Source organism: Lonchura striata, chromosome 18 (genome assembly GCF_046129695.1).
Source record: "Lonchura striata isolate bLonStr1 chromosome 18, bLonStr1.mat, whole genome shotgun sequence".
NCBI lineage: Eukaryota > Metazoa > Chordata > Aves > Passeriformes > Estrildidae > Lonchura > Lonchura striata.
The window spans coordinates 6,839,814-6,983,119 of NC_134620.1; the positions used below are offsets into that span (position 1 = coordinate 6,839,814).

A 143,306-nucleotide genomic window follows, 5' to 3' on the forward strand; every position below is an offset into this window, starting at 1 on the left:
CCCTCCACACAGGACTGAAGATCTCCCAGCCCCGTGAATGAAAGCATGAGAACATTTGACTGCCTCCTGCAGCACACCCTCCCCATGTGACAGCGTGTGCCTATGTGTCTGGTGAAGTGGCCACAACTCCCTTCAAGTTACTTACTAGGCCTTCCCTGTTACGTGCCTTGGCACAAATCTCCCTTTTCCTGCCTGGCATCCTCAACTGTCAGATTAAGAAACCTGATGCTATGAGTGGCAGTGTATTACTACCACCCAGTCCCCACACCCAAAATAGTAAGACTAGAACCACACGGTGGATACTGCAGTTTTACATTTATAATTGAACTTTTATAATATTCAAGATTAGCACAAGATTCATAACCATAAATTATACATTGTTATCTAAGTACATAAAACGTTAATGATACATGTATTTGAAGTGGCACAAAATAATAATATATCCCTGTTGGCATTCTCAAAGGAAGAGGTGGGTGATGGACACGCTGTTGATCCTACTGCAGCATAGCAGAATTGAGCCAGCGTACCCTGGTCACTCAGGTGGTGCTGACTCTGCCCACCAGACAGGGTCAGAACACGGTGTGGCAGGAAGCCAATGCCAGAATGATTAAAGGTGCAAATAAGAAGTCAGGATTATGACCCTCCCTACTGCCTCAATACGGTAGCAGTATGTCCCTGTCCCCAACCCTGACGCTGTGCTCTTGCATCTCCAGTGCTTTGGCAGCCCATGCACACTCCCATGTTCACTTGCCACACACAGCTGAGGTTTGTTTTAGTACCATTTAACGTCAATAAGTAACATGCTCTCTTCTTGTTAAACAAAAAGGATCTGGGAAGTGTTTGCTCTCTAGCATGAGAAGATTTATTTTCTTCAAGTCTCAGATCTACTCCAGAAAATAGAGAACAGACTCCAACAGTATTGAACCCCAACAGCATTAAACTCCAACAGTATTATTGTCCAGAAAAGGAAACTTTCCCAATATTCCTCTAAACATTCAGAGAACAAATATTAGAAAAGCCCATTTTCTTTTGCACATAAGAATGCAAATAAAATGGGGTGGTCAGATATACACAAGCTTTCAACGATTCATTATTAAAGAGATGTTTGATTGAATTGTTAACAGCCCTGCTACTTCAGTAGCTTCAGCTAAAGCTTTAACAACTTGGTGCCAGGCAATTTCCCAGCTGCCTTCAATGGGCTTTTCAAAAGAAAGAAAATTATGCTCTCTTCCCCCTGGCCTCAAGTAGTTATTGCTATATGAGTTAGTGAAATAGTGTCTTAACTTCAGACAAGAGTCGCACAATGTCATTAACAAAAGCTGCCTTTCAGAGGTTGAAATGTAACTGGACAATAATCAATAAATAACAGTAACAGGCATCCTGAAGTCTCCTCACGGAGCTGGGCAGCAAGTGTGTTCAGCCAACAGAAGGTCATCTGTGCCTTGTACACTTCTTGGAGAAGTTAAAAGGGGACGGGAAGGAAGAGAACAGAGACAGTGAAGGTCTGTCAGAGAGCTAGTTACATATTGAAACCATAAACAGGCGGCTGGGTGAATCCTGGTGCTGTGTATCCATATGGGAAGTTTGCCTGGGGAGGTACTGCACTGGGGCCTGCTGTTAACATCAACTGCTGGCCTAGGAAAGTATGAGATAAAAAGAAAGTTAGTTTAAGATCCCAACCTTCCCTAATGTTAGCTGTACAGTGTGATAGGACTATTAGGCTTTAGCTAAAAATCAGCCCCTGTGCAAGCACACACCAGCAAGTCACACTATTCCCCAACATGTGCCATGGAGAAGGCACCCATGCCATCTGCTCTTGCTACCAGGAAGCTGCAGAAGAGCAAGGCAGGACTCAGAGGAAAGATGAATATCTACTGATATTGAGGTCATAATAAACATGGCTTGTTTTGAAGAGACCATACTGAAAGCCAAACTGGTACTATTTAACCCATGCATGGTCAGATCTAAAGAATAAAGCAATTCAAGCAAATAGTTAGGTCTGTTAGGTCTCACAGTCTGGAGGGTGCTGCAAAAGGTCTGAACACACCTTGAAAGATTTGTTTTCATCAATAGGCCCACACATGCCTCATGCATCTGTTAAATTCTGGTTAACATTTATATCAGACAGTGAATCAGTCACATCCTTCCCTTACCAGCCACTTCTAGGTGCTTGTTAGCAGAATGCCTCTTCAGAAGGGCTTCTAAAATAGCATCACACTTGAAGACAGCCATAGTGGCTGCACACGTATAAAATGTGTGAGCTAGAAAGACAGTCTGCCTTTCGACTTGGAAGAGCAGAAAGCAGACACATTCCTCAGACAGGAATGAGAAGAGGAATTTTCATGCTCTGTAAGTTATTCCTGGGGTTGGCAACACCCTGGTATCACCTGTCCTATTACCATACTGAAACATGATTCCTAAAGTAGAGATCTGAGCCATCTAAGAGGACCAATACTTTAATCTGAAGAGTAGAAGTACTGTAAGAGTGAGATGTCACTTCAACAACTTATGCAGTTCATTGAACAGAGACAATCATTTCAATTACTATCTAGTAATTACCAGTTTTCTTGGATACAAGGTAATCATGTAAGCTGCCTCTACAAAGAGAGACCAGAGTGACAACATGTAATTAATTAAAACCTACCAAATACTATTGGAGTGGGTTCAGTTACTTGTTCCTCTTCTTTTCTTAGGCTTTCAGAAGCATCAAGTTTATCCACCTACATTGAAGTGAACAGGAGATTTATGAAGGCCTTGTCTAGGAATTGCACCATTGCGTGAAGCTTTTCATGCCTGGTACTTCAGCTATCAAGTGCTCCTTTTTAGTCCAAGATGGAGACTGCTGAAGTCTGCCTATTCCCAGCAAGCTTTGTTGTAAAAGTGACTTCCCAATTCTTTTAGGTATATTGCAGTAAGCAGGAGCTCTCAAATACAGATGAGGTACTCATTACCCTCCAAGGAAGCATTTTTTGGGGCCCTAGTCTAGTCATTGCTAACTATGACCCAAAACTCAAACCCAACAGCATGTCCATCATCTCAAATGGGCCTAATCTACATTTACCTATTAACCTGCAATTCCTCTCCCCTTCAGTGACACCTCACAGATATTTGGAAATATTCCAGGCCCATGAATCTCATCTAGGACTACAGCCTAACCTGGCCACAAGGTACTGGTTTAACTACATTGGTATTCACAGGGACTTCTTCTAGGGGAAACTCTAGAACCATCATGGAAAGCAGCCTAGTAATATCAGCTTTATACCAGTCTCAGTGCTGTGCCACATAAAGCTCTGTTCATGCTAAACAAATTTGTGGAAGCACTACAGTAATGTAGGAGCCCTAAACACAACTTAAGATTGTGGGTTTGGAGGGCAATCTGAAGACCAACAGTACTTTCCTTCTCAGGTTTAACAAGTTGTATCTTCCAGAAGAGAACCACTGAAACTGAAGACTACAAGGCATAAAAGTCACAGCTTCACATCTTGGTACAAGCAGTACTAACCTTCTGGGCAAACCTACACCCAATACTGTATTTCAGCTGTTCCTCATCCTCCTTTCCCACTGCAAGAATCACATCTGGTCTGAGAACTGCTTCAAGAGGGGTGTCAGTTAAACTTTAGATGTTATCCAGATACAGTTTTTAGCAGTTTTCAATGTTTTGAAGTTTGCAACTCAAATTGACAACCTGAGTGGCAGCAGGTCTTTTACTGGTTCATTTATAGCTGTCAGCCTAAGAGCTCTCCAGCATTACACCAAATATTGGTGTTAAAAACACTAACCAAATTACTGTGGATCAAAGCAACTGACAAAGCAATGACAGCTACCCATTTCCAACTACCTGTCCTGCTCTATTTATCCCTGGCCTCGGCTCTCTTAGGTTTGCCTTTCCCTGGGGCTGTCCTACAGTGGCTCTGGCCAGCAATGCAGTCCTGCCCTCAGCTGGGCAAACAGCAGGAATGCCGAGAGCAGCCATCCCCAACAAGGGATGAGCAGCTCTGGGAAAGCCAGATCACATTGGCTCTGCTGCCTAGAACTGGTTCAAAAGGTTTCCAGGTGAGTGTCATTATACTCCAAGTGCCTGGCCCCTTCTGGGACAGAGGCTATTCTGTGCTTTAACTTTTTTTTATGTAGAAAAGAAAGGTAAGCTCTGGAAGATGTACACACCCCACCAAAACTAGTCCATTCTTTTGTGCTTTTGAAGTTAGTTACACAATGATTTTAGACATACCACATTTATAAAGCCCATTCTCCAATTTCATGTTTTGCAGTTAATTCAACAGACTAAATTAGTTTCACTGTAAACAACTTTCACCATGCAGATTTTCCTTCTGGCAAGTTATCCCATATTTAGTACACATGATTACTTGTAAATCCAACCAGCAGCTTAACATAAATGATTTTAGACTAAACCTCACATGGAAGAGTTCAGGTAAACTTGTGTGGCAAGTTTCTCCTGAGTGAAATACAAGTAGGAGATGTTTTAAGATCTGTGCAAGTACTTTCATCATACCAACAGGCAAGAAGTTTACAGAAGCTTCATGGCACTATACAAACTCACGATCATGCCTGAATTTTTGCACACTTTGGTAATTTACAGTGTAAAAAGCAATTTGCCCTTGGAACACATCCTATTACATGGCAACTGCTCTTCTTTGTTTATTAACAGCATTCTCCCTGCCACACAATATCTAATACAGTGAAAAGGAGCCCAAAGTAAAGCCCTCCTCAAGCACTTGTTTTTGTGTCCCATGAAGAGGAGAAAGTCTGGTTGGATTTTCAAGTTGCTCGTGAATAGTTATCCTTTTAGCATTAGAAAGTGAACAGGAAATGAGTTAGAGCTAAATTACACTGCTCTTCTGGCAGAAGCTACAGCTAGATTCCTGTAAAAGAAACCCAGGATATTGAGGGACACAAATAAACACAGAGAGTTTGAAATCAGTGTCACCTTATAGAACAGTCCATCAACCTGCAAAAAAATTCAGAGGGGAATACTTAACATGACTTATTAGAAGCAACCTGAAGCAAGTCACTTTTACATTCCTCATTTTAATAAAGTTCTTTACTGTGATATCCTAGCATCTTAGAGCTGTTTGAGACAAGCATTTCAGGACTACACATGAACAGAATCTTTTTTCCCTCAGTTGAGGACCAGCTCTTACTATAAGTATTGTGCAACCAGACTATGAATCTGAAGTTCTGTTTTCCATTAAAAAAAAACCAAACACATTCAGCAGTCTACTCCTATAGCTGATACAGGAAAAATGTGCACTGTTAGTTACTCAAAAGCCCTATGCTCTTTTTACACTAGGAAATAAGGGGACTTCACTTTCACAGTTACACAAAGATAGAAGTGATATATGTGTTTTCTCACCAGGTTTTCAGTTCATGAGTAATGGAGCTGCTGTGAGAAGCACAGTTACTTATGTCTACTGCTAAAAGCAGGAGTTTAACTAGACCTCTTCAAGTTGCCAAAGCATCTATTCATAAACTTTGCTAGCTAGCCTGGAGTGATGAAACCCACAGAACTTCAAGAAGACTTCCTCTGTGAGGAATGGTAATATTCCAAATACATGCAAAGAGTTCTGTTTTACATAATGCAAATCATACAGCAGACTAAAGTCTTAGCTTTTTAGCCTATGCAATACTCACTTTGGTAAGGTACTCTCTCATCACTTGGATGAAATAAGGCATTGCAAAGTCCATGATGTTATGTCTCCATGCCAACTCAAGGACTACATCTGGGTGCAGCAAGTCATAGCATGTGAAAAGGCAGGCTGCAAAGCACTCCTGCTTGCCTTCTTCCAGGAACCACTGGAGCAGCTTCTCAGCCAGCTCTGCATCTTTGGACTCTGCAGCATACTGCATAGCATCCTACAGAAAAGAACAGTTAAGCTTGACCCTTGCCTGTCAGCATCTTGCCCTACATCTTACATCCATGTTATTGCTAACTAGAGAAGCTGAGTACTTGGCATACCATTAAGTTAGTCTTTAACAACACCAGGCATGTTCTGTAGGAGGCAAGATACCACACTCAACTCTGACAAGCCAGATACTTTATAACATCATCCAACAAGATTCCTACAGACTATGCACAAATTGGCCTGTGAGAACTCACGACAGGCTTGAAGAGCATACCAGCATAACCACATTTGATCTGTACACTTACAAGAGCATGTGACTTGAGGTCTGTGGAGAAGGTTCCCTACTGATACATGTAACTGTACAGATGCCAAAGATTGATAGAAACACATTCCCAAATACAGGACAGCATTATCAAATTGGATTTAAGACATACATTTGAAATTTCAACCACTTCTGCTTTAGGAGTCTTTCCTTCAAGTGAAGGACTACTAGTTAAAACCCCAGATTTGAAGCTAACAAACATTCAGTATCCAGGAGATTTATGCCATGTCATTAACTCACCTTATACAGACGGTCTTTCTTGCACAGCTCCACACTCTGCTTCCAGCGGTTGTTACCCTTGTACAAGTACGCTGCAATACGCCTAAATTCAATTAGTTCATGCTTTTCCAGACGCTGAGCCAATGTTATGTTATCAAAGTTGTCATAGGCATCAATGGAAGCTCTCAAACCCTGTTTGAGAGAGAGTTGTTACACGTGCTTCCAGATGGCAGTAGGTGAGAACTAGAGTAAAGAAGCATCTATTCATAGTGCATAACTGTTTCAGTTCTGCCACCTGGATGTTGACACTATGGCTACAACTGGTTTACCTGAGTGTTTCATGCACCTCTCCAAAGGATACTTTCTTACAAGGCAAGATGTTCACTTGATCATAACTGGCTCCAGACAGAAGAGCTAGTTACCATAAAAAGACAAAGTATGTCTTCAAATAGCAGCCAATGGGGCCAGAAAGTTTATTTACTGGTGTCCCACTGAGTATACACCTGATACTGACCTTTGTGAGGTTTGCTCTCAAAAAAACATCTGTAGTACCTGCTCTTTTTGCAAATCATTGATGTCTTGAGACTCCTGCCTGCTAAGACCTGACTGCACACCCTCTCTCTGTTACACTGGAGAAGTGTTATCTTCTACTCAAGGACATTACTGGGTCAGCAGCTTTTTTGTTACAGGACCATCCCTCAGGCTTAGCAATCTGCTTTTTGGAGCTTACCTGGAAATCTTCCTCCTCTGTTAAAAGGTTGTTTAGAGCTTCATTAACTCCTTTGTTGTTGTGATTCTGAACTGAACGCAGGTAAGGCTTTACTAGAAATAGCTGATTAACCTGAAAAGAAGATGTTTCCAATACAAGATTAAGTATAGGAATTCTGACACTGCATTCTCCTGAAACACGTTCCCATCTGTTATTACAAGAGTTTGTGCTTATTGTTCAAACCCTTCAGACAAGGTACTTGCCAGGAGTAAAATAAAACAGTCTCCAAGGCCAGTATAGCCAGGAGTAAAATAAAACAGTCTCCAAAGCCAGTTATGCAACTCTTCTGCATTTCCCCTATCAAGCCAGGATTGGGCTGCTCCTCAGTCCTTTATACCAGTGGCAAAGCTACTTAACAGATGTCAACTCTGTTTTCCAGCCAGAGCCTGGAGTGCCTTAACTTGAGCAAGAGGACTTTCCATTGACCTATGCTCTCCCAAACTCACCTTTGAGAAAAAATTGACTGTCCTGGTGTGATCCAGTCGTGGAGATAATACAAGCAGAAGATCATTGATCAGCAGAGGTTTGTAGTCTAAGTAGAACTGCAAGGCTTTGTAATATAGCTCCACATTGGCCACCTGCATGATCAGATACTAGTTAGTATTTAAACAGAAGTAAGCCTAAGGTGCTTAGTTCACACCACTTAACTCAGAAGAAATTTTATGTGACTCCTACTAAATAATAGCGTAAGTTTCCTTCTAGAGGTCGGAAGTTTTACACTTACACAGAATTCTTCTTCAGTCTCATGACTGCTTCTTGTACCATCCCTTTTAGACAGTGAAATCACAGGCTACCAGGGGCATTACAAACCAATTATAATCCATCCACTGAAGAGGTCCTGGCACAGGCAGCCACTACAGTTAATACAACCATTTGTCAGCTTCTGAAGCCAGTGAAAACTGTAGCCTTAAAAAGTTTTTAAATTGTTTCCTTGAAACCCCCAAGAGCAGTAAGAGTGTACTCAGTCTTAAATCTTGTTTAAACTAGTTCTCAATTCACTATTCTCTGCTGTACTCATGGGACTGCCCACTGCACTTCTCACACCAAAACAGCTGGAAACATCTACAGAAATCTTCCAAGAACAGTTATAGCCTCAGACTAAAGCTGCAGTCAGCTCAAAGGTACTAAGGAGGTTAGGCCTCTTGCTTGTGACCTACGATCCTGCGCAGTCTCTGAAAACATTCTGTGCTAGCTGCTGCCACTCAACAGAATGTGCTGCACAGAAGAAATAGTGTAAAATCAGATTAATTCTTTGTGTTAAATTGATTAGAAGTTGTTTTAAGTACAGCAGAAAAACTGAGTAGTAGCTTAAGCAAGCTGTTTTCTAAACAGCAATTCCGTTGTGCATTTTTGCCTCTGTCCTGAAAGAAGCTTTCAGCACTTAACTTCGGTTACCAAGTTACTTTACCTTGGCAATTATGTCTTTAAACTGGCCTTCTTTCCAGGCATCAGTGGGGTGATTCATCATAGTAATTATTGCATTGTCATACTCCTCATACTTGTCATACAGGAATACAAGTTCTGCCCAGAGATGAGCCTGTTCTGCAGCTCTGAGCACCTAAAAAAACAAAAAAATGCACCAGGTTTGGTTCACTGGCAGCTTCCCACCTTCACTTGCAGCTACCTTACTGCATACCTTTGGAATATTAACTCTAGACCAGAAAAGCTCCAGATGTTCCCTCATTTTCTGAGGCTTGAATTTGGAGTATAAAATGGCAAGTTCAGTAAACATCCCCATGTGAGCACGCTCTAGGCCCAAAGCAGCTTCCAAAAGGGCAATCAGTTCTTCAAAGTAGCCACGATCCTGGATGTCAGGAAAATAAGGATTAATAAAGCTTGCTAAAATGCATATTTACTTAAATACAAAATGCTTTGGCTTTCTCTCCAGTGCAAGTGCTGAGATTTTTGATTCCAGTGAGGTGAGAGAATTACAAAAGAAGGCACAATGGAAACTATTACCTCACCATTTACTACAGAAAAAAATGCACGTCACCACTAAGAAATTAGGATAGAGGAAAAATGAATTTAAGTATTACTGCCCAAGGTAACTTTTTTCTCTGCAACCACTTTATTAGCAGATACAAGTATGCTGTACAAGTCTTCTAGAATATTAACAGTTACCTGATAGTAACTAATCAGCTCCTCAAGTTCATCAGCATGTATGACTATGTGTAAGCCACAGATCTGTGCCAAGCGAAATTCTTTTCCATCCACACAAGCAAAGCAGACCTGTCATGACAGTCAGCAAATAGTTAACAGGAAAAAGCTTTACCAAATTTGAGGTTTACTAAGACTTCCAAATAGGTATTTCCATAATAATACCTTTTCTAGAATTAAAACCTACCAAAACCTACAAGTTTAAGTTACCTCCTTCCAAGTCCTTGTGCTATTGGCTTTGCGGCCACTGTCCACTGCTGCCTGATACTCCCCAAGGTGCACCAAGGTAGATGCCAGGCGAGCAAAATTGGATACGTTGTTATAGAGAAGTTTTGCAGCTTCATACATTCCCTCTTCATAACAGCGATCACCGACCTGAGTGAGGAATCCAAGGTAAACAAGGGTAGCAGCAAGAATGAGGGGTCAGCTACGCAGCAAGTCACACTTGGAAACTGTGGACCAAGACATACCTGCTGTATATGGGCATTATTAGGGCCACTAATAAACTCCTCCAGTTCTGACAGACGATTAGTTTTTGCCAAAGCAAAAATAAGTTCTGTCTCTACATAAGACTCTCTAGCCTTCTTCCTGGCCATCTGTAAGAACTTGACTAGGTCCTCCCAATTATCTGAAAGAGAGCAGAGATATGCAAGATCCTATGTTTAATCATTCTGTATTGTTTACCTTGCCCACCTTGGGGACAGTTTTCACTAGCAGGCTCAAATCTCTCCTCTACCATGATAATAAGCCATTTGCATTTGAATTACAGAATTCCCTGTCAACACCAAGTCACATTCAGGTAAGATTGGTCTTCTTGCTACCATTCTGCAATCCAACTGGCAAGCAATTCTGCCACATAACAGCTAAATAAATATCTTATACCAGAGAGAGGTCTATGTTTGGTGTAGCAAGACAGAAAATCTTAGCAAGAGGAATCTCACTTAACATTGATTCATCCATTCCCTGTACTGACTGTTCCCTTTTTCTCTGAAACAGAATTCCTTGGTCTCAATAGTCTCTGATGCTCAATGTAAATGCAGTAACCCAACTCACATCCAAGCAATCTGAAGTTGAAGTTGCTTTGCCTTACCATTTCTGTTAGCTGCCTGAACGACCTCCATGTAGGCAGATGGATCATCTGCCTTTATATAGGAGTCAATGGCTTCCTTCACCAAGTCCTTCTGGAGCTGTGCTCTGGCCAGTTGGCTCCACACTGCTGGTTCATTACATCTCTCTGCAAATTCATAAGCACGGTCTAAGTTGCCAATGTGCTCAATCAGCACCTGTTTGAAATTGAAGTTCCAAGTTAAAAATCTAAATTTTGTAACACTATCCCTTCTAATAGAACTCTTCAAGTGTATACACTGCTCTGTGTAAGCAATATGAAGCTAAGTGCTCTTAGAACAGCCATTTCTGTCCAGGGAAGCATTCTACACTACCATACCGGAACCACACCTCACCTGAATTGCTGAAGTATTGACATCAAATTTTCTGAATATAGCAAAGGCTTCCTCATATAGCTCATTACTGATGGCAATGTTTGCAATATCTGGGGCATCATAGTTATCCAGCCGATTGATGTACTCCATCACTCGGGTGCGGTCAGCCTTAATGGCAGTCAGGATCAGCAGATTCTGCAGATTCCTTTGGTTAACAGAAGGCATAGGCTATAAGCAGTGCACAGCAACACCTGCTTAAGTGACATGGATTGTACACGTGAAAAAATAAACCCATTTACTGTCACTAGAAACAACATTTCATCCCCAGATTGAGAACTACTGACATTTACCTTCAAAAAGAAATTGCTTACCAGTATTAGCATTCTCTGGTCTCAACACATCACTGCAAACTGGACAGTGTGAGCTACCTCTGTTCTTCAAGCACAAAGCACTCTAAATTGTATCTTTTCACCTTATAAACACTGAAGAGTGCTTACGTCTTGCAACCAAGAGACCCATGATAGCCTATATCATTCACAACATAAACAAAGGCACTGAACAGGCTAAACCTGAGGACAAAGCTCTCATCTCACCTGTGTTCACTGAATACAGAATTATCCAAGACTATTTTTTCCAATAACTCAATCAGTTCATTTGGCAGATCAGCAGTCATGAAAGCTTTCACAGTTACAGAAACTTCCTCTGGATCCTGTGTCTCTGATAAAGCCGTCTGGACAACCTAGATTCAAAGGCAGGAAACTATTAACTCTTTTCCCCAAATTAAGTATTTGTCCATTTGTCAAGTTATTTTTCCAGTGAGTTCAGAAAAGCTTAAGAATTTTGAGAGCATTTCTATAAAGACAGCAAGAAACAGCTATTAGCTGTATTACTATATTTTATAGAGAAGTAAAATCGCATCTTATGCCTGTATAGGAAACAAATTCACTAGCAGAAGGTTATTCTCCAGGACAGAAAAAATACCTTACTGATAGGTAAATCTTCTGACCATGAAAGTCAGAATTAATACCTGCCACTCTTACAAACTCCTATATGGTGAGATGGGGCTCTAAGGGATCTTGTGGAGGAAGAATGCTACTTTAATGCTCCATAGTGTTTCTGAGACATCCTGAGGTCTCCACATACTGGAAGTTGAGCCTTTTTGCTGTACCTGGTCAATAAGCTGCCGCCTGAACGGGTTGTTTTCTTCCAGTACATTTGCCCAGAGCTCAGGGTCCTTCCTGCGCACCAGATAGCGAGCCTCACTCTTAAACAGGGAGTTCTCATTGCATACCTGAAGGAGAAATTACAATTATTGGCATTACTGTTAAGGATCAGTACCACAAGACAGGTTCAGCTAGCTATGAACCAGACAGTCTAGAAGACTGACTAGAACTAATTTCTGACCCATGCTAAATGCCACAGACAAGTTCTTACCCAACCTCTGATCTGGAAGGCTCATGGAGAAGGTCTCCAGCAGAATTTCTATAGCTTCTCTTGGTTTTGCCCAACACAAACACTCTGACTGTGGCTTCAAAGTAACTATTTGCTTCTGGTTGAAGTGAAGACCTGCAGAAGCCTGAAGAACTTAAGTTTTAAATCTAGAAAGGGGAGCCACTTGCCTGGGCAGTGCTAAGTAGAGAACTAAGGAATGGTGCAGTTGTTTAAAGCTATAAGTGGGTTATGTATTTGGTGTCATTAGCTTTACACGTGTTTATAAGCATTCAGAATAGCAAGTGGCTTGGATTCTCTTGTTAAGGTGTTAAGGGTACAGAATAAATGTGAAATTCCTTATAGAAGTGCACCATGGAAGAGTTACAAGTTGTGACCCTATTCGTACCAGTAACTTCCAACTTCCAGCTAGAAGAGTAGAAACCTGAAGGCTAAGTCATCTTATAGCAACAGCTCACATTGCTAGTATCCAAATAAGCCTGTGGAATCTCAATTACTGTGCTGTAAGCAAAACAATATTAGCACAATTTTGCTTTATGCTTTACATTTATCAGTTGCAGGAGTTGACCATTCTTCCAGGAGACAACAACATCTCAAGAATAATTCTTACAGGAAGAAGATGTTTATTCCACAACCAGAAACTCAGGGAAGAAACTGGTACAGACAGGCTTTAATGGTTAACTAGAATGGTAAAGTTTATCCTAGCAGTCTCCTAGCAAACAGAAATTCAAAGCCACCTTCATATCCTGAAATAAAGGAGACAAATGAAGCCAGCCCTTTAACAGCTACAGTGAAACTATTACTTAAAAATTAAACACTTTAGGCTGGAAAGTCATCCACTTTAATCCAGTATCAAGCCTGGATTATACTACCATTTTAGTGCTCATAGCTGACATTCTTTGCATATACCAATATGGAAGTGCAGGTAGGAGGAGAATGTTCTTCTCAGCAACCACAAGCACTACTGGCTTAATCTGACATTAAGCTCTGGTGTTCACATTGAGACCACAAAGTATTTGAGAACCCTAAGAATTTCACCTGCCCTTGAAATTCTGAGGGATGTTCTAAGAACAACAAGCTTAAAAGATAGCAGAGAAATGCTATTGGATTAAACTATAGTTAAACTCAACATTTACTTTCCTCATTTCTGCTTAAGTATTGGAGCAAGACTATGGGTCAATCACAACAAAGGAAAATTACAAGCCCTGTTTTAGTTTCAAGGAAACTTTTCTTTCATTGTAGGGTCAGGCTAGATGACAGCCTGCTCCTCCTGTTGAGCCTTCAAGGCTCAAAACAATCAAATTAACAAAGCTTTAATGGTAGGCATATTCATTACCTGGGCCTAATAAACAAATTAATTTCAAGGAAAGTCAGTGGATGAAAGACATGGATCGTACTTCAAAGTTCCAGTTATACAATTCCAGTTTGGACATACAGCATAAGTTCTTCTCATCAGCATTAAAATTAGTCTCCACATAAAAGAATCCCACCCACCTCAACTCATGAGTGAGACTACAAGACTGGATTCTGCAAGTGTTAGACTAATAGCCAGACAAGCTTCCACTTCAGGCAGCTAGCGGTCCTTTAAAGCATGCTTATAAATGCAGTTTTGCTAACCTTTATGAGTTCCAGATCACACTGCCCCCTCTCATAAGCAACGCAGGCCAGATGAGGATCCCTCTTTTCACAATATTTGCCAACTACACGGCTGTCATAGTAAGGATTCTCACGAAGGAAGCGCTCTGGATTATTATTACTGTCAATGTAGATTTTGGCCAAAGCATTATGAGTCGCAGGTTCTTCACAGCCTTCATGAATCCTTGATTCGAGCCATGGCAACAGCAACTTAAGCCTTTGAAGAAGCAAACATTTCAGGTTTTTAAGTCAGACTGAGTTATGTTCTACAGCTACCACTCAGTATCTGGCCTTCCCCTCAAACAAGTCTGCCGGTCCAACTTAAAAGCAAGCACAGAGCCAATTATATTTTAATGAGTCTTAAATGAGTGGAAGACAGATCTGCAGCTTAATATCACAGAAGGCTGCAGATACCCCTAGTTTTACAATCTCTCAACTCCTGTTGTATTAGCTGGCAGTTCATGCTTAAAGCCATTTGTTTATTTTTCAGGTAGTGAGAAACTATTTACAGAAGCTGCTGTGGGCCTGCAGCTAGTCTGTCAAGACAGTTTGATCCAAATTTACTCCAAAGGCACATGGCTGGCTCTATGGCAGTGTTCAAAAGTCATGTTATACATGATGTACTGCTGTCAGGCATTCCTACATGACCCGAACAATCAAAAGACTGACTACCAAATTTGAACTGCTCTTCTACAGAGAAACACAAAACAATATTAGTACTTCATCATTTAACAGAACTGCATGCAATTCATGTATAGCAGGGTCCGGGAAGCCCAACACTGAAGCCCACAGATGCATTTTCATTACCGATTTCTTTTTTCCACTTCAGCCACCAGCTCATCTGTGGAGAACTGTCCTCTCACCACCATGATCAAGTTCTTGATGACATCCTCAGAACAATCTACATCAAGAAGTCCTCCAACCACTGCTGGTATACGGCTAGGATTCACCTAGAATAAGCCACCATCATTGAAATTAGTTATTAGCATTACTAATAATGCACCCCAGGTCTTTCCCATGGAGAAGTTCTAGTCTAGTTAACAATTTCAACTGTGCTTCAGAGCAGAGAACTTTGAATAACTAACATTCATATATCCATTCCAGGAATAATGTTTTTGTGATAGACAAAAGGCTTAATGAAGAGCCTCTGCACTGGGAGAGTGAGCAAAAAAGAGACAGCAGATTATGCTGTAATTCCTTATAATCAAGTAAAGAGCAAGTCCTTACCTTCTGTACGTAGATTTCAATATACTTCTGCAGATTATTACGATATAAATAGAGCACGAGGTCATGAACAAAGTCAAATCGATCGCAGACAATGATCAGCGGAAGCTGATCTGTGAGCTTTGCCTCCTGTATTTTGTGTGAAAGAGAAAAAAGGGACGAAATATTATTCACAGCCACGCCAATTAAACCTTCGTGGTGTTTCCCTCCATTAGAAAGCTGTAGTTCTGCTGCTAAGCAAAATATACAGAAGACCCTTCAATCCCCTGGGTGGACTATTTACCTTCAGGAAGTTCTTCACTCGTTCTGGGTTATAACAGTTACTTTCACGGCAGATTCTTTCCACTTCCTTTATCTGACCAGTCTTGCAAGCTGCCTGGATGTACTTGAAGTGAACATCTGGATCCTGGCTAAAGTTTACAATGGAGCCCAAGAAATAGAACAGTCCTGGAAAGAGTCACATGTGTTTAACATTGTTAGAAGTGAAGCAAGTGAAGGCTGTATAGGCCTCAGCTTGTGACTTAGAACTCAGCCTTACTGAGAGAGCAGCAGCTTTCAGTCAACTGCAAGGAGTATTGAAGGATTCTTTTTCCTTCTTTCAGGTTTTATCTTTCTTTCTGATCTTTACTCAAGAGAGTTAAGAAACTATCTAGAACAAGACTACCCCTAGAACTCACTGTGATAAGCTCAATTTCATAAATGTATCCTAAGATCCAGCCATGTGACAATTACCTCTCCCATAAAGGCTACAATCCTTACAATTAGCTTCAATCAGTCAGTGCTCCCAAGTAAGCTGCTTCCCTCTAATACTGTACCTTCATAGCTTTTGAAAGATTCAAAAAGCTCCACAAGAGACTGGGTGCCAAGCTGTTCATGGTATTTAGAAGCAACTTGCACACACAGCTGTAGATTTTGCCTAATGTTGGCTGACAGCATGGCACGCAAACACTCCACAGAGTCTTCAACTGAGAGAGAGCCAAAGAAGTTCACAAGCCACTGCAAAGGGACAGAAATTTTACTCAGTAACTCATACACTATTTGACTAATTTCTAAGATAGGCCAACTAGACAGCTTCTACTACAGAGAACTAAGACCAAAGACCTAAAATTCACTGTATTTACAATCACAAAAGTGCAGTTTAAGAATAGTATTTGAAATGCCCACCTCAGAAACTGAGACCAGATTTAAGCCACTGAAAGTACAGACTACAATTTGATCGTTAACTGGGCAAATGTTCTCGAATCACAGCTACTTGGGCTACTTCAGTACCTACAACATATCTCACAGCAGCTGCAGAAGTGCTAAAGACTGTTCACATCATTTTCTTACTCTGGACAACACTTACCTCAGGATTCAAGAGGTGAGTATGAACAACTGCACGTTTAATATCATAGAGATCCGTGTAGTGCTCCAAAGCTCGCTGGAGCAAGCCTGCCTTTTCACACAGCTGGGCAACATGAGCACGATCATAGTGTGTAAACATTTGGTTTCCAAGAATGGCATCTGCAACCTAGGAGGTTACATTTCATATTCACTGTCAAGAAATCAAGACTGTCAAGAAAATCAGAGCATCTTAGCCTACAAATTGTTCATAAGTCACAGCAGTGACTTAGTAGACTTGCACATTATTAAATGACTTATAGACGACAGTATCAGACATCCTACTCTTGTGCAAGTCCAGTACTGTCTCTCCCTTTTTGGAGGAACTGGGTCGTACCTGTGGGGCATGAATCAAATTCATTTCCAGGAGACGGGTCTGAAGATGGCCTTCTGCAGGGCGGTTATTTTTCAGGGCATCCAACAAAAAGGACGTGCACTGCTGCAGAAGACTGTGCTCCATGAACACATCCACAATCTGTTGAGATTGGACAAGTTACAGAAGAGGGGTCTATATACACACACATATATGTTTTTCTGTGTATGCACACAGCCTGGCTAGACAGGTGTACCGGGATGATGTTATGATACTGTATCCCCTTATAATCTGCTTTATGCCAAGATTCTAACTTGTCTCAAACTGAAACAACAGGCTATCACAGCACCTACTATTCTGCATTCCCTTGTTTTCATAGTATTACTATCATGGTAATAGAGAGACAAGTTTCACATTTCCTTTTTCTCTAGAATGGAAGAAATGCATTACCCTGAGCTATTATACCAAACTTTACCACCCACTCTTATTTAGTTTGAACACAACATGCAAAGGTCATCCCTTCTCCCACTGGGATAGTTGCTAGAAGAAAAGCCAGGACTTTTTCCAAGTAGCTTCAGTTATTTAATAATGCAGCAGGATAGTAAGACTTTATTACTTAGACTAAGACTGTGGTAAGTTTACTGTCAATAAACAAGAAAGCTTCCACAAGAACTTAAGAACACACTTGCCTCTAAAGACTCAATGATAACCAAACTTAACTACACTATTTAGTCACTCCTCTAATCAAGATGACAATAGATGTGAACCAGCCTTACCAGTCCCCAGAATGGTACTACACTATTCCCTCTGTCTAGAAAGAGACCGGTACACTTGTTGTAGGCATCACCTGGTTAATGTTAGCCAGTGGCTCCTCATCCTGTACCAGCATCTGAGAGAACTGCAAGCCTTGTTCTGGACTGACTCTCATCACACTTCTCAGTAGGAAGATCCAGTCTGGGGTATAGCCAACCTAGGGATTTCAGGAACAGTCATATATATTTAGGAAGCTTTACACTTCTGTTAAGCCTTCAGATTTCTTACGGATAGCAACTATAAACTGTTCTGAGCTTGCAGTGCCCATTCCCCATCTTCCAGGAATTCTCAGACAAAAGCATTTCTTGTCTGTTGACACAGAAATTCAGGATTCACCTACTTAGTAACTGAACTTATGCCAGGGCAATTCTCCGGCTATGTAAGAAAACTGCCTGGAATAAATTTCTCAACAGTTCTAAAGCCCTATTTATCAAGTCCTAAACTTAAAAGTAGGCATTATGCAATTTTTCTTTTTTTATGGATTACAAATCTAAGTCTGAAGAATTCAGGAAGACTCTTATCTTTATTCTATACAATAAGCTTAAGCCAGTCCATTAAGTTAACACTTTACAAAATTCTGGATGCTTTGAATTTTATGTTTTGCAGACTTTTTAGACCATAGTTATATACTATGATTTGCATAATGGGCACCTTAAACATAAGGCAGAGCCTGCAGTTTGTGATAAATTATTTACCTTCTTAGCATACAGCACTATTTTCTGGAATTGGCCAGTTTCAGCAAAACACTGAATCACTTTGTTTGGCACATTAGCTCGAAGATAGACACTGAGTGCAAGGGTTGGGTCGGCCGTCTTCACCAAGTCTCCCAGCTCCTCCGAGCACTCCAGCTGATGACAGAAGTGGTATTTTGTCAAGCAAAAGAATTCAGAGTTGTAGCACCAACTAAAGTGCTGCTTACACTTAACTGTTAGAAGGCAACAGAAGTAGGCTAATATAATTATCCAGCCTACCTTGTCTTCCTTCAGCCACTTCTCCAGAAGCTGCTTGCGGCCCTGCTGCAGGACAGGGCGACAGAGCTCCAGAGATTCAAACTTGTTCAGCTGTCCCTGGTCGAGCAATATTCCAAAGTACTGGAGCAGGGGAGAGGCCTGCCCAGGCTGAGCTGGTACACTCTGGAACTTCCTAATTGTATCACTGGTACGTAAAATTCCCTGAACAGGCACAAGATAGAGAGAAGCAGTGTTTAATTAGTGAAGACTGAACAGCATTAGTTAAAAAAGCAGGTTTAAGGATAAACTGAAGCATCTACTGTTAAACCTTCAGGATAGAGACCATCAAATCAATGACTTTCTAGCATGAAGTCAGTGGCCCCAGAAAGTCCAGTCTAGCTAGAAATGGACAGCAGATGTTCCTTTAGGGCATACAGGGGAACGTATTAGTCAGAACCACTACCAGACTGCAGAGAACTAACACTGCATTTATGTTTTGAATGTCAAGCTCTGAAATGCAAGTGACCTAAGCAATCCACTAAGCTTAGGCAAGTTTCCATGATTTCTAGGCTTTACCTTTGGAATTACTTACCTTTGGTGCAGATGCTGCTACTTTAGCGGCATCTGCGTAGTTTCCTTGAGCAAAGAGTGTGTTGAACTTTCTGGCAAATAACTCCTCTGCCCCTGCTAGGTTACTACGTATAGCCATTCGCAGTCCCAAGTCAGGATTCTGGAGAACATTCGTAGCATAGTTCACAATGTTGTCTTCCTCAACACATACAGAAAGCACCTGGAAAGGACAAGAGGCATATTGAGTACTGTCCTTTCCACAACTATTATGAAATACAACAACAAAATGGCTATGCAGCTCATCAGTGAAGGAGCAAATTAGTAAAAAAACAAGTTCTTCAAGTAGCTCTGTACTAGAAGAGATAAAAACTGATTAATTAAAAAGTCAGTTGCTCTCTTCCATGACATTTGTTGCATAAAGTCACTCCTCAGGTTTGTTACATTCCATTTGAATTTTAGAAGGCTCAGAAATAGAATGGTGGATTTGTTACCTGTCCTTTTTTGTTCACACCAATAATGCCTGAGGTAGGTTCATGAGGAGCTGTGACAAAGATAGTATCAGCACTAATACGGTTCATGTAGATGCACACTCCAGACTCCAAATCATACATGTGGATATATCCATACTTGGTGATCAGATAAATTACACCATGCTTAATTCCAATCTGCCAAAAACAAGTTTTTATTAGTCAAAGCTAGTAATATTGTAACACTTAAGACAGCTGCCTTTAGCCTAGTCACAAGAAAGTACTGTAGTGACATGCCTTTGTACTGACACTAAGAACAAATATAGCTTCAGGCTTCTTCCTTTCAGACTCAAAAGCAATGAACAGCTTTGCTGGCCATTTGCAGGCATAGCTCCAGTGAATAGAGGTTGAAGGGAAATTAAAATTCATCTGCAGCAAAGAACACACTCCTCATCCTAATAAGCCAAGCTGAGGAGAAAGGTTTGGGCATAATTAGCATTCTAGTCTAGATATGTTCAGAAATACTAATGAGATAATCCCATTTTCTTCCAACAAAGCTTACCCAAACCACCAGCAGAATCTAAACCAAGCTCATCTACTGAGTACTCCAGTTTATCTGTCAAGTCCCTGAAACTGGGGAGGCTTCCAAGCCAAAAGGGTCTTCAGATATAGAAGTACTCTCCCCTTGGAACAAGTCTTTGGATATTTTGTTTATTAAGCCTTAAGCTGAAGTATAGAGCCATATGAATCCTGCCACATATGCACCTTAGTTATGGGCATCTCTTGGTCTATTTATGAAGCTGGTCTATTAGACTTGTCAACAGTCATGCTCTGAGATGGACTAGAAATGTGTCATAAAATCAGCCTGAGACATGCTAAATGAAATTTGGTCTGTGATAGCAACCAGTTCTGTTCTTTCCTAAATAATCTCCCACTAATGCCCCAAATTGCCTTTTCTGCGCCGCTACTACAGGAGATGTGCTAATATTCTTATCTAGAACTTGGAACATGAGTAGAAAGCTGAATAGCCAAAGTGATGTTGGAAACATTCTCGCTGAAGACACTCCCAAGGGGTTTCTTTGGGGTCTGTTTCATTGGTTTGGGTTCTTCTTGTAGAAGTTTTGTTGGGGCTTTTTTAAATACAGAAGCAGTCTATATATTTAAGTCACTATTTTCATGTCCATGCTACCTCCCACAAGCCTACTAACATCCCTCCCAGAACTAGGAAGAATGACAGCAAAGCATGATAGAAAACATTCTTTGCAACAGATGTCAGCTCCTTGCCAGGCTATAAAGCTCATTTTTTTTCTGGGGGGGGGGGGAAGGTGTCAAACATTTACCTGCACTGCCACAGGAAAGTCTGTCTGTGCCTCAGGTGGGAAAAACACATCAACAGCTTTCTTTACAAATGGCTGATTTCCAGTAGCTGGCTGACCTACTTCAATTATGTGCAGCTAGGAAGAAAAGAGTTCATGCCATAAGATTGCCTGCAAGTACAGCCACATCAAAGAAGTTCCTTTCCTCAGATATGCTGCTGAAGTCAATTTGGCCAACAGTCTGGGGAGCTGTGCTCCACATATTTGGAATGTTAAATTTGCTGGAACCCAACAAATTAAAACCTGGGAGAAGAATAAAAAAAACCAAAACACCCACTTTTTATGAAAGTGACTATTCCTATTCAAGACATTTTGAACCACACTTGTCAATTCATCAGTTTTGGAGGACAAGACTGGAAAGGCCAAGGCATTTACTGTGGTGTTACCTCAGCGCTGCACAGACTGCTCAGCAGTTGTAGCATATTCAATGCTACTGAATTCCACGTTCAGTTTGATGCAAACAACCTACCTATGGCACTTCAGGAACATAGCTGCAGACTTTACCTTGCCTCCTGCAGGACTCCTCACAGCAAAACAAAAGAGGGTAGAAGGTTTGGCATTTCCCTCTATTTTAAATTCTGCAAAAGCTGCTGCATGGCCTTCTATAGGTTGGGAGACTTTTCTATCAACTGAATACAGCTGCATTGCACCAACCACACGATTTTGCTAGAAAAAAGAAAGGTCAGCTTTTAGAGGTAATATTTCAAATGTTTGTAGCAAGACCCTTGGGACAGTAAACTAAAAAGCAGCAAATGCCTCTCATCCCCTCCTCTAACACTTAAGCTGAACTAGAAGTCAGGCTATTTCTAGACAAAAGATAGTTTTGAATTTTTTATTTACAGAAATCAAAGTTAAACTACAGCAGCTATTAAGTGAAGTGGGGCCAGGGCTCTCCCAATTATCTTCATAATATGTTATCTTCATAATATTGCTGCCAGAGAACTTACCTGTGCTGAAATTCCTATCAGCAGCAGCCATTTTTGGTGTTCATCTGTTCTGTAATTGATGATTTGGCAGCCTGCAAGACTAGCATGTCTATCAAACATCTTTTGGGGTTGTGATTCTCCCTCCATGCTCCAGTGGTACACTGCTGTCTCTGTCACCAAGGCAACTGTATTCACAGATATCCATTTCCAGAAGATCACTTCCTCTGCCATTGTATGGGCTTTCATTTTACTTTTCATCTCAATGTTAAAGATCTGAAGTGTTTTCCCAGCTAGTGTGACAAAATCCAAGAAACATCACAGATCAATTACCACAGTGGCCATCCTGTAGTTTGCCCATTTACAAGTACCCAGTTTAACCCACTGTTCCAGTGGTGTTAAAGACAGGGTTAGTGTCCTGTCACATCTCAGTCTCCTTTGACACTTGACTCTTACACAGAATCCCCTCTCCACCCCCAACACTAGTACCATCCCAAAATCAAAAAATCTCCTTACGGACACTCACACAGACATTCCAACAACTGACAAGCACAGACACTTCCATTTACTATAAGCTGTAGTAAAAAGACAGTCTAAGCTACAGAGCTTGTGTAAACTCTTGTGCTGCCAGTTGGCAGCACTGGTATGCCAAGTTACAGATGCATAGTAGATGTCCTTCAGTATAACTAAAAGAAAGAATGGCTCCAGTTTATGTCAATTTAGTAGCTGCTGTAGATGACCTGGACTGAGTCAAACAGCATAAGACTTTGGCTTCAGACAGCCAAAGATTACAGCTTCCATTTTGTTTTCCTGTTGGATGAACTGCACAATGAACTGGATGGGCTTTGTGCAACAAGTACCTACAGAAGAGGACAGTCAAAAGTTCAGAAAGACTATAGGAAGGTTCGGAGCTTTAGGTCCAGTTAAGATTACTTCTTCATTATTTAGGAAACTACAGTGCAGGTTTAGGCTTGATTTTAGTAGTCCTTTTAGACAACCAGAAGCCCTACCCTGCTAGGTAGTCTTAAAACCAATGCTAACTGAACCAAACCATAAAGAATAAGGGAATCCATTCCTTTCATGAAATCGAAGTGATGTTTTATTTTACTGCAGATGAGACAACTCAGCACCAGGAATATTCTTTTCTGATCACAAGACACCCACTCAGACTGCTGGAGTACTGGCTTGTAATGCCATTATTTCTATTCCCATTTCAGAAGTGCTTCCTGCTAGTAGCACTTGTGTCTGCCAAACTGAGAGACATTCACTGATAGGTAAAGGCTGCTGGCCAAGGTATTCAGGAGTTACTAATCCCAAGTTAATACGTATCTTGAACTGCTTTATAATGTTTTAGCATAATTTATACATAAATTGATCATGTTAGTTTAATACAGTGTCAAGAGACAACGCAAGACTTAAGAGCTATCACATGAAACATTTGCTGCCTGGTTTAACAGCATTGACAACTGTAAACTTGATCAACAACATCCTAGGAGAGCTTGCTAGCTTCCCTGGGACCAAGAGCTGCTAATCAACACTTTGCTCTGCACATGCACTTACTGTGTTAGACAGATGCAGTAAGCCCAGGCCTGTAAACTGACAGCCAGAAACAGCATATTTACTCTTGGACAATAATTTGTGTGCATTTGCATCTTATGTCTACTTGAACACCTTATTAGGCCAAGATTCGAGACAAAAAGACTTAAGGTTTTCTGATCAAACTACCAAACTGGAGAATCTATTTAGACTATACAGGTGCAATCAAGTAAGCAGATTTGATTTTTTGAACATCTGCACAAGAACTTACATTACAGTTGACTGGAGCATGACATTTCTCCATTACACAAAGAATGGAAGCACCCTCGAATGCTGCATTCTCCACTTATACCCACTGCTGAGCACTACCAGTACAGAGCAGTGCAAGAGGACCAAGAACACAAGGACAATACATAAATCTTGGTATGGCAGGAGAATGCCACATGCAATCCAGAAATGAAATTGTGCATACTGTATGTCAGTTAAAATCAAGAAGTATTTCATTTCTTTTTCTGAGGGTGGGTTTCTACATTTATTGCTCAATAATCCTGGGATTACGAGCAACTCCCCATCATGGCACACTGAGTCACAAGGCGTAACCATTTTGACTATTGAAGCCTCACTTGATCAGCAGGGAAAAGTCTGGAGTGACAGACTGACTTAAACCATGTCTTCAGGTTATCACGGACATTGGTTAGGTAACTCTATCAACCCTCTTTTCTACCCAACCTTCTGATCACTAGATTATTTATAGAAGAGATCATGAAGTTTGCAACACTTGACAACACAACTTTGCATGTCAATGTAACATCATTAACTCAACCTTATTGGTTCAGAGGACAGAATTGTTCACTCTGAATGGACAGAACAATACTCCTTTTGAGCAAGTCTTAACTGGCAAGAATAAAGCTATATTCTTTGAAGCTGATGATAATCCATTTAGTTAGTATGTTAGCTTTCAAACCTGATTATGTAGTTTCCTTTTAAGAGGTAGACAAAGCTCTGCTAGTGTAGAGAAGGCCCTTTCCTTGCCAATAAAGTTTGTTTAAAGGGGTCCAAGGTAAAGGACAGTAAACTCTTAACAGATGTGTATTTTTTTCATTATTACCTTTACCCATAGCCAGGGTAAGGCAGTTCTTTGCAAGATGCATAACTACCTCAGCTGAATCACAGATCAGCTGAAGTCAAATATTCACTTTAGTTCTCATCTAATGTCAGTATTAGCCTGACATCAAAGAAGTTACAGGTTTTGCATCAGTTCTGAGGACAGTTTCTTGGACCCCCAAGAAATTTCACCATGATTTTTCACAATAAAAAACACACTTAGGCAGAAATGAATAGCACACAGGACATGCTAGCAGGTCTCTCATAAAAATATTGCAACTTCATTTTGTCTATCAACTGTACTTCCATCACATATACACACAAACATTAAAAGCACTCTCTCCTCCTTCACTTGGTACAGTCAATAGTCAAAACAGCCAAATGGTTAGAAACAAGCCAATGGAGAACATGATCACTGTAATACCAGTTGAGGATTAAGATTCCCCCACCTGGCCATGAAGTCAACCACCAAATGGCTACCTTAAAGTTCAGAACTTTTTATGAGATGGGACCATTCTGTACTACCAAACATACAATGTCAGGACAAAGTTCACTCACCATCTGTTTAGATAAGATGCAGGAAGAAAAGTACATAGTCAGTAACAGTTATTGAGATTAAATACCAGTTGTTGGTCATTTGAGAAAAGAGCCAGAAATGAATTAAAAATTACTTCTTTAAGCTCAGATTGCTACTTAAAGGCAGTAACAACACCACAGGTAGCAGTAAGCAGAGGTCTTCTAGCTGCAAGACCTCATGACTGTCAAACTTAACATGTTTGTTATGCTCTGACTTTTACACTTACTGGCCATCCTTATGACATTTTTGTCATTATCTAGTAAAAACTTCAGAGCTACAAGAAAGGGCCAGGACAGGGCAGAAAATAGGGCTTTACACTCCTATTCATTTATACAAGTGTCCATTATGTTTACAATACCTGTTTAAAAGGAAAGTATACCAAATGCTGACCTGGTCCTCAGTGAGGCTAGGAGGCTGCAGTGCCAGGTCCAAGCATCTCACACCCACTTGGAGGCAAATCATCCAGAGATTACTGAAAGATCTACTACCAAAAATACAGCATGCAAGTTCAGGCGAGAATTCTTATCCTCATACACATTCTTCTTAGAAAGTTTACATAAAGTTTAGAAGCACTAATAAGTAGTACAGCTAAACAGTAGTTTTCATATTGCAATCATAAAGGGTTACTCACCTTTTAGTGCTATTACTTTAGAGGCTGGATTCATGATGGCACTTTCTGCAGAAATTGGACGTCTGATGGGTGTTGTTGGATCACTCATGTCAATTATCACTACTTGTGCCTGCTCCCCTACTTTCTCCCTTATGCAGATGAACTTGTCAGATTCCATTGTCAGGGTGCTGAATCCAATGTTTGCTGGATTAATGCCCAAATTTTGGAGCTAGAAAGACAAAAAAAAGAGTACTTTATTATCCTTCCCATGTTGAAGGTCTAACTCAAGCCCCTATGTCTAAAATCTCCTCCAGAAGGAAATGTAAAAATGAAAAGTTTCCCTGACTAGAGCGTACACTACTAAACTCTGATTTATCTTCTGGGTCTCTTTGTTCCACAGGTAAAGAATTGTCAGTATTCAGGTCCTAAAGACATTCTGAAATTGTATTATTGATGCAAACTAAAAGGAGTTTTAACTTACTCATTTATTACTTAACCTGGTTCTAGTAATGGGGTAAGACTACATCAGCAATAGCACCACTATTTCAGCTTTAGCATGGCTGGTAAATTTGATGTTCAAAACTTAAGGGTAATTGATTCTTTCTGTACTACCCAGTGATGCTGAACATCGTCATTCTGCCACTTACGTCCACTCCTAGCAATAGTGTAGAAGGAAGTCTACACAGCAGGTCTCAATTGTCCTACAAAGTGAATTTGTTCATCTTACTTCACAGAATACCTAATTCTTACCAGTGAAAGGTAAGAAAGATGTGCTAAAATAAACAATCATTTAATCTCACCTTACCCAAGATGCCATGCCATTAGGCTCAACAACAAAGGCAGGGGTTGTGATGCAGGCCCCTTCCAGCTGTACGTCCAGCTCTAAAAACATAACTTGTGCTCAACCAGCACAAGTTTTTTTATTTTTATAATAGTAAAAACAAAGTAGTTACTCTAAATGTAACCTGGAGTAATTCTGAGCTGCCAAACAGACTCCCCTAAAGACAGCTATGTATATATATATAATTTTCATCCTTATGTATTAACTTTTATTTCCATTCACTCTCAATTTCAGTTAACAGGAGGAGGTGGCAGTGAACAAACATTACTATTCCACTGGTCCACAGTAAATCAGACCTACCTATGTAGCACAGCCTGGTTTGGTACATCTGTAAGCTGCATTTTATATAACAGTAACTGTGACAAGCCTGAGCACCTGCTTTATGCCCCAAAGCAATAATTTTCAAGCACAGGAACTGCATCAGCTTCACTGAAGCTTCTCAAAGGATTAACCTATACTGCTTTTCAGTGCACTGCAAGTGAAAAACTACTGCCCTCAAGGAGACAGGATAGAATATACCACCAGCAATCACTTAGTCATTACGCTTCTTTGATACACCAGAAGCTTCATACAATAGACTAAATCCCTTGGGCAAAAAGTCCCACGACAAACACTGTTTTAGTGTGTTTGAGCTGGCTGATCATGGCCCGCTAGAGCTTCTGTAATGCTACTCACTAAATCATAAAATGGGTATGTAACAGAGATACCTTTACGTGTGATGTGTCGGGACTGTGCCCAAGAATGCCTCAGGAACTGTTTGTTTTCTGTTGAGCTGACTAATGAAGAGCTATTCAGCTCATTAATTGCTAATCTCAACAGACTCAAGTTTCAGTAATGTAAGTCAAATGTATGAATGCATAAAAAGACATTTGCTCATTCCCATAAGTGTTTCTCAGCAGAACTGAGAGCCATTCAGCTTACACCTCACTTCAGGGGTAAATACTTAATACACAACAGTAAACTTCAGCAAGTGCCATTCACTCCAAAAGAGAATCAAAGTTTAGGCACAAGGTCATCAGATCATGCTTGCACCCAGAGTTTTGAAAACAAATCTGCCAGGTAGGTGGCTATTACAGGCTTCTGTGTTGGTAAGGAAAGAAGTTCTCATACCAAGACAACTCGTGTACCTTTCATATATAACACACAATGTTTTAGCACACAATAAACATGCAAGTTGTAGCTCCATCAACTTCTGTGACCTTCAACAACAGATGGCTCTTAATAGAGCTCTTAATTCCACTGCTCTTGCTCTACACCAGCCAATGTCCACACATTGTCACAGATTACACACTCACGTATTTGACACTTAAGCACTTTGATGCTGAGCATGTTCTGAGTCCATCTGCCAACAGAGTATAGTCCATTAAGAGTCATAAGAGTAGTCAAGAGATTTAACTGCAGCACAGCTAAGTTCCTAACTTGATTTAATTAATCCAAATTCAGATGTATTCCCAGAGTATTGAAGCAGAAACACAGTTTTTTCAAGGTCTCTTCTCAATTAGCGTGCTTCAATTTGACCTACTCTTCAAGAGACAGCCCCTGGTCACTCATTTTGCAAAGTGAGAACCTTGAGGCATTTCCTTAAGTTCATCTTTAAGCCCACCATTATTCACTTCAAAGACTGGTCCCTATTGAAGAAAATGTTTTGGGTATCTTCACTAAGACAAGTATGATTTTGCATCACACTCTGGTATTAAAATTTCCTGCTTTAACCCATTATAAAATCTAGCAAAGGCTTCAGAAAAGGTAATGCTAAATTCTGCTCGAGTATCACTGCCATCGATATTACTAGGGAAACCTGTCACATCTTTTAAAGGCTAAATGCCAGTACTCCCTAAAGGATGGTCATGTGAATACTACAAGCCCCAGTCAATGACGACAACACTTCACAGTTTAGCAGCCCGAAAATACTGAAGACTGTTCCTACTATTAGGGGAGTGGTAGTATCCTCCTGAGATATGTGAGGCACTGTAAGAGGCATATTCCTTATTGACTGTACAGAAGAATAGGAGCAGAATCCCTCCCCCATCAAACAAAAGACACCAGCCAGCATCACTTTTACCTTCGATGGGACAAATCTTCCACGATGATCTGAACAACGTTGTTGTAAAGCACTTTCCCCCACTTCCTCAAGAAAAAAATTAGTGTAACTTTATTACAGGAGGTAGTAAGCATACTTATTTAGCAATGTATCTTAAAAGGCATCAGGTGAAAATGCTATACTGGGGTTTATATATATTAATTAACAATTTTCAGTTTATTTTCATAAAGGAGTGAACAACAGGACTTTTAACAACTACTAAATTTTTGGGTTTTATTATGCTTCTTAGGCAATCAGTAGCCTCTCTAAGGTTGTTTTCTTCTGAAAATAAAGATTCAGCACTACACAGTCATTCCAGAGGTATTTACTATGACTTCCATTATTCCATTTACCATAATTTCCATGATTTCACCCACACCTTACTTTTGGGTAATCCAGTTAAGCCCTACCAAGCATCCCCATGTAGGTTACAGCAAGCCTTGCTGTAGGGGAAAGGGTAAGATTCTGTTCTACAAGTAACAGCCTAATACTTCTCCTGCCCTAACACCCATTAGCTACACAAACAGCACAGAACAGTTTTTACTATCAGGCTGAATGAACCAGATAAACAAAGATTTTGCTTCATAAATAGCCAGTATTACTACAGAGTAGATTAGATACCGTAAGACCTTCAAGAATTTTATGGATATTGAGAACTTACTGACATGGTAAAGATTAAACTAAGATGTATTATTTGTTTCTCAACATGAATGAAGACACAAAGATATTCAGGATGAAAGACCATTATTAATTTGATATTTAGTCTTTCCCTGTTCTTTACCAGTATTGTACCATTTGCTAAGAAATTAAGTCAAGATGTCTTTTACACAAGAGTTCTATGAAATACTGAGCTTTCTAATGCATTTCCCTTACTGTGGAGTGCAGTGATCCAGACTGAGCCAGCACAGGCCAACTCAGATACTGATACCTCTAGTCTTCAAACTAAGTCTGTTTCTCTAATGGGAAATAATTAAGCCTGTCTAATACTGACACTCCAGTAACTGGGACCTACCACCAGTTAAATGCCAGAGTCAGAACTCTGTGAATTTAGTATCTCTCCAGAGTTTAGTGTAAGTATCCCATTTCAGCTTCATGACACATAATTCTAGTATAAATGCTTGTTAGAGGCGATCCACTATTGTTTCTAAGGCCATTAAAAAAAGAGTAAGGCTTGGACAGAGGCTGTATGCACGCAAATAAAAACTGCCTGCTAAAAGCTCTGTAAGCATCTTTTTAAACATAATACAAACTAAAAATGCAGTAATAATTTCCCATAACTCTTACTCAAGTGAGTACATAAAGCTCTAATCATCCCCAGTAAGGATGTACACGTAACTGCTGAACATTTCTACTCAACTGCTCACCCTCACATCATCTCCTGCTATAGTTTCCAATTTGACAGCTGAGGGACACCAAGGAAGTATGTAAGACCTAAAACATGCAAGACCACTGGTCTGGGCTGCACCTGCAGTTAGGCTTTCATCTCAAGTGATAGTTACTCCCTACACAAATGAGTTATTACTACCATATGCAGGGCACTTTTAAATGAGCAAATTTAGGCTCTTCATCACTGAATAGCTGAATCAAGTCATAATATTTAGCCCTACCTTTTGAATACAAATCTAAAAAGTCACAGCCTGCAAATCTCCTGAGTGCTTAAATGCACATATCCAGCCAAAGCAAACTTATGAAAACCACCCAGTTCAGTCATGCCTATTGCACAACAGGTAATAATTCTTAATAAGACAAGTCAGATTATCCCAACAGAAAGTGGTTTTGTCTCAAAAATGATGGAAATCAATCTACATCCTTTATGCTTAAAACCAGGATATTTTATCTTGTCAGTGCTGCACCAAGATATCCAGCACTTACACACTGAGAGCGTGTCATGCACACAGGTTTTCTCACAGTAGCTGGCTGTGCTCAGAGTCTGTATTAGTTACTCAACAGCCAGCAGAACTATGTGTCTGGGCACTGAAGGGATGAAAGCTCCAATCTTGGAACCAGAGGTCTTGCTTAAGCAAGAGTTTTCCCCATAGACAAGCAAAGATTTTTGCTAGTGAGAAAAAAGCTCAGAGAGGCACAAAGAGATGTTTTTAAGACAAAAGCAATGACTAAGTGAAGGAAAAGTTTAATTTTAGATCAGGAACACTTTGTACACTGGATTCCAGTAGTACTGCTTACAGTCTATCTGCCAGTGGATTTGGTCTTTTACTGCACTTCAAAGAACTACAATTCCCTTGAAAGAGTTCAAACTGGCAAATAATTTCTAATTCACTGCTCCAACAGAAATGCTGGAGTTCAGAACCTGATTAAATCACATTAGCTTAAGTAGTATGCAAGAGTAACACACTGCAGCAGGACTTGGCATAGTTTGCACTGCTGCAGCTGGGCAGTCACCAGACAGACAAAAACTAAGTCCTTGTCTTAGCCCCCTCCCTTGCTATGGAACTTAAACTCCAATATCCTCTGGAGAAAAAATGAGCAAGATGAAAGTTCTTTATGAATTTGTGAAGACTCATAGTGACAGAGTTAATATCTAAAAATAACTGTTAAATTGCATTAAATTGAGCTAAAAAAACCAGACAAAATTCCTTCTACCACATCAAGACTGGATATCTTTTTTTCAGTGCAACTATTCTCTATCCTTCAGCTCACACAGGACTTGAACACACAAGCTGTAACAACTTCAAATTTAATGTGCCCTGTGACTGGCAGTCACTCCTCCTGCACAGGCGTGGAGCTACTACAGAAGGATGATCAACAGAAGACAAAATGAGCTGCACAAAGAATGTAAACAGTCTGCTTGATCCCTAGAACTCCTCCAATTCTGCATGGACCAAGATCACTGTTTCACTTCACATTACCATTTATCCACTTCCAGCAAGAGAGAGTGGGAGAGATGAGTTCAGTATTTAGCACTGCAATTTATGTTTAGCTTCTCTGGAGAGCGCTTTCTGCATGCTTCAGTCCTTCTCTTAGTAAAGTACATACAACTATCTTGGGAACTATTCCCTGAACTTAAGGGAAATAATGTTTCATCAGCAACAGGCTGAATTTGGAATTAATTATAACACTAACTGATATTCTAACCACTCACAGCTGTATTAATTAAAAAGGCTACAGGTAGGAACAGTACACAAATTGAATCAAGGCACAGAAAGATCTTACAACTTGGGATCACTGAAACACACAATTACATGGAATTGTAACTTTTTTGGCTTTATCATAAAGCAACACCACTGATTTACCATATTAATTTAAAATATGACTTAACCATAGTCAAGACAATTATTTGGAAGAAATGCGAGGGGTGGAGAGAGATTAATCTGATAAGGCTAAATCTGTGTGACAGTGTAGTATTATGAAGAGAAGGTCTAATGTTTTCACAAATTCTCTACCAGACAACAACAAGCACCATGTACCATTAATTCATGACTCTTGATTTTAGTTTAGAACATACAGTGAGTTAGAGCTGATATAACTGTACTGCAGATATCCAGCCAGAGCAAACACTATGAGTTCCTACATTCCTTCCATTTTCCCTCCCTATTTATCCCACCATGTAGGGACAACTGCAGAAGCAGCATGAGGAAGCTACTGCATGCCTACTCCCAGCTACTACTGATCTCAGTCTCACTTTAGCAGAGTACTGCTTTAGGGCTCCTGCACTCAGTCTGGGGGAGAAGCAGGAAAGAGTGAATGCTGAAGAAGTTTGTTCCTACATGTTAGCAATTGCCATCCCAGGGTTCTCCCTGCTCCTCCACGCAGCTTTCAAGCTGAGAAAAAGTAACTCAAGCACAGGTTTAGCCTTTTCAATAAGATCAAATTGCTTAAGATCAAAAAATAGAGTATGACTTCAGTACAAAACCCTTGAAAAGCAGGTGGGCAGTCCACCCCCACCCAAACCTGAGGTAGCACAATGCTGACATCGGCAGTGTTGCAAGACACACAACACTGGTAATCACAGAAACAGTCATTTAATGTGCAAAGCAGCACAGGACACCTCTTGCATATTAAGTGTGATGTCCTCTCATTGCTATTGTATAGATCAAACACAAGCAGAAGGATTGGTTATGCTTGCCAGTTTTAAATGGTAAGAACTATACAGTCTCTAAAAAGAGTCTGACAACACCATCACTTTGATCCCAAGTTTTTTAGTCAGACAGCTGTTCTGCAGCTCTTATGAACCTATCTGAGATTACTATAATCACTGCTGCAGTGGACACTGGCAGGGAGGGGGTGGTAGAATTCTTTACCATGTTAAACTCTCCTAATCCATGAAAACTCAGAGGACACAGGTGTGTCTCCTTCCTTGGACAGAGAAATTAGATACTTCTGGAATTCACTCTAATTACTGGGTTTCTTTCCTGGCTAGAGCTCCTTCTAGGGTCACCAGGACAGTTCTTCCAGTTAAGCAAAAAAATACATACCAAAGGGAGCTGAGAAGCAGCCATAACCATTGCCCAAACTGAAATGCCCGGAGCTACATGCAGTCCACACTGGGGGGTGATACCTAGTTCGTATTTTGAAATGGATGCCTGATTTGACAGAAAGGGGCGGTACAGCGACAGAAGGATGACTTGCCAAGTCCACTTCCTGTTCTCTCATTCATTTAGCACATTCCTTTAATTCCTGCCTCAAACTGCACGTTCAGAGACTGCTGTTCTTTCACTCCATTTACAAACCTCCCTCACCACCAGGTCACAAGGAAACACATAAACGGGTTTGTCTGTGCTGCATCCATTAGCTATGGATCTTTTCCAATGCTGGCATTATGGTTTTCACAGGATATTAAGAACAGAACCATGTCATTTTGGGGGAGGATTTTTTAATATTGTTATGTTTGGAAGGAGGAACAGTGGCTGTGCAGCTTCCAAGACCAAATGGTTTCTTGCACCTCATCTCACCAATTTCCTCACAGCTGCACAAAAGAGGTTCCCAGGAACCTTCGCGATCCAGAGGCTGATGGTCGTTTAGGGGAAAGAGAAAAACCACAACCCGCCTGCAAGATTGCGGCGTCCACCCGAGCCGAGGCGGGGGAGCGCCCGCGGTGCCCGGGGAGAGCAGCGCGGCTCCGGCGCGGCGCCGCCCCCTCCCCGGAGCGGGAGGTCCCTCAGGCGACGAGTGACTCTGCACAAATCGCGGCCGCCCCGCACGCCGCGGGGACGCAGCTCCGGGGACAGGAGGATGGACGGACGGACGGACGGATGGACGAACAGAAGCGGCAGCCCAGAGTCCGCACCGGGGCGGGCTCGTTCCCGCGCGCCTTCCCACGGCGCCCGGCGAAACGGCGGCCGCGCTCCGGAGGGAAAGAAGGAGGGGACTGAGAAGGTCCCCCCGCGGCCTGGCCCCCTCTCCCCGCCCTCAGCGCTCCCCCGGCCCGCCTAGGCCGCGGCCCCCCGCTCTCCTAGAGACGGAGTGAGGCATATGACGGGGACTGCGACCCCGCGCCTTTTCCACTGCCCTCCTGCGCTCACCTGGAAGTGCTCCTGGAAGCGAATGGGCAGTATCTGGGCCATGGCTGGGGGCGAGCTCCCCGGGGCAGGGGCACGGGCGGGCGGTGAAGCGGGGCGGCCGCCGGTGCTCCCCTCACGGCGGCGGGAGCGGCGCAGGCGCTGAGCCCTCGCTGGGATGGCGCCCGGCGCGCCCGCCGCCCTCCTCGGCCTGAGCGCGGGGCCGCTCACTCGCCGGGATCACTCCGCACCTCAGCAGCCTGCCAGGGTCTCCTCAAATAGTCCCTCCCTGCCGCGCTTCTTCCTCCGCCCATCGCCGCCGCCTCTCGCCCGCCCTCACCCTCCCGCCTTCCTCTGCCCCGCTATCCCTCACTCCCGCTGAGGGCACGGGCTGGGGACGGGGCTGTGTGGAGCCGGTGGTCTCCGCCGCGGTACGGCCAGAGGAGAGGGGCGGGAGGGGTTGTCAGAGTGCAGGTATCCTTCCGCTGCGGCCACACGCGCTCATGTGACGCGGCCCCCTCCCCGGCTCCCTCCGGCACTGCCCCCGGCCGGCCCTCACCCGGGCTGGGGCTTTTCCTGACCCATCCTCGGGCCGGGCCGGGGCTTCTTCTGACCCCTCCTCACCCCGATCCCCCCGGGCTGCCCCCCGACACCCCCGATCCCCCAGGGCTTCTCCCGACCCACCCTCACACCAGCCCCCGGGCTCCGTCCCGGCCCACCCTCACACTGACCCTCAGGGCATCTCCCTTCCCCTCCCCACAGCCGCGCGGCGGGGTCGGGGCGATGCTCCCTCAGCTCCTCGGGAGTCCCGCCGGAGTGAGGACTCAGGCGGGGAACACCCGGGACCTGCCGGTGGCACTGGGAGCCGGGAGCCGCCTGTGTGGCACCTGCTGGAGTTTGACTGGCCGCGCCAAAGTGCAACGCTTCTCCTCCTTGGCAGCCCCAGAACCCCCAGAGGCACTGGGTTCTGGCTGGGTCGGATGGTTGCTCTTGGCCCATCACCCACCGGCTTAACCTACCACCATGTGGGGTTTGCTCCCTGCAATCACACCCAAAGATAGGTGAGGGGGTTTATGACCAGTTGCCAGCTATGAAAAACATCCAAAACTGTTCTGCCCTGTTCAATTTCTAAATAGAAATCGTGCTCTTTCCCCAAGAGTTGACATTGTGAGTTGGAAGCTATTCAATAACTGAGAGGTGAAGGGTCCAACATGCAAGAGATTCATCAACACCTTTTTTTTTTTTACTCTCACTCCTAGTCAGTCCATTAGCATTATATGAGGGAAGTGAAGTTAATGTTAGTGCTATTATACTTCTCCTAAATTACAGTAATCCTTTGAGGTGGAAACAGCTGCAGTGGGGCTGGCTCCGGCACTTTTATCCAGAGCATTGCATTGTTCACATTTTCCCAGAGAGCTCAGCTCTGGGAAACACAAGATTATAGGACAATCTCTAATACAAAGCTGAACAAAAGACCCCCAAAGACTCAAAACCAGAGGTAGATTAAAACAATTTCATATACATTACAATTTAAAACTTCATTATTTTCACTTAACCTCATTCATTTTTAATACATGGGAATTACCAAAACTGGGTTAAGTTTCCAAAGGGATAATAGGCATGGCTTGCTGAGACACCTGGGTTCCTACTGGCACACAGGGTCACAGGCTGCAACCATGGGGATCCCTTGGTGAAGAATCGTCTACAGTGGGACTGAGGAAACACTGAACAGCCCATTGAACAGGTGGGTAGGACTGAGAAGCTGCTAAAGCCCCATCCCTGCAGAAATCTGGGGTCTGTGGCTCTCCTTAGAGGACTGAGGATTGGGGTTATGCACCAAGGTCTGGTCTCTCAAAAGAACGAAGAACTGAAGGTAAAGTGGAGATAACCTTTATGTGGTCCAAAGGGGTTTGAGTAGCATTTGCTCTGTAGATTTGTTAGTTGCAGTTAATTTTGGTGGGTTATGAGTTTCTAAATGAAGGCAAGTCAGCAGTGCTGCAGAGACAGACTACCAGTGGGACATCAGGACGTATCTGTCACCAGCCCATTTTGGTATAGTGAGCATGTTCTGTCAACTTCCCTCCCTCTCATTCACTTTATGGATGCTAATTAATTACATCTACAGCTCCTATTTTTGCTAAGTTAGATCTATTTCTCTAAAAAAACCCGCATACTTTCATCACTCATTGTACAAATTAAGTAGTACCTCTTGAGTAGTGTACATAGTTATGAGATGTGTTTATACCATTAATATTTTAAAGAAAATTGTGACAAAGAACAACAGATTTGTCTCTGAAATATTTTTATTATTAAGAATTACAAATACACAAAAGTCACTGTGTACTGTGTGCAATCTTAGTAGTCTGGCACTAAGCTGCTGCCATGAACTAAAAAGATCACTGGCTAAGGAAACTGAGGCTCTTTTAAAGTATAATTAAAATTAAAGGTCTGTTATATTTCTTCACTTCAATTTTAATATTATAATCCTTCATGCCCACTCCCAGCTGGCCAAATCCTAATTACAACATCCCATAATTTCTGTAGTTAAAAAAAAGTATCTCACTTTATGTAAAAGTGCTTTGCCACACTTCTGTCTGCGGATGTCTTTCTCATTTGTACCTTCTTTGTACTGCTCTGTGTTTAAATATCTGTCCTTTATAAGACCTGGCTTTGTTGATCCCAAGGGTTGGATTCTTTGTGAGTGTGATCAGCTCTGAAGAGTGAGCTGAAAGTGTTGGATATTTTGGCACAAATCAAAAAAATAGGAAAAGTATTTTACCATCTTTTCTTCACTCTGCAGCCTGCTGAGCTTCCACAGCTAAAGAAACTGACCTCTGCACTGTCAGCTGTGTGCATAGATGTTTTAACTGAGTCTTTTAACCTTATTTTCTATATTTAGTTTGAGGTCTCTCAATAAAAAGGTACTGCTGGCCTTATTTAAGATATTTTTCCTACAGTCTATAGTCTGTTAAAAGGCAATGTAAAAGGTCTCTAATAGTTTGCTGTGTTAGTGCCTCTGTGATTAGCTGACTGCTACTCCCCTGCTCCTTTGTACAAGGCAGAGCCACAGCACTCAGCAGCTGAGAAGGGTGTAATCCCTAGCAATCCTTTAACAATGCAAATGGAAAGGCTCCTGGTAAATGTTTCTCTATTTTTTTCAGAAGTTGCTCTCATCCAAATATTTGGGTTTCTGGCTCATTCTATTGATGGCAGATGCTCTTTTTCCAGTGTTTCAGAAAAGCTACAGTCTTGTCTTGGAGGGGCTGTTATTTACATGGAAAAATGTTGTATGTATGTTCCCAGTCTTCTTCCCACAGAATCAGCCAAGGAAGTCTCACTGAAAAAGCAATGTGCATTTCTTTTAAATGTTTCTCTCTGATTGTTGCTCAATGACATCCGTTCAAATCACTGATTAACTACACAAGTGTTCAATTCCCAAATGTTTGGCCACTTTCCTGTTTTGATTCAAGAAGGTAAAAAAGTCACTGGCACATCTTCTGGCCTGTATGAGAAAGCATCCATTACAGGAGGCCTGCTTGAGTGGGAACACCCAAACACTTGGAGTGTTCCTCAAATTGCAGCTCCAAGAAACAAGGAATCTGTGGGTTGGACTTACACATCCTTGTGCATGATCACTGCAAACTGCTGGAGAGCTGCTGCATGTGGCAAAGCACTGAACACAGGATGTTGATCCACTTCTGTTGTCAGCTGAGTGCTGCCTGGCACCGTCAGAGCATCAACGTTTTGTCTAACAGATAAATGCAAACCTTAGGAATGCTGGATCAGCAGTGGCAGCACAAAGATGTTTTGGTACAGCAATGACAGAATGTCACAACAACTCAATAAGTTCTGATTCAGTCTCTGGTGGAGCAAATTTGCATTCCATGTATCTCAAGGCCTGCACTGACTGCCCTGTTTGCTTCAGAATCCAGTTTGAAATTGTACTCCTTGTTTTTCAAACCACACCCTCGCTCCTTGGACTTCTTTCCAGCTTGTCTCCTGGAGACAGAGTCTCCCCCTTCCCTCTGTCTCTTCTCTCTCCTTCCAACAAACTTCTTGCTGCTGAATCAAGAAATGTTTTCTGTCATTGTCTCCCATCCAGAATTGACTCCTTGTCATGTCCCGCAGTCCTTAATTTTACTGCAAAGTTCCATTCAAATAATGCTCTTTTTGCCTGGAATTCAATTATCCTTTTCCATCTGTTCTTACTGAATGCATAACTCTGGGTCATACAAAGCACTCTGAGGCTCTGGATGAGTTTCTTCTGTGGTTTTTATAAGTCATTGTGCAAGCTCCTGAGAGCAGGCTGGTAAACATTGTAATGTTTTTGAAGAAGTTATTTGAAATTTAAAGATTACGCTGCAGAGTTGTTTAATATGTAATTATTTAACATATAATTAATTCTTTGACAGAAGAATGGTGTTGTACACACTTAGCATTTCAAGCCAGTCCTGTTATGGTAGATTTTACTCTTGGCATATTCTTGATAGAGGTCACTTTATGTTTTTACTTCAGTACGTGAAGCCCATCCTGTATTCCCTGCACATAAAAGCTCTGCTGGAGACTATCTCCATCTCTCCATCATCTCCATCAGTCTGATAGCATTTAATGTCAAAATGAACAGGAGTGTCTAAAGGCAGTAGCAGTGCAGGCTGGAGGTTCCCCACAGAGAAGGCCACAGTGATACACAGTTTACCTGCAATGTGCAAACAATATGATTGTCTTGCCCTCCAGGAGCATTTCCATTTGAAGGAGCCATTTCTGTTCATGAACAGGACACCAGCATCGATGCTCTCTGTGCATTTGTAGAGTTGTTTGCTCCTCCCTGGACACTGGTGTTCTTCAGGCTTTGCAACACAGGTGCTGAATTCCTTGCATGGCAGTTTCTTAGCTGAAATTGCAACTCCTCCAGCCCAGCCTTGTAAAAACAGGAGTGCAGTGGTCAATGATGCAAAGCCGGATAAAGGGCAGGGGAGTCAACATCTGTCTTCAAATCCTGGCAGATGCATCAGGGCTGCATCCTACATCAACCTTTTAAGAAGCTGAATTCCTCCAGAGTGTTTTCTCTGGCAGCTCATTCATCAGGTGGGAAGAGAGTGAATATGTTCTTTGAAAATACGAGCAATGGCAAGAGATGAGGTAGCCCATATACATCCAGTGTACATCTCGTGCTAATTTCACTACGTTTGGAACCACAGAAACCAAGCTATGTTTGTATGTAGACCAAGTAAAATTTTAGTCTAAAGGATCTGATCCTTAATTACCATTTAGGAGCAGAACTAGTCAGTGTACATAAGCAGGGAATGAGAAAGGGCTGGAAAGGACCTGGAGAGGTCTTCTGGTTATCACGAGTGTCCTACAGCCAGGCCAATGTTGTCCAATTGCAGATTAATAGGGTGATTTGAGAATTGCTGAATGTATTGATTGTTAGGGCCTTTTAGCTATTTCCTTTGAAATAGACCCTTGAGAGGGAAAATCTCAGTGTTCATTTTCTTAATGTTATTGTATTATCCAGGAAATAGAATGAAGCCAAGAAAAGCAGAAACCAAGTTACATTTTAGAATATAGTGGTAAACCATAGGGATGGTAAACAGATTTTATTTTTTCTAAAGGGTATTTACAATATATTTCCCATTCTCCTACTCCTGAAAAGAAGTACTCTCTAAATTCATCATCTATGAATTTCCCCATCCTCAGAAGGAAACAAGTTTTTATGAGTGTGCTTTTGCTATGTTTGCCTGTTTCCCCACCACAGTCAGTTTTGAGACCATTGGCCAAATTCAACCATATGTGATGGAGAGGAATAAGCTCAAAGATACTGCATTCCAGCAAGTTTCATGAAAACAGACAGCCACAATGGAAAGACTTTTATTTAGAAGGTATGGCTGAAGTGGGAGTTCAGTTTTTATTGGCAAATTTATGAAGCAGTCAGTGCAAATCATGAAAAAAAATCTTTGACCAAGGACAGTATTTTCTTGAATTAGTTTTATTGTTCATGAAATATTATTGTTTCCTTTCCTTATGCCCAAATTCCTGCTTTTATATGAATCTGTACCTTTACATTAGCTTTAAATATAGGTTCAAAAATCATTTCCCCAAAACACCATTATTTTCTGAACTACATTCTCCCCTTCAAAAACAGGTTTTTGTTAGACCATGTAATGCTGTTTTATGTAACACAAAGGCCCTGGGTTTTTTTCCATCAGCTTGTAGGACTTCAGAATGCTGAAGATAAAAGTCACTCTCATTTTTTATTCACTCCTGGCTTTCTCTGTCTGGAGTTGCTTATGGAACAGGTTTTAATGGATATTCTCTGCATTTCTTGCTTCTTAATGACATATACAACCTGAATGTAACAGACTGGCTTTTCTGGAACTTCAGTCTTAACTAGAATGTTCAAGATACAAACACAACACAAAGATATTTCCCAGAATGGTTGGAAACTCACACATTTACTACCTTTTAGATTATTGACAACAAGCAAGATGGCTGAGCTGGAATAAAATGTAGGCAAGCCCAAGCTTACACACTGAAAGTCCTCATAATGAAATGTCTACCTAAAAAAAAATTCTACTAGTGCTCAGTGCCTACAAGGCAGAAGCAATACATAAGCACTTTGCAACCCTGTCACTAGAATTAATTTAGATGACACAAGATGAAGGCAGCCGTGCCCCTTTATGCCAGAGCTTTCAGTGTAACTGATGCTGCTTGTGTGAGGGATGTTGAAAAAAGGGAGAAAACCTGTGCAGAGGCCTTAACAAGCACCAGAGGGAATTTACAATGCTATCTTTTTAGAGTATAATTAATCTTTTTAGAAAGATCTCCCTGAATTAAAAGAGTATTTGGTACTTTCTACTTTTCTAAAGGCCCAAGGGATGCCCTGAAACATAAAAAATTACATCATACATCTGGCAAACTATACTGTTCCAGATATGTAGAGTATCTTAAGCAAACACAAAAAGTGAAAGGGGAAGCATACAAAGTGCTAGCTAAACCAATTATTTAGGATCTTGTTGTCATGTTTCTTTGCAGATTTTTGGTCCTTATAATGGAAAAAATGTGATCTAATTAAGTACTAATTTAAAAAAGAATATATGAAGGTTGTTATGGAGTAGTTTTAGTTTCTTCCTTCTTTCTACACCAAGCCATACTGCATCCAGGAAGCAAAGGGATGATTTCTACCCGGATTGCCAGAATTTTCCCTCTTTCATCTTAGCTCTCCACAAGTCATTTGCTCCAACTCAACCAGAGTCTAGTGCTTAAAATTCTGGATGGAGTAAGGCTCAAGCTACAGCACACCAAAAGTGAGTCATCTTTGTGTGTTTCTACCCATTTATGAAGACTGAAACATGTTAATAATAAGCAGAACTTCTTTTGTTTCTTTGGTCATACTGGAAGAGGCAAACTAAAGAATGGAAATAAACAAGTTTGGTGTTAAGAAATAAGCACTTTCATGGGCCCCAAAGATCTTTAAGTATGTGCATATTTCTCTTCTAGCTCAGAATATGACTAAGACAGTGCATGATGTGTTGCCTGATGAAAGAACTATGTTCAGTTAATGCATGTTGCCAAGTCTGTGTCTGCAAACAGGAGCTTGATTTGCTATATCTGGGCTGTGACTGGTCTTAGTCCTTCACAAAGGCAGCAAAATAGCAGAATACATAATAGAATACAGGGAACTTGAGATTTTCGATCAGTTATTCTAGAACAAGGATAGTCAAATCTAGGCCACAGGATTAAAACACAGCTTGTGATATAAACATTTTGGAATGTTCTGTCCTTTCCCAGTCCACCCACTCATGTCAAAAATTGATGTAGTTGGGTGTGCTGGTGATGCCAAGGTCATGGTCAGCTGTGGGCATGGTCTCTGGTTAGGCAAGGCTTTCTGATGCCCTGCCTAACCAGAGACCTGTGTGTTAGACCTTTTCACTAGCGTGTTGCCTCCTCAGCTGCTGGGTTACAAAACAACAAGGCAGCATCTATGACACTGCTGAACTCAGATATCACTTCCTCTGTCATCTCCATTCATAGTTACATATGACATGACGAATTATTTTCAGCTCTACTTGCCTTGCCTGTAATCTAACTTTGCAGCTCCCCTCTGGACTCTGTAAATACAGCAGCGGGAAGAAGCCACCTTTTGTCCCTTTGGGCCAGGAGGACATGCCAAACATCAATGTAGATGTGTTCCTGAAGACCAAAAAGACCAAACTGCTTTCTGTAAGTCTGCTTACAGACTTCATAAACCATCTGTTTTCTGTAAAATGCAGCTATTTACAGCAAAGTTCACTTCACAGTACAGTAGCTGCTGTTTATGTTGCTATTTCTGATGAGGCTCAATATTGTCTATTTTTCATTATATCTCAATGCTGCCTTTAATTGCTTCTTTCCAGCAGATTTACATATTATCCCTCCCGGCTGTTCACACACAGACTTCCCCTTACTTGGCAATCTTCCAGTCATTCCGTACTACAGAGGTACTAAAACAGCAGAGCAGTTGATGAGAGTTAAAATAAAACTATTTTATGTTGTACTACATGGCCTAAAGATTACTGAGCAATTGGGCAACAGAACATCCGAGACTCATCAGAAGTTTTCTTCCTTCTCTTGATTTTTCATTTTACACTTTTGGGCAAGTACAAAAAATTGTGGTAGAGGCTTAACAAATGTATCTTGAAATGCTATCTAATGCCTTTATTTATCACTACTCCAGGGAAGAGTATGTTAGAATTAATGACTCTCTCAAATAACAAACCAAAATTGTTCTCACAGGAATCAGCTTTGTAACCCTGACACTTGAGACACGTGGGGAAGCAGAGACATTCCCTGGAGATCTACTGGGGTCATTAACACAGTCAGGCTGATTCAGCAGTACATCTATATGTGCCCAACAGCAAAGATACAAGCTTGATTGTTTTAATGTGGTGCTCAACATAAATACACACCTATTTCCTAAATAAGTACATGCCTAATTTAAGGCTCCAGTGTCTTGCTGTTCAGTGCACCCAGACCCCACTGCTCTGCAACGTGGGGCTGTCCCCCAGAAGAGTTGCTGTGGTTGTGCTCTTCACCCTACCTCACTTGGGCACAGGTGAAGCCCTTGGGCTCCTGGCAGGCTGCCACTGTAAACCCAGCACAGCTGGCTTGAGTGGAGAGTAAGGCCTCAATATTGCATTTCAAACACTGATTAGTAAAGCAGGTGATTGAAAAAAAAAGGTGTTTGTTTAGCTTATGGAGATTGTGGAAAAGAAAACAGTTCCAGAAATCCAAAGCTGGAAATGCTACAGCAGTCAGGTACATGGGATTCCTCTGAATGAGCTTCCCTTCCTCCACCTTCAGCTGCAAGGATGAAAGTCTTTCTCAGAGAAGTGCTCAACAAGCGGCTGAAATCCAGTTCAACAGAAAGCCATTCAAAAGGGTCAAGAGCAAGGATTCATGCAGTAAAATAAATACCTGGAGATGGAAAAATCTTTCTCCGTTTTTCCTCCCACGTGTTTTGGAATTACTGTGCCAGGAAATTATTAAATCACACAAATTTCAGTAATGAATGTATTGCTTGGATGGCATGGAAAATTGCTGAGGGATATGGCTAAGGAAAATAACTTTCCAAAGTCAGTGACGAAAGATCAGATAGATGAGTAGGACTACAGCTTATATGGACTTTTGAAAATAGTACTGGTATGGGAGGATATTCTTCAAATTAATCCAAGTGAGCATTAAGAGGAGGCATGTGCATAAGAAGCAGAGGGATCTTTTTCTGGTGTCATTCAGCACAAAGGTTCCCAGTGATATTTTGGTTTAACTGGGAAGACTGACACCTAATTAGAAGAGGAACAAATCAGAGCTGCTAAAGCACTTCTGTATCTAGAAGGCCATTTTTAACTTTTGAGACAAAGGCTACAATTTGCAAAATGTCAAAAATGCCATTTCAGGGCATGTCAGAGTTGTTCTGTGTCTCAATAAGGTTGGTGCCTTCATAAGAGACCCCTCACAAGCTTGTTTTCTCACCTGCATTTTGCTGAATGTTGCAATTCAGTTTTAGGTCATTCAGGAAAATTAACCCATCACTGAATTATTGCAACTATGTAATTTAGGAAAAAATACCTTTATCTCCATACAGTATGTACTAATGAATATTTTTTACCTGTCTTAGTCACACCTGCACAGGAAGCATGAGGATAAGAGGTGGCAGTGGCAGTTTGGCTGCAGCAAAGCGGGCTCTGCATTGTCACTGACTGTGCCTGCCTTGCATTCTGAGCACGTGCAGGGAGGATCCCAAAGGCACCCACAAACCCTGCTAGCTCCTATCCATGCTGTGTGACTGTGTGGAGCTTTGGGAACAAAAATAAATGCCAGAAATGTCAGCAGCCTGTAACAACAAAATACAACAAAGCAGATAAAATGACTCACAGGTCTTCTCTGCAGTGCTGTTAGCAGCCTATATATTTTCAGGGCAGAAAATAATCTGGAATTGTCTGAGTCTCCATCAATATCCTGCCTTTTAAGAGTTCTTAGCTTCCCCTAAATGTCAAATTATAAGTAGTAAGTCTTTGGGCATTCAGTCCTGGTCATCCTACCTGCATTATTCTAGGAGAAAAAATACAAGCTGATGTAGTTCCTCTAAAGCTTTCTCCGTGAGCAGGTGAATGCAATTGGGTTTCAACCTTTACTTTATTACATTACCTATTTAAACCAAACTGCTGGATATTTTGGCTGCCTCTTTGTCCAGTCTTCACTCAAAGAGGGAAGGAACATCCTTTCATCATCATCCAAGAGGATCAGTGGGCTGAGGTGTAAACAGGCTGGCCAATCCAGGCACAAGGAAATGGTGAAAATAGAACCATAAAGTTAAGACTTTGAAGACCTGAGGTTGGAAGCACTGGTTTGCAGTAACCCAGCACTGATCCATGTAACTTACCCTGGGTCTTATTGGGAGCCAAGAGCAGACTGCATCACCACCCTTTGCAGTTGCTTCACACAAGGCAATCCCTGCAGGAATTTTTCTTCAAAGGCACCCACTCAACAAACATTACATGCAAACAAAGAGCACAGAAGTTCTAAGAGAAATTTGGGGCTCAAATTGTAGGGCAAGCAGATCAGATTTTATTGCCTACATAATTAAAACTCAATTAGAACTGGCAAAAATCAATACACCAGTGAGGACATACTGAAGAAAAACTCCTCCCTAAGCTGTCTTCCCCATAGGTGGAGACTGGGTGAATTTAAAGGATGAAAGAGCAAGGAAGAAATTGGGAAAGACGTTAGAAATGTTCAGTGATAACTGATTTAATAACTTGTCTAAATGTAGGGTGAAATTAGAAGTCAGGAATAAAGAAACCAGACTACCCAGTTTACAAAATATATAACATCAGTAAGAAATTTTGTGAAGTAAAATCAAAGGAAGACAAACTGTAATTCTTCCCAACTGCCCTAACATGTGAGATTTGAAATTATAAACTCTTTTGGGCAGTGGCTCCCGCTCTAGGGCTGTCAGCACCTGACCTACCCATTCCTAACTTTCATCTTTCTACACTGGAGGGTTAATGCCCACATCAATGGTGGCACATGTGCATGGCCTTGGTGGCACACTCCATACTCTTGCTGTCCTCACTGACCCTGGCAGGCTGTGAGACACCCCAGGGCTGGCCAAAGGTTGGTTCAAGTGACAAATTCAGCAGCTCTTCAGGGTGCTGGCCAGTGGCTGCTGTCATTACCAGAGAGCAGATTTACAGTTAAAGTGCAGAAAAAAGGAGTCATCTTGCATGGAGATGCCAAGGAGGCCCACTGTTTTCCACAAAATAGCCACAGCTAGAGCTGGAAGCCCATTTTCTAGAAGGTTCTGCCTTGCCAATAGCAAAATCACAGTTCATCTAGGCTTTTTATAGTGGAGGCAGGGCTGTACAGTCACTGTATTTAGTAAACTGTGCCTGGCATTCAGAGATCTTCCTGATTTGGCAGCCTGTTTATTCTGGGGCGCCTCCCTGCTTGCTTTCAACTAAACCCTACCAATCCCTTCAGTTCTAGCCCCAGTGGGGTTGTGCTTCCTATTTTCCCAGTTTGGGAATTGGTAATAAATTTATTTGGAAGCAAACAAACCAACCAACCTACCAAAATGAAATGAAAATTGTAGAACTCCCTCTTAAAGCCAAACCTGTTTTCAGAAGCAGGGAGAGCAGCAGGCAGAACTATGGGGTCCTTCATTCCAACAGCCCCTGCTCTGCCTGCTGTTATGTACTTGGATGAGCATCCTTTACCTCCCCTTCCTCACCCATTCCCCAGGAGGGCAGGGACTGCACTGTAAGGCAGGAGTCCTTGAGAGAACACAAAGGGTTGAAATGCCTGACCAGCCATAAACAATCTGCTGTGAGAAATATCCTTAAGACTCAAACTGATTCACATGCCAGAGAGCAAGCAAACTATTAATATTCCTAGCAGAGATCCAGAATCCACTGCACTGCTCCATTCTCTGTCATCTCCTACTGTGCTCTTTGTAATATTTTAATTTCTCTACATGCAACAATTAAGTGCAGAGATGGAAGCACTCTCAATTCCCATTTGTTGAAGGCAGCAAACCAAAGTAATCTGAATTTAAAAAAAAATCTGCCAGTCTATTAACTTTCCTTTTTTCAGAGTTTTTGTATTAAATAGCACTGCTGAATCTTCAAACAAAATTAAACTCTACTGCAAAAAAATTCAGAAGCCAAGTTCTTCCCTTCACATACAAGTAAGAACCTACCTGAAGCTCAAGACATTCACAAGTTTTCTACCATCACACAAATACCACAAGAAAACTTTTTTAAAAGTTTGTATATTTTTTTGCCTTACTTCTGTTTCACCTGTCCCATGTTTATATATCCAGTTATTGATATTCCTGGTTACTTTTTAAGCAACATCTGGAATTATTTTATCATCACAAATAAATTATCCTGCAAAAATAAATGCTGGTTTACATTCCTCTCTCAGGATCTAAGAGAATCTACTCAAGAATAACATAGAAATGTTATACCCTCTTTTATTCTCAGAAAACAAAACCCACCAGCTGCAAAATTATGTCCATGGTGATACAAACATAACAGAATAGGTCCTGTGTTTTAATAGATATTATGGGGGAAGAGTATCAATGAAGTTGTGATAAAAAAAATGTGTGAAATAAATGCAACAACTCTTCATTAACAATAAGCACCTTTTATTGACTGTCTTACCATTCAACACTCAGTCCATTCAAGCTCTTCAACTGCTGAACTATAATCCAGTTTAGCATTTAAATAAAAGATAATGAAATTTGACTTGTACAAAAAGTGTTATACCTGGGTGGCACAGAATTAAAGTTCTATTTTAAAACGCCATAGACACAAATAATCACTATTTGTGATTTGAAAATTAAGTCCTATGTATTTCAAAGTAAAAATTAACACATATCATCCATCTGATGCTATGCTTGTAAAAATGACTACAAAAATGTTCGAAGGCAGACTGGTTGGAAAGTATTTTCTATTTCACCATTTAACAAATGACATAACAAAAACTACTAGGCAGCAAAATATTTCAGGTAAATTTCACACATTAGAAAAGCTCCTGACATCATCATGTCCCAATGATTTCAGTAGGGCCCATACAGCTCAGCACACCAAAAAAATCTGTGTAGTACAGTCTAAAATTTAGCTACCCATCATTTGTTACAAGATTTAATTCAATGCTCAGGAAACTTAAAAATCAAATACACCTAGGAGTCTAGTCATCAGATACTGGTTATTCCCATTCTTTCTCCTTGCTGCTTTTAGAATTTTATGTCTGTGTTATGAAGGGCATATGCTGCTTCCCAGTGTTTTAAGATCTCTTCAAAATTGATTAGCAAATTTTTTGAGAAACTGGCAAATTGCCTTTTATAAAGAATACTTAAATATGTTTTGCCATCTTCTTCTGACCGTATTAAATTCCTACCCAAGCCAATAAAATTAACCAGAGCTATTTTGCTGCAAGAACACCAGCTTATATGCCAACGTGAATATGCAGGCAAAATAATTTATTTTATCAAGAATTAGCACACGAGTGCAAATAAAACTTCTTTTGAAAGTCCTGGACTCTACACAGTTTAAGTTTTTCAACAGTATCCAAGAAGAAATAAAAGTCCATCTGAGGAAAGAGTAAAAAAAGCTACTGAAGTAAATCCTTCACTATACATGCAAAATAGCATTTCCTGGAAAAGCAAAAATCATGTTGCTATTTTCCTTTAAATTTCTTTTTCCTGTAGGATGGAAAATTATTCCAAGAGATAAAAAATATCATCACTATTATAAAATAGTGGTGTCTCCTCATGTCAGTTAGACTTAAGTTTGTTATCAGCAAAAATCAATATGAAAGCAGAGACAAGCAATTCAGTTTCTAGCAGAAATTCTTTTATATCCATGCATCATCTTCACATCTTCATCTCCACCCCCCCCCCCCCAAAGGAAACCAGTGTGGGAAATGATCCTTTAAAACAAGGTCATTAAAACCAAACAAAAATAATAAATAGAAAAAGAAAACCTAAACAAAGGCAGGCATACATTACTGAGGCAGTGAATGGGATTGTTAGACAACATGAGGAGTTAGACCTCTGTGTAGATTCCACATGGCTGAGATCCTGGGTTTCTACTCTGCTTGTTCTCAAAGTACAAATAGGGATTTATTTTTTATTCCCAAAGCAGAAATAGGGATTTCTTCTTTATTTCCCTTCCCTGCCTGTGTTTTTAAAGGCATCCAAGATATCCAGGATGCATTGAATATTTCATGAGGCCAATACAACTAAATATTTGCTCAAAAACTTGAGTTAATTCTGTGAAGTAATTTAGCCTAAAAATGGAATAGCTTACATCAGAAAGGCACCACAGTTCACCCTTAAATATTTTTGCTTGGATTCAAGCTCCAGATTTCTTACTACATAAAACACAACCAGATCCTGCAGTGACATTTTTCCTCCATTTGCCATAACTTAGTCAAGAAAGTCTCAGTGTCCATCCTTGTTATCAAACACCAAGTTGTGACACAGCTGCTTACAGGTGAAGGCAGATTTCACACTAAAAGAAGTGTTATTTAAACAAATAAGAAACTAAACCAGCTATAATCAAAATGTTGATCTTCCTTCACTGAGGTACTTAACATATGAACACTAACTATATAATTTACTAAATGTATCAAGTGTCTTGAGACGTCAAATTATATCATTAATAAATATTCTAACAGAGTAAGATAATTAATCATGGTATAAACCCAAACAGTAAAATGATGTATTAATATTAATAGGCTATTTATAATTTTTGATGTGAGTAAATTATACAAACTGAAAAATTAAAAAGCAATTAAAGGTATTCAACTACTCTTGAAGTTTTATGTCCCTCCAAAAGAATTGTTTTATGGGGGGGACTGAAATCAATGCCATCAGTGACAACGGGAACAGAGTCTCACCTTAAATCTAATTCACAGCTCAACCCTGTCTGTATGCCAGAAGTAGTATTTTTTTCTTTCCATAATACTATGTCCAATAAGTGAAGCTTTTTTAGTGATTTGTTTTTTGACAGGTGAACTTTCTGGAGACACAGTAAAACAAGAAAGGCTCAGTTTGTCTTATCTCCTTAACAATTGGATGCACTTGTGGCAAGTGAGCTCAAGGTAACACATCCCTTGAAAAAGGAATGGGTGGGGTGTGAATGTGACATTTGTGAAGGGGACAAGCTTGACAGCCCTGAACACCAAAGTCTTTCTTTAATTCATACATAAGGCAATGTGGCAATAGTTCAAAAGAAGTAACAATCTCTTCCTAGCCATGCACTGTCACCTGTGATGTTCCAATACTGACACAGGTCTCTTGGCCTCTCCAAACAGGAGAACCTTGCTTATTTTCAAGACAGACATCAAGGTCTGGCTGTCATGGCTTCAGGCTGGAGCAGAATTGTGATTTTGTTCTACAGTGACCCCTACAAAAGAACAGAGCAAAATGTTCTTCTGTCTGGAAGACTCGAAAATGGTTTGGGCCTTTTCTTCATTTGCAGGAATTATTCATATCTGCTAAGCCAATGCAGATGCATGTGAACCATAGTGGAGTTCCTTAACAGTCACATTACTTAGTAAAGCACATGCTCCGTCAGTAATCACATTTGAAATAAACACTAAAGAAAAATCTTCTACAATCTGTTTGTGCACTATCAGATCAACTCGCCATTTCTAAACTGGAAGCTGTTTTTCAAATAACCACCTAAATGAATAAACTGAGAAAGAGCAGAAAATTAAAAACAGATGGTGACCATTTCTGCAAAAGAATCTTTAAGAGCACATACATTTAAGTCCTGATTTTGTTACCCAAACATTTTGGGTCACTGTCAATGAACATTTCTTGCAGACCATAAAATATCCTTAGAGATCTTTACTGACAAGACTGTAAAGGCAAAAGTATTTAGTTACCTAAACATAAAAACCACAATTTGTGGATGCACCATTTGGGCAAAGTCATCTTAGGAAAGGGAACACACACAGGATATTACCATTACTGCATGACACCCTTGATATTTTACAACTTCCACAGAACAGTTCATTCCTTAAGCCCCAGAAATGCCGCAGAACAGTCACTTAAAAATATTTTTACAGCTGGAAATCAGCATTTTTTCTGAATTTAACATATCTGTAGGTAAACAGAATTAGCAACATTTCTTCTGAACAAAGCAGCACATTCTGTTCTCCCTGCCCCCTCCCCAAAACAGAGGCAAAAATGCAGTTCCTTTTCTCATCACAGCTCCCAGGCCAAGGACAGCGCTGCTCTGTGGAGTGCCAACTCCACGCACATGATGTGCTTACACAACTGAGTGGGGCATCCTGACCCAACGCTGAGAGATTTTACTCCACATGCACTTTTCCCATGTAGACTAAGAGGAAATGTAAAGTACTGTGCTGACTTAAGGCTACGTAATTTTAATGACAATAAAACCAGTAACATAGCAAAAAAAAAGGGAAACAGATATCGCCCAAGATTTTTTGTAAGAGATTGGTTGAGATGAGGCATTCAGGATGAATCAACACTGAACAAAAGAAATTCTAAAAATCCTTTAAAGCTGTCGGACTTTCCTATCAGTGTTTTTAATGTTGACATCCAGTGTTTCTACTTTCTTTGTGAGCCGATCCAACATATCATCCTGCTCTTCTATCTCAGTCTGCAGGCCAAGAGCAAGGCTCTTCAGGCGACTCAGCCCAGAAGACATCTCATCTGCCAGGGTAGAGAGGGACCATAAGGAATCAAACAACACAGATTATCTAAATGGACACTATCAGGATTCCTTCTTCTCCAAAAGCCTGGGTTAGAAAACGTTAGATACAACTCCTCAAGTGTGAGCATTCCTCTGAAATAGAGGAAGCACTGGTATGTTCACAGTTGTACTGTTACTACCAGAAATGGTCACTTCCTCCTTTTTTACATTTTACATTTGGTGTTAAGTAAATACTTAACAACAAACTGGATCTTTATCAAATTACATGTCCTGTAATGTAGTTTTTACCTTTTTTTTTAAATGCATCTCATAGAAAATTTGGTACATATGTTAGCTGCTCAGCATACACAGCTCACTACCTCAATTGTTTTTCTTTAAACTTCAAGCAGAAATTATACCAGTGTGCTGAAGATTTAAGCAGTTATTTATCATAGATTAAAAACTCCCATTTCTAGATTTTCTAATTGACCAAAAGGTGACAATTTCATTGCATGATTGATTGATATAAATGCTTCTTGAAGCAGTTATATTACTATTAAGTTTTCCACAGCTTGTGAACAGAAAAAATGGGCTTCCACTAGCTCTTATGACTATTTCTTTTTGATTTATTCCTTTCTGATTTTTTCCTAACCTCTTCTTTTTAGGTCAGCTACACAGTGACACATGTAAGCAAACAGGCACTTTGTCTATATGCTACAGAACAAAGGAAGGCAAACTCACCTGAATGGTTTTGAGAAGTAATAAAAGAAATGCAGCAAATCCACAAGTTAAATATTTGGTGCCTTTCAAGTCTTAGCAATTTTTAGCAAAACATGTATTTCAAAAGCTTTGCATTGCTTTAAATTATTTGGGTCTAAACTGATGTACCATTCAGATAGTTTTGAAATGCAAATACAAGCAAATGATTTTTTAAATGATCGTCAAATTTTACATGTTAACTAAACAAAAAAAGTGTTGGCAATATATCACTTAATTATTTTATCTGGCTCAGGAATCAGAAATTTGCAATTGTATGACATCAAACAGCTTCGGTTTCCTCACTCACCTAAGTTGGTATCAATTTTCTGGTGGTAAGCTCGCAGTTGTTGGTTCTTTGGATAGGCATCCCTTTGTACTGAAGAAACTAAATCTGCTTTGTTGAAGTCATTGTCTGTTAAAAGTATAGAGTACAGAATATTATATAATGAAAAGCATGTGAGAAGAGGTTTCGAAGTTTCAGCAAGGCTGTTAAAAATTAAGTTTGCACACAGCTGCCAGGTAATCACATAACCGGAGTACAAGGAGTAGCCCAAGACCATTGTCTATAGCCAGCTCTCAAGATGAACACTTAAGCTACGACTTGTAGCTCTGGTAGGAGTAGGGAGAGAAAAGCAAAGGGAGCCGCCGGTGCGCACCCGGGGGGCCCGAGGGCTGGGACGGGGCCGGAGCCGCTCTGCCCTCTGCTGCGCGGAGCTCGGCACCAACGCAGCGGCACGGCCCCGAGCCCAAAGCCCTCACTGCCTTACTCAGCATCACCACCGACAGACACCCTGCTGCTGTCCCGCTCCTACTGTGCTAAATAACCCAGGCCCGCTTCATAAAGAAACAGTTATTTAGCACGGAAAAGCCCTCACAGAAGTTAACAGATTGAGAGAAGGAAGAATGAGGCCAAACGCCATACACCGCCTTCTGAGAATCAAGACTTCAGTATGAAGGCTTAGAATCCATGTCTGAAATAACAAGGATAATGTATCTGAAAACTATGATAAACAATGGTTAAAAGGAGAACTTCTGAACGTGTAACATTTTGGCAAACTTAGGGAAACCCTGTCTGCACACTGTGAGCATTCTCTGCAAATATAAGCACCAGGGGCTTTTAGTCTCTAGCAGGTATAATATCTTCACTATGGATATAAAGACATGAATGAAAACAATTCCCTAGAACTCAAAGCATGAAGGCTGGGATACAATCTCCAGATGTTAGGCAGCAAGGTAAGTCAGCAGCTGGGCAGGCTGAAGGGTCTCTGCCTTCATCACTGCAAATTGTCCCACACAGATAACAGGCATTCAGTGTAAAATGAAGTTAACAAACCTGAATCAACTAGCTTCCTTAAATTTGGATGGCTTTCCTGGTATTTCGACTCTTGTTCTTTACTAGACATCATTGCTTCTTTTAACCTAGTAAAAAAAAATAGAAAGCATTGCTGTTGACCTCAGCATTAAAGAAAAAAAGGTAGCTAGACCACCTCAGGAGTTTACAGGAGTTTGAAAGAACCAACAGACGTTTTATTTTCTGATTTTCTGGTGACATTTCAGAGATGCTATGGGAGACAAGTCCCAAATAAGTTTATGTTACTTACCTGCTGTTACCATAATATTCAGGGGCTCCATTCTGCTCTGGTTTGCTCTCTGGTGGTTTGGCTTTGAAGTAGTTTACCAAGCCCCCCCAAACACTCTTGATGCTGTTTATGTGCTTTTGACTAGTTTTCAGGTCCTGGTCCATTTTATCCACCATCTGCTCCGTGCGCTTCAGAGCCTCTCCCTGACGGACGAGCTCCTGAGGGGCATTGACAGAAAGCCAGATCATACACCCAGGATGAACTGAGACATCAAACAATCAGCACTAAAGGTGACACTCTGAAGAAAAAGAGCAGCATTCCTTCATCTGTGCAGATTATTTCTGAGGGCAAACAGCTTTTTCCCTTGCTCCCCTTCCTCCAGGGTATTTCAATCAACAGCTGCACGTCAGCCACTGCATTAACCAGCCGTAAAATCCTGTGACAAGCCGGGTTCCTGGCACCTACCACAAACAACATCCAGTTTTCTGTACTAGTCTTTTGTCAAGCTGACATTTTCATCTATGGCTGACCACCAGATGGGTGATGTGTGGAAATGCACAAGTTTACAGCAGATTAATTTCTAGCAGGACAAGCAGGACAATTTCTAGTTATGAATGGCACTTTCATTGGGAACGGATTCTATTTTCACCTGACTGGGATGTTTCTGATAATTTAGAAATAGAATAACCAAAGGAAATAAACAAAATAAACAAACAGAATTTCTTCAGACTTCAGAAATATTTTAGTTAATTTTAGCAGTGCAAAATTTAGAAAATTTTATATATAGAAGTACATTATTTTCTAATTCAGCAGCACAAGCCCTATTTTAAAGTAATCCAAAGATTAATGCTAGCAGGAAAGTTGCCTGCAGCTACCACCAGTGCAAAACAAAGGACTTGTGTTCATATTCTTGCTAAAGTCTGGGAAATTTTAGTTGAATATTCTTTTTTTTTCCCTGTCAATAAATCACAAACACACAGACTTCAAGTTTTACCACAGGCCCTGCATCAAGCCTGAATTCTTGATTCTTCACTTGTGATTTCCTGGACAAACAAATCACGAGTCTGAAAGTTCACAGAAGTCCCACCAAGAACCCTCTGAGCATAAGGACTGGCTGCAGCTGCAGCTTGGGGATGCTCTGGGGTTAATTTAGGCAACCACATCACCCAAGGAGCATCCCATTATAGCAGGTGACACAATGGACAAGACCTGAGCCTGAGCACAAAGCGCTGAAACAGAGCCTCAGGAATGAAGGAAATGATTAATCAGAGTGAACCGAAGCACATCACAAACAACTTACAGGGAAGGCCCTTCATCCAACCAAGAGGACTGCTAAAAAAACTTTTTAGTCAGCTAAAAATTAGTAAGAACTGCTGAAAGCAGCTGAAAACACGTCACAGTCTCATCCTCAGTACTATTCACACACACGGGCTGTAACTGGGATTTTTCCCCCAAAAGCCAAACGCCACCACCTCGAAAACACAGGGCCAGGTTGTCTGGAAAACCCCCAGCAAAGAGGGACTTCGCAGGAAACTCTCGGGACACAGGGAGAAGCAGGGTCCCCTCCCGCAGGGCTGAGCGAGGGAGCCTCGGGCCCTGCGGCCGCTCCTCCCCGGCTGCCCCGGGCCGAGGGCTCCGCTCCGGCCCGACCCACCTCGGAGGCGGCCACGCCGATGCGCTCGGACTCGTAGAGCAGCGACAGGGAGCGGCTGGTGCTGTCGGCGGTGGCGGCGGAGCGGCGCAGCACCTCCTGCTGCAGGTACCGCTGCCGCTCCGCGCCGCCCGCCCCGCCGGCACCCGCCGCATCCTCCTCCTCGTCCTCCGCGAACGGGTTGTAGCTCCTCGGGAGCGCCGACATGGCACCGCCGACCGCGGGAGAGTCCGCGAGGAGTCCGAGCCCCTCACGGAGCCCCCGAGCCCCCGCCTCGGGCCGCGGCCGCTCCGCTGCTTCCGCCCACGGCACCGAGCGCCGGGCGGAAGCGCTGGGCGCAGCCACCGACCGCCTTCCCCCCCGCGGGGCGGGGTGAGCGCGCCGCAGCGCCGCTGGCAGACAGGCGGCTGCTGGGCGGAACCATCGCGGCGGGGGGAGAGGGAAGTATGTGGAGGGATGGCTGCGCAGGGCGGGGCACGGGCAGGGAGGGCGGGCCACCGGGCGGAAGTGAAGCCGCGCAGGGCGCTGCCATCTTTGCGGCGTGATTGGTGCGCCGTGATCCCGCGAGAGGCGCCGATCTCGCGGGCGGCGGCGGGCCGAGCCGGCCGGCGCCGTTCCCGTACAACATGGCGGCCGCGGCGGTGGCGGCGGCAGCGGCGGCCGCGGCCACGGCGGCCACGGCGGCGGCGGCCGGGACGGCGGCCGGGACTGCGGCCGCCACGGCCGGGACCGCCGCGGCTCCCTCCGCGGGCCCTGCGGGGCGCGGGAGCAGCGCGGCCACCGCGCGCGGCTTCTACTTCAACACGGTGCTGTCGCTGGCGCGGTCGCTGGCGGTGCAGAACCCGGCGCCGCTGGAGAAGGTGAGGGGCGGTTGTGGGGAGCGGCCGTCCCGCGCGGGGCGCTGCGCGTGTGCCGGCTGCGGCGCTGTCACGCGTGGGAGCCGCGTGTGGCTGGTGGCCCCTGTGTGCACAGGACTCCGAGCAGCCCGCTCGGCCCGTCCGTGCCCCTCTGTTCGTGCCGTGTGTGGGGTGCCCGCCCGCCCCCTTGGCCCTGCCAGGCGGGCTGGGGGCGGCGAGCGCGCCCGCGGGCCGGGAGATGCCCTGGGGCGCCTGGCTGTGGGCCCTGAGGGGCTTCTGTCAGCCCAGCCTCGTCCGGCCGTGCCTTCGGGGCAGCTGGGCCTCAGGGATGCTCCTCTGGGCCAGCATGACCCAAAAACTCGGAACAGCAGCGCACCCTCGGGGCAAGGAACTGGATCTTGCTGCGTGTCCCTCCGATCTGTAGAATATAGTCTTGTGGGAATAATTAGTCTCAACTTAATTAGGGCTGGTTGCTTTGCGCCGCGTATCTGGTTAAATGCAGGCGAGGCAGCCGGTGCCGGGTGAGATGAAGCCCTGCTGCAGGGGAGCCACGGGGATCCGTGTGGGCAGTGCCCCCGAGGGGCTGCCCCGCTCCCCCCGCAGCAGGGATGGACAGCCTGGCGTGCTGGGACTGGGCACCCATCTACACCATGTCCCAGTTGCATCAGGCAGTAATCGTGACTAAAGAGCTGAAAAAAGCACTGCTCTGTGCTGATGAAATCTATACTGCTTGTTTTCAGCCAGCTGTTGCAGCCTTCTTTTCTTATTTCTTGTTTGGAAGTGTTCCGCTGGTGTTACTGCCTACGGTGGATAATTTTCCTGTGCCCTGCTGTTGGTTCACAAATATCCAGGTGTTTAATTTTTTTTCCCAGTTTGGCAGAATACAGCAGTTCAATGATAGTAGCAGCTCATATATAGCCAGAGTTGCTCACTCATGTTATTGTAAAGTAACCTGATGTGGAACACGTATATTAGCAGTCATCTTCCAAAGTTCATATTTCCTCTGCTGTATTTTATACTGAGCAAGAGGATTATCTGTTTTGTACTACAGGTCTTGAAATTAGGAGGTCTGGCAGTTGAAGGACCAGAGCCTAGAATTCCACTGAGCATCCAGTCAATTTTTCTGATCCTCTAGGGAGGTTGTTTCTTGCTTTAGAAATGTCAAGGGGGGGATGTTCAGAGCGTTATCTAAATAGGAAGTGACTTCACATTCAAACACAGGTGAGTCAAACATAGTTATTTATTAAGAAGGCCCTTTTTAGATAGTATTTATTAACATCAAGGAAATTTATAAAAAGAAAATGTGCTTGTTGCATTTCCACAGAAGAATAAAGTATTTGGGAGATTTGATGTAGTCTTTAAATGTGTATTTGTTAAGTATGGAATAAAGTAATAGGTGAATAGTGAGAAAATATTAACTCTGTATACTTAATCTGTTATGTTGAAAGGATTTGAGCAGGAGTCATACTTAGGTTGGAGGTTGGTAACAGGTAATTTTTCAGTGCTGTATATGTAGGAGGCTTTGGTACAGCAGTAATCAAAGCTCCATCCACCTGTTTTTTGTTTACAGGAATTGAGTAAATATAATAAAAATGTCTGCTGCACATTTCCTGCACACCTAAAAGTGAAGTAGTGGAACGAAGGCTTTATCATACTTCAGCCCTTTGATCAAGTGTTGAAGAATACCTTTAAATTGACTTATGTTGTAGTAAAAACGTTTGACATCTACTTGAGATTTTTCTGCTTTTTTCTGGTTTCTGTCATTCCTCAGTCTTTCCTTGCCCTTGGATGTTCTCAGTGAGATGGATGACGGAAGGAGAGTAATGTTGCCAAATGTATTCCAGAAGGTGGAGAGATCACTATGCACTTCAAACAAGCTTCAATTTGGTTTCCAATCTTGTTCCACTGTTCATTCCCTCTGCTGTTTTTCAGGTACAAAAGCTGCTCTGTATGTGTCCAATGGATTTCCATGGAATTTTCCAGTTGGATGAACGTCGCAGGGATGCTGTTATTGCTTTAGGAATCTTCCTAGTTGAATCTGATCTTCAGGTATTTTTCCCCCTTAGGTTACCTATTTACCTTCAAGGATCTTGGACTAATTTAAGTTTAGTTGATCAGTGAATGAAAAGTTGGTATTTGCTCTTCATAAAAGTAGATTAAAAAATCAGAGATAAGGGATGGGTGCTGTCAGGGGAGCAAGGAAATATTGATGAGTGTGATGGGCAGTAGCCATGGCACTGCCACAGCCAAACTGCTGCTGTGTTTTCTGGTCATCGTGGCTTAAGCAGAGAAAGGAAAGAGTATTCAGCAGGATTTACTCTAACAAAGTGTGTCATTGCATTTTCCTCCCCACATACTCCTGACTGACAGGGATGCTCCGATGCCCTCCTGAAGGCCAGGTTTGCAATAGGCCCTTTCATGCCAGGATAAACAGACAGGGTACACAGGCTGCATTGTACAGAAGCATCCCTTCTGTGTCTGCCAGCAGGGCCAGCACAAGCTGGTTCTCTTCCCTTTGCTGGGCCTGGTATTATTCTGTGGAGAGGAGGGGAAGCATGGACAGAGCCCCAGGTCCAGTGCTGTTACTTTAAATTCTTTCATATTACTAGGATTTGCATCAGGCCTGAATTGCCTCCTATTCAGTACCATGTACTATGGTACAGCTTGCATGGATGTTATTGACCTTGTTCTTTTTATTTTTGTGTTTGTTTGGGTTTTTTTTTCATAAGGCAGTTGTACTGTGCTTTGATTTGCAGGTGAGGGAGCTGAAGTGTTACTTAGATGTGTTAAGTGGATTGTGTAAGGCCCTGGGATGCATCATATGTACTGAATTGGTACTGGCACTCTGAATTTCTAGCTGTCTTAAATTTATTTTGAGAGCTTGCTGTCAATTAATAAAGTGTTTGAGGTTAGGTACTGTTCTGGAACTTTCTTCTCCAGCTTTTAGGGAGAATGAACTGTTGTCTGGAGTGAAAGGCTTGGATTTAAGGCATTGAATTGGGTTACTTTCATTTGCTTGTTTTGAAATCAGTTTTGCAATAGTTAAGAAGCCTGTGGAGTAATCACTAGAAGCAAGTTCTGTGTGTGCTAATATCGTTTTACCATATCTCTAAAGTATCTTGAGATTATATAGTTCAGCTTTTTTTCTCCTTTTTAAATAGAATATTTTCTTCTTTAGCACAAGGACAGTGTGGTTCCTTACCTTCTGCGACTCATGAAGGGCCTTCCCAAAGTCCAGTGGATAGAAGAAAGCAATGCACGGAAAGGCAGAGGTGATGTTTGGATTTTTTGATGTCCGTCATGGAATGCCAGCCAGGAGGTAGAAATAGCAAAGGTTGTTCAGGACATGGTTCAAGGGGCGGGGAGAAGTCCTGCTGTGTTCTTACTTAGCTCCTGGCTTGACAGCCTTTAATATTGATTTTCTTTAGAAGCCAGAGGAATTTGAATAGATCCCTGTTTTCCTGCTTTACTGCTTTTGGTGAATTGCACTTTCCAAATAGTTCTGTGCTCAATATATTTTGTTACTAAACTGCAGAAGATTGTGTAGTAGCTAGAGTAGGAGAGTGGAACATGAGATTTGTTGCTCTGCTTTTAGCTTTGATGCTTAGTTGCTGTTTAAATCACTTCATTTTTTTGCTCCCTTAGTGTAAGAATACTTTTATACAGTATTATCTAATTAGGGTTTATTTCTGATAAGTTGAAAGCCTGGCAAGGTTTTTAATTCTGATTTTTCTTTAAATATTTATGCTGAAATTATGATGGTTAGAGTGCTTCTGAATTTTGTATGTAATACTACTTGTGTATACAACATGCCTCAGAACTTTATGATATGGGAATCACTTGTGTCTTGTTGCTTTGTTATAGTTTGATCTTTCTACGTTGGTTCTCTCTATCAAGTCTTAAGTGGCTGATTTTCTCTCCATTACTTTGCAGGTTTGCTTCCAGTGGCAGAAAACTTCAGCTTCTGCTTGGTGACGTTGTTATCTGATGTAGCTTACAGGGATGCATCTTTCCGAGAGGAGGTGGAGTTCAAGTTTGTGCTCTTGTATTACCCAGTTCTCCAATGCTGCAGTCCTGACAAATGTCTGGAGAAGAGCACAGCTCCTCCCTGTCAGCAAGGGGCTGATTGCTTTGGCGCGTGCACTGATGCATTAATTGCTTGTGTTAATAGTCAAGCACCTAGAGGATATTCATAGATCTGTAGTTACTTTTGGGTGTCAGTTGCTGAGCCAGAGTTTTAAAATTCCAGTTTTGATACTGAGGTTGGGAGTGCTGCAGTTTCATTGTGTAGTATTTGCAGCTCACTGCAGACTTTACAGGAGAAGATCTGTAACCTGAGTGAGTGCAATATAATCTTTTAGACCCACAACATTAAGAAATCTTCACAGAAGTGCTTACATTAATGTTTACAAGTTTCAGTTATTATAATGATCTGGTGTAAGATAATGAGATCTCTTTACCAAAAGATATTTTTGTATGTCTGTCTTGATGACTTTAGATTTTGGATGCAGTCCTACAAGTAATGCAGTTCCTGTTGGGAATGTGCCAGACACCACAAATGCATGATAAAGGTAGTGATAAAATTGTTACTTTATTTGTAAGTCCTGTCCTCTGAACTTCTCTTGTGTTTGTTTGCTGGTTATCAGAGTTTTGTCTTTCAGCTTCCCTTAGCACTTCTCTGTTTGTTGTTGACTGGAAAATACGGAAGCAGAATTGTAGTAATTTGTGATGCTTTCATGGTTTTTTCCTCTGCTTGTACAAATCAGTTGTTGTAAAACAGTTTAGGTTGAAACAGTTTAGTGAAGTGGTAGCAAAACCATGAAGAGGAAATTCTAAGTTACTGTTAATTGCTTTTACATGTGTTTTTCTTTTCCAGAATATTTATGCAAGTATGCAGTGCCCTGCCTGATAGGAATTTCTCGAGCCTTTGGTCGCTATAGCAATTCAGAGGAGGCTCTCCTTTCAAAGCTTTTTCCTAAAATACCCCCACATTCCCTGAGAGTTCCAGAAGAGCTCGAAGGAATTCGCCGTCGATCCTTTAATGACTTCAGATCAATTCTTCCCAGTTCTCTGCTCACTGTTTGCCAGGAAGGAACACTGAAGAGAAAGGCTGGCAGTGTGTGCAGCATCACCCAGGTTTGTATGACTTGCTCTGTGTTGGAGTCAGCGCTGAAATGATTTTGTGGTCTCAGTGGAGTAAAGATTTAAGCCTGGATATGCAGAGAGTCTCTTAACGCATTGTTTGAGCAGATGCAAATGTCTTTGTTGTGGTTCCTCAACTGAGTTTCAAAATAGTTTTGTAGTTTCTGAATTACAGAACAAGCAGTGACAGTTAAAGTAGCAACTGTGCTAGTAAGTCTTTACATGGAGCATTTGGCAAATCCCATTCCTTGTGTTATTATCATTAAAAGGCATCGTAATGTATGTCTGTAAAATTGGGAAGCTGCACTTCATGGCTGAAGCTTTCACGAGAGGATACAGGAGCTCTTCCTGGTTTCACGAGGAGCTGTAGATGTTCATTGTCTTGGGCGAAGGCTGGATTCAGATGGTGGTTTGAAACTACAGATTGTTACTGGCATAGTTCCATACAGTAGAGGAGTCATCATTGTGATCTCTTCCCTTTAGTCAAAAGCACTGAACTGGCAATTTTAACTTCCCATTTTTGCCTGGAATTGAGCTGTTAGACCCAGCAATATGTAGTTCCTGTTAGTTTTGCTTGAAGCTGTGTTTCATTTTTAATGGTACAGTCTATTCCCTGACAGGTTTTTAAATATTTTATAAATATTTTCTAAAATACAGCTTTTGTGCAATGTTTCAGGTTAGTCCTGAACGTGGACTTCCAGCTCCCAGCTCTCCTGGAGGATCTGCTGCAGTTCATTACTTTGAAGGTAGATTACCTTAAGGAACAGTCTGTGATTTGGGGTTTTGCTGCTATTCATAGAAAATTTGAAACAAATAACCTTTTGACTCCTTCCTCTGCCTTTAAAATTCTTACAGGAATTCAGTGGCACATGCTGGCTAGGATTTTTTTAAGAATTGTGGTTTAAAGACAGTAGGAAGTAATTATTAACAGCAGTAATTTCCAGGCTCAGTTTTTCACTTGTTTCTTGATTCCCTTCCTGCTAAGCAGTGCCTAGTGCTGAAGAGCTTAATTCAACTAGGCCAGAAAGATTTCAGGAGATTAGGCTGAGTAACTCTGAGGAACAAGAGTTAATATTGTGCTTCAGAAGACAGCTACATTCTTGATCTAGGGTCTGGAATTTTGAGGCTTGTGGCACATTGTATAAATCCAAAACAGCTGCTCCATTTGGAGTGAGCATGATGTGGGTCATTATGGAAGACCCAGTAATCTGCAGAAGCAAGAAATACTGAAGGAGAGACTGAAGTGCAGTGTTCACTAATGTGCATTAGTTACTGTATCGTAAAAGGCCAAAACATGAGAAAGTTTCATGAATTAACATGCAAACTCTTAACTACTGCGCTGTGGTGGAGCTCCATCTGTAAGTTCTAAGTCAAAGGAAATCTTAAAAATAATCTCTCCTTCATGAATCATGTGGAGGACTAGCTCTGCATCTATGCTGTCTTGGTGTCTCTGGTTTTGTCTGGCCCTTTTAGGTGTTTTAACAGTTTGGGCTTTCTCTCTTTCTGGGCCATTCTCCACTGTCAAGCCTTGGCTTAAATTAATTTTTTCCACATTGCTTTTATTTTTTCTTCATGTTGCTATTTCTAGAGGCATCTCTTCCTCAGTCATATAATGGGATTACAGGGTAATTCTTGAATTGCCAAGGAGGAGCAGAGCTGTTTATCATCTGTCTACTGTGTTGAATCAATGTATTCCTCAATGTTGTGATCTTCAGGTTTGAATTAAAAAAATAAACAAAACCCATAGGTTGTAGGTTAGAGAGATACTATTGTAGTAGAACAGAAATAATCTTAAATCTGTAGATGGACAACTTTGTAAAATCTTTTGGATTATTTTAATTGTCTCTTTGGTAGAATTAATGATTATTTCAGTCAGGATTTTATTTTCAGTACTAACTTCTACCAAATATTTCAGCTCCAGTCAGTCCTTGTATTACTTCTGTTGATATAATCTGTGAAGGTCTTGCCTTCTGAAGAAGATGAGTAGTGACCTTGGTTTTATTCTGGCCAAGGCTAACAGCTTAAAAAAAGAAGAACTGAAGACATTTTTTTTGGTGCAAATAAATAGTCTTACTTGAAAGCCTGTTAATCACAAGAATATTACTCTAGCACAGCCAGCTGAGTACTTTAGAGAGGCATGACATGCAATTTCTCAAGAGGAAACAGAGCCAAGAGCAGTTTGCTGAGCAAGTTGTTTGCTTTAATAGAGTACTTGAATCTGAAAAATAATTTGATTCTCTTTGCTTTCAAATTGCTCTGGTGAATTGGTGCCTGTTCTAAAATGAACACTGTGCCATGTGTTCATTTCATCTAATACAGGGGAAAGCCTTGCAGGATGGTTTTGACTTAACCTGTTCTTTGCATCTCTGTGCTTCTGATTTAAGGGGCATTTACAAATGTTTTCAGGTAGATGCACATCAGTAGTGTGGAAAGGTTTGTCAGAAGTATCTCTGACATGAACACAAGTTACTGTAATGAATTCTCTGTTGTGATAGTAAACTCCTAATGACAATTGTATCATAGTTTTTTGTCTTAAATCACTAGTAGATGAGCTGAAATGCACCTCTGGAAAGTTAAAGACTGTGTTAGAAAGAACTCTTTTGTAGTGGCTAAATGCGTCCATTAAATACAGTTGATGTATTGTTTGTAACTTGTATTTCCATCATTTTTTTCTGATCAGGTTCATATCTTCCTGATGGGAGTGCACTGGATCCTGATTATTACTTCTCCACAATCAATTCCAGCTTTTCGGTTTCCCCTCTCTTCAATGGCATTAACAATAAAGAGTTTAACATCCCATTGGAAATGCTCTGGCAGCTGTTGAACATGGTATGTGATGGCTCCTTATCAAGATTGCAGTGACACTGTGTTCCAGATATTTGCTGGAAACAGATGCAATTTAAGTTTAAGCTTTTAGAATTGCAAGTAAAACGAAAACCTTTGTCTCTTGAGTTTGTGTAATTTTATTTTTATTGCATTTAATGTCATGCTTCAATAGCATTCTGGAAAGCTCTCATAATAACCATGCAGAATTTGGAAAATTAAGTACATTTATGTCAATTGCTTCCTGTTCGAGTCTGGCAGACAACTTGTTCTGGTGTAACCTCCATACTGCTAGTTGCTGAAATAGAAGATTGGGTTTTGCTGAGTGAGACTTCCTGAAGGATTTGCTAGGAATTCACACAAGTGACAGAAGCTGCAGGCCCTGTCTGCTTCTGGCATCAGCTACTCTGGAACAGCAGAGAGGCTCAAATGTTCTTGTTGCAGCCTTAATTTCACCTGAGGCTTCATAGTAAAGTGACTTGTGTTTCATGTGCATAAGCAACATTTTATTAAATGATATTCTGCTCCTATCTAGAGTCATTAACAAGAAACATCCTGTTCTAGTTTGGTTTTTTTCCCTCCATAGGTAAAACAGATAGTTGAGGATTCTCTTCTGAAGACCTTAGATGCAGTTTTAGCTGAAGTTGCAGAGGTATGGTTTTACCCTCCTCCTTTAATAACTTTAATGCTTAATTTTTTGCCTTATTACTTGCAAAATGAGTACTTTACTTATGTAAGGTATGCCTTTGCAAAATGACACTAATTTCCTTTTTTGAACAGTTCTTTCAGTGGTTTAAATCTAGCCTTGGACTGTGTAAAAATGGTGAGGGGGTTAATATTTTTCAATAACATAGGAGGAAATAGTTATATTCCTCCATTAGCTCAGTTGTCCTAATACATTACAGCACTGGTTGCCCAAAACTGGTTTACTGTAGACTGAGGTCTTTCTTGCATGTTGTAGTGACATTGTCTTTTTTCACATATGCATTGGTTGTTTTCAATTTGTGGCTTGGAAACCACTGCTGCTGTTTTAGGTGCCATTTCTATGAGTATCAGTGTTGCAGCTCATGGTCTCTCAGAGGTGGCAGATTTGGTTCTTTAGGTCTGCGAATCCTCGTTTTGGAACAAGAATTTGCTTCTTCTTCTCCCCTCCCCTGGGTGCAGTTCTGTCACAGCCTCCACCCCATTTTATGGAGTTTGCCTCATTTCCTCAGGGCATAAAGCTGTGGTGGAAGGGGTGTGTGCTGAAATGTGTGCAGAAATGACTGCTTTGTTCTCAGCCTCCCGTTGAGCACTGCCATGTTCGAAATGGAGGCATGAGTAGAGAAAACTTCAGCCTCTCTTTTTGCCATCTCAGTAAAGTGAGAGCTTTGAGTCTTCCTTTTTTTTTTTTCTTTTTTGTTTTTAGCCCCATTGTTAGAGAAACAGATTTGCTCTTCAGATCAAATAGTGACTGAATTTTATTTAATGCATTGAATGGCTGTACTTTTATTAAAAGTAGAGGGGGAAAAGCTGTGAGGTTATTTCTTGTACCTGTTTTATATGCTTGTTTACGTTATGGAGGTGGAGTGAGATTTACTTATTTGTATTAATGGAAAATACTTCCTTTTGAATCTGACAGATTGCTTCTTTTGTCTTTCAGACGGGTTCTAATACAGATCTCCATTACAAAACCTTCAGTGACACTCTTTACCTTGCTCAGTTTAAAATGCTGAGAGACACACTATACTATATGAAAGGTATAATATTTATTTATTTTTATTTATCCTTCATTATGTTTAGGATCACAAGCATCACCTGTTTTGTATTGAGTGCTTGAATATTTGGTTTGCATTTCCGAGGAACTCTACTTATGGTATTAAATTTGTATTTTGAAATGTTTCCATATTAAAGTGCCATGAAAGTAGAAAAAAATATTTTGGCCACCATTAAAAGGAATAATAGATGACATTCGAATAATCTGTTCACTGGTGGATTTTTTTAGACAGGAGATAAACTTGATTAAATAATATAATTTATAATGCAGCAATGACTTTTGTATATGCTGTTATTTTGATACTCTGACTTCCATCCTTCCAGTATAATGTTGTTTCCTTTTCTTTCTTAAGATCTTCCCAACTCATTTGTGAAGGAAGTCCATGATTTTGTGCTGGAGCAATTCAATAGCAGCCAGTCAGAAGTTCAGAAAATCCTCCATGATGTGGATCGACTGCACAACGAACTGAGCCCTTTAAAACTGCGTTGTCAGGCCAATGCTGCCTGTGTGGATCTCATGGTGTGGGCTGTGAAAGATGAACAAAGTAAAAGAAATACTCTTTGATCTCTGCAGTGTCTGTTCTGTTCTGAGTTGTAGAAAGCCTTACAGAGTAGATGGTGCTCAGAGAAATATTAAATTTCAGTGGAATAATTTTTTACTTTTAGAATACAAGAGTAAAACTTCCATCAAAAGATTGTCATATTAGTTGGCTGGTTAGTTAGACATCTCTTCATAGAAATGGAAACAGAAACTTCCTATTATCTGCAGGGGATGCTATAAATGCTGCTATAAATGCATGCAGCTATTTATTTTCTAGTTTTTGTTTTATTTATTGCTCTTTGTCTTAATATAATGTCTTAACTGAGAAATATCTCAGTTCTTTTATAGAAAATGTTTTTTCTTCTTTGCTAGCAGGACTGGGAAGCTCTTTCTTACTTTTCCTCTATTTTGTTTCTTCTTGAGTAAATCTTATGTCTGCTGAATATGTGGAGGATTTTTTTCCTTTGGACATTGCAATATTTAATTTCTGTTTTGTATGAAGTATGCTCAAAATCAGCTTTAAGTACTGTCATTCTTTCAGTCACAGTGTTTGACAGGGCTGTTTGGTGCAGGTGCTAAGTTTCTAAAACTGTTTTTGCGAAAGCAGCACTAAATCCTACACTACAAGATTGAAACTTATAAATTTGCTCCATTATTTTAGAAATTCCAGTAAGCATTGGGTTTTGTGTGGCCTAATAACAAATTTGAAATATTTTTTCTGTTGGATTTTTTTTATTTAAGGTGCAGAAAACCTGTGCATCAAGTTATCAGAGAAGCTGCAGTCAAAATCCTCAAGTAAAGTCATAATTGCTCACTTGCCACTGCTAATTTGCTGTTTGCAGGTCTGTCTTTACAAGATTTGTCATTAATTACTGAAATTACTCACTGTATCAGTGAATGAGAATTTGGGGAGTTTTACAGGTTACTAGAACGTTTTATCTGCACTTTTTATTACTTTCCATCATTGTGTTCTATATTTGGATTTCAGAGGTCTGGTATGAAAATTAGGAACTGCTTTTAGAATTTTCTTAGCTTAGCTACTTCTTGAAGAATAATATTCATGGCGGGGGTTTTAACCAGAATTTAATTTCTGAACTACTTACCTTCTTAGTCCATTATATAATTAATTAAAATATTGGGACTGGCAGGCCATTGAGGTTTTAGACTAAGCCTTGGTTATTCTAATTTTTGTCTTCTTATTGGGCACTTATTCAGTCTTACAAATGTGGTGTTTTCCACCACATAAGCTGTAAGTTATCAGCTTCCTCTAAATGTTTGAAGTTGTACATTATTTTTTGTACTTGTACTTTATTTTTGGAGAGTGCAGTTCATTTCATGTAACTCCTGTGAAAACACCCAGGAAGAGAGCAGCAAGCCTTGAGTGGTGTATGACACACTCTAGAATAACCTAAAACAGTTAGAGGCTTAAAATGTCTAAATCTTATGCTAAAAATTGAATCTCTCAAACTGTGTAGGATTTATATTGTTTTGTTTGTTTGTATTGAGCTGAAGTTGCAAGCTTGCAGCTGAAATAAAAATAGTACTGTTTTATTCTAAAGCTATGTTTTGTTGGTTTTGTTTTGGTTTTTGTTTTTTTCTTTCCCTTTTTAGGGTCTGGGTCGTCTGTGTGAGAGGTTCCCTGTTGTGGTTCATTCTGTCAATCCATCACTGAGAGACTTTCTTGTGATACCTTCCCCAGTGCTTGTGAAACTTTACAAATATCACAGCCAGTATCACACAGGTGAAAGAAAAAAGCCTATGCTCCAGAATGATTGTTTTTCAACTTTTGTGGCTTTTTCATACTTTTTGGTATTTTGTGGTGATGCAGCTATAGGTGGAAATGGAGATGGAACTGTGTAATTTTTTTTGGAGATGGGGAGGAAGGAAACAAATGAAATTCTGGTAGAAGTGTATCTAAGGGTGAGCAGTAGAACTGCTGTGTGTCTTCTGACACTGAGCACTTCTGTCTTGAGTGAGACTCTGCAGCCAGAGCCAGTGCATAATTAACCTCATAGTGAGGGAAAAAAAATCACATACCCAGTTGGAACCTCCGTTGTTTCGAGTTGAGGCTGTTGTGTCTAATTCTCTTACAAAGGCTGCTTGTCTGCTCTGTAGCCTACTTTGCAGCTTGGGAGGCAGCCACTGGCTCTGTCCAAAGCTGCTTCTTCTCCAGAGTGAACGAGGTCACGTTCCTCACCCTCCCCTTGCACATCCTCTGCTCCAGCCGCATGACTCTCTTGGCATTTGGCAGGTTTTTGTTGTTGTTTTTAGATTTTAATATTGAGTTATGATTTCCAGAAGAAAAATGTTCCATTCAAATTGCTTGGTGATGCAAAAGCTGTAATGCTAGAGCAAAACAGTAAAGTAGTAAGTGGCTAAATTTAGGAATAATAATTTGGGAATAGTCAAATGCAATAATGGCTTGTATAGCTCATCAAGTGGTGTTGATTTCTGTCCTCCTGTGTTCTTAGTAGGTGGGAATGACATTAAGATTAGTGTCACCAACGAGCATTCAGAGTCCACTGTGAATGTAATGCCTGGCAAGAAAGGTCAGCCATCCATGTATGAACAGCTGCGTGACATTGCCATAGACAACATCTGCAGGTAAGATGAGGCTGCACCATGCTGAAACATGTGCTATTTCCCTGGCAGAAGTGCCCATTTAGAAGGTTCTGCTCTGTGCTGCCATGAAGTCTTTGTGCCTTGTTTGGTCATGACTTCATTTTCCTTCAGGCATCTCTTGGTTCTGTTTATGTCCTAACTGTAAAATAATAATTCAGTCTTACTGTTTTGCTTCCCATGTCTGCTAGTCACCATTTTCAGTAGGTAGGTGTTTGTGTAGATATTCAGTAGGGTTTTTTTTTTGTTTTTAGCTTAGGTTGTCACATTGACTGAGCCTCATGTAATGGAAGGATTGTCACACACTTGTGTGGGCAGTGATTATTTTTCCCTTTTAGATAGCTGCAGAGAGCTAGAGGGAAGACATAGTTGGTAACTAGAGACAAGGAATTAGAGTTTCAAAGCAGTGAATTCTGAATTTACCTTGTTGCATATTTGCATCATTATTGTTTCTGGAGAAAGCAGAAGTAGAAACTCGTCTTATTTTCTAAAATGTATCTGCAGTGTTCCTTGGCAATCAGTTCTTACTCTTCAGTATAAACCTTCTCCCCTTATATATAGATGGCATGAATTTACAGTAGTTAAAAGTGATATGTTTTATTGATGCATTATGTTTTTTCTGTCCATTGTTATTCCAGGTGCTTGAAAGCTGGCTCAACTATAGATTCGGTGATTATTGAGGCCTTTCTTGCCAGTTTATCCAACCGTCTGTACATCTCTCAGGAGAATGATAAGTAAGTTGTCAGTCGTCATAAAACAATTTTTTCCTTCACTCAGTGAATCTGAAACTTACTCTAAGATATATGTACTGGCAGTATTATTTTAGAATTGAATGTCTCTGAGATTAATGGGCTTGTGCGTGGGATCAAGATCTTCCCCATGCCAAGTCTTTGCAGAGCTGAGCCTGTTTTCATATTGAGAGGTATGGATTCAGTTTTAGCTGATTGAGTCAGCAAATCTTTGGTGAATATTAGCCAATTTTGATTCCTCAGCTGAGTGATGCTTTCCCTTCAAGCTTCAGCTGTCCTTTTTGGCTAGACATATTTGTCACTTGTGGCATTTTGCCCTGCTTTTAAGAGCCTCGCTAACCAAGAAGTCTCATGGGGAGGTTCTGTAGTAGCTGGTCTGACTGTCTTAGGATTTTGCCCATAATTTTTGCCTCTTTTCACTGTTCTGTTAGAACAGCTTATTCATGAGTTACTGTGGACTTCTTCAATAATGAGTTTGGGAAAAGTTATTTTTTATTTTGAAAATCAGCTTTTGCAAATATATCCTCTAATGTTGGGGATGGGGGATGTATAGAGTGGCAGTATTAAAGCTGCTGGTGATGTTTAAATTTAGTATAGGAACTGTTACTTATCTGAAATGTAACTGAATTCTTGATAACTTGTTGAACAGTTCCATTTATCACGTTGGGATTTTTCTTTGTTGTCCTAACAGGGAAGCTCATTTGATTCCTGACCACACAATTCGTGCTCTAGGGCACATTGCAGTGGCACTGAGGGAGATCCCAAAAGTGATGGAACCCATCCTGCAGATCTTACAGCAGAAGTTTTGCCAGCCCCCTTCTCACCTTGACGTACTCATCATTGATCAGCTTGGCTGTTTGGTCATCACTGGAAATGTAAGGAAAGAACTGGCCAAGAGAATACCAGTTGATTATTCCTTTCCTTTAGTTAAATGGAAATGTAATGCTTAAAAGCTTTGCAGAAAGCTTTTAAGGCTTCTCTTTTCTGCACTACATGTAGATACTTGTACAGTCTTTGTGATACGAGACAACAAAAGCTATATAATGTGCAAAGTGCTGTCTCTGTAAAGAAGATGAATCCCCATAGAAAATAAGAGTCTTTTTTTAAAAAGACTATAAAGCCCACCAAACTCAATTTTTTCAAAAGTTATTAAATTTCTATACTTGGCCTATCACAAATAAGTAGAGAGTATTTTCTTTTTGTATCAGTAATTAACTTTCAAAGTCTTGTATGTACAACATTTAAAAATATAGAAGATTGTGTTCTTCAGTCATGCAAAGATTAACTGACTTTTTCCTAATGTTATTTGTGCATATGAACAAGCAATTAATTGCCAGAACTCAGAAGACTGAAAAAATGGTTTCCATCAGGAAGGCAGAATTAAAGAACATAAACAATTTGCTAAGATTTGATCAATTTAAAACATTCACAAAAGTACTTGTACTGTTTGCTTCATGGAAGCTGAAACCATTGCTCAGGCTGTGGCTGCACACCTATCTGAAGAACTTGGTAATACTTAGAGTATTTTATAGGGCTAATCTTTAGAGAGATTGTATTCAATAAGCTTTACTTAGGGATTTGGTTTTGGTTTTTTGCAGCAATATATTTACGGTGAGGTGTGGAATCTATTTCAACAAATCAGTGTTAAAGCAAGCTCAGTTGTTTACTCTGCCACAAAAGACTGTAAGGACCATGGATACAGGTAACACTTAGCTGTTTTCCTTAAATGTGTGACAGCTATATCAAATACCCTTTGTGCTGCTTTGGGGTTTTTCACTTTTTCCCCACTATCAGGTTTTATTACAAGTTTGTAAATTGTACTGTTCTTTGATGTTAAAAATAAATACGTTAATTTAGAAATAATAGCACTTCAAAATGCAGAGATTCCTGAAAATGCTTTTCACTACAAGTAGCATTGATAACTTTTACTTCTGTAAGGGGTCAGTTTTTGTGAAAGCTAATTGACATTGATTACAGACTTATGTTATCTGTAATTACAGTAATTAATTACTAAATTACAGTAATTAATTACTAAATCTCTTAGCCCAGAAAAGCTGAGAGTATAGTTTGTTTTTGTTTTTAATGTGATCCTGGTACTTGTTAGGGATTAAATTCAAACCATTAACAATTTAATTCTTTGTATGCAAGTTATGCATTGTTGTCCCCACTAAAAGTAAAGATTATCACAGAGTTTGTTGGTAGTTGGAGTAGGTGGATACCTTTCAATGCAGAATGGGAATAGCTGTTCTGTCAGTATGTTTTAACAATGCAATCTCAACTTCAACAACTGATATGAGTTGTGATTCTTCTGCTCAAGAGCTTTCCCAAAACAGAAACACTGCCCTTGGCTGCTTAAAGTACTTAAAGTACTTTCCTTGTGGTCATGACAGCATCATAAATGGAACATCTTCCAAAGGCACAACTTAAAAATAGTTTTTCACTTAAACCAATTGCATTTCAATTGTCAGTGAAGTGATGTGCTGCTCATAAAAACCGCAAGGAAAAAACTGGGTGGAAATACGTCAGTAGTCTTATTACAAGAGTTACTGTCAGTATTATGAAGAAAACACTGACAATATAAAACCTGAGGAATTGCTTGTTCATAACTGTTCTTTCTCCTCAGGCACTGCTCCTTAGCAGTCATTAACGCCCTAGCCAACATTGCTGCCAACATCCAGGTGGATCACCTTGTGGATGAGCTGCTGATGAACTTGCTGGAGCTGTTCGTTCAGCTTGGGCTGGAAGGAAAGAGAGCTAGTGAGAGAGCAAGTGAAAAAGGACCAGCACTGAAGGTCAGATACACACTGGTTTTTAATTGTGTGCAGCTATGCTTTATGTGGGTGGCACTGCTGAACACACAGGGAAAACCCTGGGTGTGCTAAGCCTGAAAGTGCATTCTGGTGGTGGTGTAGGATGCCTGACTGGTCATGTGGAGTGTCCCAGATAAAAGAGGGAATAACTGCAGTTCAGCTGAGACTGCCTGGAGTGTCCCAGATAAAACAGGGAATAACTGCAGTTCAGCTGAGACTGCCTGGAGTGTCCCAGATAAAACAGGGAATAGCTGCAGTTCAGCTGAGACTGCCTGGAATGTCAGAGGCAGAGCTGCAAAGGGAAGCATGGGATGCTCTGGAATCAGTATGAGAGACAAACTGCTGCACTGACTGAAAGCTGTGCAATTCTGCAAATGGAGAAATGACAGAATTCAGATGAATTGAGCTAGGAGGCAGTGTTTCTTTAGTGTGAAGATCCTGAGAGCTGTTCTCACTAGAACATTCTACTCAATGCAGAGTACAAGTTATGAAAGGCATTCTGAAGACTTCATTTTCAAGAAGAAATAAAGAGGGTAAAACACTGCACATGCTGTGCTCCCCAAACAAAAGCAAGATTTTCTTCATTAGTTTGCCTATGTCTCTTCTCAACATGCTAAAATTCGCTTGATCACTATTAAAATGATCAGTGATTTTTTTTTTTGTTCTATTTTCAACCATTCAAAAATTATTTTTGTGAGAAGAAGAAAAAATATCTTTTCTTTTGCTATTGATGTTAGTTGCCACAGATGTTCTCTGAGTATGCCCAGGAATAGAAGTCATTCCATCTTCTTCACTCTCAGTGCCATGTATTATCATAAAGATGCTGATACTTCATTTTTTTGACAAAAAGTGCTACTAGAAAAATGGGTTTTCTACAGAAACTGTATAGTTCTGCTGGGTTCTGGCTATTGCAGTTAGTTTGTATCTCTGCTATGACTCTGAAGCAGTGAGTCACATGCAGTGGATTGTCCTGAAGTTAACAAAAAAACTATGGTGACTTTTTCCAACTGTCCCTACCCCTTAGAATATCTTCTGTGCTATTATTTTATTCCCTTCAAAAATATTTTTAAACCTATCTTTTGTTTTCTTTATCTTGACTCTTCAGGAAAGCTAACTGAAATTTGGTTTTGTTGGGTTGTACCATTATTGTTTCATCTGAAGACTATTTGGCTTTGTTTCTCTATTGCTCTCTTATTTCCTTCTTTGTTTTTCTTTTTAAAATTGCTTCCTTTTGTTTTATTCCACTTCATGCAAAGCTATACCCTGTTAGCACATCTTCCCTCCTCATCTGTGTGGGACCAGCAGTCTCTCTTGTAAGGAGGGAACTGGAGCATTCCCTCTTTCCCACATCTAGTGTGGAGGGATAAGGGAGGTTGGGAAGGACTTCACAGAGATGTCTCAGTGTGGTGGCTGTGCCACCACTGTTTGCATGATCAGAAAATGTGAGAAATTATGTGCTGTGCTCAGTAAATGTTTTCAATTCTTTAATACTCTGCTTGGTCAAGAGCAAATACACTAGTATGGCTGCAATTTAAAAAGTCCTAAAAAGTTCAAGGAAGTCTGTGTTTTCCTTATTCTTCTTATATTTCAATGGAAAAGGCTGCTCCTCCTGCTTAAATAAATTCTTGAAAATCCTTTTTACAGGCTTGTTATTTTTGGCTTAATTTTGATAGTAAAATGAAACTTCTGGTAAACATTTGATACTTGTCTGTGGCCACCCATTTAATGTGATCATTTTTCTAGCAGTTATTAAATATCTACAGACGGTGTGCTAAGAGGGGAAAAAATTCTTTCAATAGTCCATGAGGAAAACCTGAAAAGCTTTGTTAAAAGATTCCAGGGTGTGTTCAGTCCTGTGGATTTCATAGGTGCTCTCCTGACCACCATGTGCACATCTCTTTGCAAGATACAAAGTTGTAATTGCAATGTTTGATGCTTGAAATATGTCTTTTAGCAAATTCTTTAGAAATGCTTTGTAGATGTTTTGAACATTTACTTTTTTTTTTTTCAGGCCTCCAGTAGTGCAGGGAACCTGGGTGTGCTTATTCCTGTCATTGCTGTGGTGAGTATCCAATGGATCAGTTGTTGCAAACAATAATTTTCCTTGCATTTATCAAATACTGATGCTATTTCTAGCAAAAAGATTTGATTAACTGGTAGTGCAGAGGTTACCATCTAGGAGAAATGTAGTATTAGTGTAAAATAATACATCTAAGCGGGGGAAACATTCATTTAATAATGACAAATCTCTTGAAAATAAACAATCTGTGATTCGGCGTTATATTGTTTCAAGCCACGAATTCAGGAGATCCTTAAGTTAAATAATACTGCAGGGAATATTACTTTGGTATTTGGCATGTAGTGTAATAAACAGCACATAGCTATGGCCTGAGGAGAAGTGAAAAACTAGAGTTAGTAGAAACAGAGTGAAAAATAAATATTAGTTTGGCAGCACAGTGAATTCTGCTTCTTAAAAGAAAAAAAAAATCATAGATAAAGAAGGGGGTAAGTGTCCCATGTCTTCTGGAATGAGAATTGTCTGTCAGGCTGAAAGCATTTTGGGAAATGTGCAAGGACACTGATGTCCATGCCAAACTAATTTATTCTGAAGCATATCTGTGTTCACTCTTGGATATAATTTTTGTCTAGGAAAAAAAACATTTCTTTTAACAAAGTACAAGTGCTAATTCAGGAAAAGATTGTAGATCTAGACCTCCAACAGAAAATTTGATACATCCAGGTCAGTAGGACTATTTGCCTAACTGCTTTAGCTTTAACAAAAAAAAAAAGTCACATCTAAAAGATCCATTGACAAACTTCCTGGAGGACAAAAGGCATCATGCTGCTTGTTTCCCTTCTGAAGCTGAATTATTCTGTGGAACTTTTCCTGCACAGCTGCTGGGACAAAAGGGAAAAATGTATTCCCTGCTTGCAGGAGGGATGCCTGCTTGTAACTTCTCATACTGCACATCCATTAACAGGCAGGAAAACAGCATTCATTTCATACTCTTCCCCCACAAAGCTCTTCACTGAAGTTTGTCAAAAAGATGAGTCTAAAATTAGCACTAGTTAAAGATCAGAGGACTGTTCCTTTCCTTCCTGTATCTCTTCCACTGGCTTCATACATCAGCCCTCCCCAAATTCAGCAGTGATCACAAGGACCAGTTCCTAACTTTAAAGGAATGTGTTTATAAATGTCTTGGATCACTGTTACTCAGCAGTTGCTCAGGTTTTGCATGAGCCAGCTAGTCCTGCATTGAGATGTTCTAGTGGGTGGCATTTTTCAGCTGTCAGTGATGCTGATTTGAGTGAAAGCAGGACCATTCCTTGCATATTGAGAGAAGTGCTTATTAGAGACTTAATGTATAAGTTATGGAAGTACTTTTCTGTTTCAAATTTTTATTGATGATACATTTGTTCTGAATAGCTATGGATAACTGCATTTTTCTTAACCAATGTGACCTTTAAATGCAGTCAGATAGTGCCAGAATCTGAAGCAAGAGTTAATGGTTACATTATGGTTGTTGAAGTAAATATTTGACTTTCTTGCACAATGTATGAAGATCATGAGTTTTGAGCAGTAGCTGATTTGCTTTTCTGCTTGACCTCTTTGCCTTGAGTAATTGTCTCAAAAAAGTCCCCAAAACCCCATATTGCAGATGCTCCAGCTCATTCAATCATTGATAGACTAATTCAACTTAGGGCATGAATATTTAAGCTTTTGCATATGCTTTTCTTTTTTGTATGTGTTTTCCTTTTTGCATACAGATAAAACAGTATAAATATCTGCATACAGATTAAATGTGTATATGAATGTTAATTTCTGTTGTGCACTTCCAGTACTGAAAATTGTCTATCATGTGATGGACTTAAAGGACAGGAATAGGGGAAATAGAGTTTCCTACTCAGTGCCAGCTCTTCATCATCTTCATCAGCTAATACCAGTGTTTCACTGGCTGGCAGGTTGAAAAACTTTGTGTATGGAGCATATAACTGGAGAAGATGCAAAATTACAAACATCAGTATGTAAAAGCAAAATTAAATCAACAAGCTAAACTTAATATTGAAAAAAAAACCTTTTTAAGAAAATCCGTAGTTCTTAAAAAAAATATCAGTTTAAAGGACACTTTTGCTAACATAAGACAAACTTCTGATGTATATAGATAGATTAATATAGTATTTGATATTGCAGAAAGTAATAAACATACTCTCACTGGATTATGAGGCACATTTTTTTTAAAGGTATGATGTAAGGTAAGGTGTGCAGAGGTATGTTCATTGTCTTTAATAATTTGAATGTATGGGGTAGCTCTGTTCCTTGAATCAGGTAGACAGTGATACTCTACAGAGTGTGGGTAAATCTTCTCATTTTCAAATGTGACACATTTGAACAGATTTTGTGTTGTTACCAGAACGATTCAGACAGTTTGCAGTGACTTGAAAGGTTTTGTCCATTAAATCAAGCATGGAGACTGCACTGGAATATTAACAGAGTGATTGATATAAATGGCTTTTTTTCTAGAGCCAGTTGAAAGAGCATTTTGCTGACTGCTCTCCTTGTAAAGGGTATTGTGAGGTTATCATTTACCAGGCTGGCCTAATTCTGAAATGAAGATCAGAAGAAGTATTGAAGTAATACAAGTTAGATCAGGGAAGAGTAGTGGATCCCTTAGTATTTCATTCCTCCATGACTTTTGTGTCTCCTCATTCCTCATGGACATTTCTGGTCCATGAGCTCATTGTGTGCATCAGTCTGAATTTTAATACACATTGTGTTTATTCACTGAACTTTAAATGATGCAAACGAAAGAATGGAGATATTTGATCTGTTTCAAGTTAGATTGTGTAAAATGCCCAGGAGAGACTTAGGTGTCTGTGGCTGGTCAGGTATTCAGGATTTCCTTAGTCCTATTTATAAACAGACATCCTAGCACAAATTCAGAGCTAGATTTCAAGACTCCAGATAGTCTAAATACTTTATTGATTACATTTTATACACTGTTGCAAAACACCAAGTGTAAGGTACTTAATGATTTTTTATTTTTCTAGTAATACACTTGTATCAGTACATGGCACTAATTGCAGACAAATTATCTGCTGCTCTGAGTCCATTCATGAGAAACTACCTGTAGATAATATGTTTTCTTTTATACCAGTGACTTTTGCATTGGCTAATACAACAATAAATTTTCCTTTATGATACTGGTATTTTAACATAGCATTATACAGCCCATGTGTAACAGAGTGTTGGAGGCTCTTCTCTGCTTTTAAGATGTGGCTGGGTTGGCAACTCTGCCCATGAAGAGAAGGCAGCTGGTGCGGTGCTCGTAGATCAGGAACAGAAACGGGCGGTCCACGACAAAGCGGATCTGAGTGGAGAGAGGCATGAAGCCCACGGTGGTTATTGCTGCAGCCTCTGTGCCCTCCTCATTCACTGTGATTGTGCCTTGGTGATCAAACTGTTCAGAAAAACAAAACAAGAAAACAAATGAGAGAAATTGAGGCTCTCCTAAGTACACAGCCTTTCCCACTCCATGTCCCACACCCTTGCTGGTCACCCTACACAGCACCAAAAACCTTTGGGGTTTGTTCTGTGGAGAAGCCTGTTCCTGACTGACCACAACAATCTTAGTGCCTTTGCATCTGATTTAACCTGTGCTTCATTATGTGAATAGACAAACCCACAACTCTCCCTCCTATATCCTTCAGAAAAGATGAAAAAATACTGTTTTAGCTTACTGTGTAATATTATTGCTGAGCTGCCATGTTACTGGGTGATAGAGTTTAATGAGAGAGGAGGTGAAATGAGGAGTAAATACCCTGTTAATGGTGACCTTCTCATCTGATATACCAGAGTAGTCGCCTTTTCCATTGAAAAGTTCTTCTATTCCCATGGATCTCAGATAATCAATCAAGTTATAAGTCTTCTCCAGCTTAAATTTAGGCAGAACCACTTCTCTTGTTCTAGTAAAAATAAACAGAAAAAGGAAAAATCATTGAGCAGATATTTATGTGCATGACTCCTTTGCTCTACAAACCTGTTGTGGTTTGGATTTTTTGCTGTTTTCAGCAAGCAGGACACAGATATACAGGACTGTACTTTTGCTTTCAAATCTTGAGCATCATGACTTTTAAAACTGTGCTTTAACAAATTAATTCCCCTGTGAAAACTGATAAACTGTTTGTCAGTTTGTGATTTCATTTATAATGATTTGCATTATTTATGTGTATAAGGTATGTGACTTTGAGCAGTTCTGTGCATGCTTGTAACAAGTGTCGAGCTGTCAGATTTTCTGAAGTACTAAACTGGAGATTTGTCACTTACTATGTACAACAGAAATAGGTTGAATTCCTGGATAGCACATCAAATAATCTCCTTTTATCAAGTCTGAAGACAGATACTCCTAACCTGTCATCTTTCTCAAGGGAGGCTTTATTATTTTTCCTCTCCCATGATTGTGATGTCCTTTGATTATGGAATGTGTTCCTTTACACACAGCTCTGTTGAAATGCTCAATTCTGAACAGAAGAACATAGGCTGATGTGACCAAGATTATTGGTTCAGAATAATGTTATTTTCACAGTCCTGTTTTTCCTTCTCATAGTAAACTTTACCAGTAAGAACATGTTCTTTAAATCTACATCGTTAAATACTCAATAGGAAGGCTTTTGAAACTTCATTACGATTTTCTACCTCAATTTTCCTTGATTTCTTGATGGTATGTAAATTCTGAGAGATTACTGGTCCTGATTTTTAATTCAATAAATCAAATTTTTGGAGGTTTTGTTTCATATTTTTAATCAAATGATATTGTCTTCTGCATGCATTACTTATCCTCATCAGTCCTCAAGAAAACACATTAAGACTTCAACAAGATGTGCTTTTCAGCGGATACCTGTTTGTCATGCTCTTCTGCCACTTTTCTACCACTTGAGGTGTGATCTGCTTTTCGAGGGCTTTCATGCCAGCCAGTTTGTGTGGGAGCACCACGAGCATGCTGATGTTGCCCACGAAGGGCAGCTGGATGATGCTGCAGTCCAGCTCGGGGTCAGCAGCAGCCAGGAAGGTGCCCTTGGTCTGCATCATCGGCACCTTCACCGTCTGCTTCTCGTTCAGCCGGAAACTTCGCTTCGTGGTCATTTCCACTGGGAACTTATTCTCCCAAGTTCCTGTTCATGCAAGGCAGAAGACAGATAAAACCCCAAGGTGGCTGTTTAATGAAATGTTCCCAGAATAGATTTACACCAAAACTTTAAGTCAGGGGGATTGTGATTTACTGTAGGAAATCGTTGATTTCAGTGAAGCCTGAATTAGAAGACAAGTTTTAAAGCGACTTCAGAATTCCTGGCTTTTTAACATTTGTCTGAATTGCAAAAGCAAGTGAATATAAACCAGAAATAAGAATTTAGTTGGTGTGTATTATTTTCCCCTGTGAGGAACCTCGAAATTTAGACAGATGCAAAGAATTTTTTAGGGTTGGCCTCTAGCAGAATACCTGATCCAGCTGAGTTTTCTGAGAGATGTGATGCTTGAATCCAGTTCTGAAGGCACCGCTTTGGACAACATTAGTGGTGTATCAAGCTAAGCAAGAGCTGCATTAGTTTTGCCTAAGGTTGTAAAAGATGCTATGCTGAAGGCATTATGTTACCTTAATGCATTCAGAATGGTTCATTTGCTATCTTAACCAGAAGAATTGGGGTGTTGACTGCTATATTCTATGATCCAGTTTGATGGGATAACAGGCTCCTGTACATGTGCTGCAATCTGACAAGTGTATGCCCAAATAATGCAGTCCAACACATTTTGCAGCCCAGAATGCTTTGCCATCGGGGTTTGAAGCTTTTTATATGGACATACTCTGGATACCAGAAATATTTACTGACTGAAAGAAGGTTTTTTAAATGCAGTGTTCTATTGGTCTTTTTATAGAACTGTGTCTCTGGAATAAACATCTTTTCTTAAGGGGCAGACAAAGCTGGAAGATTATAGTGGAAGTAAGGTTACCAGTATTTCCTGTAAAAACTCAGGAATTTAGGTCATCATTGGCAAGCAAGTATGTGAGCACTGTGACTGTGTGGAGAGTCTACAGTATAACCTTAATTGGCTCCTTAGTCTGACTTTGCCAGATTTACTGTAAATAAGGAAAGAAAAACCTTAAGTCCAACTTTCATTCTAATAGCTCCTGCACATATTGGGCTGATGGGGACCAGTTTGAGAAGTGATCAGACTGTGCTTATTAGTCTGAAAGGTATGGGGTATAAAATGGGTTATGCTATTCCCAAACAAGTATCTCACTTCCAAGGAAAACCCAGTATCTGGCTGTTTTCCAGGGAGCAGAATTCACAGATGAAGGACTCCAGCTGGCCAGTGACATGGGGCTGCTGTGGGCTAGGGGAGCTTCAGCAGCTCTGCCATCCACTGAGGGGTGGGAGACAATCAGCTCTTCCTAGTGAAAGAGAGGAGGTGGGGAACATTCTTCTTGGATTCAGTTTTGCAAATGTGTTGGGGTAGAATACTGATCTCCAGCAGGAGCTGTGTGGCCAGCAGAAACCAGCTGGCACTTTATGATTTTTGTGACTTTCTGTTTTGAATCTTCCCCCAAGATGTTTTTTGGATCTGTCTGTGGTGGGAGATGTTGGTGGCATTGTTGGCATCTATGGTGGCAATGTCTCCATTGAGTGACTCCACTTTTGCATTTGTGACTGGCATCTCAGAAAAAAATCAGGACATTTTGGACCTGTCAACATTTGTCAGTTACCAAAACTGCCATGGCTAAAATAGCCAGGTCCTACTTGATAGGAAGCTCATAAATGATTACTCAGAGCTGTGCAGAATGGGGGGTAGGCTGGACATCTGTACAGGGTAAAATGTGCTTCTTACCAACATAAATAGTTTCCAATAGTTTCTTGATGGTCTTTAACATTAAAGGAGGTTGAAACCTCAAGTATCCCACTACTCAGTCTCACTTGTACTGAACATCTCTATATCTGAAAATGCTTATAGGTTTCTTAGTTCTGATGGCTTAACAGAGCTTTTCTGCAATGGTACAAACAGTGCAGATGGAAAGTTGTGGACAAAATTTGGCATGTTAGAAGGAGTAGTGGGGAAACTAAGAAACCTAGAAGCAGAACTTGCTTTTAAAAAAGTTCAGTTCCACTCAAAGTAGAATTCCCAGGAAATTATCACTGTAAGACAAAAGAATGAGAGCAGTAGAAATTGATCATTTTTTTGAGGGTTAGAAATCAGAGCTTTCAGCAGATGGCACCAAGGTAATTTGGACTAAGGACTTCATGGGCAGATGAAAAACCCTGAAGTCTTTTGATCTCGATGACTCAAGAGTTCCAATACCATAGCTGTCTATTTTGTGGTGTTTTTGTTATTTTGAGATGGCACAATAATTTCAGAGTGAGACAAAAGGGTATTTCAAATTTCACCAAATTATGAAAAAAAAAGGTATCTGTTTCACTTTGTATTGTCCTTCTCGTAGGATGGTTTAACAGGCAGTAAAGCCCTGTATTTAGTATGATATGATCATCAGGGGTGTAGTCAAGGATACAAATGAGTGCCTGTTGAATGGTACATGAGAATGGGAGATTATCTGGATTTTATGCTAGTGATTGCTTCGGATTCTTTTAGGGGTAAGTGGCATTATTCAAGGATGTAATTCCTTGCAAGTGAGTGGGAAAAGGTACATTTAGAAGAATGTTGCTTCTATAACCTGCTGAGATAGCAGGTCCTTTGTTTCCTGGAAGCAGGGACATAACTGGGGAAAAATAAATTCCTTTATGAATTATGGAAGGGATTGTGTTGTACTTGCAAACACTATTACTCTTTTGGGCTAATTTGTCTTTCATTACCAATATTTTAAGTTACCTTCATCTGATTTTCTTCTTAAACAGTCAGTGACAGATTTCCTTTTATCCTCAGTTCTTCTTTCATTAGCACCTCCCACCTCTTGCTCATTTAATATAATTTTAAAAGTTTGTTGAAAAACGAACAAAGCTTTCAACCTGAGGCAGATAACTTGAAAATTTCACTACAGGCTCTTAGTTTAAATGTAAAGACATTGAAAATAAGAGTTTATAGTAAGAATATATTGTAGAGTCTTTACATCAAGCCTCTTTAACTGTTCAGCCTTTACTAATACATGAAGAAACCCATATCAGCATACCATTGATGCTGAATTAACTGAAATAGTCCATGTAATGAATGTGTTTGGTTTTAGTTGTAGAAGAGCAGTGTTTTGGTTATTCTCTTAGGTCCCCTCTATGGACTTGTTGACAAGGATCACACTCTGATCATATTTAAAGCTTGTTTCCTTCAAGCTAAAATTCTTTGTAGTTGTTTGTATGAGTCTTGAATACTTCAGAGATGTTAAGTGCTTTAGCTGAAATCAGCCTGTAGCATTTCAGTGACACCAAGACTGAATGTGACTAATAACTTGCATATACATCTATACCTCCCCATCTGATACAAAGCTGATGCTTTCTGGGGCTATTCTGCATTCATATGTTGTTTTTCTGTCTCACTGTGAGTCATTAAGGTTTTGGAAGTAGTAAGCATTTGCTGTATGCATACAATACCTTCAGAGCATCATTGTGCTACAGAAACAGGCAAAAAATGGGCTAATAATACAGATTCCTAATGAGGGAGTCGGTAGATTTTTTGTAAGTTAAGTTCTGTCTGGGATTTCTAATGACATATGGTAGTGCATTGGAAAATCCATCACCAAGATTGAAATATTAGAGTCTTACCTTTAAAGTAAAGACAATTAAGAATCATCATCAATGTTGTAGGGTTTATATTCACAAGAGCTTCCTTTATTAATCCCTTGGTCAGCTTCAAGATGCGTTCATTAGTTTTGGCTATGAAGCTGGGATCTGAGAAATCAGCTTGTTGGGCATCAGCAAAGTAGTATGTTTTCATGTTGGTTTTGAAATCATTGAGAACAGAAAAGTCTTTACGGATGTAGAGGTCGTTGACAGACCTCAGCGTGTAGCCAAAGTTGCGCCTGAAGAGCCGATGGGTGAGTTTGCGGAAGAGGTTGTGAACAGTCATGAGCTCGTATTTGCTGCTGGCATTGATGAAGTCTTGAAAGCCAAGAACAGATAACACTTCCTGCTGGGTTTGATCCTTCAGACCCAGGGAAATCATAGCCATTGCAGTGGAAATACCAACAGGAGCCATGATAATATTGTCTGAGGAGCTGGCCTTGTCTGCCACGCTGCGGTAAAGGTCGAAGCCAAAGTTTGCATTGAGGATATTGAGGCGCTGGATTCTGGTTTTGCCTTGGAATAGTTCAAGAATATTTCCTTGTTGAACTTCTGAAACAATGTATGGGGCAGCATCAATAACATCACTGTAGTCATCTTCACTCAATATCTTGTCGAGGTCTAGGTAGTCCTCTTCCTCCTCCTCTTCAGGAATCAAGTCATTAGTGATGGTGTTTTCTCTGTGGAACTCAAGTGGTAGGTTTGGCATGTAAGTCCCGTTTTCGTGTGGCTGTTCACCTTTAAGGCTTTCAAAATGCTCAGAGACATCCTTGACTCCACAAAATGTGGAGGTTATGATGAGAGCAAGGGTAAGCAATTGAAATAGGAGCTTCATTCTGACAGGTGAAAGCCTGGAAGACAACATAACACAGTTGAGAGAGTCAAGGATAATTGAATTTTAGTTATCTATTCCCTAATTTTAGGTTCATGCTGATTTCTGTCGCAGCAGCAGATCTGTAGTTACCCTGTTAGACAGCACTGTATTTTTGTGGAACAGATGTCAATTAGATGGGTAAGTCTGTTTTAGTGGTAATTGGTTTTGCTTACACAATGCCTCCAGCCTGCCAAAGAATTGGTTGACCTCCTCCCATACAAATAGTCATTACTGGCATATTTCAACAGTTACAAACTCATTACCCAGAATACGTGGGACTCTTTATTTTAAACTGTTGCACTTAAACTGTGCACTAACTGTGCAGCTGAAAATACAGCATGAAGTTTGAAGATTTCAGCTTGGTAGGAAGAACAAGGACTCCTGATTCAATCCCCTGCAGAAACATACCAGAAGGCTGAGATGTACTGAAAAATCTGAAAAACAAACATCCTGTAGCTACAACAAAAACTGAAGTTTTGGGGGAGTATTTTGGAAAAGCAAGGCAACAATTTGGTGAATAAAGGCAATCTAGGCATGTACAAAGAATTGTATTTGCACTGAGTACCATTAGCAGGACTGCAGTGGGGGGAGGGTTGGGCATAAACATCTGGCCTGGCCTGCTCATGGCTGTACTCGGGTGTGTTACTCAATGTCTGTGCACCTCTTCTGCAGCTGTCTGTCCTCATCTGCCACTTTTATAATGGGTTGTCTTGATTCTGTTTTTGGCTTAGTTATGTTTTGTTTCACTTTTGTGTAGCACTGCAGAACTCGTGTTGCTTTCTATTCTCTTCGTGATTTGAAGTCTCTGTGGGCTCCCTTCAGAACTTTGTTTCTCTAGGCTTACTGTGATCCCAGTTCTAGATTTGTAACCTCACCTCTTTTGTTTGAAAATACATTTAAATAGAACCTGCATTTTCTAAGGGAAACTTAATCAGTCTGTTCATCTACTGAGCATTGGACTGTTGCATTTTAAATTTATTTTTAACATCAAGAATTTTCTTCAGTATATATTTGAAGAGAATCCATCAGACTTACTCAGCTGTAAAACCCTCCACCAAGAAGCAGGTTTGAGAGACTTTTCACCAAAATATTTGATGCAGTAATTAAAGTGATCTTAAAAATATATGAGAAAGTGCAATTGCCTCTTGAGACAGAGATAAAATTGTAGGTGTTCAATAGATCTATCAGCTGAAACTGAATGGGTATCTGAATGCCAGGCCTGGAGTTTAGCTCAGACTTAATTATAAAGTTATTTCACTAATTTATAAAATTATTCTCAATTGATACACTTTCTTGAGTAAAAAGACAGTTATTTACAATATAATACAGGACAAAATCCTGAATACAGTTAAAACAAAAATCTTTCTAAGGTGTTGATTAAAATGCTTTTTAAATGAGGGAAGATAGTTGTTATGTGAAGTATAAAGGTTCATATACCTGTACCTGTTCACTGACCTGTATATCAGTGAATAAAACCTTGAAGGAAAACATTTTCAAACATGTTGTAACAGGATTGAAATAACTGAGCTGGCAAGATTAGTTTTTGAAACTCTTCCCCCAGACTCATTTGCTTTAAATCCTAAAATTATTTAAGGTGATCCTCCCATATAAAATAATACATTATTTTGCAGAAAGTGTCCAAATATGTATCCAAATAAGATGCTTATGAATTTGTTTTACAGGGTGACTGAGCATCTCGAGTCAGTCTTTTTTTTATTGTTTCTCCGTAAATTCATTTGTTTTTTCCCCGCCCCCAGAAGCCAGGCCCTTAGGGCTCAGATACTCTGTCCAGTAACCATTGATAAACATTTTCTGCTCTTGGCACAGCAGAATTTGCTGTCTGTATTCCCAACTTTACATTCTCGTCTTCACCAAACTTCAGTTATTGCTCAGCTGCACTTACACAGGCAAAACATCCCCCTTCTCTGCAATATACATGTCTTCGGTGAGATCTACCCAAAATAACAGAAGAGGTAAATGAAGCTTACCTTTAAGCCACTGTATGGGAGGGATGTGTTGAAAAGCTCAAGTAAAGGGAACAGCAGGGTTTAAAACTGAACTTTGACGCTGATTTTTTGTGTATCTCCCAAAGTAAACATTCTCTTAACCAAACACTGCTAAACTTACTTCGTCAGCCAAAATCCCTCCCTTGCCTAGTGATCTCTGCTGAATTCTCTGTTGTTTGTTGAACTACTTTTATAGTTTTGTTCCCTTTTGAGGAAGGTCTTTGAGCAAAAATCAGTGTGTATGTAAAGTTTGGAAGTCAAGCACACACATAAACTTGACTGTTAATGACAGGAAAAGCCATGTAGCTGCTGTTTTGTGCTGAAATGGGGGACAGGGAGAGCATCTTCCTGCAAATGTGTTTGAGGCCTCTGTGGTTGTGGTGGGGTTTCTTCAACTGGTGTTGTATTGGTGCAAAGATTTCCATTGCACAAACAGCTTTTTACCATAGTGCTGTTCACCAGCTTAAACTCAGACTGATTTTATTGTAATAGAAAGATTTTTTCATGCTTTTCCTTTTTGAATGACTAATCTCCCTCATGATTTACAAATGCATCCAAAGTTGGCTTTATGTAAGGTTTCACTGTAATACTGCTGGCTCTTATATCTTAAGAGAATTATTGTGGTTAGGGAAAACTTCTTCAAGCTAGATTAGAATGTAACATTTTGTTAATAAAGTTTACAGCAGTAATATACTCTCATATTGCATAAATCTTGCGGTTTAATGGACAATTTCTTTTACTTTTTATACACTGCCTGTGCTTTAACTCTTTTTAGGATAACACACTATGATCTTTGTTATATAAATTTGTCTAAAATTGTATATCATGTTGGCCAGTAGGATATACTGCTCCTCTGATGGTAGCAGCTGTTTGTGCAGAAAGTATCACAGAATTCTAATAAATGTGTTGAAAATAATGCTCTTTTACTTGCTTGTTTAGATAACACATTCTTCAGAACTGATGTCATTCTGTGCGTGGGTGCAAACAATGAAAGATCCCCAATTGGTGCCTCAATGTATTTTCACAAAGCTGATAAACAATAGCAACCAGAAGTGGTTTTGACTAATATTTATTTAGTTTGGAGTTCCTTTACACTGAAGCAAAGCTGCATGGCATTGTCTTCAGCACAGTTTAAAGGACCATGTGGTCTCTTCCTCCCTGCAGTGGATAGTATACTAATATTATGTATTCTCCTCAGAGGTTACTGTATCAGCATGGTGTTATTCCTGTGTAAAACAAAGGAAGTTCTTTCTTCAGGCATCTCAAAGTTAGCCTTTCAGCTCTCCAAAAAGAACTTAATTCTTACAATATAACAATAGCGCTATAATGCTACTTTTCATAGGTGACAAATAATATTACCTTTGTAAATCATAGTAAAGAAGGTACATGATTCCTTAGTGTGGAATTAATTTATTCTAACTCCCACCACTTTCTAATGTTAAATTTTATTTCTTTGGTAGCTCACTAGACGCTTGCCACCCATCAAGGAGGCCAAGCCCAGGCTGCAGAAGCTGTTCCGTGATTTCTGGTTGTATTCGGTGCTAATGGGATTTGCTGTGGAAGGATCAGGTACTCTGCACTCTAAGAGGACAACATTGCTGCTCACATTTAAACTTTTGATTAATTTAAATGCAACTCAAACCATTCCCAGTAGCTGGAAAAAAAATTACAGCCATAAAGACACTTCAATGGCAACAGCTAACATGACAGTTCTCTGGTGGAATTTCTTTAAATCTTTGTAGTTCTGCTATCAGAGTCAGAACGATACAACTTGTGTTTAGTTTTATTGCTAATAGCCTTAGTTATGAATTTTGACAGCCTGAAATTGAAGATAAGACACATGGGGTACAATGGTAATTAAGTAGGAACTTCCTAAATGTACTTATTAAGTTGGAACCTGGGTCATAAGTGTCTGTGAAAGAGCATGAAAAATCTATCCTAGAAGTAGTGCAAAGCTTGGTAATGCAAGTAACTTCATGAAACTTGACTTTTTTTTTTAATCCATCATTCCACATTCCTATTTCTATTTCTGTTCCAGGTCTTTGGCCAGAAGAATGGTATGAAGGTGTGTGTGAAATTGCCACCAAGTCTCCATTACTCACATTTCCCAGCAAAGAGCCACTCCGATCTGTTCTGCAGTACAATTCTGCCATGAAGAATGACACCGTGACTTCTGTAGGAATTAATTTCTTCTATTTCCTCCTTCCATAATGTCTGCCAGTGTTAAATGACATGATACCTGTGATATATTGAAATAGCACGCCCCTTCCACCTGTCTCCTATTATTGAAAAGCAGCTATTTAATACTATTTTTCTGACATCAGGGTGCATAAGTGATTTGGGGTCAGTTTTATGGAGTGTTAATGCAAATGTTTAGGGGGGTAGCTACACGACCTGATTAGGTGTAGAAACCAAGTCATTGTGGAGATGGAAGCCTCTTAGTGCTTCTTCATCCATTTGGTACCTGACCAAACTTGCAGTGATTAAAAAAAGGAAATCAACAACGTTTGAAAGGAAACAGCACATTCAGGCTTTCAAAAAATTGTTAAGTTTGCTCTGGCTTGATACTGGTAATCTTCTCTCTCCCTAGAATTTGTAGGATAGATTTTGCAGGACAGATGTTGCCCAAGGGCTCTTTTTGGCTTATGAAATCTCTTTGGCTCCCAAATAATACAGAAATCTGCATTGTGCCTAGATACATAGTTCTGTGACACCAAAGACTGGCACAAACCCATGAAGTTTCAGGAGCTGGACAGTGAAGATGTTGGTTGAACTTGCATGCATTTAGTGTAGGAATTGTATTTCTTCATTGGTATAACTGCATGGGAATTACCAATTATTTCTGCCAGAAGCTTGATTCCAGATTTAGTTCTGTTCTGTATTTGAAGCATTGTGACTTACTAAGTCAGGGGAGGTTGGTCTGAGTCTGTAGGCAGAAACATCCTGACGTATTGTTTGTGAAGGTTGAAATCTTAACAAATAGATGAATGAATGTTTGAGGACACAAACTAATACAGGACTTCCACTTCAGATAACTTAATATATTCATCTCTAGGCTGAATTAAATGAATTACGGAGCACCATAATCAATCTCTTGGATCCTCCTCCAGAAGTGTCAGCGTTGATCAATAAGTTGGATTTTGCCATGTCTACCTATCTCCTTTCTGTTTACCGCCTAGAGTATATGAGGTTTGTGTTTATCTCTGTTTAGTTTTTTCACTTATGAAACAGACATAAACCCTAAAACAAAACAATCAGTAAGTTCCTGAAACAAATAAAATCTGAAATAAACAAAACCTGAAACAAATAAACAAAACCCCAAACGTGCCAACTTACAAAACTCTCCTTTTCTAGGGTGCTGCGTTCAACTGACCAAGATCGCTTCCAAGTCATGTTTTGCTATTTTGAAGATAAAGCAATTCAGAAAGACAAATCTGGTAAGATTTACCTGTCTAGCTTCCTCACAACTTGAGGTATGAGGAAATTATCTCAAGGCCTGCAAAGCAGAAACAATATAAGCAGCTATATAAAAAATTGAATCATGCTCACCAGATTGCTGCTGCTTTATTCTTGCCAATAACACTGGTTTTGTTTTGAAACAAGTTCAATATTGGCTGAGTAAACATAAACACTTTTTAAACTGTCAAGCTTGGTTTATAAAACAAATGTAATTTCGACAATGAAACCTGTCACTTCTCTCCATTTCTCAGGCATGATGCAGTGTGTGATAGCTGTTGCTGATAAGGTGTTTGAAGCTTTCCTGTCAATGATGGCTGATAAAGTAGGTTACCTGGAAACTAAAATTTTGAATTTATATAAATGCTCTCATTTCAGTTTATGAAAGTGAGTTTGTCTGTTCCTTTAGGAGTTTCATACTTCTCTTTGACATGTTTTTTAGCCTAAAACTAAGGAGAATGAAGAAGAGCTGGAGAGACATGCTCAATTCTTGCTGGTGAATTTCAACCACATTCACAAGAGGATCAGAAGAGTTGCAGACAAATACTTATCTGGATTGGTAGACAAGTGAGTATAGATTTCATGTTTATCTTTTCACAATGACTGCTTAGTGGTTGCTTAGGCACTTGGTGACACTGGTCAAGTGGATTTCTTGGCTGCTACTTCTGCTGAAACATCTCCTTGAAAAATTGCATTCAATGGTATTTTTAGCTTGAGCTCAGAAATCCCTGGTTAAAATGTGTGTCTGCTTAGTATTCCCATGGGTGGGACAAAGCAAAGGACCCATGATAGATGTGCAGTCTCAACTCCTGTGCAATAGCTCTCCTCAGCTTTTGGCTCTGAATAAAGCCAGGCTGTTGTGAGCCATGGCAGGCTTTGTGACTTCTGTTGAGTGTGAGCTTACCTAGGGATGTATAAAGCTGGCTCTTTGAGCAGCTCCCTTGATAAAATAATGGCCTTCCTCAGCTCTCCATGGTTATTGTATTTCTGAATTCTGTCTTGCTCTAGATTTCCTCACTTGCTGTGGAGTGGAACTGTGCTGAAGACTATGCTAGATATTCTGCAGACATTGTCTCTGTCTCTTAGTGCAGTAAGTGCTTTTCTTTCCTAGAACTTTTTTTTTTTTTGCTTTGTTCTGCATTTATTTTATACTTAATGAGTTTGTAATTTGGTTTTCCTTTTACTAAGATTGATAAAATCTTAATTTTAAATTCTAGGAAGCAAGAATTATCTTTGCAACCCTATTTCATAAGCAATAAAACTAGTGCTAAAAAGTTATTGTCACATGTGGTTTACAATTGTTGAAATGTCTCATTTGAAATAAAACTTTGGTGGTGTTTTTCTGGTTTGTGGTTTGTTTGGTCTTCTATGAATTATGGTTTTCAGTTGTATTCTCTCCAGTCTGTGTATGTGTATCCATATTTCTTGAATCTGTTGCATACTAGAATTTTTGAAGATGGAAATGCTTTATAGAATTTTATTTTAATACTAAATGTTGAGGAAAGTGCTTTGGATTTTTGAAATTATTTATTCTAAAAATGAAACTGGAATACAAACAGTTTCTTTTAGAGATGTTCAAATTGAGAACAAATGTCAGCAAAAAAGATTTGGTAATCAGGCCTCTTGTTTGCTACCTGCAGTGATGATGAATTTTGTCTTACTGAGAGTTGGTAATTGTTGCTGTTTAGGACATTCACAAGGACCAGCCATACTATGATATTCCTGATGCTCCCTACAGAATAACAGTCCCTGACACACATGAAGCCAGAGAGGTGGGTGGCCCTCCCTGATTTATCAAAGAATGAACTAATGCCTCGTTTCATAGCTTGGAGACAAATTAGTGAGCTACTCTGAATGGTCATTTTTTTAAAAGTACTTCCCTAGGTAAGATTTTTCTAATAGGATACGACACAGTTTTTATGTTTTTCTTAATTTAACTGTTTGACTTAAAGTGTGACAGTTCTTTTCTAATCAAGGACACATTCAACTGTTACAAAAAATTTTAACTGTGTCAAGTTGCTACAACTGTCTTGCTCCCATTGTTACTTATTACACCAGTTCCTCTAGTTAATGTCCTGTATTTTACGGATTGCTTTTTATTGTAGAGTATAGTCAAGGACTTCGCTGCACGCTGTGGGATGATTCTGCAAGAGGCAATGAAATGGGCTCCCTCTGTTACAAAATCTCATCTACAGGTAATGAGCCTGCTTCTGTGAAAATTTCATTTTTGAACATCTTGGACACTGCAAATCTACCTGAGTTTTATATTTCCTTCCCTAAAAAAAGAGCCTCAAGGGATTCTATCCTGGTGTGAAAGGACAACTATTTAATTTCCCTTCCATGTAGTCCAAAACACTTCATCTCATAAGGGTTTTCTTGATCAGAAGTGATTCTTTTAAGAGAAGATCACAGCCTTCAAGCATTTATCTTGATAATTTTATTCATTTTGAATACGGAAGGAGTCTTACTCTTTGTGTATTTAGGAGGACATTCAGAAAATCTTATTGCCAGGGGAACAGTTCCCAGAAGGGATGAGTAGAGACAGTCTTTTGTCACAATTGTATGTAATTACGTTTCCCATAGTTTGCAGTAATGCAGCACTTGCTTATGAGCTGTCTTGTTTTGAAGATAATGAAGTATTTTGGAGTTTGGTTTGGTTTTTTTTCAGGAGTACTTAAATAAACACCAGAACTGGGTATCAGGGTTGTCCCAGCACACTGGACTGGCCATGGCTACGGAAAGTGTTTTGCACTTTGCAGGCTACAACAGGCAGAACACCACTCTGGGGGTGAGTATTGTTTGTTCCTCTGTGCACCTGCAGAGAGACCTTGACAAATGAGAGGGCTGAGGAGAGACCTCGTTGCTGCCTACAATGTCCTCACAAGGGCAGCAGAGGGGCAGGCACTGATCTCTCTGGTGACCAATGACAGGAGGCAGTGTCACGAAGCTGTGTCAGGGAGGTTTAAGGCTGGATGTTAGGGAAAGATCCTTCATTCAGAGGGTGGGTGGACATGGGCACAGGCTTCCCAGGGAAGTGGTCACAGCACCAAGCCTGACAGAGTTCAAGAGGTGTTTGGACATTGCTCCCAATAGTGTGATGTGATTGTTGGGTTTGTCCTGTGCAGGGCCAGGAGTTGTACTCAGTGATCCCTGTCGGTCCCTTCCAACTCAGGATATTCTGTAATCCTGTATCCATGGAGGAAATACACATACTCCTTATTTGATTTTGATCAGTCCTGGTGCTGTTGTATGTAACAGTCCTGATACTACTATGATTATAAGCATAAGGAAATTTAAAACACATTTGAAGGAATAAAAAGATAAAGAGACAAATGGTTTGATATGAACAGTATAAACACCTTGTTATAATCTGGCCATAGGCAACCCAGCTAACTGAAAGACCAACTTGTGTGAAGAAGGACTACTCCAACTTCATGGCTTCTCTTAACTTGCGCAACCGTTATGCAGGAGAAGTAAGTACAGGATTTCTCATGAATGTGGGGTGTCCAGAAGCTCTGGCATCACTTCCCAGGGGCTGATGTCCATCCAACCTATATTGGTGGGTGGGTCTATGTTACATGAAGCATAGTTTATAAATCCCTTCAGGATAGAGAGTATAATTTTCCTAGCTTATTAAGCAGATAATTTTAGTGTTAGTCTTGCAGATAAAACTAAAGATTAGATAAAGCTAAAGATTAGATTGCAGATAAAGATAAAGATTTGGTAAAGTAGTAACAAAAGATGCCTCTGTTTGTGGAGCTCCCTAATCAGCATGTGACCAATACTTAACTGGATTCCTAAAAGTACTGTTCTTTGTTGAAAACCCCCCTAAATTTTACAGGTTTCTGGAATGATTCAGTTCTCAAATGCCACAGGACGAACATCTGACCTGAATAAACTTATGGTCAAAGACCTGAATGCTGCTCTTGAATCAAGCAATACTGAATCCTACACCCAGGCCATGTTTAAGATGACTGCACTGCTAATAAGCAGTAAAGGTAATGAAAACCAAATGGAGTTCCACTTTCTGATGGTAAATGCCAAGAATAATAAACTACAAAACATATACCAACCCAGTATACATCACCTTACAGCAAAAGTGTGTTTTGAATTTTTTCAATTAAGCTTATAGTGGGGAAAAGCCTCCTTAAACCAAAAGCTATTTATTATTAGGAACTGATTATTACCTATGGTGCACACCAATTTCATGCTGATGTGGAAAGCAGTTGTTCTGTTGGAGAAATCTGAGTGAATGTTTGTTTTCAGACTGTGATCCCCAGCTCCTTCATCATCTGTGTTGGGGACCCCTGCGAATGTTCAATGAACATGGCATGGAAACAGCAATTGCTTGCTGGGAGTGGCTGCTTGCTGCCAAGAATGGAATAGAAGTGCCGGTAGGAAGCAATTTAACTACTCATTCTCTGCCCCTGCCAGGGGCAAGAGAGAAGATTTTGGGAGATTAACAGATACTGTGAATCTGTGTCAAGGATGTTTAAATACGCTGTTAATCACTTCAGCCTGCCAGGAAGTCTCTGTTCCTGTATTGTTGGAAGTCTGAGCACCCCCACGAGGTGGACTGTGGGAAGCAGACCTTTCTCAACAGCATGAATGTTACAGCAAAAGAAACCTGTTAGAATCTCAGGTGTACAATTTACTTTGCTGATGAGATGCCTGAGCTGTTCATTAATTGACTCCATACTATCACAAACTATAGAATGGTGTTTTGAAACAAAGAGAAATCAGTGTCTCCCTGCTCATTAATCAGCCTCTGGTATCTAGTATTTCACCATTACATAAAAACATAGTCTTGTAAATGTCCTGATCCTGTAACTAGCTAAACCAGTTGTATTTTGTGAGATGGGGATCAATGTAATAGTAATAAAGCAACTCAGCATGGTGCAGTGGCTGTCCACACAGTTGAGAAAGCTGCCTCTGGTAATTGTTTTGCTTAGGGAGCACCAAGTGTTTCACTTGCTGGAGATAATCATCCATCTGAATTTACTTAGCTGAATTTACTTGCAGGTTTCAGTGGTTAACTTCTTAAGCATCAGTTTCAATTTTTTCTATTGGGCATTTGGGGAAATGTCTTTATATCTGGTTGAGGAGAACAGAGAAGCACCCTTGATTGCTCAGCCCCCTTACTACAGAGGATGATGCTCCTGAGAGCAGGATCAGCAAAACTGAATTATGTGCCATCTTTATGTTGTGCTTGATCAGCCAGAGAATGCTCAGGGGTCAAACCATGTCCTGCAGGTCATGGGAACCTGGCGTGTGCTTGACCCTGCTGAGCTCGTGTGGGAGGCAGCAACCTTCAGTGGAGCAGGAGGATGGATAGCATGGGCTGAACTAACAGCTCAGTCTCCTCAACAAAATACAGTGCCTGGCTACTGCTGCCTTAAGTCTTTCTGTTACTAGCTGAGATTCTGGGGGAGTCTCTCTTCCTTTTGTAATGTAGTATGTGAAAGATTTTCTTTCAGGTGGGATGTATAGACTTGTCTCTGCCTCTCCATCAGTACTGCACTGAATTTTAATTGATGTAGTAGGTTTTTGTGTGCTCTGTGGGGAAAGGTTATGCTTTCCATATAAGAAGATGCTCTTGAAACAAGAAGCACTGTCACCTTCCTTTTTGCAGTTCATGCGGGAAATGGCAGGAGCCTGGCAAATGACAGTGGAGCAGAAAGTTGGGCTGTTTTCTGCAGAGCAGAAAGAAGCAGATCCATTAGCAGCCTCAGAGGAGAGCCAGCCAAGGCCCTGTCCACCAGAGGTGACTCCACATTACATCTGGATAGAGGTGTGTATTTTTTCTGAATGTCCCACCTGTGGCAGTCTGTATTTCCTGTTGCTGTGATTTGGGAAATGTCTGGAGCCATGTGCTCACAGCCAGGAGAGACACTGTTTAGATGAGCATAATCACTAAGGGGGGAGGAAGGTGTTTGAAACAGAAAAGTCTGGGAGTGGGGTTTGAAATTCAGAAAGGTCGAAGGAGGCATGGTATGTCTGTCTCTTTTTCTCAGTTTTTGGTGCAGAGGTTTGAAATAGCCAAATACTGCAGTTCTGACCAAATCGAGATCTTCTCCAGCCTGCTCCAGCGGTCCCTGTCCCTGAACATCGGGGGGGCAAAAGGCAGCTTGAACCGGCACGTGGCAGCCATTGGGCCCCGATTTAAGTGAGTGCTTTTGGGTTTCTCCTGGAATCACAGAAATAAGAAATAAATTTACAGGGAGATGGAAGAAAACAACTGAACACTACATGTTTAACTTGGTTTCAAGTGCTGAGAATCGCTATCACTTTAAAAGCCTGCAATGATGCAGTCTAAGCTGTTTTCAAAGCAGAAGTTGATCACTTCAGCTTGAAAGTGATTTTGTAATATTTCAGGAAATTTCGTGGGATGATTTCATATAGTGAATAGCTCACATCATGGATCTAGTAATGAATCTAGTCTTTGCTTTATCAGTTATTTTCACCTTTTGTGACTTGAAGGCTTTCACTTTCTGTGGTTCAGCAGTCACAGCTTTAAAACAGACTGGTGATAATGTGAACAAGTTGCTAAGAGCTCTGAAACAGGCACTTCTGAGGCTACACTTACAGCTGTAGTTGTGGTTTGCATGGTGGTGTATTGGTCAGCATATTTGGAATGCCAACATTTCCATTCTCTGTTTTGCTTATTAGGTTGCTTACCCTGGGTTTGTCTTTGCTGCATGCTGATGTGGTTCCGAATGCAACTATCCGAAATGTTTTGAGAGAAAAGATTTATTCAACTGCCTTTGATTATTTCAGGTACTCTTTAATTTGAAACAACTCACTGAAAATGTGTTTGTGTTTTTCCTGGACCTTCAGTGATACTTCAAAGCAACAGCTGTTTTATTTTCTACTGATTTTTGTTCCTTTCCTTTTTTACCCACTTTAACAGAAACTTGTCTTGTGCTTAAGTATGGTTCATAAATTATCTCAAAGAGACTTAGATATTAGTTTCAGATTTTATGTGTGATTTAAAAAGCAGGAATGTTTCTGTTCTTTTCCCTTTCTTTCTTATTTTTGAAGTTTCTTCAATGCTCAAAATTGTATCTAGATTTATAAGATTTAAAGAACTGCTGTTATAGTATGTGTGGCTGAAATAGTTTAATTGTTTTCAAAATACAGACACACTAAATCTATCAACATTTGACACAGACACTAAAGAAAATTTAATTGATAGGAATTTCTGAATGTGAGAAGGTCACTCTGTCCTAATATTAGCTTTCAAATGAATCCAGGATGCTGACAGACTGCTGCCTTAATATTCAGTTATAATTGGAAGTTTGTGCTTTTCAGTCGGACATAATAAAGCCATGAGGATAAAATGTAGTGATGTAGTGTTCTCATCCTTGTAGATTTCAGTCAGAATAAAAAGTATGATTTGATTAGGCTGGTGAGGGTTTTTGACTGCTGGGAGGTTTTTTTTGCCCCCTCCCAATGCATTCAGCCTCACATTATTTGTGTGATTTCTTCAAGTTGTCCTTCCAAGTTCCCTACACAAGGGGAAAAGAGGCTCCGTGAGGATATCAGCATATTGATCAAGTTTTGGACAGCAATGTTCTCAGACAAGAAGTATCTGACTGCCAGCCAACTTGTGCCACCTGGTAAGTTCCTTTAAGTGCTGTTTTAAAAGTGTCTGGTTTCTTTGGATTCTACATCAGATCTGTGCTGTGTTCTTAGATAATCAAGACACCAGGAGCAATTTGGATATCAATGTTGGATCTCGGCAACAAGCTACACAAGGATGGATAAATACTTATCCTTTGTCCAGTGGCATGTCAACCATATCTAAAAAATCAGGTATTTTTTTTTGATTGTAACTAGCTCATTACAGCCAATTTTACAGTATAGTTTACATTCAGATGTTTAAAGTCAATGTGTACCTTAAACATCAGACTCATATTCTGGCAGTGTATTTAATTACCAGTGACAAACTCTGAAAAATGAAGGCAGAAAAAGTCTCACTGGTAACAAGCAGGACAGTTCAGAAATCACCTGAGTTTTTTGATAGAATATTCAATTCTCTTGTGCAGGAGAAATAAGACTGGAAGAGGTCAAGTGGTATTGAAATCCTGTAAGAAAAATTTTTGCTTAATGGAACCATGCCCCTAGTGCTTTTTGAGCAAAGTGGCATTAGATCACGACCTGTGTTTTTGTACAGTTTTAAAGCTATGTGCTCTTTCTTTTTAGTAGACTCTCATGTTCCTAAAGTGAATGCACTGCTGGCTACAATAATACCTCTGTAAGCTGTTGTACTCCATTTATTCAAAGAACACCTGCACGATGAGTGGCTGCAGTGCTGACTTCCTGCCACCACTCTGATCGAAGCTACACGTGTCCTGTGGTTATTCAGTTCTTCTGTGTTCATGTTTCCAGCTGTGGACAGTTTGAAAGTACAGTTTCACCTACTGAACAAAAGCTACTGAAAACTTTTTAATCCTTTCTCCAGGACTGTCCAAGAAGACAAACAGGGGGACACAGCTGCACAAGTACTACATGAAGCGCAGGACATTACTGCTCTCATTGCTGGTGAGTCATCAGAAGGATGGGCAAACTGCATGAATTTCTAAGACCCTCTTATTGTTGCAGGATATAGAAACTGAAGTATGAGATTGCTAGTGTTTTGCTTCTTCCAGAAACCCCTTTATTTTTCCTGTTTGCTTCAGGCTACTGAGATTGAACGCTTGATCACATGGTACAATCCACTGTCTTCCCCTGAGCTAGAGTTGGATCAAACTGGAGAGAGCAGTGTAGCCAACTGGAGGTCTAAATACATCAGTCTTAGTGAGAAGCAGTGGAAGGATAATGTGAATCTGGCTTGGAGCATTTCTCCTTATCTTGCGGTGCAGCTGCCTACCAGGTGAGATAATTCAAAAGAAACAACTGATGCAATTACTGCTGCCTTAGAAGTTGAGTGGATATTTACAGTAAGTGCTGATAGCACTTGCTGCAAGGTTGCAGCTTCTTGCATACTGTCACAACTGTTTGAGACCTTTGAAAAGAACATTATTACTTAATAGACTCATTTGGCTCAGTCACTAATGAAGTCCACCTGCTCTTCCTACCATCTGCTGTTTGCCAGCGCTTAGACAGTGTTTGATTCAGAAGAAATCAGGTTTGTTTTTTAATAACATTCAGCCCATTAGCAAGCATAGCATTTAAGCAGTGCTAAAAGTATCTTGGAATGCAGTGGTTTTGCTAGATATTGGTTTGCACTTTACTATTATAGGAGAATTAACATAGTTGGCTCCAGAAGGGAAAGGAAATTCTTTCCTCCTTACGACAGTGATAGTTTTTGCCAAGTAAGAGTTTTGCACAGTGCTTGCTGAAGAATCCCAGACAGAATATTTCAGCCAAGAATACACTAGTGGAAGCGGGCTGAAATACAACTGGTTTATACAAAAGCACTGCATGAGGACCAGTTGTTTCAGAATCCCCTTCACAGCATATTGGGGTATGTTATTTCATAGTTGGACTATTTGCTTATTGTGCATATAGTTTTCTGTCTTCTGCTGTTCTCCTCTTCACATAAATAGAAGAAGCCATCAAAATTTTCTAATAATGTTGTTGTGTTCCTGGTTATACTTAGGTTTAAGAATACAGAAGCTATTGGAACAGAAGTGACCCGTCTGGTCCGGTTGGACCCTGGAGCTGTTAGTGATGTTCCTGAGGCAATAAAGGTACTTGTGAATACTTTTACTGCTACAGGGCCCTAGGAGTCCCATTTCACTCAGATATATTAGAAAATACAGTCTTGACTTAGCACAATGTATGTTCTAGTGCTACCCATATCTCTGGTAGGAGAGAATGACAGTACAGGTGTGGAAACAGGATTCTGGGAGGAGAAGCACAGCAGTAAGAGGAGGTAGCCAGTTAGCTAATGGTACATTTTGCTTCTGGTTTTTCTCACTGTACACAAAATGGCTCAAAACTCATCACTTGCAGTACAACCACCATTTCTGTACCTTTGGCATAATAAGTGAAAAGATCAGTGGACCAAGCCATGATGAGTGCTGCAGCTGAAGTTATTTCAAGCATAACCTTTTCTGTGTATCCAGAGGCTAAGTCTGGAAGGGAGGAAGGCTCATCATGCTGATCTGCAGTAGAGCACTTTAGTCCTGTGAGGGACAGTCTTGACAGAGCTGTGTTCTGTATACCACCTGTAAAATAGATGGCAGGAAAATGGAACCTTTTTTGACCCTTTCAGAATGATTCATCCTTTCTTCCCTGTGCAAGAAACTCCTGGATTGTGCTTTTAGTAACTTCGTTTGGTGTTCTGGGAGGTCAGGTGATTCCAACAGCTAGGTTTCCACTGGAAAAATGCATTAGATAAAACAGCATCATTTTGTAAAAAAAGAATGTTCCATATTTCACTTGCCCTGCTGGAGGGAGCTAGATGACAGCATTACTGTCTGATGTGCAGTGCCCACACATCAGTGAATGCTACAAACCCCTAATGTGTCTGACCTGCTTTTTCAGTACCTGGTTACCTGGCACACGATTGATGCTGATGCACCTGAGCTCAGCCACGTTCTGTGCTGGGCACCCACAGATCCACCAACTGGCCTGTCCTACTTCTCCAGCATGTATCCACCTCATCCTCTGACAGCCCAGTATGGAGTTAAAGTCCTGAGATCTTTCCCTCCGGTAAGAAGAGTTCCAAGAAAGCCTCAACACTCCAGGGGAAGTTATGGCCCTGGTCATTGTGGCCACAAGTTTCATTTTAATGCCATGGAGAGGCGTGTGCTGAATGAGCATAGCACACTGCAGAATGTGCACAAAGTGAGATAGAAACTTGAAGTTGGTTGTCCCATGTAAACCTGGCTCATATATTTGCAGCTTCGTTGTAAATGACACTAAGCTGAATTCTTCAGACTGCCCTTCTCAAATAATCTCTTTTGCCTCTTCTTTCAATGACAAAATTGTTTCTTCTAAGGCAGCAGAAAGCTGTTTTTTAGCACTTGTCAGACTTCTATTAGGACTGTGAAATACATGATTATTAATTATATTTTTGAAGGGAGTAACTAAATAGAATAATACTAAGATTTAAGAGAGTTGCATACATAGTTTAAAATGAAGAAGTAGTGAGATTTTGTTTATCACCTAACTGAAAGGAGCTTTTCTCTGTGTATATGACTCATCTTCCTTCTGACTACTAAAACAAAACAGTAAAACCCTGCCATCCCTTGTCTTTCAGGATGCCATTTTATTCTACATTCCACAGATTGTTCAGGCACTGCGGTATGACAAGGTGAGATTATGAATCTGTTGCATGTGAATAAAACAGATTTTTAATGCAGCTTTTAGATTTAAAGCAGTAAATAAACAAAATGTTAGGCGTAATCTAATGCTGCTTATTATTATCCTATATTTAATACATAGAAGAAAAATTATTGTCTCTAGAGGCTGGCTGGTTTTGGATACACCTCTTTTATGAACACACAAACTTGAGAAAGGCTATTTAGCTTATCTGTCAGGACAGAGATTTTGTTATGGGAAACTCCAGATGAGGACTCCTTTTGAATAGAGCTTTTAGAGGTCTGCATGAGACAATGAAGTTAAATCATTACCCTTAATCATTTTGCTGTAGAGCTAACCAGAAAAGACATCCAGGGGTGTCTTGTGCTTTTGTGCTGATTTCACATGCATGAAATCAGATCTCAGCCTTATCTTGCAGAAGCCAAAGTAAAGCTTGACAACCAAGTTCAGAGTTCACTAATGTGAGATCATTTTACCTGCCAGTGAGGCAGCAAACTCTGGTCACTGCTTTATTTTCAGGTGAACATATTCCCATCCCGTAGTGTAGGTGACTGACTGTAGTTATTCTTTGAGATCTCTGCAATGCAGAGCACGAACATCAGACACTTGTCTGTTAATATCAGTCAAACACCTCTAGGAATACCTATAGACTACAAAAGTAGATGCAGCTAGAGGAAAGGGAATGTGGCTGCTGGAAGGAGTATAATTTTCTTGGACACTTCAACTTTATAAGTGTCTTCTTACTTTCCAGATTTTCATTGAAACTGTGCCAGCACATGCAGTTCTTGCCACGAAACCATACAGTCCCTGTGACACTGTAGATTTCTGGCATTACAGAAACATGTAGTGATGCCAGGCAAGACCAGTCTCCCTGTCACACTGGGCTTTGTAGATGATGCTCTGAGCTCAAAGATATTTGAAATCCAAAAAGAACAGATGGAAAATGGCTTAGAGGTGGAGAAAGGCTGATTAGAATAACAGAATAGGTCAGTAACAAAGCTGAAAATAGTTTAAGTTCAGTTTTCTACCTTTTAAAATACACTGTCATTCATGTCTTTTTAGCAAAGTGAGAGGGTGCAGAGGTCTTCTTTCCATCCATTTAACACTTTTTGGGTTAGAAGAATAGCTGTTAGAAGCAGTAATATTGAGTGTGAGAGTTGTATAACTTTGATCCTTACTGGTCTGCATGTGGTTGCAGATGGGTTATGTTAGGGAATACATCCTGTGGGCAGCTTCCAAATCTCAGCTCTTGGCTCATCAGTTCATCTGGAACATGAAAACTAATATCTACCTGGATGAAGAAGGACATCAAAAAGATCGTGAGTACTTTAAAATATAATCTGACTTGACTTCTTTCCTGTTCCCAGTCCAGACTAAATCTTCTTCCTGCTTCTTGCTTGTCAGAAAGAATCCTTTCAGCTGGGAAATTCTCTTTTATTTATAGAGGTAGAGCCCATTCTGTATCAGTGCCTGATAGAGTCTATCAAGAGAGACAAGGGTGCTGGTTCCTTCTGTACCTTTTTCTGAGTACAATCCAAAGGTGCTGATTTCCATCACCATATCATTTTACTATCTGAAATAAGCTTCTGACAAAGATGCTTCCTTTTTTTCACATGCAGCTGACATTGGGGAACTTCTGGAGCAGTTAGTGGAGGAGATAACTGGCTCGTTGTCTGGCCCAGCCAAGGAGTTCTACCAACGGGAGTTCGATTTCTTCAATAAAATCACCAATGTTTCAGCCATTATCAAGTAAGAATTGTACTTCAGAAATTGTTCTTGTTTGTATAAGTTTGAAACAAATTTGAGGTTAGTGTGTACAGTAATATATAATATGCAGATAATTAAAAGGTAATTAATCTTTCTAGGCCATTCCCTAAAGGAGAAGAAAGAAAAAAAGCTTGTTTGAATGCTCTGTCTGAAGTGAAAGTGCAGCCTGGTAAGACGGGATTTAATCGTATAAAACTGTGGGCTTTTGCATTCATCATGATTATTTATTTTCTGCAAGCAAATCTTGAAATCTCTGTGAGTGGCAGCTTGTAGAGATTTCAGTTTTGGTACGGGTGGCTGTTTCTCTGTGGTTGTTTCTCTCTTGAAAAAAATTCAAATATTTTTGCCCATCCAATAATTTCTGTATGGTGCATCAAAACTTACCCAAAAGCAAATTAGATAATGCATATAGTGGATAAAATAGAAGTGTGTGTCTGAAGAGGAAGGATAAATAAGTTTTTTGCTTTCTACCACCTTCTTTTTTAAAAAGACATGGTGTTTTTGAGAAGTTTTGTTATCTCAAGAATGAAGCATGTCCAGTTCCTTTAATTCTCCCTCTCCCATCAGTCATTCCCTTGAAATGTCATTATCTGAGGGTCTGCTCAAATCTTGAACATACATCTTCCCAGCCTGAATCTTCTCCTTAAAATAGAGTTTGACAAAAGCTTTGCCTGACCTCTAACAGGTCTCAGACCTTGTACCATGTGTTGGTGGCTGAGGGCACTGCCCACTGCCACATCTAATTGGGATGTCCTCTCTGTACCTTTCTGTGATACAGGTCCTGCAGTATTAGCTCAAAACTGTATTTTATTAGTTTCTGGGAATCTCTCACTAATGCAAAGGATACCACATCCTTCATGGCCACAGACTCTAATGTCCAGTTTTTTTCTAACATTAATTCAAAACTATGTACTGAAGTCGTAGACACTGGCATCAGCTATTGTCCAGCTTGCATTGTCTCACTAGCCAGTGGATTTGTTCTCAGCTGTCTGCTGTTTTGCAGGCTGCTACTTGCCCAGCAATCCTGAAGCAATTGTTCTGGATATTGATTACAAATCTGGAACTCCTATGCAGAGGTACCATGCTCTTGTTATATTTATTTATATATATATATATATGCTTGTTAAGTTAATTAATGACATTCAAGTATTTTTCTATCAATTTTTGTTTGGCTAATTGCACTCATCATCATCTTTGTTTCTACTGTAATTTAGTGCAGCAAAAGCACCCTATCTGGCCAAATTCAAAGTGAAACGATGTGGAGTCAGTGAGCTTGAAAAAGAAGGTGAGTAACTGTAATGTAATCATTGATGCTACTAATTAATAGTCAGCAATTCCTTTAAAACTCTCTGCTTTTAGTGACCTGTACCGCTGCATAAAAATCATTTCAATGTTGAGCTTTATATGCCATGGTTCAGCTGAGAAATTAAACTGGATCAAAGGAAGAGAGAATAAAATGCTGAAACTTAAATATTTTTTAAAGTCCCAAGAAGCAAACCCCACATAGGGCTCTTCAAGAAATGATAACAGTTACTTTAGATTAAAATAAAAATCACTGGCCTTTTCTGGGTTTTCAGACAGTAGCAAAATCCAGGTTTTGACAGATGTTCTCTCACAAGACCTTTTGTGGGAGTCTCCAGCTGACTAGCTCATGCAATGCAGGCATTTATGAGGTAAATCACGAACACTGGTTTGAGATGTTCTAATTCCAGTAGACAAAGGTGTAATTAGTAGGGTCCAGTAGACCTTATGGTAATTACCTTGTAAGGCAGTAGTGCACCTGCAGTGGAATGCTGTGGGTTTGAGGGCAGAGGGCTTGTCATGACAGAAAGTCACTAATTAAAGTCCATGCCTGGGTTTTGCTTGGTTCTCTTGTTGCAGGTCTGCGTTGTCGCTGTGACTCCATCGATGAAAGTGAAGAAGAGGATGAAGATGAGGACAGTCAGAAAACCTGCTGGCAGGCAGCAATCTTTAAAGTGGGCGATGACTGCAGACAGGTACAAAGCTGTCAAGTTTTGCCCTTAAAGGAGACATATTTGTAGGTGATAATGCATAAGAAGGAAATAATCTTAGCATAGAAATATTTTTCATTGGAACTTTGGTAATCTCCACTGGTTATGGACTGAGAGAGAGAACTGTGTTGTACCTCTAGAGAAATTTGGTTTGGAAATAAAAGCCATTCTATCAAGAGAGGTTTACCAAGCCTTAAATTTTTTTTTACAGAGTTTGTTTTTCAACTGAGCTATTGGTAATATAGCTTTAGTTCCTAAGGTGGGATATTGTACATTGAAGTTTGATTGATGAAGAGGGAATGCTGGTTATTATCCCTGAAGTTATTAATAGCCCTTTTATCAAAGGGTGATAGGCAGTTCATTCTTAGGTCAGCAGTTAAATCATCAGTGTTGCTTGCTGCCCACTCACACAGCATTTATCAGTTCCCTTTTTGATTTCCCCCATAGTGGCTGCACAAGCACACATCTGCACACCTACTTAAGTTAATGTGCACTTCAGAATTCTTCAGAACATGTTTATAATCAAGTTTATGACCTGTAACCCCTGTAATGTTTGTGCAATTTTTTTCTTGTCTGACAGGACATGTTAGCTTTGCAAATCATCGATCTCTTCAAGAACATATTTCAGCTGGTAGGCCTGGATCTTTTTGTGTTTCCATATAGAGTGGTGGCCACAGCTCCTGGGGTAAGTGGGCAATTGACTGTAGTGCTGTAGAAAATTCAAAAATACTTTCTTCCAGCACACATAAAAATTCCATTCTACAAGGAAATACTGCCCACATCACTTATGCCAAATATTTGGAGTACCAGCAATAGGAAGAGTCTTTCCTCTCCTGCTTCTTGCTTTTCTAAAGCTTTTTGCTCTGAAATTTTGCTGCTTGCAAATGTTTGTTGTTTGATTTCTGGGACTATGCCATGCAAAGCAGTAGAAAGTCACAGAGCTCGTCTTAGTTGCATGGAAATCCTAAAAGAGAGGATATAATTTTTTTTAATTAATAAACTAGAAATTCTGTATTTGGTGATTTATAGGCTTTTCCACATTTCCCAGATAATCTGTATGACTGCCAAGAGCCATGAACAAAATATATTTGGGAGCATGCTTTACAAACCCCTTTCTTTTCTTCCCCTCCAGTGTGGTGTTATTGAGTGCATTCCTGACTGCACGTCCCGTGACCAGCTGGGCAGGCAGACAGACTTTGGGATGTATGATTATTTTACAAGGCAATATGGAGATGAGTCTACCCTTGCATTCCAGAAGGTAAAATATCAACTGAGAAACATTCTACTTATAAGAAATAATGACAAATAATTGTCTATAATGCTGTATCTAGTTCCTGATGCTTATAATCCATTTTTAGCTATTAGTGAGTTAGCTAAAGAAGTAATTGCTGCTATAGATGTATGGAGAATGTTGTTGGACATTGCTTCAAACGAATCATGAATGGAAAAAAAGAAAAAAGCTTTATTTATCTGTCTCATCTCCTGATAGAAAGTTACTAAATTCTATAAGTTGTTCTGATTTGTTTTAATTTGTTGTTTGTACAGGCTCGCTATAATTTCATCCGCAGTATGGCTGCCTATAGTCTGCTCCTGTTTCTGCTCCAGATTAAAGACAGGCACAATGGCAACATCATGCTGGACAAACAGGGACACATCATTCATATTGGTCAGTCATATGCATCTCTGAATGTCACTTATTACCTTTGCTTTCTGCTCTTAAGTATTGCTGCTAGCAGACAATAAGCCATTTCCCCTTTGAGATCCATCTTTATACTGGTTTCACTGTTTGTAAACATACGTGGAAGGTTTCCATGCCTTCGTGCCAAGTGTTGTGTGTTTGTGTTGGCTGCTTCTGTGTAAATTTAGCTCTGCAAAGTTTAGTCAGGTTCAGGAAAGTATGTACACACATATGTATGGATGACACGTGTTTATGTACTCATGCATGGATACATGTGTGTATGTGTTTAATTATAGAAATGTGTCTTTGGATTCCTTTCATCACTGCAAGGGTATAAATTAAACTTGACAAGTAAATTTGTATAGTTGTGTAAGGCTGTAACCTTTGCTTTAGCTTTGCTTTTCTGGAACTGCACAAATATTTCAGCAGTTTATTTGATATCACCATTCTTACATCTGTTCTCATGTCATGGTGATGATGCTTTTGTTGGTATTCCTACACTTCACCAAAGCTTTTTTCCAGTTGGAGTTAAAATGTTTACATTAATACATGCAATCCACATCTCTTGCTTCTATCAGGTTTAATAGCACACAATTAACCAACAAAGCTTATGAGGCAATTTATCTTTTGTGCACAGATTTTGGATTCATGTTTGAAAGCTCACCTGGTGGAAACCTGGGCTGGGAGCCTGACATTAAACTGACTGATGAGATGGTGATGATAATGGGAGGGAAAATGGAGGCAACACCATTCAAATGGTTTATGGAGATGTGTGTCAGAGGCTATCTGGCAGTCAGGTAAGGTGTTCTTAGCTGCTCAAAGTGGAAGTTCTTGCATGCTCAAAACCAGATGAGAAGATAAATAACACATGTTAATTTGTAGGGAATCTGAGCCTGTTGACTATCCTGGTAGTCTTGCAAGCTTTAAAACAATGTAATAATCCTGCTATTTTACAGTTTATCTTTGTGATATTTTTTATGTCCTTATGTTATATTTTAAAATTTTATATATTCAGTTTATAAAAGTGATGTTTCACAAATTTCCTCACACAATTTAATGGACTGTTAATACAATAAGAAACTACTGTCTTGGAATCAAGATCATTCTGGTTCCTTGAGGGGAAACAGTCTGGACAAAGTGCTTATGGCAAAGCAAATGTGTCACTGAAATAGCAGAGTAATAGCCTGGTAGTTAATAAATGTTCTGAGCAAGAGGACAGGAAAGAGAGGGGAAGATGGGCTGATGTACCAAAGAATTAATCAGAGTAATTAAGCTTAAAAGATAGTATGTTCCTGTGTGATGTTGCTGGTTTCAGCCTTTTGTACTATTTTGGTGCACTGCTTCACCTTTCCGATGCCAAAGAAATGTTGTTTGCTAAAGCATTACTTTGCATAATCCTTCTTGAGACTTCATCCTGTGGCATTCTGAGTATCTGACAGTCCAGCATAAAGGAGAGACATTTAATTAAAGTGACAGATTGCAAGCAATGGTCTAGCTTCACCAGCAAATGTAAGAGGATTATCTATGTTGATTTAATTACAGAAAAAGGTGGGAGCCAGCTCATTGAACTCCTTAGCTTGTCTGTTTTACCTACTAAGGCTGCAGGAGTTTGAATGCTTTGACATTTTTGTCCTCTTTTTCTCTAGGCCTTACATGGATGCTGTGGTCTCACTGGTTACACTGATGTTGGATACAGGGCTGCCCTGTTTCCGAGGGCAGACAATCAAGCTGTTGAAGTAAGTCAGCAATATGTATGAACTGGAAAATGTTTTTTATTAAAATGTTACATCATTTGTACCAAGTGGTTTCACAAGAAATAGGTAATTGCAGCAAGTGAAATCACACCTGGCTGAGCTTGTGCAAAGACACATTTGTACCACATTCTAAGGAAACTTCACTAATTTTCTCTTATTTGCTTGTGATTTTCTGCATGTAGACACAGGTTCAGCCCCAACATGACTGAAAGGGAGGCTGCAACTTTCATCATCAAGATCATCCAGAATTGTTTCCTCAGCAACAGGTTTGACTTCTATACGTGTTTTCTCCCTATGGCTAAAGGAAGGCCATCAGGCTTTGAGCAGAGTTGAAAAGAAGAGTTTTATCAGTCAGATACCAAAAATTTTTGAGTCGATGATAGCGCAGGATAGCAGCTTTGTTTTTGAATGTGCTGCATCTCCTCTCTTTTGTGCTGGGAAGGAAGGCTTAAGTCCAGGATGGTCAAACAGCAAGGCTGGTTAGGCTGAAGAATAAATGTAACAGTTAAACATCTTAAGTGCATATCTTATTATGCTAGATAATACAGATTTTGTGGGATATATTGGAGAGTCTAATATAAACCCTTGTGTAGTTCCATATGGGGTCAGCTTGAGACCAGTGCCACTCACTGGCTCAGATACAGCCCTGCTGGAATGGATGTTCCAGTGCTTGCTAGTGCACCTGCTCAGAATCTTAAATTAATACTGGGGGGTGAAGGCAATGACACTGATGTGTGAATGGCCAGAACCAGCTTAGTTCTGACAAGTTCTGAGCTTCTCTGCCTGTGGCATGGTTAATCTGTGACCTGAATAAACTCTACCAACGGATAATTGAGTTATCTGTAACAAGCTGAGATTTGTTTGCTCAGTCACTCATTAGAGATGCTGCTGTTAATGATGTTATTTCTCCTGCATTTTTATTTTGATTATTAGCATTCTCCTTAATTAAGATTACTTTTATTTCCACATAATCCTGTCTCCATGCAGCCCTGATGATCTTGCTTCATTCATTATGCATTTCCTTCTCCTAAAACAAACTGCAAGTGCCATGTGACATGGCTTATCCAAAGACAGGATCCAAGCTGCTGATGCTGTTGCCACACTGGGAAGTGTGGAAATACTTTTTTAAATTAGTTTAAACAAGAGCAGGATGTTTTGTGCTGTCCATAACAGTTACTGGGCCTTCACAATGCCTTCAAAGAATGGAAAGCTAGTTTTGATTAGCAGCTGATTTCCTTCACCCATGTTTTGTCTTTGTGGGATCCTGATGAATGTTTATTGACAATGGGCGCAGTGTTTTTTTAAACTTTTCCTTACCTCTGGTTTGCTTTTTTTCTCTAGGAGTAGAACATATGACATGATCCAGTACTACCAGAATGACATCCCCTACTAGACACTAGAGATCCACTGCCGAAGTGAAACGTGCAACCCCGTACCCTCACTCCAAACTTGTGACAAACAGGAGATGCTCTGTCACACCTCGCTATCTTCCACCCTCTGTGTATGTGTGTGTACGTGTTGGGTACATGTTTCCTGACCATTGCAACAATCAGTTCTGATTCATTCCTCTCTCTGTACCAGGTTATGCATATTACTGTTTTTCCCTGGATTTTTGGAGTTGGGTTGCAATCACAATAAAAATTGTATTACAGTTGTAAATGTGTGAAAGTGGTAAAGCTTGAGGATTTTGATAATTTTTCATGCAATGCAAGGATATTATAGTATCTTAAAAAAGTAAATGAAACCCTTTCCTGCACAATCGCACAAAATGCCATGGAAGGGAAGGGTGTGGATTTCTCTTTGGAAACAGAAATGTTAACTTGTTCCAATTTTACTGTAGAAAAAGCTTGATAATCATCCAAGGTGGTGATGTCTGTGTAGCTGTGTTCATATTTTGCACTGTACATGGTCCCTGCTACATGGTCAGTATTTCATATGTACATGAAGAATGTATTTTTTCCGTTTGTGTGTTTTAAAAAGAGACTCTACTGAAGATATATTTAATCTATAAAATGTAATAAAAGACTTTAGACTTTGTGTCTGTTGCAAATGTTTTGCCCTGTGTTATTTTTAGTGTATATACATAACTCTGCACAATTGTGTACTGTTCATTATATTATGCCCTTTTTTTCTAAAAGAGAAATCTAATTTCTTCTTCAGCTGCTTGTCCATCTCAAGTGACATTTTTTATTCATAAAATAAATGTTTAGTGCAAGAGCTGGAATATAGGACCAAGGTAAAGCAATCCAGTGTTGCTGACTAAGGGCCTCTATCCCGGGGTGGGACATAGGTCTTTTTGGGGTTTTTTCCCTATGCACATGCTTGTCCTTCGATGTGGGCTCTTCAACACAGGGGCTATTCCCTCTTTAGGGGATTTTTTCATCTCTTGAGGGGGATTTTTCCCTTCTGGGTGCTTTTCCCGCGTGTCCGTGGTGCCCTCAGGGGCGGAAGGGGGTGCGAGGCCTGGGCAGGGCCCCGGGGCGCCCCCTAGCGGCCCCGCCGCTGCGGCGAGCGCGAGCCTCAGCCCTGAGGGACACCGAGCCATGAGAGACACCGAGCCATGAGGGACACCGACCCTTGAGAGACACCGAGCACTGAGGGACACCGAGCCATGAGAGACACCGAGCCATGAGGGACACCGACCCTTGAGAGACACCGAGCACTGAGGGACACCGAGCCATGAGAGACACCGAGCCATGAGGGACACCGACCCTTGAGAGACACCGAGCACTGAGGGACACCGAGCCATGAGGGACACCCAGAGCCCCGAGGGACACCGAGCCATGAGGGACACCGAGAGCCCTGAGGGACACCGAGCCATGAGGGACACCCAGAGCCCCGAGGGACACCGAGCCCCGAGAGACACCCAGCCATGAGGGACACCGAGAGCCATGAGGGACACCGAGCCATGAGGGACACCGAGAGCCCTGAGGGACACCGAGCACTGAGGGACACCGAGCACTGAGGGACACCGAGAGCCATGAGGGACACCGAGCCATGAGGGACACCGAGCACTGAGGGACACCGAGAGCCATGAGGGACACCGAGAGCCATGAGGGACACCGAGCCATGAGGGACACCGATCCTTGAGAGACACCGAGCCATGAGGGACACCGATCCTTGAGAGACACCGAGCCCCGAGGGACACCGAGCACTGAGGGACACCGAGAGCCCTGAGGGACACCGAGCCCCGAGAGACACCGAGAGCCCTGAGGGACACCGAGAGCCATGAGGGACACCGAGCCATGAGGCGCGAGGGCGACGCGGGGTATGGCCCCGCGGGCTGAGGGGGACACAACCCCCAGGGGTGAAGGGTGGGAGCGTCGTGAGGGAGAAGGAGCCCTGAGGGCTGAAGGCGACGCGACACACGGTCCCCAAGCACAAAGGGTGAGCGGGTCACGGCTCAGCGCCCCGGGGCGGCTCCGCGCTGAGGGGCGGGGGTATCGTGAGGGAGACCCAGCCCTGGGGCGGGGCCTTGCCGCGAGGTGGGCCCGGCCCTGAGGCGGGGCTCTGCCCTGGGGTGGGCGCAGCCCTGAGGTGGGGATTTATGGTGTGAGGAGCGCCCAGCCCCATTGACCTGGGGGTGACGCTTCTGGGACTGCAGAGCGGCATAGTTTGGGGCTGTAGCTGCCCAGGCCGAAGGGTTCCTGAGAAGCTGGGCTGCTGTGGCAGGTCAGGGTGGTCTCTGTCTGAAGGGGTGGTAGGTCGATGATATGGCTGTGCCTATGCCTTCCCCTTGTTAGTGTGAATTTCTGAGCTCCTCCAAGTCAGCTTTTAGACTCCCGGCATGTCCCTGGGGCTCGGGCAGCAGGAGCTGCTCGGGGGGACCTCCTCAGCCTGAAGCCAGGGTGACAGGAGGTCCCTGCAGAGAAGGGAGTGTCACTGAGCTCACAGAGCTCAGGGAGCCTCAGAGGGGGCAGCCAGGGCAGCGTGTTTTGGCTCTGCCTTCAGGGTGGGTCTTGTGCATGCTGCAGTGGAGGGCCTGTCCCTTTTCCTTTGTGAGCTGCATTTAAAATTTACACCTGCTTTTGCTATAGGTGTTAAAGTGGGTCTTGCCTGTACGGTAGGTGGCTCACAGCAAAGTGGGCTCTGAGCCCCTTCTCTCATTATGGGAAGGTGCCACTGGCTTTCCAAAAAGGTTTGGAGGCTCATGAGGGAGAAGTAGTATGCAAGAACTGCTATAATTATTGATTTAATTCAGATTTATTATATAACCAACTGGGACATGGAGTAATTTTGGTGCTCTGTGCCTGCGGCTACTTGAACCTATTTAGGCTCCATAGGAAAGGAGCTGACTGACACTACAAATGTGGTAAACTTCCTCACACCTTTCTTTAATGAGCTGCAGGTGGAGAGAGGAGATGTGAAGGCTTCTTCTCAGGGGAGGTGGTGAGGAGTTCTAATATTTTGTTAATTCAAGTCAGTGCTTATGTGCGTGTGCTTTCCTGCACCTCAAAATAAATGTACCATGTTAAAAATATCTAGGGCCAGAAGTGAGCAATTAGCTGGTGAATAACTATTAGAAATAATAAATGGAGCGCTGGTAATCAGAAAGTCACTCCTAGTTGCAAATCTCAAACCACATAGCAATTTGTGTGTATTCTAGCATAGAATGCCCAGAATTTGCTGGAATACAATTAAGGACATCCAGGCTTTTGTATCAGGAAGTGAATAAGTTTGGGTGTTCTTCACAATGCTTGTTTCAGTCAGGCTCTCTGGAGAGCTGATGTGGTCTTAGTTTCTTCTCTCAAGTTTGTTCAGAGAAATGAAAGCAGCTGAAGTCAGTTGAGTGTAGTTACTGTAAGAACAAGCTTGTTTGCAGTATGGTCCTAAAAACTCAAATGGCTGCATTTAGATATCATGGATGCATCGTTTTGTACTGCTATAAATCTTGCAGAATGTTGTGTGTGTGTTAAATCTCCACGTTAGCAGAAATTATAGGCTCCTTTGACTTCTGTTCTCACTGCAGTGTCGGGTACACACCTGACATCCACAGATTTTGTTTTCTCAAGTTGACTGTGCCTTCTTCCCTTCCCCTCCCCTCAGAATTCCTTCCTGCAGCACAGACATGGAAGAAAATGAGTGTCCACTGAGATATGGAGGGGATTTGGCTGTTTACATTTAATCATGCAAGGCAGTACCCTGAAGATTCCTCCTCAATGGGTTGTGTACTGTATCTTCCTCCAGGGAGACTGAGGAGGCGAGAATACTGAGACACCCCACAATACTGCAGGTGCTACCGAGATACTGAATCAGTGCAGCTAGAGACACCACAGACTTTCCTCACCTTCATCCTCCCACCAGGGAAAGATACATCCTTGAAACATGGAGGCTGGCAGGACTTGCAGAAGTTACTCAGGTAATTAAAACAGATAGAATTAAGACCTACGTGAAGGTATTGTTAAGGATTTTGTCTCTGAATTTTATGCCAGAATATGTCCTGATGCCTGTGCAGCCTTACACACACAAAAAAAAAAAAAAAAAAAAAAAAAAAAAAAAAAAAAAGGGCGGGGGGGAACCTGCTCATTAAAAAATTATTTAAAATCTAGGGGAAGATGCTCCTTTGGTTTCTTCAGTCTCAGAAATTCCCAGTCATGGTGAGAGACAGACTTCTTGGGCAATACCCACTGCAGTTCTTTCTGCGTTGGCCGTGCATATAAAGAGCCTTTAAGAAAGGAGCAAAATTTATGGTGATTCATTTGCATCTGATGGACCCGGGGTTCAGAGCTACTGGTAACTTGATCAGCACTATTCAAATGCTAATCTCATTATGTGTGTTAGAGACTGAAGCTCAGCAATCCACCTCCGTTAGCACAACGTGCCTGTGTGATGGTCTGGCTGGTACACAGGGTCGCGGTACCCCTGCAGGCACCCAGCACATGCTGCACAGCATCAGGGCTGATGTGGGCAGGGAATGGGAGCTCAGAGGAGGAGCCAATGGAATGCATCAACATAGGAAGAGGAGCTACCGTTTTTTTTGGAAAAATGCTGGAGAGGGGGAAAGGGATTGTGGCCAATGGAATAGTTTGGATGAGACTTTTCTCTTTTTTTCCTTTGTGTCATAAATATGTCCATCCTTTCCCTTTGCTTCCACATGCTATCAAAAAAAAAAACCACCCCAACACCAACAACCCCCCCAAAAAAATCCAAAACCAAAAAACACCAAAAAAATAACCAAAGAAAACCAACCCCCACCAAAACAAACAAAAAAACCCCCAAAAAAACCCCAAAACCATAGCCACAAACAAATAATTTGTCCTGAATGTACATACAGCTTCAAGCATGACCGATTCTTTGACTTTTTGAAAAATATTTTGCCTGTGCTCTGTGCTGTTTGGTGTCAAGACCTGACAGTTTTGTTAGTTCCATGCAGCAAGGACTAAAATCTGCTGAAATGACAGTGTGCACAAGGGATCCTTTCTAGATAGAGGCTCTCTGATAGAACCTTGTTACTGACATGTGCAGAGGATGAAATGGACCTCTGCCTCACACTGTTACTTACAGTTTGTGGGTTGGTTTGTTTGAGTTTTTTGGTACCTCATCTGTTTCCATAACGATTCTGCATTTGGGAGGCCACAGGGGTTATACTCCCGAAGAAGCAAGATTTGTAAGGTAACGTGGTATTATTAGATAAGCTACTTTAGCTGGCAGGAGCGGATGAGCTCTGGTAACGTGCAGCCCGGGCAGCAGCTGGTTTAGTAACTACCACAGCCTCCCCAGAAGAACTGGATTTCTGCTGGGCCCTTGACACTGTAGCAGCCCTGTGTCTAAAGCCCTTTAGTTATAGGCGATGGCTTTGTGTTTATTTCTGGTACAATATCAGTAGTCTAATAGCAGTGATAGTGTTGCTGTGAGTCATGTTACTCTAACACAGACCTCTCCAGGATCAGCAGCGCCACGGGGAGCCTCAGTGCTTACTGTGGCAGTCAGGAACATTCCAGGTGGCTCTGCTGTCTGACAGGGGAAGAGCAGAACGGGAGGATGACACAGTGACACAGATAAGTAATCACAGTAATCACACAGGCAAACAATGAAGGCTGGCAGTTCACTGAAGGGAGAGGTTACCTACCTGACTGTATTCAGGTATCTCTTCCCAAGGAAAGCATGGTAGCCAAAAGGGGAAGGGAACTGGAAGTCCTAAAAATGAGTGTCCAAACTGCTACATACCCTGATGTTCAACATACACCTTTTGGAATTAAAAAGGTGTATGTTGAACCCTTCATGGGTAACAGGCACAGTTAGGATTGTGTCTTGGTCTGTTCTTAAGCAAGTAGTCCCAGCTTTGCAGTGACAAGTCTGACAAAATAAATTGTGCTCTGCTGTTAGAGAGGAGAAAATGTTTGAATTGTAGCAAATCTAGGAAACAATTCTAGCCATATGTATTGATTAGGAGTGAATAAGTAGAGTGGTAACTTCTATCCCGAAGTAAGAAGGGAAGAGTCATGGAATTCCATCCATTTAGAGGTATAGGAGCAGTATCTCACAGAAGAATTTGACTCTAGATAACAAAAATAAGAGGTAAAGTAATATACTACTCTCATGCAGTTCTCTTCCCCTGTGCAAGTTACATTTTGACTGCCACATCTCAAAATTTTTAAGATGTTTGCTGTTAGCACACAGGTGAAACCTGTATGTGTGCATCCTGGCATGCACACCTGCAAACCATTCCCCTGCTGAGGACTTCACAGGACTCTGGAGCACAGACCAAATAACTTTGCAGTACCTGACCTCACTGCACAGAGGATCCTGTACATACTGCAAAGTTATTTCTTGAGCAGGACAATGCCGAGTCTGTGTGGTAGCTGACTGGACATGAGTGAGTGATCTAATAAAGATACTTATGGGTGTTGTGCTTAAAATAACTTTACCAAAACAGCTGTATTAACCTAAGTAAGTAGAAAATCACATTATGTTCTGGCATTTGGAGTCAGAAACTTCAGTCTTGGTGCCAGGCTTGGCTGCCTGCACCAGCTTGAACAGAAAGGGGTAAGGGTAGGGTCAGGATTTTTGGAATTGTGAGGAGTGGCTAAAGAATTTTGCCTGATACTATTGGTTGTACAGTAATTGAACCTTCTAGAATACCTGATGTCTTACCACCTTGATTGAAACTGTTTCTGTGCAGTTTTCAGAGGCCTGCTGCCCCCTGAAGGGATTCCTGGCTCCTCAAATCTTGGACTAGTCAGATTTCCTGTTTTCCTTTGGAGACAGGAGTTACCTATCACTTAGATGAGGTGGGCTAGGTGGAAGTGAAGAGCAAGCTGCCTCCCATGGATGCAAAGGAAGAATCCCAGCAGTGCCAGTTGCAAGGGGTATATGCTGCTTTTTCTGCCTCAGATTGAGATGAAAAAACTGGGCAAGAGCTTTGCGAGGTGTGGGAGTTAACCTGAAAATCAGTTGTCTCAGCAGCCCTGGTGGGTGGCAGTGCTTTGCAAACCTTTAGGGCTTAGGCAGTCAGACCCAGATGCTGAAGTCAGGGCCCGGCTCTAGCGAGGGCCTCTGATGGGCAGGTGAAGCTGAATGGCGCTGACTGCAGTCCGTCCTTAGCGAGACCCCGCTCACGGTCCCGGCCTCGCTCCCTGCAGGCTCGCAGCTCTGCGGGCTGGGCGGCAGAGGGCACTCCAAAACAAGCCTCCATGCCTGGGGCACAGGACAGAGCAACCGAGCAGGCAGGCACAAATCTGCTGTTCCTGTAAAGCGGGCAAGTCTGGCAGGGAAAACCTTGCTGTGACCTTTACTTGTGACATATCTGTCACGGCACGCACTGAGTGCTAGACCTAGCGAGTACCTGAATATCAGATATGAAATTGCTCAAGAGCCTCGCTGTTTGTATTCCAGCATTTTCTGCTGGGGAGGTTTTTGACCTTCCAAGGGACAAAAAAGAAATGTGTTTTGCTGGCTCTGCATTGTTGTGTCAGGTGATGCCTTTAAATATATGGGTGTCCTCTGGTATCGCAAGCATGCAGAAATCCATAGTGCATTTACCAAAAACCCAGAGGTTTATTGCGGTAGCTTTCCTCATTGTTATCACACTGTATTGGATGAGCAGGAGCTGTAATCAGTTCCAGAGGTGGCTATGTTTCTGTGTTGCTGTGCATGCAAGTTTTTGGAAAGCTTCTTTGGGGTGGAAGGTACTCTATATGCAGGCTCTGATGTAAATTATCTGTTATTTTTAGGTTTGTGTACTTACTAAAAATTAAAACCTGCCCCACATAACAATAGCTGAACATTCTCTCTTACCTTTGAGAAACTTGCCTTGGGCTTTACCTTCATGGTACACTTAATGAGTAGATAGCACAATGAAGTCTTCAAGCTTCATAGAATAAGTGGAACACAGGTGATAGGATGGGGGAAGAAAACAGATCCACGAGAAGAAAACACTTTGGTACAGCTATAAAGAGTTAATTGTTTTTGGATAATTCCTGTGGTCATTTTGAGTCCAGGCAAGTAGTAGTTAAAACTTTTCCCTATGCTGTCTGTGACCAAGGTGGGATGGGGTGTGTGGAATCCTCTGCCATGAAGATAGAACTCATCTGTGCTGTTACCAGGCTTAAAATTCAGTGTCTCAGGATAGATCTCAAAATAAACCAGGGTTCTCAAAAGTGCATTCTCCCTCTTACTCCCTCTTATCCCTTGTACATGTAAACTGGGATTTGAATGACATTGTTTTTAGCATCAAGCCTGGCCTTTAGGCTGCGACTCTGGGCAATAAAGCAAGAAGCAAATCCAGCTTGTAGCTATGGTTGTGTCACAGATCAGAGCTCAGAGGAACACATAAATATACAGTAATTTCAAGCTCATTAGCTTGCAGGCAGAAAAACTAGATCAGAGAGAAGGATTAAGCCCTAGGTAAGAAGACAAACATTTCAAGGAAGCACTTTAGCTGGATCCATGATGAAACCTCAGATAGACCACAGGAACCTGAAAACCCACTTCATTTCCAGGACAGTGCTGAAATTGGCAATTTTTTCTTGCCTCTCTGCTGACACTGTGATCCTTCTTCCAATTTGAACAGTTTTCTTTCCTTTGAGATGCAGCTCTTATCAGCTGTGGGACAAGTGACTCAGTGCAGGGCCTGAGGTTATGGGAACTCAGGGGCTGATGGTGTGTCTGTTCCTACTCATCAGCTGAGCCTGAAAACCAATCCTGTTTGTATTCCTGCTTTTCTTAGCTGAAAGGTTAAACTCCTAAGCTTAAATTTCACTGAATTAAAATGAGATTAGTTTTAAGAGCAATTACATCAGTTCCTAGCTTCACCAAGGAGAAGGAACTTATGTTGCCAGAACTCTCACACAGAATATATGGTGGGTCACATCCCTTTGAAATTTTAGAAATGCTTGAAGTGAAACCTAAGGCACGTGATCTCTTGCAAAAGATGTTCTGTGACTTTGGGAGCTGCTTCAGCTGCTCTGTTCTTGAGCTTGCTGTACAGTACGACATAAATTTGGAACCCAAAAAATCAGCTCTCAAATTAGAAATTGAAATGGGAGACCTTTTTTCTCTTGTATCTATTACTAGGATTTTTGAGCATAATTACAATGCAGGCAAAAGGGACATTTCCAGAGATGCAACTTCTATACTGAAAATTACTTTTGAATATAAAGCATATTCACAACTGAATTTGCTGCTGACTGCTGTCCCTCAAAGTTACTGTGGCTTGCCCTTTCCCCAGGAGATTGTCTTCTAGTTGTGTAGAAGTGATGCAAAGTTTGCCCTTTACTTTATTTGGGAGCCTTTGCAAAAAGCTCTCCTCTAGGTGCGAATGGCTTTTACTGAAATGGTGGAGCTGTTCTGCCTTTGAAAAAGGTGGTGCACTTTGAAAGACATTTACCAGACCTGCAATTGCATTGCTCTCTGTGGGGGTTTGTGAAGTGGAGGTAGGTACAAATTGTCACCACTAGATGACACCATGACTCTGGCAACAAGGTCCAGGTGAACAGGCCATTTTGCCTGTTTTGGAGGGTTTGTTACAAACCCAGAACACGGGCTGGATCTACGAACTTTTCTGTGAACTGGAGTCAACTTTTCCCTGCAAGCTGAGGTTTGAGCAGAATGGGCTCTGTTCCAGATGACAGAGTGGGATTTATGATTTGGAGTGGAAAGTATATGAACATTTGACTTGCAACCAGGCTGATCTTGGCCATGGTTATGCTTGGTGGACCTGTGTGTATTTGAAACAAAAGCTCAGAGCAAGGTTTGGGCAACAGGAGCCTCCTTGAGCCAAAACCAGATGGGGTTTGCCCATCCCTGTGCAGAACTGCTCTAAGAAGGTTTCATATGACTTCACTGCTTACCCCAAGTGGATCTGGGTATGAACTCTTGAACAGTATCCAGACCTGGTCAGCAATAGCCCCACTTCTCTTTTAATCCAATTTCTCTGTGGCTCTGGAAGGTAACCGAAGAGCTGCCAAGGAGCTGCCATGCTCACACACATTGCCATGCTGCTGCCATACCTGGCTTAACCGTCACCACACTGTAATGGTGGCTCAGCCACTATTTGGGCAGCCTTCTTTCCAGGAGCATGTGGCTTTCTCCCTGGGTCATCTTTCTGGGCTCTCACCCTAAATTGTACAGGGTCTAGCAGGTAAATCTCTGCAGCTGGTCATTGAGCTGTGGCTCTTGCTTGCTACCTCATTCTCTATTTTGGCAGAGGAAATGCTTTTTTGTTCCACAGCCTGAAAAAATTTCATTCTGCTGTAATTACTTCTATGTACACCTACTCAGGTTATCCTTCTGTTGCTCTTTTTTATCCTTTTCCATGAGACTCAGAGTATGTTCACATGAAGCATGTTAATAAATCAACCTGCTTATCTTATGCCCTTGTAAAGGGCATTTCTGCATACTGAAATTTGGCAACTATCATGCAATTATGTGGTTCCAAGGATAGATTGAGAGAACTGATCATCTAAGAGAGATTTGTATAATGCTTTGTCTCCTTCTTTGAAATTCATGCTTTTCCACTATCACTTCAGGACAATCCTCACATGCAAACTTGTTAAATACAATATAGGAAGGAGTCAGCAAGACTCTCAGGGCATTTACCTAATGAGCACATTGTGTGCAAGCTACCCCTAAATCCCAGTTGTCATTGTGTCTCTCACTAGTCCTGGCCTAGAGGTGTCCCAGCAGTTTGAGAGATGGGTGGTCTTGTGGGTCCCAGTAGTGCTTGTCCATTTGGATTCTGTTTTAGTAAACTTGTGGTGCATAGACGTTTCCTTATTTGCTTCATAAAATTATTTTCTCACAAAATGCTCACACAGCTAGCTCAAACAAACTGTGTTAATAAGGTTGTCTTATGCTAATTTATTATGTGTGTAGAAAACATTTTCAAAATACCATTTGTTAAAGCTTCATTATTATTGTAAGGTTAAGCATCACAGAAAATTCTACTCCAAATGTTTTGGTTTACTGTTTTGTTTTTTTTTTTTTTTTATAGACAGAATAGTGGAGTGTTTACCTTGAATTATCCCAGATCTTTGCTGTGATTGGGATATATTTTTTATGGTTATCAGTTTTTAGGGAAGGCTGGAATTAATATTTTTGGTGCTTGATGATACTGTCTTTTGATATATTCACTGATGCAGTCAGAGAATTCTAAAGGTTTTGCCAAGCCTTAGCATTTCATCTGAAGGACTCTCAGGCCCCTAGCATTGCTTCTGTTTGTTGTGCCTGCTGGGATGCCAATAGGGAAGGATTTTCATCTTCTCTTCCACAGCTGGGAAACCAGAGGCCTAAAAAGTCTTGAGTCAATGATGCAGACTCCTACATGCCCAGCTGTATCTCAAGAGCTGCTGGTCCTGTCTTGAAGGGTTTCAAAGCTGAAGAGCATAAGCAAGGTACTGAAGCTTTTCCTAAACTTTAATCAAAAGGTTGTGTGGTCATTCAGTGGGTCCCCAGCCAGAGTAGTCAGTAGGTAATGGTTATGTCAGTTGGACAAACTTTCCTGCTTCTTCATGGGATGAGAGTGTAACCACAGAGAATGAAGAAGTAGGCACAGCTTGAAGTACTGCCTGTAGAAAAGAAGCTCCATCAAAAGCTGTCACTCTCCCATTTGGTTTTTCTTTCTGTCTCTCATTCTTTTATCTTCCTGTCTGGCCATTTGTGTTGCCTGCCTGTTTGTTTGTTGGCTGAGTGCTTGCTGAATTATTTACCAACCCGACTGAATTAAACAGCAGCAAAAGCAGGCGAGTGAATCCCACCTGAGACTCTTTCAGCAGGAGGGAGGGTTGAGAAGTGGGGTGTGAATATGTGGGTGTTGATACATAGTGCTTAATTAAATGTACCAGGAAAAACCTTGTGGGAGGAGAAACTCCTCTATTGCCCTGAGACAGGGCTGAAGGGAGCTGAGCACATGGCTGACACACCAGCTCAGGTGGCAGTGTGCCCCACCTCTGACCTGGGTGGGGGTCCTGCCTCTGGGAGTTGCCTTCAGCCCTTGCCAGTGTCATTTCATTGTGCTGGGATGTGGCAGGGCTGTCAAGCATCCATTCCCTTTCACTGCATCAGTTGCGTTGTTTGTGATGGTTGTTGTGCTGTGTGGGGTTAATTGGGTTAATGAGCGCATTGTACATTATTAGACGCTGAATTGACAATTATGCTAATTATTATATCTTCCAAAGTGCCACATTACTAAGGATGTTTAAAAGGACGGGGGTTCTTACACTATGCACACTAAATCAGACCTAAGTACCTGGACTCACTTTACCAAATGGAAGTGTTCTGTGTGTTTGACGTCAGGAAATACATCCTGGTTGGTATATTCCTTGTAGCAAGACTGTGCAGGCTTAACACACAATCCTTAGCTCATGCAATTCCTTGCCTGACTACGTGTCTCAGCTGTTTAGTCCTACAGATGGGGAAAATGAGACATAGATCTTTCTGTGACATACCAGATCTGAGTACTGTCTCACTAAAGTGTGCATGCTCTGGTGTGGTTGTTTGCTCCAAGCCAGTGCCCCATAGTGGACACAGCCTTTTGACTCTGAAACGTGCTCTCATGACAGTTCTTCACAGCACAGCAGTTGGGTTCAGATGCCAGAGATCTTTCCATGGCTCTGTTCTTCCTATCAAGTTCTGTTTGTGCTGAAAAGCAGCCATCTTCCCAGAGGTCACTATTTGCCGAGGTGAAGAAGCAGATTGCAATTTGTAGATATGCTGATTTGGGCTGCTCTCTAGGTTGCATCGCTTTGTCATGCAACTGTTTCTGTCATGCCACTGTATTAAGGCCGTCCTGACTATTCCTACTGTACAGTTGTCCCAGTAAAAACAACCCAAGGATATGTTTGTGCCCTAAAACTAGCTATGGAACATTATTTCTGGATACTGAGCAATTGCAAATTATAAAGCAGTATTGAGCTTGAATAGAGTTGTTGTCCCTGCTTCCATGGGCTCACATGTAATGTTCACCAGAATTACTGCTGGCTTCAGTGGGAGCAGATCTAAAGCTGAAAATGGGGGAATGCCCCAGTGTGCTCCAAGGCATCTTTAACACTGATCCAAAAGGTATCTGTTCAAAGCAGTACATTACCAGTATGTGGGCTGCACAACCTTTCCAAAGTCTGGTTGGTATCTGGTGGCTCACCTGTGCAGGATGCCATGGCTGCAATGCCTCTGTTTACTCCTTAGGTATAGCCATACTTATTTAGAGTAATTATGAACTGGGAATGAATGTAAACTGAAGAAATTATGACATCTGAGGCTTAAACAAGAGCTTTTAAATCTATAGATTTCTCTCTTTCAAGAAAGTGTTCATCTCTCCCAGTTTAGCAGGGAAATAATCTGTCCATGAATTGCCTTGTGAAGCTGGGAGTACTTTTGTACATGTACAGTACAGAGCACCTTTGACTAAAGCCAGCTGATTGAAAACTAGTCCCCATCAGCTCTTTTTTGCTCATATGGATGTACATGCTTGGGTATGTTAGGAGAGATTTAGCCCCTCTAAGCAGTCTGCTTGCATTTACATCTCCTGGACTTCTGACTTCGTAAAGTACCTCTTCCTTTCCAGAATGTGGCATTTCAGCAGAGGCAACCAATGCAGACTAGTCCTTATTGTCTATAGCACTAGTTTACTACATGAGGTAGAATAATGTCTCCAGAAGGTGGATAAAGAGGGAGCTGAAAATGGCAATGAGAAGAGCACGGCATGATCAAAAGCACATGCCTCATGAATTTATCATGAACTAATTCTGTGGGACTTGCTACATAAATCAACTGATAACTCACTATGTAAAAGATCATATACAACAATTCAGCACTTCCCTCCCATTTCTGCTATAACTCTCTTTCTGAAATTCACTGTACGATTGGCGTGAGCGTGCTCACACATTCTGCTCTGTTGCAGAGATGTGTATGTGGCACATCAAGGTAATGGATTTTTCTTGAATACCCTAGCAAGTACTGTCATGTTTTGCATCAACAAAAAGTGATTTCATATAGCATAAAGCAAGGAGTTTAAAAGAGCTGATGACCCTTTTTGGCTTAGTTCCAGATGAGAGTCATGTCTGGGTTACTGCCCAACCTTTTCCAGTAAGTTAATTCCCACTCTTCAAATTGTAATGGCTGCATTGAGTTGTGCTCCTCTCCGTAATGATTACTTATAGAAAAGAAAAAGTGCTTTTTCACTGAACTCCAGCATTCCTCCTCATGCCTTGCCAGAATTTTGTGCAGGTGCCTACACTTTATACTTGCTGTGAAAACTGAGGCAATCATATCCAAAACTGCTGCTGGCATGAGCATACATGTTGCATTCTAAGACTGCAGCAATATTTGAGTCCCCCAGTTCTATACTATTTACATGTCTACAATTGATTTAATGTATTTCTTTAATAAAAAAAGCTTAACTGTCTTGATTCATCAGCAGACATCATCTAGCTGGATTTCAGCAAAGCACTTTGTAAGGTATTGCATAGGAATATTGTACTCCGAAAAAGCAGGAATTAGTATATGGTTTGTGCAGTAGAAGAGAGGCCAATGACAGGAGGCTGCACAGGAAGGAAAGTCCTAAGAGTGGAGTTCTTCCAGTAAAAGGTTGATGTATTTGCAAATGTTAGTTCTACTACTGAAGTACAGATTCACCAGACAATATTAGGATTCTGCAGAAGCATCTGTGCATACAAGCGTATTAGAGGAGCCGGGGGCCCCTTTTCCTTTGCCTTTAAACCCACTGAACAGCACTGGTCTGCTCTAGTCTCTGCAAGAGGAAATGACCCTTTCTGGTGCTGCCATCCCCTGCTGTGTTGCAGAGAGATTTACTGCTCTCTGCTCACTGACTGTACTCAGGAGCTGGTATGAAAGCAAATACCTACGGGATGCCTATGTCAGCAAAACTTGTTCTTCCTGATTACTCAGCTTAGGCCAAGGATGGCCCTTCTGTTAAAGGAAGGTTTGTAAGTCTGGATCTGTTTATTCAGATGAGGTCAGAATTGTCCCCTGAGTCTACTCCTGTCCACATGTCTGAGCGTGGAAGGAGAAGGGGATAGTCCTACCCAGCATGCCAAAGGAGGGACAAAGTTCCTGACTGATGCCAGTATGGAATAGAAAGCTTCTTTCTGTGACACGTGTGATTGCTGTATGAGAACATCAGAGTCAGCCTGCCTCAGACTCACAATAATTGGTGCAGCTGCCACTGCTATACAATGGTGAAGTGAGCCATTTCCCTGTTTGGCAGACTTGGCAAGGAGGTGATGGAAGAGATGCACCTGGGGAAGCAGGTACTTAGGCTGAATGACTGATGGAGTCCTAGATAATACAAGAGCGAGAGATTCAGATATTACAAGGAAGAAAATATTATGTGGGACTGGAAGAGAGGAAGGAACAGATCCAGAATAAAATGAAAACAAGGGGTGGAATATTGTTGGAGGATAGAGAAAGGGACTTACCTTGGCAGCAATCTGGAGAGTATATTTTTTTTTCTCTTTGTCACTCTCAACCTCTACCCATTCTCATCCTTCCCACATAGATATCTTAACCATCTTTCACCATGGCAAGTCAGTCCAGTACACATTCTATACTGCTCATCTTACAGTGACTGGTCAATCTGTCCTGGCTGTTTTTGTTGAGATGCTCTTCTCCCTTTTCCTATTTTCCTGTGTGGGGATGTGAAACCAAGAATGAACCTTTCACATCTGTCTCAGTGACAGGAGGTGATATGTTAACGGGAAGAAATGAAGGGAGCCATCCATGCCAAGCATTTTGGAGCCTTTCCTGTCCCACTTACAGATGTTTGCTAAAGAGGTGTTTTGATTTAACTGTAGCATATTGGATTATGTGATTACAGCATTTGAATTCTTTATTAGATCTTTTCTGTCTTTGTCCCTGGGGTTGAGAGGTACTTGTTTTCTGGCCTTTGATGTGTTTGAAAAAGTCAGGCTATTTGTATCACTGCTTCTTTGCTTTGATTTTTTGACTCCTTCTCTGGGGAGCATTCTGATGTGCAGAGCTCAGCTTTGTGTCTCTGCTGCATGGGATGTCTTTGTGGTTTATTTTTGTACTAGGCACAAATCACCCCTCCTGCTCCCTTCTTTGCACATCGTCATGAAAGCAGGTTATTGCTGACCAGTTCATTTGGAAAACTTGTGCTTGCTGACAGCTGTACAGAAAATGCAGTATTTTAATGAGAGACATACTACTTTTGCTTGGAGGGATGGATGGCATTGTAGCAATTGTCCATTTTCCCCTCAGGCCCTTTCTCCTAGAAAAAAAATCTTATTATAATTCATTTATCAAAAGAATATTCTTCACATTCTGCTGTATCTGCTTTCTTGGTGATTAGCTGAGGTACTAAAGAGGACTCCTCTGAACCCCATAGTGGGAAGTGAGTAGTTTCTACTCTGGTTCTTTGCCACAAAGCAGCACCCTATGAGCAGAATTTCAGAGAAGGGAAATTTGCTTAGCCAGCAAGAAAAGGTCAGGCCCAGCTGGGTAAACCCTGCCAAGAAGGGTCAGTGTGGTGAACCAACAGGCTTCATTTGTCACCTGTCAGTGCTGAGCACAAGACACTTAATAGCATGGCAGTGGAAAGGACAAAGGAGATTTCTGAGGGGAGAAGTGAGGTAAGCCATGATTAACTTGAATACTGAAAGAAAAACTTCATCTTGGAGCTGCTGAATTTCTCTTGTGAGCTTAGATGTTTCCACACACACTTCTAACACACAGCACAGCCCCTCCTGTATGCTCTACCACCTGTCAATAGCTGTGTTCTCCACAGTGTCATGTCAGGAAATGGGACCAAATGAAAGGAAGACTGAGTCTTTGTGACTGGTCTTTTGCCCATTGCCTGGGCACAGGCACTGAATGCAGTACTAAGATCTGCAGTGCAGTGCAGAGCTCAGTCTCAGTCTGATTAATGTCCCCACCCAGCACAGGTAAAAACAGAGCTTATTGAGCCCAAGGAGAACAGTTTTGTTAATTGTCTGTCCAGCAACAAGAAACAAGGGGTTCCCCCACATGTTTTCTTCTTTGTTCCTGAGTAATTTTCAGCCAATGTTATGTCCCTGCAGATTTATCCTCCTGTAGCCTACAGCACAGGCTGCTTCAATGTTGAAGCATAAGCTGGTTGGAAATAAGCTATTTGGTGGCCTCTTTTTATCACCAGGCATAGCTTGGAAATATCTTTGCAAGGGCTGCCAGTGCCCAGGCAGTGATTTGGTTCCCACATCCTGCTCATCCTGTATGAAAACTGCTCTTGTTTTGCATGACAGAGCAGGCTTGGAACACTGATCTTGTGTTCTGCTTCACCCCCAGAGCTGGAGTGTAAGTGGACCTGAGCTATTTTTAAAGGAAACCATTCAAGTATCATTAACAACAAAGTCATAATGGTAGCCTCTGACACAGCTGGAAAACATCTGCAAACACTTGGAACAGGTAACAGTTTGATGAGGGCAAAGTTATATCAGACTGCACACGGCTTGTGAGGATTAAAAGCCTTAGCTAGTGGGGTCAGCATGACCTCTGGTTTGGCTTGGAAGCTCCTTTTTTTCAGGAAATATTGGTAAAACATGGCAGGTCCTTGCTTCTGGAGAGTGTCAGGATGTAGGATACCAAACAAAAAGATAATTTACCCAACAAATGTAGTTCTACTCCATGTAAATTTCTTGAATTTGCTCATTTTTCAAAAGTTGAATTTCTGTTCCATTTTAAAGGGTAGGGAATGAGTTTTTGCTTTGTTGTAGGTTGTGTTTTAAACAGCTGCCTGCACTTGGTAAACTGCAGTTACTGTGGTTAAATGACTAATGTTCTACATTCCCTAACACTGAAAATAGTTGTGGTGCAGATTTTGCTGGGATTAGTTTTGTTGTTCTGTTTCTGTAAAAATCTTAGGCAAGTGGCTTTTTGATTATGTAGACAATCATGGAAAGCATGAAGCTTCATAATTCACAGAAATTATGGCAAGAGCACAGCAATGACAAAAAGAACCAAATAAATATTCCTGATGTTTCTTTTGCTGCATTTGCTTGGAGCAGCGTGTGTATGGCCAGAATGTAATGATTTTTGTATTTCTGCTATTTTGCCCTGAGGTCTGTATAGTGATAAAGTCTAAGTGAGGACCACACTGTGCTGTGAATATAGCAAAACACCAGGATTGTATTTTGTATCCTCTCCACCTGTCACCTGTGTCTCAACAATTTCTATCTTTACCTACTTTTATTTGAGATGCCAGATGAACAAGATTTGGAAATCAAGGTATTTTTTTGATTGTTGAGGGGCCAGTAAACAGAACTGCAGTTGTCCCATACATGATGTCAGGAACATCACAAATAACCCTTGTTTTCATCTTCTGACTTTTCTCACCTGAAGCAGGCACACTCTGAGCATGGAGCACCTCCTAAATACAAAAAAAAAAAAAAAAAAAAAGGCTTTGGAGAAAATTAGGGAGTGCTCACAAGAAGTGTTCCTTTTGCAAACTGGTGGAAACACAGCCCCAGTAAAGACAGAAGAGAGGAGTAAGTGGCAGGGGTGGGAGGGATGTGCTGCTTCTGGGTGCTGATGGCTGCTGTGTCCTGTGCAGTACCACAGCAGTGATAACAGAAAACTGACTGCATGTAGACACAGCTTTTGTTATTGCTAATAAAATAAAGTTTCAGCAGATCTTAGATTACTTCTTTACCTCTCATAAAGAAGCATGGTTGGGTAGATAGCACTTTTATAGAACTTTTAAGGTGTCTGCCCAGGGTTGCGGGAAATCAGTGACTGTGACAGTCCTAGAAACAGAGCATAGGAGTCCTGGCTCTTTAGCTGTCTTCACTAACCATTAGATGATACTTCCTCCAGATGTTTCAATAAGGGGTGCTATAAAAAGTTCTTTGCATTGCTGTTGCAATTCTTTATTTCCAAAGGGCTGCCTGCCTTTATGTTTTTAATATCATTGCTTTGAAGCACCATAGCTAGAAGTGACAGTGCCAGAAATAATAATAACAATAATAATCTGCATAGCACAACGGGCATTTTACCAGCATGCAGGAAGACAAAGGTCTCTGTGTGTTTTATATTAGCACAGTGAAAAAGTCTTATTGAGTCTATCTGGAATGCATAGGTGGGAACCTTAACCCCTCATATGCTGAGAAGAAAATTATATGCAGACCTGAGAGCTGAAGTAAATTAATAAAAGGGCACGAGCTTCATTCCTTTGGCAGTGGGAGGTCTTTCTGGACCATATGCCTTGACAGCTTTGCTCAACCTTATGTATTTAATATCCATGTGACACCAGTGTAGTTAATTTACAAGTATTATTTCCATTTTCTTCAGTTGTATATAATTGTTCTTTAATATAGACCAGAAAAGACAGCAAAAAGACAAAAACCCAAATATTTTTTTTTCTTTGCCAATTAAATTCTTATTTCTGCCATGGCCCATGTTCAAAACCCAAACAATAAAACATACAGCTGTGACATGGGGGAATTGTCCAAAAAGGATGATGTCTGAAGGTTTATGATTAGGTTTTATATTCTCCCTGTCTACGGAGCAGCACTTCCTGAATGTTTCTGTGGTGGGAAAAGCATCCCAGCCATTTCCCCTTGTGGATGATGGTGTAATTAGAGCTGTAAAGAAAGAACCCATGACACTAAAAGGCTCTAAGTGCTGCAGATTTAGGACAACAGGTTTCTATGGAAACTGAAGTGAAAATAGGACCTTAAATGGGTGAATAACAATAATACAGAGTTCTCAGTTTGGATCAATCTGTAAGTTGCAGGAAAATACAGCCTGCCTTTCTGGCAGTTATTTGCATAATCTTTTCCATGGTGCTTTCAATGAAACATTGCCCCTCCAACTCTTAATTTCTGTAGAGAAACATTCTTTCCTTAAAAAAGAAAGATGAGGCTTTCCCAATGGATGGTATGTACGCATTATAGATGTTATCAAAATAATTTGAGCTTAATATAGGCAAATAAGCAACATAAGTGATGGAATCTATTCTCATCACTGGTACTACTGATTGGAGTCGTTGGTACTAGCTGAAATTTTTCCTGCACCAGATGGAATAGGAAGTCTTCTTATATTCTTGATGCACTGGAAAGATGAGGCAATGCCAATGCTCCCTTTGCATGTGATACATTTGTCATTCACTGTGTGCCGTAGTTGCCAGTTTTTGATAACCAATCATCTCTGAAATTCTGTCAGTGTTTTTCAGTCTAAGACTGGGTTTCATGTTTGCAGTGGGAGATCCTTTCCCTCAGCTCTTCATTTTCTGAGGAAATTTGGAACAGTCTCTTACTGGCAGGAGGTCTTTCCAAGATTTTTGGTAGAATATATTGTCTTGCATTTGCTGTGCCATACTTTAAGCAACATCTGAAAATGCCACAGCTAGAAATGCTCCAGGAAAGAACAAAAGGGGACTTGGCATTCTTTTCAGTGTTATTTTTTCTTATTGAGCATTTAACCACAGTGGAAGAAATGAAACTGCAGTGAGGGAAAGATTGAACTGCTAGTGACAGAAATACCCATATGGTCCTGTTTGTTTCTGTAGAAACAGCCACGCAAACTTTTTATAATAAATATACAAACTTGGGAATATTTGGGTTGTAGATTACAGCTTTCTCTGCAATGAATCTGTATAGGCTAAATATATATAAATATATATGTAGCATTATTACTAAAATGAGAGGCAGCCAAACTGGGGCACATCTGTGCAGTAATTGACCTAAGAGCTTATCATCCCCATGGCACTCTGAGTGGTTCATGGTGCTCTACAGCCTGAGACAGGAATTAATTTTGCAAGCTGTGGCTAAAAGTCACATAAGCTGCAGTTTAACTCTTTGCAAACTGTTGCAGAAGAAAAGTCAGCCTTGTAATGTGCTGGCTCTCTTTTCCTGCCCTCATTGGTACCAACGGGAACCACTTCAAGCAGTATATTGCCAGTCATTGAGCCTGAGCCAAGATCCTGGTTTGTGGGATGTCATCTACAGCAATACCAATGGTCTGAAACTTGTGTTCTGCCGTTTGAGTTTTAATTAAATAATACAGGCTTCCCTGACTCTCCAGCTTTATGTTGCCATAAATGAGGGAGAATCTGTTTCTCTGTGCATGTGTCCAGAATGTCTCACTGTGTGTCAAGCCAGGCAGATCCATGATTCTGGCTGCTCTGCTTGTTCAGGCTCAGGGCATCATCCAGATGCTGACACACTGGCTCCAGACAGGCTCCCCACAGAATAAATCGTGTTAAATTCTTGATCTGATTGGCAGCCCTGGGAATTCAATTCAAGTCCCTGGGGAGAGGCAAGAGAGCATTGCTTTTCTCTATGGCTATTGTCATGAAAATGAATAAATCCTTCTCCCTCCCCCCCATCCTCAGGTTGTCACCAGCCTGGATTAATTTTGTGTGCGTCTTTCATATTCCTTCCCTTAGCTGCTTCTTGAGGAGGAGATGGCCTAATTCTCTGCTCAAGTTTAAAGCAAAACTGAGCAGCCTGGTAGGTGTTAAACTAGGAAGGGAAGATGAGTGACTGAACCGCTGCAGCCTGCTGGCTCTGTGGCTGCCTGGTGCCCCAGCTGTGGTGGCCCAATAAAGACAGAGGCTCATTGGGGCCGATGGGGGCAAGGCTGGCCACACTCTCCACTTCCTTTAGCACACCCATCTCATCGTCATTCTCTTCTTCTTAAGATATTACTTAGTGGTTTGCCCATGGATTTACCCATCCTTTTAGGCAAATATAAGTTATCTGCAGCTGGGCTGGGGCCCGGTGTGTCCCCCGTGTCTGCCCCCGTTATCTGTGTGATACCAAGCACGGGGTGTTGGCTCCGGCACAGCCCGGTGAAGGCAGCGAGCCCCGCGCCGCAGCGCGGGTTAGGTCAGGCACAAATGAATTGGAGGGGAGCAGCAGCTGGGACCCCGCGCAGAGGCTGGGCTGCAGCTCTCGGCAATTCCCGAGTGCCTTGGGGATGCTGTGCTGCAGACCGGGAGCCAGCCCGCAGTGTCAGAGACCGCGGGGAGCTGCCCGAACACGCCGATCTGAGGAAACCAATCCAGCCTTTGTTTCAGCAGAGCATTTAAGCTTAGTTAAGCTTCACGTTTACTGCAGTGCTTGCAGGGGGGAAATGGAAAAAAAAACAAAAAAACTTTGTGCTGTATTTTTTTATTTGCCGAAACTTTCTGATCTGTCTCTTTTGAAGGCAAAAAAATGAAAACAAAATATTTTGGGGGGAAAGAAATTTTATAGTTTTGAAAATTCCTTGTTTAAATATCTGATTTATTATTAGTGGAATAAAGTTTTTTAATGGCAATTAAAAACTTCCCCAAAAATTTCTTTATAAAAGGAACCAGTATGTCTCAGTTTTATTTATATGTTTAAAATTACTTACATGTTAAAGTGTCTTGCTGAATCAGAACTTAAGAAGATAAATCTTATCTTAGCTACAATACCCATTTGAACTTTTCTAGGATGTTAAAGTATAACAGTTACATGCTCTCTTTTATCTCATAATTATAGGTCTTTAAAAACCTCTTTTAAAAGTGTATGCAATTATTATCTAGAGCAGAGTTTTTACCTTTAAATGTCATGTATTTGCATAAAAATTTACATATATTAATGCTAATCAGAGACATAGGAAGAGAAACAGAATTTTGCTGAAGTTCTTGCTTTGAATTAGGACACCAGTCTCGGAGATTGGGCTGAAAAATACAGATGTTGATACCAGCTGAGTTCCTTAAATCCTTGCACAATGGCAAAATTATCTAATGTCTCTGTTGGTCATCATTGTGTCAGGCAGTTTGGGAGTGCTGACACCTGGGTTGCTGTTGCTGCACTGTACTGTTAACACCTTGTTGAGCTGAATGAGAAATTTGCACTTCTTTTTAAGACAATTGATTTAATGATTTATAATCTGTGGTCTGGAGCCTCCCAGAGGTTCTTCTGAAAGTGCCAAAAGGAAAGTGATCCTGTTGACAGTGTGTTTAGATTTGCTATAAAAAGCCTAGCACAGCCAATGGGGAATTTTTTGCATATGCGACCTGGAAAAGTTTGAGAACTGTTGATTTAGTGTCAGCAGTTTCAGCAGCCAGAGCTGTTCCTGGTTAAGATATGGACATTTCGTCTCCAGCCTTCACATGGGGTTCTGGGTCTGTTCTCAGGCATTCTGTGTTCACAAAAGCATTATAAAAATAAAAATGTTCAGGGATTCTAAGATTATTCTTAGAAACATGAGGCAGCTTACATGAAAAAAGATTATTTAAGTTGGAGAGGGGGGCAATAATGGCGAATTATTTCAATTCCAGATAATTTTTTTAAAATTCCATGAAGCATGTGAAATGAGGACTAGCATGATGATGGCAAGTAACCCCCCTCTCTGCATTTTACCGTAGAAGAGGAAGCAGGTAGCGGATTATAAATGTTAATTATAAACCTGTGTTTGATAGGTAACATTTTTAAAACAGCTAAGGAAAATCTTCTAGAGCCACATATTGTAGAACATCTTGACAAAATGTAGCACTTGGCAAGGAATTCACCAGGATCCAAAGAAGTAAAGAGAAGTTTCTAAGGCAGGAATAACAAGGTGAGCATCACATTCCCTGTGTAAATGAATTGAATGTTGAAGCTGCAATTGTAATCTTGATACCTGCTCATGCTGAGAATATACCTTTAAATGCTGAGAACATCAAGAGCTGGATAAAAAAGGATGAAGTGAAATGTAATGGTAAAGCTACTAGAACCATGTATGTCAAGGCATAAACCTCTGACTTGTGCCTGCTAGGAAGGAGCTTCCCTCTGCATAGACTGGTCTGTAATTTGCCCACTGTGAAGCTCCACACATCTACATCTTTGCAAGGGATTGTTTAGCAAAAAGGAAAACAAGCAAACAAACAAAAATCCAGTTTATGAGGCACTGAAATCCCAGAGTGAATGAAATCCTGATCTGCTGAACAGAATTTCACTCGTTCAGAAGCATGGCAAAGGCATCGCTGTGCATGCAGGTGGAGCTGTGCTGCACTGTCTGTGGCACTCCCACCTGGCCTTCCGACTTAGATTTGGAATGGAAAGGAAAGCTGAGAGTACTTGAAGGGGAAATTATTTTTCTGAACTTGTTAGAATATTGATGTTAATTTTTCATGTTTTTTGATAAATACTTGAGATCTGGAAGCTTTTCTTCTCCAACGGTTAGTGAAACAGAGCAGCCTTTCCCAGTACCTAAATATCTTAGAGAAAGATTTCTTTCAAAGCACAAGCCTCTTGCATACAAGCTAAATAAACATTCTCATTTAGGAAGCAATTTATGATGAGTAAGGGCTGAAAAGGCAACCATTACAATGGAGGCACTGCAGCCAAGTAGTAACAGCATTTAGGTACAGCATTGGTATCTGTAGATAAATGACAAGAGTGTTGTTCGGTCCATTTGTGTGACATGAGAATGGCATATACACAGCTGACTGTAGGAGAGGAAACAGTGCTGTTTTCTTTGAGATCTGCCTTTGTGCTATTTTAAGATGGCATCAGTTTTGAATAGTGATAGTGGCAAGCTTGCTGTGGCTTATAAACTTTCAACTCAGCAGAGGTCCAGGATAAAGAAGGAGTCCACCTACCTGCATAAAAGTCATCCCCTTGCATCTTGCCTGCAGTTTGAATACTAGAAAAGCAGGGCTTTTTTAGCCAAATTAATATGTAATAGCTGAACTATATCCAGTTGTGAAACATCTGAGGAAATTTTAGCGTCAGTCTTTGGGGTTATGATTTACACCTTTTTACTGTGGGACAGAATAGCTCTGGTTGAACACATGTTGCTACCATCTTTGACTGGTATGGGCACAATCAGAAGTCACAGGCATCTAAAGTAGAACTTAGTGTCTTTATTAGAATACACTTTTTTCTTTATGGCTTTGATGTACGATTTTTTTCTCTCAAGTCACAGTAAAAAGACTAGAATTTTCGATAATTTGTTTTTTAGAAAAAGGCAAGAAAGTGTTATGTTTCAAAATCTATAGTCTTTTTGAAAAATAAGTTTTGGTACAGATGAAGGCATGTACCTTCAGGGAACATTTCAGAAAGTTTATTTCAGAAAGTAAATTACATTACTAGAAAGGGGCACAAAAGGTAGATGAATGCATTTCACAATTTCCATTAGTGTGTATGATTCTGCAGCCGTGGGTCCCAGTGTGTTCCAGGACAGCTCTGATTGTCCAGCTAGAGACAAGTGAGTGTATCATCGTGCCCATACCTTAGATGAGATAGGCAGAATCAGGCCCAATGAATGCTGAGAGGCAGAATAAAGCCAGTAGTATTGCAGGGACAGGATCTTGCTTTTGATGCTTCTGTTGATATATACAGCTGGTTTGTGCAATATACTGCAGAGGATCTGTGCATGTTATATTGCTACAGAGGACAGTGCATGCCTTGGCTTAATTGTTACTGCTCAGTGTTAGATCATTATACTTATTTGCTAGATGCAGAGCAGTTGATACAGATTACATTGATGGCATCTGAACAGATTACTAGGACCTGCAGTTTGCTGCAGGGCAGCAACCCATGTGAGAGAGATTAAGTGTCAAATTCTGCTCCCCAGTATACCATTGTAAACATCAATAATCCAATTGATTTTATCAAAGCAACTCTGGACTTAAACTGGTGTAATTAAGGGCATCTGACCTTGTTGTTTTGTTATGTTTGTTAATACACATGATACTTTACAGCAGAATCTTTGTAGTGGGCAGGACAGAACTCTATAAAAGAGATTCCAATACATTGCTAAGACTTTTGAAGGAGTCCAAATAACTAACATTGAGCCTTTCCTTCACTTTATTTATCCCATATTTAAGTGTCTGAACATCTCAGCCATACAATGTAAAGTGAAAATGATTCTATAATGCAATTTTATCCAACAACTGAAAGATAATGCCCCCATTTCTGACTGAGATGTAAGCATGATGCAGGATTGAAGAGACAGAATGGTGCACAAGATATATAACAGTGATTATGCAAGATGAGTAGGCTGTAGTGAATACAAGTTAACATTAGTGGATACTTATGAATTCAGTAGTTAATCTTACTACCACCAAAGCTTGTAACAAATCTTCCCCCAGCTCTAGGGGAGAAGAGCTGTTTTCTGGCAGAGTACAGCCAGCTTGTGTGTGCTGCAGAGAGAATAGTGCATCGTAATGCAGATTACACTGGTTTGCTGCAGCGTCAGGGAATCTCCTGGTGTTGTGTGCTCTGTAATAGAAATGTCACTCAGCCTGTCTGCTTTAATAAATAAGTGAGGTTATTTTAATACTACTCTTGTTAAATTTGCAGCTGCTAGAGCAGCTCTCAGTGGCCAGCTTCACCTGCAGCCTCTCTGGATGGCTGCAGGATTTTCATGCTTGTTCATTCAAGGAGGAATGGCAATTTTCTTCTCACACCTTCCACCTGACCTTGCAGTTCTCTTGCATAGCAAATGTTGCAGGGAGGCTCATGGTAAGGGTGTGGAACAGACAGATGTCTCCTTGCAAGGGGAAGCAACCTTTGCCCCGTTGTCCTCCAGCTCCGCTAAGTGCTTTGCCTCCCTGAGTGGAAGGAGCCAGGAATGAGTGCCACTGCCTCACTGGCAGTGTGGGTGGCTCTGTGGGAAGCTGGGGATCACAGAGGAGCAAGTAAAGGCCCTGCTAAACCTGTGTCCAGGGTCTTGTGACCTACGCAGAAGCACTTTTACACATGGGTTTTGTGCCTCTGGCTGCCTCCTGCTTTGGGGCTGTTTGCACTGCGGTAGGGCAGGTTGGCCAACAGCCACTGACTATTGATTCCATAATGAATGTGCCAGAATTTAACTGGATGGCTACCAGGCCTTGTATCTGACCCCTTCAGGAGACAGTATTTCTTGGAGCCTTGTGATCTTTTGGTCTTTGAATTTCAGGATTGTATAAGTTGCTGATTCTTCCTGGGAACATGGTCCTCCCATAGGTGACCAGCTATTGAAACAACAGACACAGACCTGATAATTGATGCTTAATATTCCCTGGTGCTTCATGCAGGAGAGGACTTGCCTCCTTTCCCATTTCCTAGAGGCACTCAATGTCAAAACACTGGACTGGTTGGAGAAAACAGTGCAGGCAAGCACAGTATGATCTTACCCTTGTGTGGTGTCTTGGCAAAACCCTGAGCTAGAACACAAGAGGCTCAATCACTTTCCCAGACACATTTAATCTGTTCTATTGCCTTAACTCCTCAACTGTATGCCTTGTTCCCTATCTATCTGGTGAAATGTTAAGATTTCAGAGCCAAAGACAGTAACAGGATAGTGTGACATCTAATAGGGTTGGTAAGGCTTTATTCTTTGGAGTTTTTATGTCAGGTACAAATGGGATCAATGTTTGGTGCCCTCTCTGGTTTGTTTTAAAATACTGTATCCTGTGAGTCCATATCTCCTGCAGTGCCAAATGTTGCAGCAAGCAGTTCTCTAACATGTCTGCAGGTGTTGTCATACAAATGATGAACAGGTCTCCCAGAGGAGCACTGCAGAAAGGATGCCTTAATTCTTGAGATGTAGATAAATGTGGTGACTGCTTGTAATGCAAAATGTTCTTATTTCATTGCTTGTCTCCTTCTGTTCCACCCACCTGTTGTGCCTGTCATTAATTGAGTACAATCACTTCAGAGCAGTGGTTGTTTAAAAAGCAGACATAAATGTTCATAGAATTTCTGGCATAACAGCATATTACTACTTTCATTTGCAATACTAGCTAAAAGAAGTAACAGAAGTTTTTACTCTCTCTTCTTATCTCTGCATTATCTATGAATCTGTGCTGTGCTCTGCTTAAAGATTATGAGCAGATAGATTATAGGGTCTGTCCTCTCTGGCCCGAGTCCCAGTGAGCGTGATGGAGTCTTGTCGTACCTTAGACAGAAGGGTCTTTTATTAATGCAGTTAAATCACCAGTCAGAGTCAGAGATGACCATGTGGCTGAATTTGCCTCACTGACTTGGTCTGAAAACTAATTGTGTTTAAACTCTGGTTCTGGAAGACAGCAGTGTGGAGCCCAATGCTATAGAAGGAGCCCCCCAAGGAAATGTTAAGACTTTAACATCATAGAGTGGAAAGCTGTTGTGCAATGGCAATGAGGGTACCAAGGCTGACTTAGCTTGCAGGTCTGAGGAGTTTCTGTTACCAGCTCCTCCATTCATGAAAAGAAAATCCCATTCATCTTTCTCATTCTCAGTTCTACACTCTAGGAATTTAACCCACAGCATTCACAGTAGGGATTTGAAGCAGACTCATTTGCTTCCTTGACTGCCCCATTGTTTTACCCTGACTAACAGCTGTGTACTAGGACTGCTAACCTTCAGTGCATTAATTCCTCTCCCGATTTTCTGCTCTCAAGAGCTAGGTTCTGTAATAGGCCAGGGAGGTTAGAATATCTGTGTGAGCATTAAATGGATTTATGCAGCTTTGACACAGCCAGAATCACTGCTGCTCAGCTCTATCATTGTTACTATAATAACTTCATTATTAGATTTCCGGTTGCTACTATGTTGTTGTTGTAGGCACTGTATATACATACAAAAACTAATGATGGCCTCTGCCCTGAAGCTCTTGCAGTCTTGCGTACATGAGACAGCAGACTGTTGCAATGAATGAATATTGTTGAACAATTGAAAATATAAAGCAAGAATTGGATTTTAGCCTCAGGTCCTCACACCTCTCAGGTGCCATTCTTGTGGTTATGTTCAGGTTACTTTCTCCAGGATGCAGTGGGGCAGAGCTGCTTGTGTATCATTTATACAAGTGTGTATATGTTTGAATAAGAAGCCCAAGACAGCTGGTGGGGCACTGCCCTGTGCCAGATAGAGCTTGAATGGCTGCTGAAAAAAGCTGTTGATGGTTTTCATTGCCCTGACCCAGTTTCATTACATAATCTAGTGTGAATTACCACAATGATATCACCGGCTTTCCCTGGTTACTCTGACTAACATAGTTTAGTTCATAGAGATGCAGGGAAAAGGAGACTCTTGCAGATGCTTCCAAGAGTTATAGACATACAGAAGTATTCACACTGAACTGGTCAGCTGCTGCTATGAAAACTGATTTTGGTTCTGGGAGGTTACTAGTTAAGCAGGAACTCCAGAAACATGGTGTACAGATTAGTCACACTGGCAGATATTAAACTTAACAAAAATCACTAAAAGTCAGTAGTTGTGGCAAGTTGTTGGCAAATATTCCAGATAAGTAAAGTATTCCAGGAAGTACTGCAAGTATTCTGGTGTATATTGTGTTAGCATAAATCATCAGATAAGGCTATGTTACACTGTTAAAACTATGATTGTTTCTGGTTATTTTGGGGTTTTTTTTTTTGGTTGATTTTGACTTGAAGAGCTTGAATTTTTAATGTTTAATTTTAATTAAACAACTAATTGTGGTTAGGCAATATGACTTCTAGTTGGTATGGCTGCAGGGTTAAGAAGTCATAGCACAAAGGCAGGTACAGTGATAATGGTTATTAATAGGATGTATTCCAAGCCAGGTAGGAGGAGGTGAGGATCCTGCCTGAGCTCAAGAAGAGCAAGGAAGAATAGCCCTGCAGGGAGGCAGCATTTTGCCATCAGCTGCTTCCAATGAGCAGCTGCTCAGCTCCTGCCTCTGGGCTCTGACTTCCTGCAGCTGATAGGTGGTTCTTTTTTCTGTGTGAAACTGCAGCCCCTGTGAGGTCCTTCCAGGCATTTCACATGCAGCTGTCTGACTAAAAAGATGGGAGGGATGGCATAGCAGTGTTGCAAAGGGGGAAAAAGAAGGGGAATGTGCCTCTGCATATCACTGTGTTTGAGGCAATACTGTAAGAGGTGACTGTCCCATGTTCTCTAAAGGAATAGGGAAATCTGCACAGAATACCTTTAAGACAAGGTCTGCTTGGCTGGGGAGGCTTGTAGGTATCTTGGTATAACAAAGAAGTGCAGCTCTCCAGCACAGACTGCGCCTCAGGCAAAGCTCCAGACAGGAGCTGTCCTGTTCCTGTTTGACCTGGTGTGACTTGCTCATAGAGATATGGGGAACCACAAGCTGCTTGGGCACTTGCTTCCATCATGATACCTGATGTGCTCTGTGTGACACTAATGAACAGGGTTAATCATTTCCGTGTATATCAGTACCTCAAGGCACTAAAATCTGGTGAGAAGTGTTAGTACCAGTACCAAGCTCTGATGCTTGTGTTAGTACCAGTGCTGGAGTCTCACATGTCATGGTTTTATAAACTGGCCTCTCTTACTTTCATGACTTCTTGAAATATCAGTTTTTCTTCCCTTTCTTGCTTTGTTTCGTTGCTGATGAAAGCATTGTCTCTTCAAATGCATCATCCTACACTGCATCCAGTGTTTTTGGCTGTTCTTGATTTCAACAGACTTAGCAGAAGATGTTCTTTATATTGCTGAAATTTGTAGGATCTGACTTGTCTTCATCCATATGTTACTGGTAACTCTTTGATAAATAAAGTTCTATCCAAGTAAGCTTATAGAATCCCATCAGGTTTGGAGTATGCTCCCTGGTTTTGAGATATCAGCAAGTAACAGGGTTTTATTGGTACTTTATTTAACAGACAAAGTAAACAAGCTATAGCACCAATCTCTGATTTAACTTGGCCATAAAAGTCAGTGTTCGTGGGTTTTGCATTTGTTGCATGGAGTTGGAAACAATTACAAAAGTACATTCATGCAACATTAGAGATTTTTTCTGACACACCAGCCTTTTTGTCTTTACAGACTTTTTTGTGGTCTTGCTGCTTTCATGTTATTTTCATAAGCCCTCTTTGCCTACTCTAAACTTGTTTATGTATTCAGTTCTTGAAGTACTAGTTACTATTTCCCATTTTGTTTTGGCTTCTCTGCTGTTGTTTTCTTGTTGATGGTCTCACAGATTTCTATCCACTGGCTTTTTATGAGCCTTCTCTCTTTCTGAAGCTCCTTCAGAAATGATGCATTATATATTGTGAGATTTTATGTAATGAGGAATCTTTGCCTGCCCAGAGGTTTCTATCTCTATGGGACACATTTGTGGCTGAGGTTTGCAGGAATGTAATGGATAAGGAGATAGTCAAGAATCCTGGATGTTTGTGCTGCAATTTCAGGCTTTGGTGGGGAAAACATGAAAGGTGAGTACTGTGTCAAAGGAGTGTATGTGTGAAAGCAGGCATTAAGTCTTTTCTTGTCTTGAGTTGCATGTAATAGTATTTTTAGTTGAAATCAGTGCAGTAGCAAGTGAATTTATATATGGCATGGGAAAGATGGCAGAACTGGCACCATAATTTTGATAACAATGGGTTCAAAAATACCAGCACTGAGCCAAACAACCCCTAATGGCTGTGTCAGGTAAGCCTGTGCAGGAGAGACCATGCTTCCCAGAAAAGCTAATTGGTCCAGGCAGAATGCCATCCTAACACAGCTGTATTGCTTCTAGCTCCTTGCTAGTGCTGAGCAAGCTTAGCTAGAATTATCTGCCTGGCTCATTGTGGCAGAGATTCATCCTCCTCACTTCCCACTGCTTTGGTTACTTCTCCTTTCAGGAAGAGATGAAATGAGTGTGGCTTTGGGCCAGCACAGGTTGCAGGGACACCCATACTACTCTGCATTGCTGAGCACCCCTCTTTGTGAGCCTGGTGACAATGATGGTCCTTAGCAGAACCTTGGGACTGCAGCGCATCTTTGGGAACACTGCTGCTAATACTGAGCATGTACCTCATTAGTTTGCTAGGAAGGTGAGACTTTGGCTCTGAAGACTTGGGTGGGGTTTAAGAAACACCCTAGCAAATAAATGGTTAACCAATAAGGCAAAGCATAGAAATAGGATGGAGGAGTGTAATTATCATGGGATAAGCAAATTATTAGAGTGTTATGATGCTCTAAGTATAGCCCTAGAGTCAGGTGCTTAATTATTAATATTATTATTCATGGATGGGTCTTTATGATGTGGGAAATAAATATTTCTGGCACTGGAAGGAGATGTAAGACACCAGTTTAATATGCCAAGCAGAGCTTATGAGAGAGTGGTGTACTTCATATAAATTAAATCTGCCCGTTAGCTACATATTTTCCACTGGGGATGGATTCTTCATCTTCTTGCCTCCTAAAGCTGCTCATAAAACAGGAAATTAAAAAAATCTCCTTTTAATATTTTTGTAAGTAAACCAAAATGTTCAAAATTGAGCAGAAATGTGAGAGAAGACATGGGTGGCAGCTTTGGACTCAGGGGAGGCAGGGCTGAGAGCCTGGTCTTGGTGATGAGTCTGGGACTGTTTTTCAGGTAGCATTGGCTGTATTCTCCTTTCACTTAGGTATGTATGACCTCACAAATCTATGGAACATGATGCCATAGATCATGTGGTTAGGAGCAAATGTTGGAACAGACACTAAACAACACTGACACAGCTTTTGTGCTGACATAAGCATCAGCTGCAACATCCCCAAGGCCAGGCACATTAATATTTGTTTTGGGACTATTGTCTAATTGGATGTTTTGGTGTCTTTATGTTTCATTCCTGTGCTGAGCTCCTTCATAGCACAGGCTTGTTTGTCTGGGACTCAGCTGTTCATGATGGTGATTTGGCTGCTATATCTGTGGACCACTTTGGAGGCCACTGTGTAAAGATCTGGATTAGTACAGATTGTTATTTGTACAATAGAATAGACTGGATTCAAATGGGTATCTCAAACACATCCAGAAAAAACAGCAAATGAGATTACTGTAGTCAAATAAAGGGAAAATGTTGCTTAACTTGGCCTGCAGTCACTGTGTCAACCTTTGCAAAGTCTAGGTTCAGGCATTAGCTGTTATTAAAGCAAGGAGTTGTGTCAATAGGCAAATAGTACAGAATTTAGCAGAGAGAGAAAAAGTGGTATATAAAGTGTTGTAGGGAATGGAGGCTGCGTGCATGCTGAGCATGCTGCCACCCTTCTAAATGACTTCTTCCCTGTCGGCATCTGGCTTTTTGGCAATATGGCTGTTGAAACTGTATTCATCTTTCACTCCAGTCCTAAAATGATGGACTCTTGCAAAATGCCCCTGTGTGTGATAGAGCACAAGAAGAGTAGGAAAGATACCATTGTCTTCTTTCCTTCTTTCTCTTTTTTTTTCTTTTCTTTTTTTTTTCTTTATTACAATCCTGCCTTTTTGATCTTGAGGACTGCAATGGATTGCTATGGCAACTGGCCAACCAGGCCTGCATACTAAAGGAAAACACCTCCATGAGGGCTCACAGGGAATGGAGATAAAAGTGTTAATGATGCAAACAAACAGAAGGAACTCCAAACAACAGCAGTAGTACCATGTGGATGTGTTATACTGTGGGAATAAAGCACAGTATTGCTGGCCAGCCTCAGAGCCAGAGCATTTTGTCATACACCAGCAGGATAGAAAACTCTCATTCTTTTGCTCCCCCATCTCTGCAGCCCTCAGCACAAGCAGATATCCAGCAGACACGTGTGTCTGTAAATATGGGTGGACTGCTAATTTGCAGGGACATGGGGAGATGGCTGTGTGAAATTGGGGATGCAAATGTTCAATTATTGCAGCTTGACAGTGATAAATGGAGAAGGGAAGAGGGGCTGCATGGCTGGATTCATCCTCTGAGTGCTTCTGTTCTGGTTGGTCTGAGCTGCATCCCTGTGCCAGTGGCTGGGGAGTGCTGGGCAGAAGAGGGGAGCATAACAGAAGAAAAATGCCTGTCTAGCATGGAGCAGGGCCAACTGGCAATAGGATAGGTCTTTT

The 143,306-nt window shown here is 41.0% G+C and overlaps 4 protein-coding genes across 9 annotated transcripts; 1 reads left to right on the forward strand and 3 right to left on the reverse strand.

The window, feature by feature from the left end:
- Positions 1-300: 300 nt before the first annotated feature.
- On the reverse strand, positions 301-34,279 carry CLTCL1 (clathrin heavy chain like 1). 5 transcript variants are annotated; one of them, XM_077787164.1, is made up of 34 exons: positions 34,096-34,279; positions 25,716-25,923; positions 21,892-22,160; positions 21,449-21,610; positions 20,909-21,022; positions 19,593-19,766; positions 19,124-19,321; positions 18,553-18,753; positions 18,277-18,429; positions 17,616-17,738; positions 16,793-16,930; positions 16,421-16,585; positions 15,891-16,071; positions 15,359-15,522; positions 15,079-15,204; positions 14,659-14,801; positions 13,834-14,068; positions 11,936-12,058; positions 11,361-11,506; positions 10,789-10,972; positions 10,419-10,611; positions 9,799-9,956; positions 9,539-9,703; positions 9,293-9,400; positions 8,808-8,975; positions 8,580-8,729; positions 7,618-7,749; positions 7,133-7,243; positions 6,424-6,594; positions 5,650-5,871; positions 4,946-4,966; positions 2,645-2,720; positions 2,154-2,237; positions 301-1,635 (listed from the first exon to the last, which is right to left on the reverse strand). In XM_077787164.1, the coding sequence occupies exons 1-34, from the start codon at positions 34,135-34,137 to the stop codon at positions 1,520-1,522; spliced, it is 5,124 nt and encodes a 1,707-aa protein (XP_077643290.1). In that variant the 5' UTR covers positions 34,138-34,279; the 3' UTR covers positions 301-1,519. The 5 variants fall into 5 exon arrangements, with proteins under 5 accessions (XP_077643290.1, XP_021405601.2, XP_021405603.2 ...); XM_021549926.3 differs by lacking the exon at positions 2,154-2,237 and having other exon boundaries at positions 34,096-34,275; XM_021549928.3 differs by lacking the exons at positions 2,154-2,237; positions 4,946-4,966 and having other exon boundaries at positions 34,096-34,274.
- A 12,957-nt stretch (positions 34,280-47,236) lies between these two features.
- Positions 47,237-55,589, reverse strand: SNAP29 (synaptosome associated protein 29). Its single transcript, XM_021549842.2, has 5 exons — positions 55,278-55,589; positions 53,645-53,841; positions 53,377-53,462; positions 52,351-52,455; positions 47,237-51,304 (listed from the first exon to the last, which is right to left on the reverse strand). Exons 1-5 carry the CDS (start codon positions 55,479-55,481, stop codon positions 51,147-51,149), a joined length of 750 nt encoding a protein of 249 aa, XP_021405517.1. The 5' UTR covers positions 55,482-55,589; the 3' UTR covers positions 47,237-51,146.
- A 311-nt stretch (positions 55,590-55,900) lies between these two features.
- Positions 55,901-110,214, forward strand: PI4KA (phosphatidylinositol 4-kinase alpha). 2 transcript variants are annotated; one of them, XM_021549910.3, is made up of 55 exons: positions 55,901-56,134; positions 58,064-58,180; positions 59,310-59,403; positions 60,065-60,153; positions 60,630-60,702; positions 61,008-61,267; positions 61,950-62,019; positions 63,954-64,102; positions 64,683-64,748; positions 65,739-65,835; positions 66,205-66,396; positions 67,134-67,234; positions 68,004-68,133; positions 68,864-68,996; positions 69,650-69,745; positions 70,452-70,635; positions 71,359-71,462; positions 72,384-72,552; positions 74,582-74,632; positions 87,684-87,792; positions 88,262-88,398; positions 89,279-89,412; positions 89,578-89,660; positions 89,934-90,004; positions 90,122-90,246; positions 90,688-90,769; positions 91,368-91,451; positions 91,785-91,874; positions 92,348-92,467; positions 93,060-93,152; positions 93,521-93,677; positions 93,946-94,073; positions 95,312-95,470; positions 95,694-95,845; positions 96,349-96,456; positions 97,171-97,298; positions 97,375-97,494; positions 98,144-98,223; positions 98,361-98,554; positions 99,284-99,374; positions 100,174-100,341; positions 100,892-100,945; positions 102,152-102,272; positions 102,573-102,702; positions 102,819-102,889; positions 103,724-103,796; positions 103,935-104,005; positions 104,602-104,717; positions 105,313-105,417; positions 105,865-105,990; positions 106,278-106,398; positions 107,048-107,207; positions 108,057-108,146; positions 108,347-108,430; positions 109,506-110,214. In XM_021549910.3, exons 1-55 carry the CDS (start codon positions 55,901-55,903, stop codon positions 109,555-109,557), a joined length of 6,396 nt encoding a protein of 2,131 aa, XP_021405585.1. In that variant the 3' UTR covers positions 109,558-110,214. The 2 variants fall into 2 exon arrangements, with proteins under 2 accessions (XP_021405585.1, XP_021405586.2); XM_021549911.3 differs by having other exon boundaries at positions 56,034-56,134; positions 68,867-68,996.
- Positions 77,529-86,338, reverse strand: SERPIND1 (serpin family D member 1). The gene is made up of 5 exons (XM_021549912.2): positions 86,206-86,338; positions 83,326-84,194; positions 79,467-79,740; positions 78,390-78,534; positions 77,529-78,029 (listed from the first exon to the last, which is right to left on the reverse strand). Exons 2-5 carry the CDS (start codon positions 84,176-84,178, stop codon positions 77,838-77,840), a joined length of 1,464 nt encoding a protein of 487 aa, XP_021405587.1. The 5' UTR covers positions 84,179-84,194; positions 86,206-86,338; the 3' UTR covers positions 77,529-77,837.
- Positions 110,215-143,306: the final 33,092 nt, after the last annotated feature.

Coding starts and splice junctions, on each gene's coding strand:
- SNAP29 (XM_021549842.2), bottom strand. CDS start 55,481: ATGTCGGCGCTCCCGAGGAGCTACAACCCGTTCGCGGAGGACGAGGAG. Junction 52,456..53,376: donor AAGGAAGCTAGTTGATTCAG/GTTTGTTAACTT, acceptor TACTTTTAACAG/ACAATGACTTCAACAAAGCA. Junction 51,305..52,350: donor GAAAATTGATACCAACTTAG/GTGAGTGAGGAA, acceptor CTACCCTGGCAG/ATGAGATGTCTTCTGGGCTG.
- PI4KA (XM_021549910.3), top strand. CDS start 55,901: ATGGCGGCCGCGGCGGTGGCGGCGGCAGCGGCGGCCGCGGCCACGGCG. Junction 102,273..102,572: donor AGAAGGACATCAAAAAGATC/GTGAGTACTTTA, acceptor TTTCACATGCAG/CTGACATTGGGGAACTTCTG. Junction 103,797..103,934: donor TCTGGAACTCCTATGCAGAG/GTACCATGCTCT, acceptor ACTGTAATTTAG/TGCAGCAAAAGCACCCTATC.
- CLTCL1 (XM_077787164.1), bottom strand. CDS start 34,137: ATGGCCCAGATACTGCCCATTCGCTTCCAGGAGCACTTCCAG. Junction 22,161..25,715: donor TAAAGTAATAGCACTAAAAG/GTGAGTAACCCT, acceptor TTGTCACACTAG/CTGGGAAAACACTTCAGATC. Junction 15,523..15,890: donor ATCTTTCAAAAGCTATGAAG/GTACAGTATTAG, acceptor GACTCTTTCCAG/GACTGTTCTATTTCTTGGGC.
- SERPIND1 (XM_021549912.2), bottom strand. CDS start 84,178: ATGAAGCTCCTATTTCAATTGCTTACCCTTGCTCTCATCATAACCTCC. Junction 78,535..79,466: donor CAGAAGAGCATGACAAACAG/GTATCCGCTGAA, acceptor TATTTTTACTAG/AACAAGAGAAGTGGTTCTGC. Junction 78,030..78,389: donor AGAAGGTCACCATTAACAGG/GTATTTACTCCT, acceptor TTTTCTGAACAG/TTTGATCACCAAGGCACAAT.